Source organism: Polypterus senegalus, chromosome 4 (assembly GCF_016835505.1).
Source record: "Polypterus senegalus isolate Bchr_013 chromosome 4, ASM1683550v1, whole genome shotgun sequence".
Taxonomy (NCBI): Eukaryota; Metazoa; Chordata; class Cladistia; order Polypteriformes; family Polypteridae; genus Polypterus; species Polypterus senegalus.
Window position 1 is genome coordinate 74,541,760 of NC_053157.1, and position 144,179 is coordinate 74,685,938.

The window sequence follows — 144,179 nt, forward strand, 5'->3', positions numbered from 1 at the left end:
TTGGGGAGATATACTATGTTATCTCTAATATCATTAATTTTTTGATTGAAAAATACAGCAATGTTCTCACAGGTTTCACTGGAAGTATTCTGGGGGCATTCCTTTGTGTTACCTGGGTTTAACAGACGATCAATTGTAGAAAATTTACACTCATTTGAGTCACCAAATAACCAAGTATGCACAGCTTTGGGCTGCAGGCGGAAAAGCAGAGTGTCATGCACTCAAGGGTACAAGGTGTAAATTCAGATTATTCAGGGTAGGACCTGATACCAGGACTCCATTGATGTGAGAGGGCAGCATTAACCACTGTGCTTCCATATTATATTATATTATATTATATTATATTATATTATATTATATTATATTATATTATATTATATTAGCCATGTGCACCCAACTACAGCTCCCTGTTTAAACGCGGCTGCCAGTCGTGAACTGGGCCCTTCGTCGCACAGCATTATGATTTTTTATAAGGGAAACAAAATTACAAAAGAAAACCCTTGGACATTGATTTGATAGGAACGGCCTACTCGGAATCACTGTCCGAATAGTAATTATGTGGTGGTGTAGGAGCATTTCTGCTTCTCTCCGCTCACAGTCCGTATCGCTTTCACGACGCTATCTTTTCCTCTCACGACCTTTCTCCAATCTCGCAGGTTGCTTTGTGGCAATCCAAAGAGTAAGGCAATATACACGGAGCAATGGTTATAAAAGGGGACACATAGGTATCCAGGCTCTTTAAAGCATAAATAGGGATCACTTCACTGACATGTGAGCAAGCCACGGTACAACTGTGAGACGCACAGCACTCGCCGCTACAACGTAACAATAATAATTTCCGGAACGTGCTGTTACGTTGTCATTCATTTTACCCACTGTCTTTCTTTCATTTATATGTTACGTAGGCACGTCCCTTTTATCTTCGGCAATCTCATTCTCTAACTAGGCCTCAGGAGCTAACCAGTGTAACACTGTCCACCACCCCTTTCGTTATTCCGGCACATTGTTGACATCCGTGAGTAACAATAAACGTACTAAACTGGAAGGTGGTGTACGCATGCGTGGAATTTGCGGACAAACAAAGATCAAGATCTAAATGAAGATCTCTTTAGTTAATTTAAAGCACAACAATTTGTTTAGTTTGAATGTCTGTGTTTTGAGGTGTGACTGGCGTACTACAGTCTTCAGTAGTATAAGCCTGGAGGAGATTCTTAATGCAATGCCTATGTTTTAGCTGTCTCTACTGCCATCTAGTGCTTCTTCTTCTAATTCATTCATGGACAAACAAAGATCAAGATCCAAATGAAGATTATATATAGAGATTATATTATATTATATTATCCATCCATCCATTATCTAACCCACTATATCCTAACTACAAGGTCACGGGGGTCTGTTGGAGCCAATCCCACCCAACACAGGGCACAAGGAAGGAAACAAATCCCGGGTAGGGCACCAGCCCACCGCAGATATTATATTATATTATATTATATTATATTATATTATATTATATTATATTATATTATATTATATTATATTATTAGTGCTCCAACAGCACTAAGAAAAAAGCAGGAAACAACGTCCACCAATCAAGTGGCACATACTGTACCTACACTCACTGGGTGCCAACTAGAATTGCCAAATAACCTAATATGGACAACTTTGCAGATGTGGGAAGAATACTTAATTTCAGAATAAAACATATGCATACATGATAATATGCATGCTTCATGTACTCAATAACCAGGCACAAGGTTCAAGATCAGGACACTGGAGCTGTGAGGTAACAGTGATAACCCATGCACCACTATTCAAAAATATTATATTATTATATTATAGTTTGAAAAATTATATTGAAAGGAGTGGATGGTTGGGTAATTGGCCAAAGTCTTCAGAACTTGAACTGACTTTGTTTTTGACATTCCCTCTTCTAACTGACCGTTAGAACCCACTGAGGTTTATTTTCTCCAGGGAATTTGCTGACAGGAGTTTTGTTTTCTGCTCCCCCATTGTCATTTGGCTGCAGTTCAGCAAAGTTATTAACAGGCAGATATTGTTGGTTTCCATTTTTGTTAGTCAGTTTCTGCTTTGATTTCTGTGTGTTTTAACAAATGTGTACCCTTATGTTTACTAATTCTGAATTTAATAATTTGTGAAATCCATACTTGCATTTTTCTTGAGAAACTGTCACAGCGCTTTATTCCTGCCTCAGTGAAGAGCGCTGTACAAAAATAATAATAATAAATATAATAATAATTGAATTGACATAGGGACTATGTTAATGAACAACAGGTTGATGAATTGTGGGTTTAAATTTGATTTATTTTGTAAGTGACATTCTCCACTTCAATATACAGATGACCTTTTTCAGACTTTGTGCAAAGTGAACTTGCATGCATCACTACTATGAGCACAATGGTGTGTTTAGAAAAAAAATGATAAATGACACTAAAAACCCCATGTATCTCAATGAAAAATGGATTATATAAGGCCTGCAAATAAGCCATCATTTAGAGACATTGAGGGTCTGAAAGCGCTTTAGTGATGCACTCTCGCATAAATGTCCTGTATCCCCGCAATTAATCACTGAAGCAGCTCATTACAAAGGATATAAGCATTCAGTAAATCACAATTATTTGCTACCCGGGAAACTAGAGTGGAACATGACTGCCCCTTTTCTTTTGCATGTCTTCGTTTACTGAGCCTTGCTGTGCATGACAAAGGTAGGCAAGCAAGTCAGAGAGGAGAATGCTATAATTGGGGACCCAGGGGGCCGTCACACAAGACAAGGATTTACCACATCACCTGAATGAGAGAGCCTCTGGGTCACATGAGCCGGCAGCCTCCACGCTCAGTGTGCTTCAGTGTTTCCATCGCTGCTTGGGGGAATGACTGCATGTGCTCGCTGCGATACTGTTGGCCTGAATATTTGCAAGCTAATGCAATAGATAATCACTGTCGAAAAATGTTTGAATGCCTGAGTGGAGCTTTGGCATGCTGCTGCTGCAGCTCTTGAAAATGGAGAAATTGGTCGATTCTTATTTTTCTGCTGTTCCTTTCAAGTACAAGGATGCCTGATAGCAGCGAGGAGTGAACAGGCAAATGAGGGATCGTAGAAACAGGTAAGGACATCATGCTGAATTATGTAACTACTAGAAATGTCAGGCTGTTAAGCTCAGCTTTTACACAGGCTGTGCTGTGTGCTGTATCAACTTGCTGCCATCTTCATCATATATACCGTACTGTAGCAGGGGACTTTAGCACGCAAATATATTTGGGCATTCTTACCTTGATTTTATTTGTCACTTTACTGCTGCTGCTGCTGTGCAAAAGGTATGTGATGCAAAACTGAACTCTTCACTCTTGCAGACTGGAGTTTGTTACCTCTTTACATGGAAAAAAAAGGAACCATATGCTTTAAAACTTAATTGACCCAGACAGCATTGTTTTTGGCTAGAGCTGTTGCAGTTTCTGCAAGGTGTAACATTTGATAGGACTAACACATTTTAAACTACTAAATGTGCAAAGAGACAAGTACATGTTTGCACAAATTGTTCAAGCAATCGACTGTACCTGTAACGGGATAATTGCAATTATGAGATGAGCAACAGCAACAGTCGTCTGCTCTGGAAAGATAGAAACAGTGAAAAAAAAAAACAAAAAAGCAGGAAACTTGAGATACTGGACAGGCAATTAATCTTGGTTTTAAAAACTAATTTGTCTGCACTGCAAATCTTTTACCGTGTGCCGGCTATTCAATGCCTTTTGGAAAGAGCTGTGACATGAAAATCTTGTTGGCTTTATAACTTAAGATATGTCCCTTTCTCCAAATCACTCTCTCTACCTCTTTCTGTATATATATATATATATATATATATATATATATATATATATATATATATATATATATGCATGTATGTATATAATGTATTGTTTGGCTCTGTGCTTAAAATTTGATATACAGTAATAAAGAATGATGTAAAACATTGAAATGGACACACAGATAAGACTATGCTGCATCTTGGCAGTCGGCAGAGACAGAATGAACCCAGAGTTTGCCTGATGAATGCAAAGAAGATGCTGAGGGGCATTTGACTGGAAAGCCGAGGTCCTACATTTGTAGAAACGGAAGTAAAACTCACACATTTTACATATTGACAATACATACTACTGCTGTAAATTGATTGATTGATTTACCATTCATTTCTATTCTGTCATTTTAATAAAAAACATTAGTTAGCAAGAAAAGATTACAAATGTCTGACTTACATTAATATAAACATCACATACAGTATACATTACAGTATATACATGTATATGTTTTCTAGCCCTCTTATCAAGGTCAGGATACCAAGCGGAGCAAGTGACAATCTTGCCAACAGGAGGTGGAAAGAAGCAACCAGCGCTGGAAAGGATGGCAGTAGACTGCCAGGCACACTCACTAACTCAATGAAAATCATAATACGCAGTAATCAGCACAAATGAGTACGACCCCCTTTGAAAATGAAGATTTGAATTAATTTCTCAATGAACACTAGAACAATTAGCAGAATTTTGACAAAACTGAGTTTTATTAAACATTTGCTTTATTAACAACATAAAAGCTTGGTAACCAACATCATTACAACAACAACAACATTTATTTATATAGCACATTTTCATACAAAAGATGTAGCTCAAAGTGCTTTACATGATGAAGAAAGAGAAAAAAGACAAAAATATAACAAATAAAATTAGGCAATACTAATTAACATAGAATAAAAGTAAGGTCCTGCAGTGGGCTGGTGCCCTGCCCGGGGTTTATTTCCTGCCTTGCACCCTGAATTTGCTGGGATTGGCTCCAGCAGACCCCCGTGAGCCTGTAGTTAGGATATAGCGGGTTGGATAATGGATGTTTGGATGGATGTTTATTTAGACTAAAAGGTCTCATAAGGTCTTTATGAGCCTGGATTCTGAATGGAGAATGATGCTGAACCTGTCATTTCAGAACTCTCCCCAGGTGTCCTGTTGGGTTGAGGTAGAACAAGGGTATAGAGAGATGGCAGCACTCTCCTTCAGTATTTCATAGAACATCTGTGAATTCATGATGCCATCAATGAAGTACAATTCCTCGACACCCGCAACAGTCATATAACTCCACATGCCACCACCATGCTTTACTGTGGGTACCATGCATTTTTCATTGTACTCCTTAACCTTACTACACCATACAGTTTAGATGCTATCAGCTCCAAAAAGATCTACCTTTTTCTCATCACTCAAACGTTTACAGTCTTCACCTTTGTCTACATGACTCTGGCAAATGCTAAATGCGCTTTTGTTGTGCATGGGCTTTAGCAGTGGCTTCTTGATTCGACAACACCCTTGCATGCCACTCCTCTGCAGTGTACTTCGTATCGTGTCACAGGAAATGATCACCCTCATTTGGCTTTCAACTGCTTTAGCTAACTGTGATGAACTTGCATGGTGATTTTCCTCAACCATTCTTGCTCATGTTGAAGTGTTACCTTCCATGGATGGCCTAGACGTCTCAGAGAGCTTGCCACAACTCCATGCTTTTTGAATTCCCAAATCACTATTGCTACCGTATTCTGACTAATTATTGCATCACGAAATTGCTTTCTTTCTCAAGTCTTGTAACTTTTTATTCCATGTGGTGTCATTTTTGTCAGCACTGAATGAGAGGGGATTTTTCTTGTTAAATACCACCCTTAATTTTCAGTCAACTGGTGGTGACCTGTGTGATGATTGATTAGACTCTTCTATTGTTGAATTTCTGTTAATTAGCAAGTTTTATTCCTAAGACCTTCATTGTGATGTACTCATTTTTGCACAATGGTCTTAAATAATTTTGTGAAGAAAAATCCAATTTTATTTTTTGTATTGACAAATCTCTTTTGCAGCCAATAAACTACATCTGCTGGACTGTTTTATGGAATAGGATCCCATAAAAAGGATTAACTTTAAAGGGAGACAGGTGATTTTCAGAAAACGCGTTTGGGGTATACTGGTCAGTGTATATGTTATTGTTCAAAGAGACATCTAACGGCTAATAGTTCCAGAGTCTAGGGATCGAATCTCAGCCTGGCTGACGTGTCAGAGAGTCTTGCATGAGCCTTTGTGGGTCCAGAAGTGACATCAATCTTCTTTAGGAACATTCTCTTGCTGTATATATATAAATAGCAATGTGCAATCCATTCTCCTTTCTCCTGTGTCCTCTCACACACAGCCTTGTAAAGTTCTCACTAAAATCACATGTCTGACACCTTGTATTGGACTAAGAAAATATGAAAAGTGTGTGTATTGCAATTGAAAAAAAAAAATATAGTAAAGAAAAGAAACACACAAGTGCATAAGGGATTGGAGTTCTAAGAGCCCTTTTAATGCTCATCGATCACAATGATCAAATATTATGAAAAAAAAGAAACAGCGTTCAGAATTCTGGCATATACCAGTCAGGGTTCAATGGGTGCTGCCTTGAGGTGCAGCTTTCTTGGTAGAGGGTTTGGAAACAAATGCCGACTTTCAATCAGCGTGTGCTTCAAATACTGTCATGGGTGAATTAGGATTTGCTTGTGGCATTATTGCAGAAGTGATGTCAGGTGCTGCCTCTCCTCATTCTAAGAACATAAAAGGAACAGGAGTTCAGCTATTATGTCAACATTTCCCTCTTACTTCTTTGTTTCCTTACACGTGATGTAATGAGACACTCCTGATGCTTATGTGCATGACAATGTACAAGATATAGAGTGGATTCAGAAAGTATATAGCCTGCATCTCTTTCTGTATACTTTATTGTTTTGTAGATTTAATTTTAAAATAATACATTTGCAATTTTTGCCCAACAATCTATCAATCACCCATGAAATCAAAGTGAAAACTTGTTTTCAGTAAGGTTTGCAATTTTCTTAAAAACCAAAAACTGCAATCTCTCATTCATTCAAACCCTTAATTCAGTAATTTGAAGGAGTCCCATTGGCATCGATTATAGCTTCGAGTCTTCTTGAGTATGTCTCTACAAGCGTTGTATATCTGGATTTGGGCAATTTAGCATTCTTTTCCTGGGATATCCTCTCAAGTGTCTGTAAACTGCCATCTTCAGGCCTCCCCACAGTTGATCTATAGGTTTTAATTCTGAGCTTTGACTGGTCCACTCAGGGACCGTCAGAGACTTGCCCCAAAGCCTCACCAGCATTGTCATGGGTCATTGTTGTGCTGAAAGGTGAGCTGTTTTCTTCAAGGACGTCTCTGTATTTGGCTGCATTCAACCTCCTTTTAATTCTAAAGGGTCTTCCTGTCCCTGTTGCTGAGAAGCATCCTCATAGCGTGATGATGCCACCACCATGCTTCACCTTAGGGATGGTTTTCGGCAGGTGAGGGTAGTGCTAGGACTTCACCAGACATAGTGCTTGGAGTTGTACCCAAAGAGGTCACTGTGTCATCAGACAAGATCATTTTTTTTCTTCATGCTCTCAGTCCAAGAATGTTGTCAAATGCCTTTTACTCAAGAGTGGCTTTCGTCTAGCCACTCTACTATAAACACCAGATTTAGGGAGGATGAGAGTTAGAGCTCAGTTAGAGTGACCATTGGGTTCTTTATCCCCTTCCTGACCAAGGTCCTACTTGCCTAGTTACTAGCCAGACGGCTAACTCTAGAAAGAGTTCCGGTGGTACAGCTTTCTTCCATTTCATACTTAGTGAGGCCATTGTACTCCTGGAAACACTCAAAGCTTTTGAAGTACTAGGGTGTTGTACCGTGTTAGCCATTATGAATATAGTAAAAAGTCAAGCATTTAGTTAGCTAATAAAAGGTGTCATTTTGCTTGACTTTTCAAAGCTTTTAAAATAATTTTATAGTCTTGCTCTCATCTATGGCTCTCCACGTAGAGTTCCTTGGACTTAATGGCTTGGTTTTTGTGCTGACATGCAGTGTGGATTGTGGGACCTGAATACAAAGGTGTGTGACTTTCTAAATGATGTCCAATCAATTCGGATTGCCACAAGTGGACTCCAATGACGTTATTGACACATCTCATATACTGTATATACTATCCTATGTTTGAATTCAATACTCAATAACCATTTCTGTTAAATTTCTACAATGAATGCATAGTTTTAAGCTCTAGGTATTCCAGTTTTTTTCCTTCCAAATCGATTTTTAACTGGCCCCTTTTTGTTATGCATGTGAGTCTGCCCCTTGCAAACAAAATATATATACATTATAAGAAGCCATATGTCTTATCAACCCTGAACTTAAATCTGTGATGTTATGCTGATTGGCCCAAGATTCAGAAATTAGTGATATAACTTGATGACTTATCTACAATACTAGCCGAAGCCCACCGTAGCATACGGCGGTTTAAGGATAGGAAACGAAAATGGTGAGAAAGGAATTCAAAAATTAAGAAGAAATAAATACTTCTTGAAAGACGCAATTGTGAATAGGTGTTTTGGTGGTGATGACAGATAATGAGTCGAAAGATCTAACCCTAGAAAAAGCCATATGACCGTGGCTGAAGACTGGTTGTTAGAATTATTGTGAAGAGTGAACAGCATGTGGCTATGAGGAAGGCCGCGCTTCTGAAATTCGATTACGTAAATATAATCAATAACAACCTCAAAAAGATGTTGTTGTAGAATGTCTTTAAGTAATTCCTGCAGCTTAATCCAAAAGACTCGTACTACAATATCAGGTCTGTGCTCCAGTCTTTGGGTATCAACAGTGCATGTAGAATTTCCGGCCAAGCAGGATTACATGTGAAAGTGATAAATAAATGAGGCTGTCCGAATTTACGTACTATGGCCATGGCATCCTGATGGTTTTGTTGCATGTATTTTGGACTTCCTGGACATGTGGATGGTAATATGATCATTTTGTCTACACATACGTTATTTTCAGCGTTTGCTAGCAGTGCGTCTGACAGTCCTTTGTATTGTTCCACACGCAAATCTTGTTGATCTAATCTGAGATAGCTGAGACATGCACCCTCTGTTTTAACATACGCATCTACGACGTACTGATGGAATAGTTCGCTGCTGAAGTGCAAAATACTAAATGTATTCCTCATTGCTAATCTGTACATGTAAAATTGCCATTGAGTAAGCCTTCTTCGCTTGGTGGTTCTTTTATCGGGAACATGTTGTAAATCTTTGTGCCAGCCAATGTCTTCGTAAGGGAATAAAAGTGGTTAAACCATAGGATCGCAATTCATATTGAGCGTGGAAATCTGTTTACAGGAGTTGCCTATGGGACAGATGCAAATGTCCCTTTCGGCAGGTGGTTCTCCATCTTTTCCGATGAAAATCTCTGCTACATTGGTGTGACATGTCGGGGCATTGTATCGTCATAAATCCTGTCTAGGGTTTTCCTCGAAAAGCATTCGTACAGATGCTGTTGGATTGAACTGAGCGATTTCATGCATGTGTTTGTATGATTTAGAGAAGGGTTTGATGGTTGTGAGCATGGAATCTAGCTGAAGAAGTAAATTTTCACTGCATGTAGAGTATGCTTTATTTTGTAAGCGTACTTGAGAAGCTTAGCGAGAAGTACCATGTCGTCTGCATGTGGGCGGGACTGGTTTTGAAGAGGAGCCACTGGCAGCATGGGGAGGGGTTTGGAAGAGGACAAATAGGAATCGAGAAATGCCATGTCAGCTGCGTGTCGGCGGGACCGGTTTTGAGGTGGAAGCAGGACGATGTTCCTAGCTTCCTAGCTCTGATGGTATGAATCAGGGTTATGTAGATAAAGGTTTTCCCTGTTCCTGCAGGACCATCTAAGAAGAAGCATGTTTTTCACGAATGGGAATCGCTGTATGCAGCGTGTAAACATGTGTTTGGTGAGGTGTTGGGGGCAGGCACATGAGCACGCAGTGCGCATGCCTCGAGAGCGAGGGTGGACACGGGAGAAGGGTTAGATTTGGTGGCCGGGGCTCTGTCGTGAGTACCCCATGACGCAGTAGGACAGTTAGTGTTGGCGGGCAGGGCTCTGTCGTACGTACCCCATGGTCGGGCGACTTAGTTGAACAATGAAAAGTCAACGTGGCTCAGAGGGGCATGTGGACTGTAGCAGAGACAAAAGCGACTGAGGCTGTGTTTGGTGAGGTGTTGCGTGCGGGCACACTAGCAGGCAGTGCGCATGCCTTGAGAGCAAGTGTGGATGCGGGAGGAGGGTTAGAGTTGGTGGGCGGGGCTCTGTCATACATATCCCATGACGTAGGAGGAGGGTTAGAGTTGGTGGGCGGGGCTCTGTCATGTGTATCCCATGGTCGGGCAACTTAGTCAATTATATATATAGATAAAGGCATTGTGGCCCGGGGAGCTATAAACACTCTTCTTCAAAGTAAGATTAATGCATGTGAATCTATTTAAATGTTGCATTGTGTCTCTTACTCCTTAGATTTATAATGCTAAGATAGTTTGTCTTAACTTTCTCTGTGAAGATAATATTTCATAAGCTAGTGTTTCTACCATTGTTTGCCTTCAGTGCAGCGCCACAAAGTCAACAGATGTTTTGCAAAATAAGTAATAGGCTCCCCTCAGCAGTTAAACATATTACTAAACTGTCCATGAAAGCTCAGCATTTACTTCCTAAGTATTGTGGACACCAGGTGGCATTCCAGCTCCCCAAAAGCTCAACACAAACAGGCTTGGACACAAGATAAAAGCACAAGGAGTCTTTTATTGTGGGAAACTATTCCACAATACATGTTTCTTGGCACATTAGCACCAATTACAATAAAGCACAAGATAGCTCTTTGTCTTCCTCTCTCTCTATCGGTCACAGTCTCCTCCACTCCTCCTTGCAAGCATTGCCTAGCTACCTCCTGACTCTGGCTCATCCATTTGAGGCAGGCAGCTCCTTTTCTCTTCCACCTAGGAGTACTTGCCATCTTCCGTACACGAGGTACAAAAAGCACTTGCAGGTGAGATTAAAACCCTATGAAAAAGAGCTCCCCAGTCCCTGAAGCACCCCTGACATCACCCTCGAAGCCCAACAGGTCTGAGTCAAAGAACATTCCTTACAGCATTTTGTTCCAAATTTCTTTCATATGCTCAATGTACAGAAATTACTCACTTAGGAAAACATTGTTTCTTGTAGAATGTCTTTGTGGCAAGTGCTACAAGCTTATTTCTAGCTCATGGTGCTAGCACTACTTGGCCCTGTAGTGTTCTTTGTATCTATGGATGTGTTTGTGCATATGAGCTTTCCAGTTTAACAATGGGATTTGAAGGTGAGCATTATAATGAGCAGATTATACTTATAAATTACAAATTTGCACTTCTGGTTTGAGCTTTTCACAGGCAAAGCTAAACAGTGTGAGCCAGCAAAAAGGTATGAAAAGTCCAGGCCCTCGAAGGTACCTATGGAAACTGAAAAAAGCAGATCAATATCAGGAATGCATTGAGTACAAGATATTACACTGAGCATTTAATCTGAAAAAGATTCCAAGGAAGCCTTTATGAGCTCCTTCCACTTTGTGGAAAACAAGCCAGTAAAACTCATGTTTTTCAATTGACCAGCAAACTAGTCTCACTGTAGTTAGTGCTGATACCAGAGAGCTCCATAGACCTGTGCTCAGGTTGTTCATTGTGTTTAGTCTGTGTGTTCTTTCTGTGCTATGGTGGCTTGTCCTTTTCCACTTCAAAACTGTTTTATTCTAAACTTTGAAATGTTGTTAACTGTTGGATGTGGAGAATCTGTGGCAAATCATAGTTCATATTTCTCTAGCATACAGTACAAGTAATGTAAGATGGAGATTTAAAATGTTTGTTAGAGTCTCAACACAATATTGTTGGCTTCATCTGAGCTTGATAGATAAGAGACGATTGGGGCAATTTGCCGATAAATTATAATGTGACACAAATACTAAATCATTATGGTCTGCTGATCATGTGGCCATGAGGCTGTTTTTAGCATAACTGAAATCTAAATACAGTCACTGTTTGCATAATGCAGGCTCCTGTCAATCATGGAAAATCCACTGCGTCCACTAAACCGTATAATCTCCAGACAGAGGAGCAGCTTCAGCGACAGACTGCTCTCACCGTCCTGCTCTATCTATCTGGGTCACCGAACCATGGCTAGAGAAGTTGTTTCTTCCTTCCTTCATTTCTAGCTAATTAAAGTTGCATACATTTTTTTAATTTCATACTCATGAACATTATGTAGCTTACCCTGTATGATTTAAAGGAGTATGAGAATTGAGCTGTTGTGACAGATGTTTGTGCAAACTGCTGCGTAGCTGCAGGAGCCGCTTCTACAGACAGTATATCAAGCAGCGTGCATAACTCTGCAGGTGTTTCACTGTTATACTCTCAGGATTGGCTGTTAAACAAATGAAAGATGAAAATTTACAAAATACACAAACTGAAGCAATCTCTCAAGGGAAATTTGAACCAGTAAACTAATCCATAATTAAAGTCGCACAGATAATTTTGAAAGTTTGAAAGTTCGACAATGTTTCTTAAAGGGAGGTTACGTAATTTCAAAACTTTGCACAGCATATTGTAAATGATTTATCTGAACTTTCCTGAGAAATTTCCTGGAAGAGTAAGTGTGCCAAATTTTAAAAGTGACGTCTCCTTCAGAGTGATCACGTTTTTATGACCATTAGGTAACATTATATTTTTCTAGTAATTTTACTTTAATCTTTGTAGATAATAAAGTGTGTAGCATTTCCCAAACTTCAGATTAAGGACTGATTATGAAAATAAAAGGTTTATTAGAAAAGGGAAGGGTTGAGCAACGGGAGAGCCAAGACAGAAAGCAGACAGTAGTACAAAAAAAAAATACACATGCTCAGTATCATCTGTACAGGACTTACAGACCGTCTTCTCATTGTACCATGGCCCAAGCATCACATTTTCTCTTTGCCACCCACATCTCTCTCTTTTATTCCCTGTCTCTGTGTTTCTAATAATCTCTCATCATTTCCTCCTGTCAGCCTAGTGATCAGTCAATTCTACACTAGCTGGATCTCTAGCTGTGCTGTAACTTTAAACTCCACAACAGGACACCAGACTCAACAGGAGCCAAGTCGTTATATGCAGACAGAATGACAGACAGTCATGACAACAGCAGTAGGTGCTTTTCACATTATATGTGAATACACCTAAAAATGGCTGGAGTAGCAGGTAACAATTTAAAATATCAGTCTTTAACTATATGTTTGATGAAAATGTTCTTTGAGTTTGCTGTTCATTGCCATTCTGTCATTCAAACATAATACACAATATTATGAAGCCTTTTTATAATTACACCAAGGCTCTGCCGGGTTAAGCCATAATGCTATGGCCAAGTAATGAAAGTTTACAGTGATGACACCTTTTCAAACAATTGCTTCGGAGTTTTTAGACATTGCTGAGTTACCAAAATGAGATCCTTCCCTAAAATGGAGACATCTGGGGTTATATAGTGGTGCATTTCCTAATGCTTCTAACTCATAGCTCCAAGAAACTGGGCTTGAATCCTGGCCCGGACAGTATTCATGTGGTGCTTCTATTCTCTTTTTACCTGCCTTCCTCAGGGTACTTTGATTTTCCTCCCAAATTTAATTTAAGTTATAAGCCAGTTTCTTATTCTTACTGTACTAATCCTGTATCTTGCTCAGCATTAAGTGGTTATATAGGGTTAAGCCTGCTCAAACATCCAATAAATGTGTATTCAATTTACAGAATGATGCTGCTTTTTCACCAAATATATTTAAGTGCCACTTTAGTGCCATTATTCAAATTAATTCAGACATCACAATGAACCATCATGTACATTTTTACTGGCAAGATAAGTAATCATGAAAAGGCTGGCATCTGCTTTATTTTAATTCAACGTTGTTTTATACCAAATCCCAACTCCTTCTTTAGTAAAATTTACATAAGGTTGGTTGCTTTACATTTGACTCTGGAAATTATACCGAACATATCATTGTTGGAGACTCTGATAACATTTTATATTCTGCCAAAAAAGCAAAGAATTCACTTTCACCACTCATCTGAGCAGGAGAAGCTTAAGCTGCCAGGAAGACCGTAACAGTTATATTAATAAAGACGAAACAGTGGCCAGCGTTTTCAGACTAGAACAGATTGTTCCCAATTAGTTATCTCATTATGAATATAAGCAATCGGTTAAACGTAGCGTATTTCTTAATTGTTTTTCCAGATGCAGCTCATCAGAAGACAAAGATTTATTCAGACACCTTGCTAGGAAGTAACATTTTTTGACAGTTGCTGTTGCCTCTTTTTGCAGTTTCAGTCATACACATTTAACAAGGAAAGCCAACCTAATGGCTTCGCGAAACCTCGGCTGCTAATGAGCAGCTACTCATGCTTTTCAACATTGATGTTTTTTTTTTTTTCTTCTTCGGCTCAAGTGCTATTTATATTCTTCTCTCGTTTTTTGTTTCAAAAGAAGCTTTTGGTGTATTCATCAGGGGTTTCCTTTTTACTCTCGGGTAATTAAATTCTTTATCGTTTTAGTCTCTTTGACGTCTGGTAGTAGCTCCTTCCCCTTTTTAATGTTCCTCCATAGATTTTTCAAGTGGATTACTGTCGAAAATTTGAAGAGGGACTTTGTAAAGAAACGACACTATGAATCATTTCATATTTTTATATGTGAACAGCATCATTACCCAGCAAGAATGCCTTTAATTTCTTCTCTTGGGCTGCAATACATATATATCCTGTTAAGCTAGGTGCTTTGATGAATATTAAGAATATCTAAATTAGACTTTAATGGAAGATGGTAAAATTTTCCATCCATCCACCTGTTATTCAAAACTGGATGAGAGTGAGCCATTCACAACACAGCTCGTTTTTAATATACGTTTTCAAAATTATACATTTTCATAAGATTTATTTTTGCCAGCTGGTAAAGTGACACATTTGGAATTCCAGCCAGCTTAATATTTGTATGAAGTTTGCAAGTTCTGAGTTAGGCGGGTATTCCACTCTCAGTAAATGTAGTGCAGGCTGGGTAATGAGTACATGAGTATGCCCAGTGATGGAGTGGCAGCTCTTCCTGGGTTGGATCCAACCTTGCATGCGATGTTGGTAGGTTAGAGTTGTTTCTTTCCACGTTTCTGACTTGAAATAAAACAGGTGTTGGATATATTTTTAGCTTTATGTCTTCATTTGTTTTTTAACATTCAGCATTTTTAAAATATAGGGGAATTCAAAAAGAATTGAACTACTGATAAATACGTATTACTCTGTGACTAAGTATCACAGGAACACATAATAGAATCAACCTTAATTATTTTCCAGATTTTAGTGCTTGAGTAAAAGAAGTAACACACTGTGGCAGCCTGTCACAATTCCCAATATTCTCTCATTCACCATCATTATTCAACATTTGTGAATACTAATATTTTGTTTTTCTCTCATTTACTTTTTTAAATTCATTTTCATGGTGGCATCACTTCACTGCCATGTTGTCTTTTGACTATATGGGCACTGTCATCTTGGTTATATTTTTCAGGGCTGCTGCAGGATATTGCTACTGTGCAATGTCATGTCTGTTACCTTATCAAAGATTATGGCAGTTAGGATTCAATATCCAAGCTTTTGGATAAATCTAAATAACTTTTACCAATGGTACATTTACACATTTTTTGGTTAGAGACTTTCTTTTGTAAGTTCTGTTTTTGAGTTTGCTTTGCCTGAAAGTTTGACCTTTAAGTTTTGATCCATCATTAAGATTTTGTCACTACATTTGTTTTTTATTTCTTGTGTTTCTGGCCTCCTGACTTTTCCAGCCTTCTGACTACGTCTCTTGTCTGTTACAAAAACTCCTTGTCAATTTTCTAAATCATTGTGGTCTAGTTGTCATAGTCAGGCTTATGGTTATTGTTTCTTTTTCCAACTGTTCCTTGGACTTTAAAAGTTATTTCCATTATGTTCCTGTGGTGCCGGTGGAGGGGAAATATGAAGGTCAAGGAATCTACAGGTAATATTTATGTTTTGTTGTTTTAATACTATTGAATATAATTCATGTTCTCCCACTGTGCTTTATGGTTTTCTTATTAACACTGTAATGGGCTAGATCTCAGTATTATAAAGAAAATAACATTTTGGTGTGTTGCTTAGTGTAATGGGCTATAAACCAGTGTTTTAAAGAAAATTCTGCTACAGGTTATTGCTGATGGCTATCTATAGGACATAAATATTTACCTGTTTTGCTAAAGAGTCACCTGCTTTGAATAGTCAGACTGCTTTGATTTAGTATCTCATCTACATACAATGTGGAGATACAGAACTGTCTACTTCCTTGGAAAACTGGTTTCTAATCAAGGACTCAAAGTAAATGTGTTTACACTATTTGTTATGCAGAGGAAATTGGCTTGCACCATTGTTTTCACTGATTGCCATGTTGATCTATGCAGAAATTGAAGTTTATATATATATATATATATTTCTGGGAAAAGGAGAATAAAGAAAACAGAGAAGTATGGTCTGAGACTCGGGACTGCTGTCTGTTTCTTTTATGCTTTACACCATATCACTGTGGCTACACCCTGTAGCAACAGTGGCTTGTACCTGGCCCAGGTTCCCCTAGGCCTGAGGTCGGTAACAACACCACCATTCAGGGATAGTTATGCCGTTACTTAGTTTAACATCTGAGAGTGTGCAACCATCACCACAAAGGCAATCTTACATTTCCTAATCGTTCAAATTAATAATATTCACTGTCTTTCTTATTGTTAGTTTCTGAGTTATTGGTTATGACTACTCTATTTGCTCTCTGACTATAAATTGCATCTCCCTATTTTTTGACTTATGATTTGCTGCTTTGTTCTTCAACTACGATTCTGGCTACTCATCATAATTTTTGCTTATTTAAATTTACCCTTTCCATTTAGGACCCCTGCTTGAATCCTGATGTGTCTGTCTCCTGATTCCAGTCTATCTCTCTCAAAACTGATGTCATCCTGTGCAAACAGTAAACTAGTAGGAGTATTTTTCAGGGTATTCACTACATTGTTGCATCAGCCATCGATTCTGATATGGAGCACAAAGAACAAGATGAATTAGATAACATGTGACATGAGAGACTCTCTTACAAACTGCTTGAGACTGCAGTTCATACAACACTTAGTACGTACCCGCATTTTTTGAAGTGTTCAGTTCTGTATGAGTCACCCTGTACATTAAAACAAAAATGTTTTATTTCCATTAAACTTTGTCAAAACCTCTGTTCAAGTCTGCATTCTGTTTAGTTCTACTTATAATGACTTCGTTAACTCAAGTGTATCTGCCCTTCCACCTATTTTAGTGTCATCTGCTGATTCTACAGCTACATTAGTTCTATTTGTATTAAAAAAGGGTAGTGACTGCAGTACTGATCCCTGGAATCCCAGAGGGACCTTACTTTTAAAGTCAGATGATTCAGAAAACATAGAATCCTTTGCGCTCTGTATTGGGACACATTTTGCACCCATTTGTGCATTTCATCTTTAATTCTGACTTCTTTTAGTTTGACCACTAACCTCTCATGCACTACCTTATCAAAACGTCTTTCAGACAACATACATGTCACTGTGATGAACTGCTTTTGTTGCTTCTTCAAAAAATTCAAATATATTAGTGAAATATGATCATCCAACCCACGTCTAAACTTATGTTGACTAACATATCCTATATTTAATAATTGTTTCTATACAGAATGTGTTCCCTTCCGTACAAATTAAAATAATGAGCCTATATTTAATAGTTTAAGCTTGATCACCGTTTTTACATGATTCAATACTTGCTAGCTTCTGGTCTTCAGGAATTTCCATATATATATATATATTGTGATGAATGGCCGGGGATCATGCCCTACTAGAAGACCTGGATAAGCAGGAGACCAGGAGAAGGGCAATTTATACCCAGGGACATGAGAGGGCAGTCCCACCGGGTTGCATCGGCGCCATGGGCTTGGGGCTTAGATGCTCAAACCTGTTGTGGTCCGTGGCCACCACCAGGAGGTGCCTGGACAGCCCACGAAACAAGATCTGCAGCACTTCCGCCACACCCAGAAGTGCTGCCTGAAGAGGAGCTGGGTTCACGAGCAGCGCTTCCGCCACACCTGGAAGTGCTGCCAGAGGTTAATCGGGAAGCACCTGGAGAACCTCCGGGTGCACTATAAAAGGGGACACCTCCCTCCATTCAAGGACCCGGAGTCGGGTGGAAGAGGATGGAGCTTGTGAGAGAGGAGTGGAGGTGGCAGAAGAAAAGAGAAGTAAATGGACTGAGCTGTGAGTTTATTGTGGCTATGTTGTGCTGTATAAATAAACTAGCCAACCCGCGGCGTAGCATATGCCGCATAATTATTTATTGATGGGTGAACACTTCCTGAAAGACACAGTTGTCCAAATGGGGTGGGTTTGAGGATACAACTGTGAGTGAATGAAAAGATGGAACTCTGGAGAGAGCAACATGCAATTGTCCGTGACTGAAAACTGGTTTTGGCAGATACAGGCATATCTTTTTGAAAGTTTGGCCCTGTGCCTTATTAATTGTCATTGCAAAGGCCAATCTAACAGGAAATTAGTAAAAGGCAAATTTGAATCTGATGGGGTCAGGGAATAAGGACAGTTTGTGAGGTAGCAGCTGTGATAGTTTTACACTCCAGTACATTCTGTGACTAAGAACAATGGACAACACATTGCCAAAGTTATCCCAATTTTGGCAAACAAATGTTACACCAATGTTGCGAAGTTCGAGAGCAACAGTTTCATCAATGACATTTTTCCAGAAAAAAACAACTGATAGAAACAAACAGTTACCTGATGCAGGAATTTGTATAACATTGAAAGAAGTGCTGTTTCCATGAAATACATTTGAGGCAGTGGCCATGGTATACAAATGAACAGTCAACGTGGCTCACAGCTGCATGTGGACTGTAGCACAGACCAAAGTGAGTGAGAATGTGTTTGGTGAGGTGTTGGGGACGGGCACATAAGCAAGTAGTGCGCATGCCTCGAGAGCGAGGGTGGACGCGGGAGGAGGGTTAGAGTTGGCAGGCGGGGCTCTGTTGTGCGTATCCCATGATGTGGGAGGAGGGTTAGAGTTGGTGGGCGGGCTCTGTCATGCGTATCCCATGGTCTTAGAATTGGTGGGCGGGGCTCTGTCATGCGTATCCCATGGTCTCTGTCTTGCATGCCATGGTCGGCTGCTTAGTGAATTATATATATAGATGTGTGTGTCTCCTCTCGCAGCATGCTTTGTCCACCTGCTCCCGACTGTAGCTCCCTGAGTAGTAATGGCTGGCTCCTTTTATAGGACACCTGGAAGAAATATCAGTGTCAAATGAACTTCTTCTAGCAGCACTACCAGGTGTGATGGAAGTGCTGCTGAATAGGGCACCGCAAAGGTCCAGGCACCCCTTGGCAGTGGACACGGACCCCAGCCGGGTTGAGCTCTTCCATGCTCCAAATCTGTAGCCCCGCTGCAAGCCAGTGGGACTGCCCTCTAGCGTTCCAGGGGAGATAGTATCTGAAATAAGCTCACCCCCCAAATCCTTCCATTATCGAGGCATCCCGGCCAAGTGAGGTCCCTGACGGTCCACCACACTATACACACACACATATATATATTTATATTAGGTGGGATGGTCTTCTCATTTGCCGTCCTCATTGTACCATGCCCCAAGCATCACACTTTCTCTTTGCCATCCACATCTATCTCTTTTATTCCCTCTCTCTGTGTTTCTGATACTCTCTCATCACTTCCTCCTGTCAGCCTGGTGATCAGTCAGTTCTACACTAGCTGGATGTCTAGCTGTGCTGTGACTTTAAACTCCACAACAGGACACCAGGCTCAACAGGGATACCAGCCTAGAGTCCTGGTGCTGCTACAAGCCCAAACTTTTTATTGGCCTTAAAGAGACATGTCACCAGTTCAGCTACCTAATCTGTATTGTGTTTTGTGTAAAATTTGTGTCCTCTCTTATTTTTATATCTCACTTCCTCCTCCTTGACAGTTCTCCTATTGGTCTTAGAGCTGATTTTTCATTTTCAGTGTTATTCTTCTCTAACAACCTTTTGTAATTTCCTATTTCTTTTTAATTTTTGAACATCACTTCTTGAAATCTTTCAGCAAACTTTTATAGCAAATGAGCACATCCTCTTGTATATTTCCTAATCTGCTCATGCTCAGGATTATGATCACGATGAGTAGGGAAATGTCCCATATTCCCAGTCTCAAGCTGCATTTGCTACAGTTTTAATTTAGTTTCCAATGCCTTTACATGTGAAATGAGTGAGACCAAGAGCTAGTTAGCCCCTTGCAGTGTAATGCAGAACTCTGACAGGTAGCTTGTAATAAATGCCGGATCACAGAGTCACTTGCTATTAATGAGCTTAGACACATGTTTCCATCTCAGCATCCCTGACCTCATAAACTTTCTTCAGCATGTTTGCCCTGCTTTGCCATCACACCTTACAGTAGTAAGCCAAATCTTCACTGCCTGATTCCTAAACTGTTCAATAATTCCTTTGATTGGCAGTTCAGTCCTTTACTTTTGAGGAAGGCAATGCAGGAAATGCCATGTGACACAACATTGTTCAGATGTAGTGATTGTGCAACCAGAACTTTGATGAATGATGCAATGACACATAACTAAGTTGTTCAGATCCAGTCCAAGTAATATCCTTTTCTTTCCAGATGTTGTTCACTAAATCCTTTTCAGGACCCACTATGGCTGGTGCACCATCACTTGTCAAGCTAATTGTAGTTTCCTCACTTATAAACTATATGACTACATTGCCATTATTACTTTATTTTTGAAAATGTCCTCACCTCTACTTGTTGTTCATGGTGATCAATGACATGTCTCAAAACTCTTACTAAACCCTTGCACAAAAATCAGTAGCTGCCTAGTGTTCATTGTGTCTGTTGTTTCTTCTAAAGCAAGTGAGTAAAACTTGAAACTTGGGGAAGAATCTGGCAGAGACTTCTCAATGTTTCATAACACATCACCAATACAGTCAGACACAGTACGGTGATCCAAGTTTACACTCTAAAACAATTTTAACTTTTCTGGGGCATGTATTTGCACAGCAGCAACACCACATTTCCTTACAAGCTTGCCTTCTGAATAAGGCCTAATTTTTTTAGCGATTAGTTCACTTGCAACATATCTGGCCTCTATGTCACTGTCTGTTTCCTTTTTAGGTTGTAAGGTGCTGGCATATTGAGCATCCCGATTATTCCTAAGCACCTTAATTTTCTCAGTTGTCACTATTCCTTTACTTGAGGATGATGAAAACTCCTTTGCAAATTTGGCAAACTGGTTTGTTTTTCACTTTCTCAAAGAAGTAGTCCTCTCTGCGTTTTTGTTGAACAACATGATATTCCCTGCTTTTGCCATTTCTCCCATTAAATCATTAATCACTTGTAATAGCAATTGGATGATGAAACTGCAATAGGTCTATGGTAGCCAAATGGGTAATTAGAAAACTGCATCTGAAGGAAAATGCACAGCATTTGGCTACATTTTCTTCCAAGACTGTAATTTCTGCTTACATAAATTACAGTTAGAAAGGTGATGGCTTTATGAAAACAGCACAAAAAATGGATATACAATGCCATTATGGTGAATAGGGGGTGGAAGAGGTAGAAAAAGTGTTGTGATTTCTACATGGTGTGACCAAAATGTATGCAAATACCCTTAAAATGAAAGTCTGCAATATACAATTCAATCAAATCTCAAGTGCTTGCTTTGTAATTTTAAACTGTGGGTAAATCAAGAAGAAATCTGTCTTTGTCCCAAACATTGTGGAGGACACTGTAACATCCAATCCAGGAAATAGCTTGTGGGCAGGAGATTCCCCATCCCTGATGTATAAGAATGACTCCTTTTGACAGGTAGTTGACTTACGTTGCTTCATTTGTCATCACCAATTATCATGTATTTAAGATGATGTCAAATTAGGCACGGCATTCTAGTTTTAGGATTTAACTCTTTCGAGGTTGAGTTTTATCTGAAAATCTGACTTTTTATGAAAAATGTAAAATTTTCTTTTACCATTCTTACTTGAATCATGCAAAATACACAGCTCACAAATATCTAACTGGCACTGTATGCATGATCATTTTGATACTGTTCAAAGCAACCAATTGCACCAAAACAACCGATAACATAAAACTTGTGATGTTGTTCTTCTGCCTGTTACTTAAAACTGCAGAACATAGGCTGGCTTGTATTTCTTGTTTTCACGGAGTATGGAACATAATGTTCAGTTTGGCTGCTTGGCAAGTGAGAGTGACGGCTGGTATCTGATTCTGTACTGTGAGGAGAATGGATGCCTTAACTGTGGAAGCCTCAGTTTATTTCCCATTTTGCTGATATAAGATATAAGAAATCCACTGTAACCTTCTACACCTTGATGTCGACTTTTGTTGATACCCACCTTGGAATAGTACAACTATAGAAATTAAGCTCTGTCAAAGTAAATTATTGAATTTAAGGTTAATCTTTGGTTATTGATTTTAACAAATATTTTCTCAGATTTTGACTTTGTCCTGGAATTCAGACCAATTATCTAACTTCAAACAATGTCTTTGCTCATTCAAATTGCAATTAACTTCTTGGTCTTGTTTTAATCTCTACTTTTAAACATTTGCACTTCTTGGCTAAATCACTTTAGAGGTTCTTCGGGACAAAAGTCCATTGCAGTGCACGCACACACTTGTTCAATCTGAGCCAGTTTCAAGCTGCCAATTAACCTCCTGTTCAAATCATTAAAATGTGGATGGAAAGAAACTTACAAAATGTGAGAAAAACTCTGCAAAGTCAGTGGCCCGGGTGGAAATAAAACAGAACCCCGGAAACTTTTTACCATATAAATTAACCCCTTGCCACTCTTGTAATATAAGTAGAATTAATTAATTTATTTTGTAAGAGACTTGATGGATTCTAAATCAGATGTGAGGATACTTAGTGCCAGAATTTGGCAGCATTATCTCCATGTTTGTAAATTGAAACTCAGCATTTAGTGATTAATTGCTCTTCCTGATCAGTAGAAAGATCAAATTCAGTTTTTCCAGGACAACTTTGTTTTTACAAAATGGGAAAATTCTAACTGAACTCTAAAGAAAAAATATCTGAAACATGCCCGTAATGAATACATTTGGCCTAACACCAGAGGTGGGTAGAGGAGCCAAAAATTGTACTCACGTAAGAGTAGCATTACTTCAAAATAATATTACTCAAGTAGAAGTAAAAAGTAGTCATCCAAAAAATTACTCAAGTAAGAGTAAAAAAGTATTTGGTGAAAAGACTACTCAAGTACTGAGTAACTGTTTGAACATAATAAATTTTTTTTTTTTGAGAAATGTTGTAATAAGACAGACAAAAATATAAAATAATGTGCAAATTCTGCTCTTTCCAAATAATAAAATAAGAAAATGAGTAAAAATAAAGATGCACAAATAAGACAAACTTCCAAATCTCAGTTTTCCACACCAAAGCTTTTGAAGCCAATACCTACAGTAGGTAACACATATGTTTGAACAGTGCAAACTACTTACAGTGACAAGATATACTGTACACTGTAAGTATAATACTGTATATTCACGTTGTGGTGTAGCGGGTCCACGGCTTAAAAAAAAAATCTATAAAGCCGTGTCACTCTCCATGGGCGTAATTGCATGACCGCGGGGAGTTAATGAGGTAGTTGGAGCGAGTTGCACCTGCACGTGCACGTTGCTTCATTGGCTTCCTGTGGCGTGTGATTAAGGCCCACGGAGAGGGGAGTGTATATATATATATATAGGTCAGCACAAAAAAAGAAGGGGGAATCAAAGAAAAGGAGAAAAGAAAAGAGCCAAGACAGAGGTCGGCCGAAAGAAGCTCATGGCTGTTGAGTCTCTGCCAGCTACGCGAGCAATGGGTGAGCCAGGAGAATGAGAAGGAGGTGGGCTGAGATCAGAAGGAGTTAGTCTGCATTTTAACCTCGGATTTTTAACAGATTTATTTATTTATTGATTTTTTTTATACTTTTCACAATGATTTTTATGGATATATATATGTACTGATTTTTTAGAACACTGCACCATTGACACTTTTGTTGATTTTACTTTTGTTTTGACTGGTTTTTAATAAAAGCACCTGAGCACTTTTTTTTACCATCCTCTGGCCTAATCAGTGAATTATCCTCATATGTCAGCTCATCTCAGTCATAACTACCGACGGTGTGGGTGCAGCAGACTCCCATGTGGGAAGAGGGAGTCTGTAGGGGACCGGCATCATCACACACTTGCCGTCCAAGTAGCACAGCTGATAGAAAATAACATTAGAACAAGGCAGCTTGTGCATGTATAAGAAGTCTCACTTTACCATGACTGTCTGTGCGTGTTTGTTTAAAACGTGCTTGTTCTTCACTCAGTGAAGTGATGGTTAAGCTTCTCAAGGTTCTTGTAGTGAAGCTGTGACCGTTTAGCAGTGAACTGGAGCCCCGCATGACTAAAAGTCTCTCACACGCTGCAGACGCAGGAAGTTTGTGTGTGGTCATGTGACTGCATGGCTACGTCTGATTGGTGAAACAGAGTCATGTGATTATTGTTGCTACATCTGATTAGTGGAAAAGTCATGCAGTAGATCCACTGGCGGCTTCTCTCTGGCAAAAATATAGCGTATCTAATGGAAAAAAATTAACGATTCAAGTGTTGCCCAGTGTAGTGGAGTAAGAGCAGCGTTTCTTCTTTACAAATGTACTCAGGTAAAAGTAAAAAGTATGGTGCAGTAAAACTACTCTTAGAAGTACAATTTTTTTAAAAAGTTACTCAAGTAAATGTAACAGAGTAAATGTAAATCGTTACTAGCCACCTCTGCCTAACACATACAGTTTTATGCTTTTCCACTCTGTATTGCAGTATTGAAAGAGTTTCTTTTGGTCTTAAAAAACTCTACATGGGAAAAAATATGCTTATTAATAACCAAATAATCTGTCATGGTATCAATGGTCAAGAAGCCATTATTAGTTATTATTACACAGTAAATTGCAGAAGAATGATGGGAAGGAGTACTGTATTTTAGAAGGATGGTGTGCAGACAAAGTACATCAATGAAGAATGATGGGTATAATATATTGTGACACCTTTATCAACTGAGCTACACATGAGCCTTTTTTCTGGATGAATCCAAAAAGCTGTCTTTTTTTTATGTACAATGCTATAACTGGGAGCCTACCAATTCAATGTCTCTGGTTTACAGGAAACAAAACAAAACAGTAAATCCAGAACAGTATCCTAAACATTAAATTAGTTCACATTGTGCTTCTCTTTCAGTCCTTTCCCTCATTATCTGCTGATGCCACCTTTTCTTATCACAATCCACTTTATTTCTTATTTACACTTTCCCTTTTTTGGTGACTATGCACTTGTATTTATGTTAAGTTGAACTTTGGTAGGTGTGATTTTGAGCAGATGCGATATGATACACTGGAATAAGCTTTTAAGTGTGGAGACAGTCGAGGAGCAGTGGAACAGGTTTAAAAATGTTTTACATGTAATGCAGGACAGATACATACCTAAATTTGGAATTAATAGGAAACTAAAAAAAACCTCCACGGTGGATTAATAAAGATTTAAAAAGAAGTTGCAAAAGAAAAAACTGCTGAATAAGACATATAAGACTAATGACTGCAAAGTGAATTGTAGAGCGTATGAGAACATGGGGGCAACCATTAAGAAGGATATCAGGGAGGCTAAAAGACAGTTGGAGAGGAATATAGCAAATAAGGCGAAAGAAGACCCTAAGAGATTCCAGTATTTTAGTAGTAAAAGAACAGTCAAGAAATTAAAAGTTACAGGCAGTAATATAGTGGATGCCCTAAGCTTACATTTTTCTGAGGTGTTTACAAGTGAGCAAGAGGATAACCTGCCAGAGGTAAACACGACTACTAAGGAGGTACTGAGGAATTTGGAAATTGTAGAGGTAGAAGTGCTGCTCAGATTAAATAAGATGAAATCAAACAAATCACCAGGACCAGATAATATTTATCCTCGTGTTCTTAAGGAGGCTAGTGAGTACATATATAAACCCTAGACACATATTTTTAGGAAGTCACTGCGCACTGGAGAGATTCCAAAGGACTGGAAAATGGCAAATATCATCCCTTCATATAAAAAGGGTGACAGGGCAGATCCCAGCAGCTATAGGTCAGTAAGCTTAACATGCATCACAGGAAAATTAATGGAAGGAATTATTAAGGATAAGATTGAGCAACACATGGCAAGGACAGGAGTGTCAGTGAACAGTCAGCATGGGTTCAGAAGAGGGAGGTCGTGTTTTACTAACATGCTGAAATTCTATGAGGAGGCAACAAAAGGATACGATCAAAGTGGAGCTTATGATATTATTTATCTGAACTTTCAGAAAGCATTTGATAAGGTGCCACATGAGAGGTTGGGCATCAAGTTAAAAGAAGTGGGAGTTCAGGGTGATGTTTTTAGATGGGTGCAGAATTGGCTCAAACGCAGGAAGCAGAGGGTGATGGTGCGAGGAACCTCATCAGAAATGGCCGATGTTATGAGTGGTGTTCCACAGGGTTCAGTGCTAGGGCCGCTGCTATTTTTAATATATATAAATGATTTAGATTGGAATATAAGTAACAAGCTGGTTAAGTTTACAAATGATACCAAGATAGGTGAATTAGCAGATAAGTTTCCAAAGACCCCGACAGGGCTGACTCTCCAGACTCCAACTCCCGTGCCACCCTGCAGGTGTCCTAAAATGATCCAGGCCTGAGGAACACTGACACCTGTTGTATGGGCGAAGAAGCTGCTCCTGGTAACTTCATAGACCTGCTCCTTCAATTATGGCTTCCTGGCTGGGTATGAATCCTTTCTCTATCACAGCCAGGATGCCTGTCCATTCTTCATGGCACCTACACTATTTATTTAAAATGCACATGCAATAGACCCACTAAAATGGAGGACATGTCCTTACTTTTGCTGGCCATCTAGCAGTGCTAAGTAAGGAACATAAAAAGTATGCTCTTCTCATGTTCTTCTGGATTTCCTTGAATGCTGATGCTACAGTTGATTGTGTAAGTGTGTGTAGGTCTGCTCTGTGATGGACCACAGAAAACCATTCCTATTAATTGGAGTATTATGATACAAAACTGTTAAACTATGCTCCATCAAAAACTATAATGATGTTTCAGGCTCTGAAGTCAGCTGGAAGAAGGACCAAACTTGAATGTTTTAGCCATCAGAATAAGTACCACATTTGAACAATGCACATTTTCAAAAACACACTGTGCTTCTCTGGAGCAGGCTTTGGAAGGTTTCTGAGGTTAGAGTGTCAAATAAATGTATCAAAATACAGGGAAATCTTGGTGGAAAACCTGATGCAGTCTACAAGAAACCTGCCCCTTTGTGGAAGATTTGTTTCCAGCATGACAATGACCTCAATTGTAAAGACAAAACTACACAGAAATGACTTTAAAACAACAATGTTAATGTCCTGGAGTGGCCAAATCAGAGTCCAGATCTCCAATTGAGACTTTGTGGTTGAACTTGAAAAAGGCTGTTCACTCTCAATCCCCAAGCAATCTGACAGAGTTTGAGAAATTTTGCAATGAAGAATGGGTAAAAATTGTACAGTCCAGTTATGCAAAGCTGACAGAGACCGATACACACAAACTCAAGGCTGTAATGGCTGCCAAAGGTACATGTACTACATACTGACTTTAAGGGGTGTGAATACTTATATGTTCAACTGTTTTATGTTGGTGAGAGAAGAAAGCGTTTTGTGGTGATTATTGTGCTTGGGACTGTGTTGTGGCTGGAGGGATTATGGGGAAGACGTGCCATCCAGCTGAAGAAAATAAAAGTTTGGTTTATTTTTATACATGCCTCTGTGTCCAGTCTGTGTCAGGTTGGGCACCACTCCTCCTCAGCAAGCTTTTGTCCTCCTCCTCCCGACTCTGGCCGCTGAGTGGTGGCTCCCTTTTATTGGGTACCTGGAAGTGCTCCAGGTGCTTGATTGGTGACATCCGCCTGCACTTCTGGGTATGGCGAAACCAGTGCCCAAAAGGGGCCAGCAGCTCCTTCTGCAGCACCTCCTGGCAGTGCCTGCGGAACCCCACAGAGCTGCACAGAACTCCAACCCCCATGCAGCCCTGGGGAAGTCTGAGGCACCGCTGCAACCCAGGGAGGCTGCCATCTAGCAACTAGGGGGAGATACTGGGCTTCTCACCCTTGTCCCCCTGGCAGATGTGGTGAAGGGGCATCCAAGCCAGGCATGGACCCCAGCCATCTGTCACACTGTATAGAGTTTTCTCTGGGTGTCCTGGCTTCTTCCCATATCATAAAGATGTGCCAGCTAATTAGTTACTCTAAACTGGCTTGATAAGTGGAAATGTGTGCATGTGCATGTGTGCGTATGTGTGTGTATGATTGACTAAAACCTCACCCAGAGTTGGTTTCTGCCTTGCGCCCAAAGTTGCTGAGATATAGGAAGGCTCCAAGTAATTTGTCTATGAAGGTCCAGTGTGTCTGTTAGTGTTTTGTCACAATATTGCCTCTGCTTATTACAATACAGTTCAAAGGGTTCAGGTCCAGATGAAAGTAAATATAATTTCTATGATTTTGATGTAAAAAAAGAGCTAGGTGTAAATAAATATATTAAATGTAAAGATGTCTGATTTGTAAACACTTTGCCTTCTTTCTTTATCAAGCACTTTTCAAAAAGCATCCATTTCAGCAAGGTGATTATCCAAGGATCCAAATTTGTTTATCCAATAGTTATCCAGGATGCCTCCCAATTTGTTTGCCATTGGCCCTCTGCCATGAATAGTCCTTTATTACCTTCTGGTAGCTCAGGACAACAAAGCACCCAGAGTCAATGTCAGAGCTTCCATAAATTGTCTGATTCGAACAGCATCCTTGAAAGTGTTCTTTTTTTTTTAAAGAGGAATGCAGAATTTGCAATTCTTCAATATTCATCCACTTATAGGGCAACATGAGAATAACATATTTTTAGATGGTAATCTTCACTTAGGTCTTAGTGCTTCCCAACCACAAACTTCTTCAGAAATTCAAGCAAAGACTAGATAGATAGATAGATAGATAGATACTTTATTAATCCCAAGGGGAAATTCACATAATCCAGCAGCAGTATACTGATACAAAGAAACAATATTAAATTAAATAGTAATAAAAATGAAAAAATGAAAAAAATGAAAAAAAAAATAAAATAAAATTAATGTTAGCATTTACTCCCCCGGGTGGAATTGAAGAGTCGCATAGTGTGGGGGAGGAACGATCTCCTCAGTCTGTCAGTGGAACAAGACAGTGACAAAAGTCTGTCACTGAAGCTACTCCTCTGCCTGGAAATGACGCTGTTCAGTGGATGCAGTGGATTATTCATGATTGACTAAAGTGGCATTGAAGAAATACAGCACACACCAATGGCTCAGGAGCAAAAAAATTGTGTTTTGTAAAACCTAGGAGTTGGTTACCCAAGCCTCCCCAGGACGTTCTTAGGATACAAGACAAAAACTGAGCAGGCAATATCTGAGAGAGCAAGAATGATATGTGTGGCAGGTCATTAGATTGTAGTGGCACTTCTTCTTCTATCGAGTACAGTATGAAGGTATGGCAAATATCATCTCATTATATAAAAAGGGTGACAGGGCAGATCCAAGCAACTATAGACTAGTAAGCTTAACATGCATCACAGGAAAATTAATGGAAGGAATTATTAAGGATAGGATTGAGCAACATCTGGCAAGGACAGGAGTTATTCTGAACAGTCAGCATGGGTTCAGAAGAGGGAGGTCGTGTTTTACTAACATTACTAACAGTTTTGGTCTCCAGGCTACAAAAAGGACATAGCAAAAGGTCCAGAGAAGAGCGACTAGGCTGATTCCAGGTCTACAGGGGTTGAATTATGAGGAAAGATTAAAAGAGCTGAGCCTTTACAGTTTAAGCAAAAGAAGATTAAGAGGTGACATGATTGAAGTGTTTAAAATTATGAAGGGAATTAGTACAGTGGATCGAGACTGTTATTTTAAAATAAGTTCATCAAGAACACGGGGACACAGTTGGAAACTTGTTAAGGGTAAATTTCGCACAAACATTAGGAAGTTTTTCATAACACAAAGAACAATAGACACTTGGAATAAGCTACCAAGTAGTGTGGTAGACAGTAAGACGTTAGGGACTTTCAAAACTCGACTTGATGTTTTCGTGGAGGAAACAAGTGGATAGGACTGCCGAGCTTTGTTGGGCGGAATGGCCTGTTCTCGTCTAGATTGTTCTAATTCTAATTCTAATTCTAACATGCTGGAATTATATGAGGAGGCAACAAAAGGATATGGTAAAAGTGGACCAAATGATATTATTTATCTTAACTTTCAGAAAGCATTTAATAAGGTGCCACATGAGAGGTCGAGCATTAAATTTAAAGAAGTGGGAGTTCAGGGTGATGTTTTTAGATGGGTGCAGAATTGGCTCAGACACAGGAAGCAGAGGGTGATGGTGCGAGGAACCTCATCAGAACTGGCCAATGTTAAGAGTGGTGTTCTACAGGGGCCAGTGCTAGGACCACTGCTATTTTTAATATATATATAAACTAGCCAACCCGCGGTGTACCATACGCCGCATAATCAGGCCGGTTTTTTAATGATTTTTAAGCACAGGGAGAAAATTAACATTTGAAAAATCGGTAATGTAATAAATCAGAAAGAAAAGCAACATTGTAACAATGCACAGAACGAACCAACAAACAATCGTCCGTGACTGAAAACTGGTGGACCACAATCACGCCTTCTCCTGCCAGACAGAGAGATGGGGTGCGCTCAGGCGCGGAGTGTGGAATGGGAGGAGAGGAGAAGGACGTCCATTCAGCTCTCTCCGTCATGCTAGTCTGCTGATTTCTCGTTCAGATTGCACTGACCTCTCATGTGCCCACCTCCAACTTGTCACTGGAGTTGTTGTCGTCTTTACACAGTCCAGATGCATCTGTGACTCATGTAGACTTTTCATTGCTCTGTGCGGTTTTGGCTGCTTTTTTATATATAATCAACCAAGACACCCGGCCACGGTAGTAGCGAGGTGGGAGGGGGGTGTGTACAAAGGGTAGGGACGTAACTAGTGGGAGCGTATGAGTCGCACTTAGTGGGAATTCCATGGTTTGCAGCCCGAATGGGGTTCAACGGCTTACCAACGCCTCTCTGCACCGGGTAGACACACGTTCAATGGAAAGACACGGTTGTCTAAAACGGGTTGGTGTGAGAATACAACAGTAAGTGAATGAAAAGATGGAACTCTGGAGAGAGCAAAATACAACACAATAGTGAAGCCGCGGCCTAACAAACGCCGAATAATTATTTATTGATGGTTGAACACTTCTGGAAAGACACAGTTGTCTAAAAAGGGAGGGTTTGAGGATACAACAGAAAGTGAATGAAAGGATGGAACTCTGGAGAGAGCAACATATAATTGTCCGTGAGTGAAGAAGACGCATGTTTGTCGCGGATGCAAATTGCTGTATGCAGCGTGTAAAACAGTTTGCTATGGTGCACGAGGTCGTGCGTTGTAACCGAAAACTCGGTTTTTAAAGACTGCTTACTTCATTGTGTTTTACCCTCAGTTGTAAAGGATTGTTTTATGGATCCCATGGGATACCCCTTGCAAACCGTTTTACACGCTGCATATGGCGAGTCACCTCCGCGAGAAACATGCTCTATGAACAATCAAGGGGGCTAGGAGGTACATGAGGCCTCTACAACAGACGAATATAAATGATGCCGTTCTTTCTGTGTCATCGCGTCCGAATTGGTTGGCGTGGCTCTGTGAGTTGTCGTCATATCCAATGGTCTTGGAGTTGGTGGGCGTTGCTCCTCCCTGCGTGCGCCATAGGTGTCTTACTTGTCGGCGGCTTAGTGAATCCACGCCCCTTCCAGCGTGTTTTCCATGGGTGTCTTGCATAAGTGAATTATATATATACATGATTTAGATAGGAATATAAGTAACAGTCTGGTTAAGTTTGCAGATGATACCAAGATAGGTGGATTAGCAGATAATTTGGAAACCGTTATATCATTACAGAAGGACTTGGATAGCATACAGGCTTGGACAGATTTGTGGCAGATAAAATTTAATGTCAGTAAATGTAAAGTATTACACATAGGAAGTAAAAATGTTAGGTTTGAATGCACAATGGGTAGTCGGAAAATCGAGAGTACACCTTATCAGAAGGATTTAGGAGTCATAGTGGACTCTAAGCTATTGACTTCCCGACAGTGTTCAGAAGCCATTAAGAAGGCTAACAGAATGTTAGGTTATGTAACACGATGTGTGGAGTACAAGTCCAAGGAGGTTATGCTCAACCTTTATAATGCACTGGTGAGGCCTCATCTGGAGTACTGTGTGCAGTTTTGGTCTCCAGGCTACAAAAAGGACATAGCAGTGCTAGAAAAGGTCCAGAGAAGAGCAACTAGGCTGATTCTAGGGCTACAGGGGTTGAAATATGAGGAAAGGTTAATAGAGCTGAGCCTTTTCAGTTTAAGCAAAAAAAGATTAAGAAGTGACATGACTGAAGTGTTTAAAATTATGAAGGAAACTAGAACAGTGGATCGAGACTGTTATTTTAAAATGAGTTTATCAAAAACACTGGGACACAGTGGGAAACTTGTTATGGGTAAATTTTGCCCAAACATTAGGAAGTTTTTCTTTACACAAAGAAAGATAGACACTTGGAATAAGCTACCAAGTAGTGTGGTAGGCAGTAAGACTTGAACTTTTTTTGGAAGAAATAAATTGATAGGACTGGCGAGCTTTGTTGGGCTGAATGGCCTGTTCTCGTCTAGAGTGTTTTAATCTATGTTCCATAGCTTGAAAAAATTAACTGGTCAAATGGGGAGGTGGCACACAGTCATAATAATAATACATTTTATTTAAATGTATAAGCAATAAAAAAGTAATAACAAAAGTAACACAAATATACCATTAATGCTATAGTGGATGAAATCTAATGCTTCAGTGGTGCTGAATGTGAACATTAGCCTGAAAAAGAGCTTCTCTTAAATTTAAATTTAAAGATATTTTCTGGCAAAATCATTCCAAGGTTTGGGGTTTCTACTTGCTATGGTAAGTTTATGATCAGTCATAAGTTTGACTGTCTTTCACAAGGGAGTTTACAAAGAAAGTAACCTTTATTTTATGTAGCACATTCATGTAATGAATGCCATTACTAAAACTCTATAATAGTAAGTATAGCAAAATTGCATGCAAATTTAACATAGGAAGGGTAAAGGTCTCACTCACGGTCACACAGAGGTGATGTCTAAACCAATAACCACAGCCACTGGGTAACAAATTATGTTGTGGTATACAAGCAATAATAAAATGAATTTAACAGGGAGACAAATCATTCACAGCTGAATATCTGTACTTCATTTTCACTTAAATTAGGAATGTCAGACTCTTCCTAGAGTGCTGCAGCAATTTTTTAAGAGAAATCAAGTTCAGGTATTTATTGGCTGTTTTATAATTTGAGTATGCCTGTATCAGTAGCTGTAAATTATAATTTTAGAGTAAATCTCTGTTTATGCATTCTGGAGGAAATGTCTTCCTCTTCCTTCGACAATTACTTCTTCAGTCAGTCGTAAATCAAAGCCATGTTTGTAATTTTAAAGAGGTAACAGTAGACTCACTAGAAGTGAATAGTTCTTCTAAACTAGAGGATGCAGCAAACCTTCAGTTTAGGAAAAGGATTGTGAGATGGAAGTGAAACGTAAGTCAAGAAACAAGCAGGGGTCAAATACCACAAGTTCTAAACAAATCAAATGATGAGCACACAAAACAGTAACCAGAAATCTTAGTCAAACCCCTCTAGTCCAAAGCTGATAACCTTTCATCCAAAACAGCACTACTACATCACAAATCTTTTTATTTCCATATAAATGGAAGTTTGGTGAAGTGGTCAAAGATTCCTGCTCGGGTTAAGTTCAGATTCTGATTCTGTGATTGTTAAAATATTAAGAAAAGTTAATTTTAGAATGGATTCTGTGTGTGTATCTGATTGTGTGTGCCTGATTAAACATTTGCACAATTATAACCTCTGAAAAAATTGACCTACCTTTGTGACAGTCTGGGTTGGCTCCACAAACCCAAGGTTGCTTCTGGGATCCTCTTGAACCTGGAACTGTAGATAGCATACCTGAGGATGAGCTGGGCTAATGAGGACAAATACATTCAGATAGGGATTGGTGCAAAGTGCTGAAGTGTTCTTATTTACAAAAAAAACAAAATTGCAGTGCTTCAAAAATGAGTCAATAAATAAGCCAATAAGAAGTGAAATGTAGAGGTTAAAACATCCAATACAAGAATCCAATAAAAATGAGGTTAAAACCCAGGCAGAAGCTGACCTTTAAAAAAAATACCGAGTCCCAGTGTCTCTTGTCTAAAAACTGACGTCTCCTCCACTTAGTCCAAACAGGATATCTAGAGCCAGACGAGACGTCCACCAACTAGCGCAGTCGACCATAAGCTGGTTTGGGTCTCTGTTACTAGTACCACACCAAGCTTTGCTCCGTCTCCTGTCCACTACCACTGCACGGCCTTAAGGTGGGAGTCCACACGTTGATTCACCCCTACTCTCAGATCACTTAGCAGGAGTGAACCCACCCCCTCAGGTGCATGTTGTGCACTATTATCAGGGCCATCTTCCTGAATACAGTATTACTTAAATGAACTTTACATGTATGTACTGTATGGGCCATTCCCTACTGATTTTTTAAGTTGATATCCACTATGTTGGGCTATTATATAGATGTGCTAATATCCTTTATACCGTCAGACCACTGACATTTATTATAATTAATGCTGCATATATGTATATTCTTATGGTTTTGTATTGTGTGGATTCCATTTTGAAAGTTTTGCTTGTGTTTTGATTTATTTTGGGAAAGTTTTCTTTTTTATTTCTCTTCTTGTTCTTTGTTTACTTGCCACGATAAGAGACATCATGTGACCATAATCGTTGCATTGATTTCATCACAGAACGTGACAATGTAAGTATGGTGGTGGTTTCAGCATGTCTCAACCCTCAGTTGGATAAAATTCAATAAAAAGAATTCTAGCATTAGTTAGCTTTCAAACAAACAGGCTCTAGTGTCATGTTCTGATTCTTTTTTTTTTTAACTCCTTTGCTTCTCGTTTTGCTCTTAAGTTTTGTTTGTCTGATTGTTTTGCCTCTTTCAGTTCTGACCTGGTGACTCTCTTCAGTTGTTTTAAGCTTACATAATCTTCTCCTGGTTATTTTCCCTTCTTACAATAATTACAATTAACACTTTGATCTATGAAGGTAACATGATGGTCACGGCACCATTACTTCCAATAAACTGCACAAAATCTCGATGGCTGTTACCAAAATAGAGACTACAAAATGCTGTGTGCAATAAATACCAACACATTAAAAATCTATTTCAATTCACCAAGTAGGAATAAAAATTAATTTTTCAAACGTTAAATCCCTGAAATCATGACAGAAATAATGAAACTATAATTGAGAGTATTAAAAAAATCAAATAATCACTACTCCAAAACTCCTAAGAGCCAGTCAAAATCTAAATGGGGAATCAAATAAAAAAAAAACTGAATGGTGAAAAGATAGTAAACTACAAAAACAGGAGAGCATAAAAGAAGAGCTAAAGAGTGCTAATTTAGGCTAAACAGTCCTCAACTAACTGCAGCCCTAAAGACCGCACCTGAGGAGTGAAATTTATTTAAGAAAACAACAAAGTACAAGAGACTGGGAGGAAATACAAAACACAAAATAAAATGCAAAGAAGCTAAAGACAATGAAGAGACACAAAAATATAACATAAAAATGTGCAGAAAAAGTCCAAACACAAACAGAGTAGCTACCCATCAAGCAGTTATAGGCAAGCAACACATAAAAAATTGAGAATAAAAGACTACAGCTGCCAGAGATGAGGACCGTCTGACTTTAAAAAAAAAAAGACATAGCAGATGTTGCTTGGGATATTTACCCACCAGATGCACAGACAAAATATCAGGGAAGGAAAATGTTGCAATGATCACACTTTTTGTTTTCGATTTTCTATAAATTCTCCTTGACCTCTAAAATTATTTTGAGCTTGTTTTACGGGTTTTAGAAGTCAAGGAATCTCGTGATCACATTTATTTTGGTGCTTGATATGTTTTACACAATGTTGAAAATACGTAGCATTTCCTGCTGATGTTTTTCTTATTGGTGCTGCCATTTTGAGGAATATTTGTAGATGGTTGGAATTTGTCGTGTTATTAGTTTCTTTTTTTAATTATGTATAAGTAAGCATTCGTAAACTATTTTTTGGTGTTTTCAGTGCCCTTTTGTGTGTTATGATCACAGCCATTTTCTATCACCTGTCGATAGGATGGTTCACCTGGTTGTTAGGGACACATCCTCAGAGTTTGTATTCACAAGATTGTGACATGATGGGTTTAAAGGTCAGCAATCTGACACGTTCCCTATGTAAGACTGTGGATAACAAACCCCTTCTTCCAAAGAAACTTTTACTAATTACCACTGTATTTTGTCTTTGATTTTTGACTAAGGCTTTCATCTCTTGACTAAATTTTTGGTACTCACTTTTATTTTGACAAAAGAAAGTTTTGATCTCACAACTCTAACCCTGCTACTTTCTACTCTCTCTGTCTATCTGTTCCATACTGCTATCTCTGTAACATAACAGAAGTGTGTGGCATGTAACATTTCTCGGTCAAGAATACAAAGGCCTTTTCCATTGAGCACTTCCTGCTTGTTGGGGCCACAGTAACAAGACCACAGTTCAAGTCCAGAGTCCTCCCTGCATGGAATTTGCTTGTTCTCCCCATGTCTGCATGAGTTTCCTCTAGGTGCTCCATTTTCCTCCCATGGTCCAAAGTAACTCAGGTAAGGTGATCTGGTGATGCTTAATTGGCCTTGGTGTGTGTGTGTTTGCCCTGTGATGGACTGGCACCCTCTCCAGGGTGTGCTTCTGCCTTGTGCCCTATCTTAGTTGGGATAGGCTCCAGCAATCCCCCACGACCCTGATCTGGATTAAGTAGGTTAGCAGAGGTGGGTAGAAACGAGTTACATTTACTCTGTTACATTTACTTGAGTAATTTTTAAAAAAAATTGTACTTCTAAGAGTAGTTTTACTGCACCATACTTTTAACTTTTACTTGAGTACATTTGTGAAGAAGAAACACTACTCTTACTCTGCTACATTGGGCAACACTCGAATCGTTAATTTTTTTCCATTAGATACACTATATTTTTGCCAGAGAGAGGCAGCCAGTGGATCTACTGCATGACTGTTTCACCAATCAGACGTAGCAACAATAATCATAAGACTCCGTTTCACCAATCAGAAGTAGCAATAATAATCAGATGTAGCCATGCAGTCACATGACCACACACAAACTGTGGCGGCATAGTGGCACAAACTCCTCACAGACAGCGAACCGGGAAAGAAAGAATACATGAAAAATGAGAGCCAACTCCTGCTGAAGCTTAACCATCACTTCACTGAGTGAAGAACAAGCATGTTTTAAGCAAACATGCACAGACAGTCAGACGGCGAGCTGAGCTGGGTGGAAGGGTGGCAACGCATCTGGGAGTGGAGGATTGTATTATTGTAGTATTTGTGATTTGTTTATGAGTATTGTGGAGGAGAGGGTGCTTTGTGCACTGTGGCAAATTTATAAAGTCAACGTTTGGACTTTAACCTGGTGTCTGGAGTCGTGGACAGGGAAGAGTACCCCCTATCTACCACACAATGTATAGTAAATTAAGTATAACAAAAGAGAAAGCTACAAAACACTATTAAAACTGAAGGTATGTAACTGACACTATGATTTAATAACGCGGCTTGACATGTGTCACTGGGGGAAAACACTTTGTGCTAGCACATGGAAGAGCAGTACAAATGTGCATAGCTTGCAACGTACTACGCGGCAGGAGTAGTACAGTCATTGGCAGACGCTGGCATGCACGTTTCTTTTTTTCCTTTGGTCCTGATGGTTAACAGAGACTGACAGTTAATCAAGGGATGGATAATCAAGGTTTTACTGTATTTTCATGTTTTGATATAGAGTTTGGTTTTGTTCTAGTAATATGTTAAAAGACTGCACTGCTCATGAGATTAATTTCAAAAAGTTTTAAATGCTGCAAAAATAAAATATTTTAATTATGTTGCCTTTTCAAAAGTGCTTAAGGTTGAATTTGAGTTAAACTTAACCAATGAAGTTGTAATGTTTCACTGTCTATTGAAAAAATATTACTATTATCGTTTATATTTCCATTAATGCATACATGCTTTTAATCTTAATGCTATTACTCATTAAACAGTTGATAATTATCCATCCATCCATCCATCCATTATCCAACCTGCTATATCCGAACTACAGGGTCACGGGGGTCTGCTGGAGCCAATCCCAGCCAACACAGGGCACAAGGCTGGAAACAAACCCTGGGCAGGGCGCCAGCCCACTGGAGGGCAAGTTGATTATTAATCTTAATTTAATAGTTGTTGTGAAGATGCAAGAAAAATTGTTGAAAAAGAAATAAGGGTTCAAAAAAGAAGCAAAACCAGACCAGGGGCCTCATGCATAACTTCGTGCATAGAATTCAGACTAAAACATGGCATATGGACAAAAGTCGAAGTGTGCATACACACAAAAAAATTTAGATGCACAAAACCGTGCCTAAGCCAACTTCGATTTTCTTCCGCTCTATAAATCCTGGTCAGCATGAAAAGTAACACTTGTGCACACGCCTGTCGCCCCTCCCAGACTCCTCCCAGAATTACACCTCTTTGAATGTGCAAAACAATATAAATATTCACTTAAGTTCAGCATTCCGTGAAAAGACAATGACAAAAGTCAAGTCAAGTCAAGTCAAGTTGGGAAGCATGCACTGGTACAGTGCGTTGCCGTACCCACTACATGAAGAAACCCCCCAGGCAGACACGCTGTCCAGTCCTACCCTCTGGAATTGACCTTCTATCTGCCGCAGCCAGGTGTTATGTGGGTGACCCCTTGGCCTGGTTCAGCCACACGGGTCCCCAACAATGAGGATCTTACGAGCCGGATCACCCTCTGGGAAACGCACCATATGGCCGTAGTGCCATAACTGACGCTCCCTCACAATGCAAGTAATGTGCCTCATTCAGGACTTCATGAGCAACCACTCATTCGACACATAGTCAAACCAATGGTACCCAAGGATTTTCCAGAGAGACACAGTACCCAAGGAGTCCAGGGTTCATCTCAGGTCACTGGATAGCGTCCATGACTCGCAACCATATAGCAAGACAGGGAGCACCAGGACTCTAAACACTCGGACCTTCGTCTTTTTGCATAGATATCGGGAGCAACACACACCCCTTTCCAGCGACCTCACGACCCCCCCATACTCTCCCAATCCTTCTACTGACTTCATAGGAAGAGTCACCAGAGACATGAATGTCACTGCCGAGGTAAATAAACCTCTCGACAAGGTCGACACTCTCTCCGCAAACAGACACACAATGGCAAAAGCATGGGGAAGAAAGAAGAATTTCAGTAAATGCCAAGTAGAGGTAATGAAAAACGAACTATTTGTTGGTTTAAGAAGTTGTATAACCAGCAAAAGGAAGCTGATCAAAAGTTCAAGAACAAATTTTCACACAGTGCCTGAAATAAAAACGAAGTTGTCAGATATCAAAGGCAAGTCGTAGCCCACCATCTGAGTGTCATATGGAAGCTTATTGGGGTACACAGAAAAGAAAAAAAATAGGGAAACAATGGAAAAATGCTTGAAATGTCAACATTAATATTGCAAAATTTCCACTTTAATCACTTAGGTTATTTTGTCATTAAAGTAGAATGTCATAAACTTCATCTTAAAATCTTTTGATTTACTAGTTTCTCAAATCCCATCGTAACTAAAGTAGCACGTTAAGTGCTTTGTGTTCTATGTGTTTTTCTATGTACTGTGTGTGTGAATCACTACTTGCTTCTTATTAAACAGGCTTTCTCTTATGCACACAGGACACAGAATACATTAAATTCATGACATTACAGCTCTATGAACAATTTAAATACTAAGATGTATGCTTGATATTTTCATGATGAAATGAATTAAAGCATTAAACATAGGGCTACAGTGGTGCAGTGGTGGTATTGAGCTAGCGCCCTGTCCAGAGATTGTTCCTGCCTCCCATAAGATGCTTGCTGCACCATGCGTAACCCTCAATGAAATAATTTATTGCAGCAATACTGTCTTTCAAATGTACTAACCCCCAATTCCTGTCCTTCCTTTTCTTTTTCCAAGTAACTAATCGCCACACAATCAGCTCTTTAATAATAATCATAACGGCAGTTTTTCAAAACTTTTAAGGAATGTTAATATCTTTGCAGTGCATGTTTAATTATTCCATCCATCTCTCCATCTAGGGTTGCGGCAGTCCCAGCAAGCACACAGCGTGAGGCATGAAAAATCCCTGAAAGGGGCACCAGTTCATCACTAGCGTTGTCCACTGTGTCCAGGCGTTTAATTAATAACATTATACATTATTTAAATTAAGTTAAAAATATATCTGTATATTGTAATATATATGCTTTACTGCATTTCATCTTAAAAATGATATAAAGAGCTCCAAGAAGATAGCACCTGGAAATCTAAATCAACTAAGAAGCCAGTTGTCATCATCTGTAAATACACACTCTCTTCTGTTGAATTGATTTGAATTCCTTTATTTCTATTGTATGGTGCAATGAGATTCAATATATACGTAAATCCTCCATAAACTTATTTTCCTATAAAACAGTAAAGTAACAACAGCAATACATTGTACTTAAAAGTACAAACAGTTCTACTGGGAGAACTTGATGGACTGATTGAGTGTGTTTAGAGCTCTTAGGATGAAACTGCTTCTGAAACTCGAGGTTCGTGCAGGAAAGGCTTTGAAGTGTTTGCAGACGGAAGAAGTTCAAATAGACTTTGCACATGGCTGAGGCAGTGTGTGCTAGATGCTATACCCCTCCACTCTTGACACAATCTGCGATAGAGCTTTCCAATCAGCTGCTGTATAGCTGTGATTCCCCACTCAGATACAATGGGTTAAAATACAGGTGCATTGAGAATAAAAATGCTAAAGCAGCTATGGTATTTGGAATAGTTTGGCCATCATTATATTGTTATAGGTTGATTACAATTAGATGCCTTAAACTTAAAAACGATATGCAATTAATTTCAATGTACTTGATAAAGGCGCGTCAGGGATGTGAATCAAATAAATAAAGGGAAACCACACAGGAACAGTAGCACTGCTTTGATGCTGGGTGCTGCTAGTTTGCAAAACTAAGCCGAAAACCTATGTACGCTATGGTTTGACCTGGCATGAAAATGTGCATGGCTTTATACATCACGATGTGAGTGTGGAAACAGGCGTACGCAACATTTTTGTGCAAATGCACTGTTTGTACATGAGGCCCCAGGACCTTCACCAGTCTTCCTAGAGAAAGGCCTTACACCAGACAGCCTGACCCCAAATGCAACTGGCGGGCTGCAGTCCAAAATGCGGGCATGGGCTTATAACAGTTACTTTTAAATATACCAGATATACAAAAATGCTCTTCAAGGGAGAGAGAAACCATAAACCCCTGGTTTTTAGAACAACACAAAACTTTACACTTTAAACTTCCTTTGTAAAGATAAATTTATTGAAAAAAAGAAGCATAAGAATGGCCAAGAAGGATATGCCTACAAATGATATACAAGTCAAACAAATCCAATTTGAAATCCAAGGGTAGAGTCAAAGAAAAGAGAGAAAAAAAAATCCACAACACCATAACACTTAATACTCAATACTCACTATTATACTCTTTACTCGCCAACCTCATTGACACACTACCTGGCCTGGACCATCTCCTCAACCTCAATGACACAATATAGAATTTGAGGATGGTCACAAAGTAGTCGTGTCATGGTGGCCCAGCCTTTTGGGTTCTACCCACAAAATACAAATAATAGATTCAAACTTTACACACTACATAAATACTGAATGAAAAATGAACCTAACAATATTAAAAAAATACATAAAAACAAAAAACATATGAAAATTATAATTCAAAATAACAAAAATAATTATAAAATCAAAAACATTAGCAGGGGAACAAACATTGGCTGTAACATTATCATAGTTGACTCAGTAGGTGCATGTGCTCGATTTATATGAACATTGCTAACATCTACTTAGATGAATGATACTGAGCTAAGTGGTGAGAATGTTTCAATTTCTTCATTGTTCTAACTTAAATAGAATTTCTCAGCAACAAAATATACAGGCAAAAATATTTTACGTACCCTTTACTTGGACAGAATTCAAATACAACAGATTGGTAAGCGACAAAGTAAAATCTGTTCAGTATCTCATCAAAAAGGTTTTCTAGGGATGTGCTGTACTGAGAATGCAGTTTAAAGCATGGAGACTGACTTCAATACATTTTAACAAAGCTTGGCACAATTATGAAACAGGATTTTAAAGACAAAACAACCATAATTGTCACAAAGCCAATGCACCTTTTAATTCCTTAAGTTCTTCAAATATGTTATCTTCTGGAACATGTATTATTGGTATACAACAGGGTCTTACTTTTATTTTGGTGTAAAACGTCACACCTATTCATCCTATTTTTAGAATCATTTGCCAGTTTTTTCACCACCTGGCAGAATACGTTTGTTACTTTGGCGTATTCAGTATCAATCCTTGTTCAAGGTTTATTCCCACCTTGAACTTGATGGTGAGACTTTCTGTAACTATGACATAACATAAAAAACAATCCATTAATGGCGGACGGAAGGTTTATTTAGCTAGTTAATTTGATTGTTTTCTTGGCTGAACCATTGTTGGGATGTGTGTGGTTCGATCATTAGTATTTGAGTTGCTATCATTTCAGAGTTCATTTGTTTACAAGATTATTTATATTTTCAGTAAAAATAGTCTGAATCATTTTGTTTAGTTTAACTAAATTTGGTCTATGTTTAGCAGTCGCAGTAAATTCTGGAGTGCCTGAATTTATGTATTAATAGTCAAGGTGTCTCACAATCCAACAACAGAGGTCTTAAATCATTGTCCTGATCAGTCTGGTGCTTTACTATATGGTTAGCATTCACTTACTAAGCATCTAAGTACACATCGAAGACATTTGTTTCAACTCCTTATCTAAATCTTGATGTTTTAATGATCTCTTACGGAATCTGTTTTCATGGTACACCGGGGTAGTAGTAAGGTAGTGGAAATGATTCTTCAAAAATTTACATTTCCCTCTATAGAATGGAAGAGGATGAACCCTGGCATCACTTGTTCTCCACCTCGGGTTCTTTGGCAAGAAGAATAAAGCTCCACCACTCCTGCAGGGCAGTATCATATGACCACCTGAACTGACGGAGTTTCCAAATGATTGTTTTCAATTTTAAAGCCACCAGAGGGTGCTCCATCTCTATTATTTTTGCAAATGAATAACAACCGACTTAAAAATTAAACAGTGCCTCTTGGCTAGAGCCCCAAGTCTTCTTATGCTCATTGTGACTCTTTTACATTCTCATAGTCCAGTAGGATTTTACCAGCAGAAGATGAATATGAGGAGAGGAGGTGAAGAAGTTGTCTGGGCTGAAAGATACTAGGCCTTGCACAAGTTCTGGCACTGCTTTAAAATAAGACATAGAGGCATATTTACTAGTGTTTGAATGATCAGCCATATATTGTACTGTTGGCCACAACATGAGTGGGCCATTTGCTAGGGCTACTACTCAGTGGTAAAACGCTGGGTGAATATTATGACTTACAGTACATGAGTGCCAGGCTGCCGATGATGAACTACTAAAAAAAATAAATTCCTGCAAACACATAATGTTTTGAGCTACTTAGCTTTCCCCTAGTTTTACATGCTGCCTTCATGTGACTCTGGCCATTTTTCTATATTGCTGGGCATCATTAGCATGACAGGAGTGTGGGGAACTAAAAACAGCTAATGTTTGTGCTTGAGCATTATGTTTTCTTGCCTTTTCAAAAAGTATTATAACTAAATGTGTTTTGTTTGTTTAAGTAGTTTTTTGTGAGTAACTACATTTGTTTGTGTGCCTGACAGAATTTGGTCTTATCTGTTTTATACTTCTTTTAGATTTCAGACAAGAAAATAATTAATGACCTGATACTCATTATGGCTTTTTTCCCCAGTATTTGCCATGGTTGTCCTTAAAAATGCACAAAGAGCATCTATGTTAAACATGAAACGTGAGGTGCAATTTTAACCTGTCTGAGCAGCTACCATCCTGGACTGAATGAGGGGTATGCCATACTGTAAATGTGATATTTCTTTAACTCCCTGGCTGACTGCCTATCAGGGTTGCTAGATAAAACTAGCTATGCTGCAGTTACATGTTAGGATCTGCAAGAGATGTAAACCAGAGCAATAACTGATATATAATTATCTCAGGTAACACTGCCTTTGCTGGCCTTATGATTTCTTGCACTGTCTCTGTCTCTTGCACTACCACTACCTACCAACATAAGAGAGTACCATCAAATTAAAGTGTCTTCTTCCCAATTTTTTCCCACACTTACTATCTACTGCAGAAGACAGTGCTAAACTGTAAAATGGCACTTTATCACTGATCTGACTCTCCAATCTACTCAATCACTCTTGCCCTCATTAAACTGATGAGCTATTAGTGCTCAAGGCTGGAGCATAAATGGTGATAGTCGTATCACTGTTCATCATAAACTGCAGGACTCATTGTTGCCATACCATGGAATGCGGGTATAAAACGTGTTTGAAGTGATCAACAAGGGACAAGGCAGAAAATGCTTTTTTATAAGAAAGTTTTCTCTATAATAATAATTAAATAATTCTATTTATTTAGTACTTCTTTATCTACTTAAAGCAATTTACTTACACAGAGGGGAGCTACTTAAATCACCTCCAATGTGCCCCATGCATGATGCAAAGTTAGCCATTACTACAGCAGTATGCTTGAAATCCTACGTTAAGGTGGCATTTAACACTAGAATTATCAAAGCTTATGAAAACACTTATAATCCCGGCCCACCTTAAATCCGTTGTTTATCAGGGAGTGAGGTAGTACCTAGAGCTGTATAGGCTAAAAAATATATTGTTATTTGGAACACATGCATTTCACGTGTGTTCTGCGTCTACAAAGATTTAGGTAAGTGTAGGATGACAGGAAATACAAGAAATGCTGAACATATACTTAAAAGACAAACTTTTTTAATGTTTTAGTACTAACGACAAAATTTTGACATGAAGTGTATAATGTTAAGTGAGTGCTTCATACCATCAAGGAACTGTTACTTACACCAAAGGAAACATCTGTACAGACAAACAAAACAGCATGTAATCTTACTTATGCCCATTATGATAATCAAATCAAGCAAATTATTCTAAAACATTGACACAAATTGAGTTTACAACCCAGTTTAATCTGTCCCAGCATTGTTTGCTTTTACACGTGGTTGGAATCTTCGGAGTCATGTAGTGAATTATTTACGTTACGCTATTTCTGCTTCCTCTCAGTCTCTGAATTCCATCCTCGTAGGAATAATCCCTGTCTTAATTGTAGTTGTTGTGGTAATGTTTTAAAAGGTAAATGGGTCACTACTCCACAGGGCGACATCACTCTTAAACATACATGCAATTGTAGTTCTAAAGGCGTTATCTTTTGGTATGTTCCATGTTATATATTGGTAAAACTATCGATTCATCACCGAATCGCTGAACATAAAAGTAATATTAAGACAAATTTCCAGGCATTTTATTATCCTTAATCATAAACATTCTGATCTCAGGTTTACCATCCTCGAAATTGTTAAGCCACACCCCCGTCGGGGTAGCTTTTATAACTTGTTATTATGCAGGGAAGCACATTGGATTTACCAATTAAATACTTTACACCCCTCTGGCTTAAATGAATCACTGGACTGGGTGTGTTTTTTATAGTAAAATCTGAACTTGCGCTTTCTTCCACTTACCTCTCCCGTTTAAATACTCGCTTGGCTTTTTGAGTTACTTATAGGTTAAGGTAAATTCATTTTTCAGTTTATTAATACTTATACTTGCTATGGTTTACTATATGTGATGGTGTTTATACCCCTTTCCTTAGGCTTATTTAAGCTGTTTATAAGGATTTGGGACAAGAGTGTTTCAACTTGTATTTTCAACATGGATGAGGTAAGAGGTACCTCCTCTTTAGTTGTTTATTTAAGTGTTTACTTTTCATCTGAATCTTAATTATCATTTAATATTTATTTTTATTTGATTTTATTTTTATACAGTTGTCATTTCAGGGAAATAAAGTTAGTTATTGTATAATAGGTAGTTATCGTTTTAATTGCATGGTTGGAGGTCTATAATGGAATTGTTATATGTTCAATGGTTGATTATATTACTCTTTTCAAGTTTCCTACTTGGTTGCTGAGCCCTAAAGAAGTGGGGATTCCTCGAAACATGTTGACCATATCTATATATCTTTATTATTTATTAGATCCATGTGTGGTTCACAATGTCTATTTGATGTTGACTCTTGTTAGTTGCTAGGTGATCTTGTTAGTCACATTTATTGTGTTTAATATGTCTTGATTCTGAACATGTTTTTGTTTACTGGTATACAACTGGTATCTTGTGCCCTGGTTTATTTAAATATTATATGATTTATCTATATTAGATGATACATGCCCTTTGTTGTTATATGTATAATTCTTTGTTTATTGACTCAGATGTATGACATGTGCACCTAGTGGATGTATATTGTTTATTTCTTGTATAAAAATATATACATTTTGAATGTATATTTAAAACAAGTGTTCATATGTTATACTATATTATTAATTTAATACAGTACATTTGAAATCTACAGTTTGCTTATATTCTTTTCTTAGGTTAGTGCCAAGGCCAATTAAGGATTTGACACGGCATCTTTTCCTTTGTTTGTTGCCTATTTGCTACAGAAACATAGGTGAACTAGCGATTTATGTGTAATGCATAACCTTATTGTAATTTACTATCAGCTAAATACTAACCAAAATGGAATGCTTGCCATCTTTCATTTAGATTAATGTAGTAGTAGGGTGATGTACACTGTTAGCCATTATGAATGCAATGAAAAGTGAAGTAAAATAATACTTTTTATTGGGTAACTGAATAGATTACAATATGTAGGCTTTCAAGGCAGCTCAGGGCCCTTCTTGAGGCAAGCTTGTGTGTTGTATTCTATTCATTTAGCCAATAAAAGGTGTAATTTTGCTTCACTTATCATTTAGATTAATACAATTTATTTTATATTGGTCTCCTTGTAAAGAATATTAAGAATTTTTATCTGTTGTAATTACCAAACTGATGCAGGTCTTCAAACAGACATTTTAGCAAGAAAGTGATTAGGAAATGGTGGGAACAAAAGGCACAGACAAAATGTTTGTTTAAAACAGGTTGTGGTCTGGGAAACACATTTAACAGAATCTTAAACCAATTAGTAGTCAAAAACGTCCTTACAATAACATGTTCAATTTCCCCTAAGTAGTGCTAAAGTTTGCAAATTACTTTTGAGAATGTCTTTTTCAGCATCTTAAATAAAGCTTGATGAAAACTGTGGTGCATGATCACATCGCTTGACTATTATTACTGCCATATTTAACTTTTCCTGTGCTCCCTTTACTGCCCCTTGTTTCAGCTCCAAACATTTTCCTGGTCTTACCATTGTTTTAAAACTCTTTTAATTATTTGATCACACAATACCCTGATATCTTCTTCCAATTGTTCCATCCACACTACATTCTATGGGTTATCTCTGCTTCTCATTTTCCATCTTAGTCTACCACTGATCCTTTTTAATAGCTCTCCCTGTAGGCTAACTTCTGAATCCTGATCATCATTAAACCTCATATATTCTGTCATCTTCCTATTTATCTTCCACCCTCTATCTTCAAAAGTCCTTCTCCATGCTTCCAACTTCCTCTCAACTTCCACCTTTCGTGTTATACAATACAAAGACATCAGCAAAAAGCATGCACCAAGGGGACTGATATAATATCCCATGACTCAACACATCCATAACCAGATAAAAGAGGTAAGGACTTAAATAGATCCCTGGGGCCTCATGTATAACGCCGTGCGTAGAACTCGCACTATAACATGGCGTAAGCACAAAAGCCGAAATGTGTTTACGCACAGAAAAATCCAGATGCAGGAATCTGTGCATACTCCAACTTCCACGTTCTTCCGCTACATAAATCCCGATCAGCGTGAAAACTAACGCTCGTGCACGCGCATTATGTAACGCCCCAAATCCTCCCAGAATTACGCCTATTTGAATATGCAAATCAATATAAATCGCCTTAAGCGCAGCCTTCTGTGAAAAGACAATGGGAAAAGCACGGGGAAAATATAAGAATTTCAGCGAATACCAAGTGGAGGCAAAGGAAAAACATACTATTTGTTCAAATAAACCGTGGTATAATCAACAAAATGAAGTTGATCGAGTGACATAGCGTGTTGGAGAAACTTGAAAGCTCACATTCACAAAATCGCACAGTGCCGGAAATCAAAAAGAAGTCACATATCAAAGTCGCCGTGGAAAGCTGAGTTGTAAGCCCACTGTCTGAGTGTCATATGAAAGCTTATTAGGGTACAGAGAAACAAGACACACGGTGGGGAAAAAGCACGAAATGTCAACTTCAATCTCGACATTTCCACTTTAATCACGTAGTTTATTTTGTCATTTAGTAGAACATTATAAACTTCATCTTAAAATCGTTTAATTAACCAGTTTCTCAAATCACATCGTAATTAAAGTAGCACGTTAAATGCTTTGTTTTGTATTTGATCTTCTACTCGTATGTGATCTATGTGTGTGAATCACTACTTGCTTCTTAAACTGGCTCTCTTCCTCCAACTGGACACAGAGTCCATTACATTTGTGATATTACAGCTCTCTGAATAACTAAAATACTGAGATGTATACGTGATGTCATTTTCATGATGATAGGAGCTAAAGCACATTATTAAACATGTGTTTCATGAGCCTCGTGCTCATGACAAGCATTTATCTTTTGTCGAAATTTGTCGCATGCTTTTAGCTGTGTTGTTATTTTCTCTTTCTGTTTTATATTCAATATATATTGGCATGGCCCCCAAGAGTCCTTGCTTTTCTTTCCCAAGTAACCGATCGCCATACAATCAGCTCTGTAATAGACGTTAAGCCATCTGTAAGCTTAGCCGATTCTTCAAAACGCTTAAAGAACATTGAAATATCTTCGTAGTACATGTTTAATTATTCTATCCTTCACGACACTCCCAGTGAAGAATATAGATTATTTAAATGAAGTTAAAGTTTTATGTGTATAACAAACATATTTTGCTGCATTTCACCTTAAAAATGATATCGTCATCATATGTAAATACTTTATTTATAAAGTGGCCCAGGTTGTGAGATATTATAACTGTAGTGCAAGTTTACAGTGGGGTGATTGTACTTATAAGTACAAACCGTTCTACAAGGAGCAATTGATTGAGTGCATTTAAAGTTCTTGGGATTAAACTGTTTCTGAACCGCGAGGTCTGTACAGGAAAGGCTTTAAAACGTTTTGCAGTGGCTGAGACAGCGTGTCCTTGAAGCTGTATACCGATAATTCTCTTTCAGATCAGCTGCTGCTGTGATTCACACTCAGATACAGTGATATAAATACTCTGAGTCGTGCAGTGAGAGTAATATGGAAAAAGATGATCCGCTGTGGCAACTCCTAACGGGAGGAGCTGAAAGAAGAAGAAGAAGAAGAAGAAGAAGGAGAAGTGAGAGTAACAACGCTAAAGCAGTTATGGTATTTGGAATACTATGGCTGTTCCCTGGACCATTATATTGTTACGAGATAATTACAATCAGATGCATTACACTAATAAACAATATGCGGTTAGTTTCTGTGTATTTATAAAGCCGCGTCATGAAAATAATGAGTAATCACACAAGAACAGTACCATTGCTTTGACGCTGGGTGCCGCCAGTTTGCAAACCTGAGCGGAGAACTTGCGTACAACAAGGCATGAGGTACCGTGGAAAAGTGAGTGGCTTTACGCCAAGTGTAGGTTTTATACATCGCGATTTGAACGTCGAAAAGTTCTTACGCAACATTTCTGTGCGTACGCACCGTTTATACATGAGGCCCCTGGTGTAGACCTGCTCTAACTGGGATCTTGTCTGTTACCCCAAAACTTCACTTCCTCATACATTTTCTGGAAAATCCTTGCATACCCCTCTGATACTCCATTCTCTTTCATGCACCTTCAGACATCTTGACATAAGGCTTCTGCAGATCAACAAAAATGCATGCAAACCTTTCTGTTTTTCTTGATAATTTTCTATGAGCTGTATCAATACAAAGATTCATAAGTAAACAATAAGTAAATTGTATAAATATATGGCTATGCAAAATAAGGATACATTAATTCATGAACAGTACGATAGATTCAAAATATTACTCTCTGAATACAGGAAAGCAGAAACACCATAATGTTACAGTAATCTTAAAGCAGGTTGTCAGATTGTGATTTGCATTAAGAATAGATCTTGAGCTTGCTACTTGCCATTTATGAACTCGCCTGCATTTTCATAAAGAGGATACAATCAGCCTAAGAAAGAGTAGTATTAAGTTTATGACTGATTCTGCTAAGAATTTATAAAGCTGTAAATTGAGAAACTTCAGAGCATCGTTTTCTCCACACCAACCTTCCAGACAAAAGACATTGATGCTGCCTGTCTTCTCATTATTTCATGACTTGTTGTGCAACCTTTGCAAGAATTTCATTAAACTTTGTGTCACCTATTCCTTCAAACTATTTCCCCTAGAGCTGTTTGAATACTCTTTTCATGTTTAAAATGCAAATCTACACTGTATCCCTGTACTTTGAATTGCACTATTGTTTGCTCTGTCAAGTGGGCTGTGATATATGCTTTGTATAAAGTGTTATGCAAAATAAGGCAGCATTAATTCATGGACACCATAATTAATTCAGAATTACACTCGGAGTACAGCAAAGCAGCAACACCATAATGTTACAGTAATCTAAAGCAGGTTTTCAGATTGTGATTTGCATGAAGAGTAGAGCTTGAGCCTGTCATTGTACTATTTGTGATTTAAGAACTTGCCTGTATTTTCATAAAGAAAGTACAAGCAGTCTAGGAAAGCATAATTTTAAGTTTACGTCCAGACCATAGAAAAGACTAAGTGTCTCCTTGGAAATTTCAGTCAGGATTGTAAATGTAAAGTATTTAGATGTGTACCCATGGCAATGTAAAGACATACTAGTAACAAAACTGACACAAATCTTGTCAGGCCTTTTTCACCCTTAATAAGACCTAATAAGATCTATATTTATGAGAAAAATTAATTTTAAGAAAATTTGCTATTTTGCTGTACAGATGGTGTTATTCTTGGTGGCATTGCCTGACGCACCTCCACCACTGGCCATCAGGTCAGCTGCAGGGTCGTCAGCTGGTTAAACTGTTCACTGATGTTTTGCCCTCTATGCAGTACATCTGCTGGTGGAGGGGCAGAGGCCAAATATGGACGTCTCTCCATCGCTCCCTACAGCTTGCCTTACAGTGGGGTTAAGCCCTTAAAACTATCTCTCCTCCACAGCCACAACCAGTAGCTAGCCTTCTCCCCCTCCTCTGCTAGTTCTTTAATGGCCTTCTAGAAATTGGTACCAGTTATACCCACAGCCTGCAAGAGCTATAATACTACTTTTACCCATGAAGCTGCTGCATCTCACCTCTACTGGATTGATGGAAGTTGCCCAGCCTGCCTCTTTGCACTTTGCTGCCAACTCAGAGTACTTAAGGTGCTTGAACGCATGTGCAACTGGTAGTCCCTCTTCCCAGGGGAAGGTAAGTTCAATGATGAGGAACTTCCAGCTGTAGACCACATTACAGCATCTGGTCTTAATGATGTTTGAGTGATTTCTCATGGAAACAGCAGCTGCTTATCCAGGTCCACCATCAACTCCCATGCTCTCCTATGGGTCAGCACTGACTGTGACTTTCCTGCTGCTGTTTTTAGTTGAGTCTCCCTTTGTTTAACAAATACAAAATCTGGCCAGTGGAGTTCTGAAGCATTATTTGCCACCATCCTGCACCTTTCTAATAGCTTGGCCAACTTTCTAAACACCATGTTATGACCCCACCAGTAGCACCCCTGTGTCAAAGTAACCTTGAATCATGACAAGATGTGCTAGAATCCTGTGTTGCTGTTGTTACACAGTGGACACTTATTCTCACTCTCAAACCATAGAGTGAGGTTCCTAGGAAAAAGGACAGTGTCATACATTTCCCTTATCAGGAAACTCAGCAGTGCTTGTGGTGTCCTCCAGATGTCTGCCCAGCTGATGACTCTGTAAGGCTTTCATCACGTCTATACTCCCTACTAGCCCTAGGACACTGCCATAAATAAAGCAGCACTCATGCTCCGCCTGTGTTACCTTCTCTACAATCAGTCCTTCTCTGCTCCTTTGTGATCTTACTCCAAACCCATGTAGGTTCTCCTCCACCTAGTTCTACTCGAATGTCTTACACTTTCCCCAGGACTTCTTTGTGTTACAACCTACTGATGGCAAGGCCAACCTAAGCCTGTGCTGACATTCACTTCTGCCTTCCTTATCAGGTAGTCCCTGCATTTTTTCAGTTCTAGCACCAGCTGAGTTTTCTCCCGCATGTATCAGACTGACTGTCTTGAGAGGAAGCTGCAGGACATTCTTGCCAAAGAGACCTGTGTTGGAGAGGCAATGGTGAAGGCCAAGCCATTTCCTGAAGTAACAGTAAGCTATGTAGCTTGTGATCCATCCTGCTGGCAATTGTTGATGCTACCTCACTCACTTTAAGTGGTCACATAACATGCTGGTAAAGTGTGCACTGATAACACCAGGTCAGGTCAGGTCGGGAAGCATACACAGGTACATGCACCTGTGCACATTCTCTGAAAACACCACACTTTGTATTTCCATGGAAGCTGACAGCTGTCAATCTTTGCAAGCCAATCTGTGAACTATTTCTGCCAATTGTTCTGCACCAACCTCCCAACCTGTTTGCATGAAAACTCTGATGTATATTGTCTCCTGAGACTTCTGATAGGTTGATCCAACAGCCGTAGGATCTCTTAACATCCAATGACAAACATAATGTTATCCTTTCTGATGCCCTTCCTGTTCAATAGGCTTTGAGACAGATGGCTTGATCTTCATCCTTGTCCATGTGGGCAGGTCATCAAAGCGTTTAAAAAGTCTTGTTGTGAAAGGGGCACCCTAGAGGATACTTCTGATGTTGTCCATGTAACTTCTCAGAGGAGGAAGCCTGTTGCTGGATAGTAATTTCATGCCTCTTACTACTTGTCTAGCTCTAAAGAGAATTACTTCAAAGACAGCCACAAACAGTATTGGAGAAATGGCGCATCCCATCGCAATGCCAACTTCCACTTGTTGACATCTGGTCATAAAGCCCCTTACAACAAAACACAAGTGGACACAATTTCGCAAAGCTTTGATGGTGAGGTATCAACTTTAATACTTGGAGGAGGTTGGTGTGGCACATAACCTGGTGAGCTGAGTGGTGTATCCTTCACTGGGTCTTTGTATTGGCCCCTGATATAGTGCTGCAACTCTTTAATGGAGATCTCTAGCCTTCCACTTCACTTTTCTTACAGCAGGTGGCGTGCGTACTTGAAAGGATCCCTAAAGAGGAGATTCTCTCCTTACCTTTGATTTTTCTCCGCCTCCTGATCCTGTCTACCCAACACAGTTTACTCAGCTTTTGCTTTAACTCTTCCAACAGTGCCTTCAGACCGGCTCTGTCCTCTGGCACTGCTCTCCTCAACCTCTTATGCAGCTGACACCTGTGTAAAGTAAACTCCTTGATTTGTTTCTCTCTCCCCCCTCTCTGTCTAGGCATTGTGGCAACCTTGGCTTACACTTCTCCAAATCTTCCTTTGACACACTTTGTAGAGAATGTTGCCAAACATATTCAGTTTACTCTCCACTTTCCTCTTTAGAGTGTGCTCCCAGATTTCGCTCAGATGTTTGTTACTCTTCTTGATTGCTTACCTTCGGCCACTTCAATCTATCGTGCTTCTTGGGTGGTTTCAATTTACTTACTGGCTGTATATTAGAAGGGGGGCTGCTGTGGGTGTCACTCTGTGGGATTTGCTCCATCTCTTGACTTGCCTGTTCTACTGGTGAGCTCTCAGAATTGTTGGGTCCTGCTGCCCTGTGGTTCTCTACCCGGCTTTGAGTCCCTTTTGTCAGACCTGCTGAAGCAGTGCAAATCCACTGAGTGGTCCTCCTTCCAAACTTTATCCTTCCTTGATGGATGTGCAATCCTCTGAGGGAAGTCACTTTCTGCCATCCATGCACACATTTCTGGAGGGATTTCTCGCTGTCAATATCTGTTCTATTCATTATTATTTGATCTGTCCTATTAGGCCCATCTTCCACCCAGCCTGTCAGATGGCCTTCGGGTTGTCTTTTCTTGATTTGCTTCATAGTCAGGCATGGTGTTTTAACATGAGAAGCTTGTGGGTAAGTGACTAACTGCCCACACCCATTGCAGTCTCTCCTGCTCTCCTAAAGTCTAAAAAAGTAAATAATGTAATGCATTGCCTGTTGTTTTGTGTCTGTGTTCAGATTATTATGGTTGGATGATACTTTCATTCTGTTTGAATGCAGCCCATTTCATGTTGACAAATGTGGATTCCATCAGTGCACACTTATTGCCTAGCAAGTGTCTATTACTTGCTATTCCAGACCATAGTCTTTTACTCTGAATAACTCCAAATCTGAGAAAATTAACATAAATATTGATTTGATCAACCATATGTTCAAGGATTACATAGCACAAGAATATTACAGCAGAGTTAAGTGTGTAATTATAGAAGCCAGTCTAACGCCATCCAAATGGTTGTTTTGGAATCATGTTCTAGCTAGAAAGAATGAATGTCGTTTTGAGAAAATATTGCATTAAATTCCTAACAGGTAAAGCATGTGTGGTGTTTGCATATTCTCTCTGTATCTATAATGGATTATATCCAAGAACTCAGGTTAAATGCCCTGATGATTTGCAGGTTAAGTGAACAGGGGACTCTAATCTGGTCCATTTAAGTGGACAGGGGGAATGTATTGGCTAAGGACCAGGTTGATTTGAGTAAAACCTTTTCTTTATGAGAAAAGTATTTCAGTTATACAGGGAGATTCACTCGAAAGAGCCCCCCAAATATTTCCATTAGGATGAACCAATCTGAACCAAAACCTATGCTTTATACCTTGATGTATATGTAATCAATTGCATACATCGAGGTGCTCCATGTTCCTGAACATATCGGCAAGTGTCTCAGGGAAAATAGCAGCAACTTCACGTTGGATATTTTCCTTCAGATCTTCCGCAATGCAAGGCTTGTTCGAATAGACTTTTCCTTTGAGCATACCCCAAAGGAAGAAGCCAGGTGGTGTCAGATCCAGCGATCGTGGTGGCCAAAGCCCATTTTGAAGTTGCCTGGTTGCCAAAGAAGGACATAATTTATGCCTGGATCCTTGCCGGTGTGTGACAAATTGCTCCATCTTGCTGAAAGTAACCTTCCATTAACTTATGATCATCTGGTTGATTCTGGAATTGCTTTAACGAATTTGTGACCCAATAGGCTTGCACCTAAAAATGCTAAAATCTGCTAAATACTGTACACCACCATCCTGATGAGAAGTTGAGTGACTGAGTGAAGGGGTACAGGTGGTATGCACCCAGAGGTTAAGTGTTGCGATGGCTGTCCGCTGTCTACCTCATCACTCCGACACAGGGCCATCCCGGCTTGTTCAAAGCTCCATATATTGAGGAACACATTGCACATTGTTATCTTAAAAATGAATGCTTAATGGGACCAAAACAGAGGAAAACCCCAAATAGCTTGATGTCTTGCATAACTAGACATTAACACGAGATGAATGGCACATCATATGTGGGGTTTTTCTCATATTGGTGAGTCAGGAGGTATTGGATAAAAAAAGCTGAAATAATTTCAAAGCATTCATACTTAATTCCTAGAAACGCAAAAAGTCATTTTCCATGTGTCTCTCTGTATTTTACAATTGTTTAAACTTCCTGGAGCTGTTATCATAACTTAGAAAAGTGCAGTGGATACTCATATACTGAATTAGATTTTTTCAGTCCAAATACATGAGTCAGCTTTTGTTTGTGCCCTAAGGAGAGACAAAATTTGTTCATGCAGTAATGGAATTTGACTGCTTTTATCATCACTTACTCTTTAATGCAAATTTCCATTAATCGTTTCCCTGACTGCTTAACTCAAATACCACATTCACAACCCAAAACAAGGTCTTCTCTGTGAATTCCACAAAGGAACAATAGTTAGTCATCATCTGCAAAGATAAAAAGCTTAATTGTTGCCTTCTACCACATGCTCTTCAGCTCTCTCGGGCATGCCACTGATTGTATAACTCATAAACAAAGCCTGCATTTTTTTGTCTTTCCTTTATGTGCATTTTATTTCTCCGCACTTTATAGAGGCTCTTATTTAAAATGCAGTGTTTAACAATTACTCAGCCGCAGCAGTTTCAGTTAATCATTCATTTACAATTTATACTAAGTCAATCAAGTAAGACAAAGAGAACTTTGAAAGCAAAGTTTATGTCCTTTGACATTTTGACACATACATGAATATAAATAAAAGGGGTGGGGTGGTGTAAAAAAGAAGAAATAAGACAAAAGAAATCAGTCCCCGAAATTCCATAGTGGATATTAATTTTAGTTGTAGGTGCCAGAAAATGATGGGATGCTTAGCCTGTCTTTGTATTTAAAGTAAATGCTCATACATCAGTGGTTCTCAATGTGTGGGGCGGGTCCCTCTAGGGGGGCGCAAAGTAACAAAAAGTGGGGACGCGAAGATGTGAAAAAAAGAAAACAAGAATCAAAAATATGAAAAATACATCTACTGAAACCAAAGCAAATTAACTTAAACTACATTCTGATACTAGAAAAATAAAACAGAGTTAAATAAATGTATATAAAAATAGGTATAATAAAGTATGCATCTATGATATATCATTAATTAAAAAAGAACAAATTGGTATAAGTGGGTTCCTTTTCAAAAAAAGTTGGGGGGGGGCGCGATTAAAACTGTTATAAAATTCACAAATACTTAAAGGTTGAGAAACGCTGTCATACACAATGCATCATTGGCAGACTATAAAAAATCCGTTTTCAATTTTTGAAAACCAATAGATAAAATCTGCTAAACAGCAAACCATGAAAGGTTTATTTATTTATTTATGGATCCATCCTGTCTAAGATCACATGATGTCACAATCTAAATATTTTTGTGCAGTAGGTTCTTCTTTATTATGAGAGCTTTTAGAGTTGTCTTTTTTTTTTTAATTTCCTTTGACTGGCAATGCCAATTTGTGCTCTGTTGGCACCATTTTGACTCAATTTTTGCATGTGGCCATATATCATCAACGAAGTCAACTATACTGTTTGCATTAAATGGCAGCTATCTGAATGAAGAATGGGGTCAGGAAAGGGGAAAACTAGTCCACATTGTCTTGGTCAAAACTGGGAGTTAAAGAGAATAAGCAAGAATATCAAAAAACAGGAAACTCATGCTACTTGAGTCAAAGATAAGGTCAAAGAAGACAGAAAAAGGTTTATAGCCAGAAATCAAATATAATGCACAGAATCTAATGCTAGCGATTTTTGCTTGTCTCCATAAACTCAGACTGTAACTGTAATGAAGTCACACAATACACACTCTTGAACGTCCTGCCTAACACTGGCATATCCACATTCAAAATAACTGTCTCAAAATGTTGGCAGCCACAAGGAAAACAAAATGGTATCAAGGGAGAACGTGATTTAATTTTAACAATGTTTTCAAATTGAAAAACAAATGTATGCTAACTACTTTATTCCTTTGTCTTTAAAACTCACAAAAATTATGTTTAAAATTTATTATTTATTATTTTTGACCCATTATTAGTTTAAAAAATATTAAAAACAAAACACCAAATCATGAGTGTATATCCCTACAAACCCGTCTCTTTTGAGTGTGGTTAAGTTAAACAGGGAAAGGACATGGGTCATGGACTTATTTTTGCTCTTTTTTACTTTTGATTCTTGACTTACATTTTTGCTTTTGGCAGTTGTTATTTTCTTATCTGGTTTCTGACCCTTGCTTGCTCTTCTTCATTTTCTGGGCCATTTTTTATTAACTTTTTAAATCATTTTGTCTTGCTCTTTTTATCTGCAAATTATACAAAACATGTTGTTGTGTATTGAGTTCAGAGTTGCACAAATCACATTCTTAGGACCGGTTTACACTTCATTCTCAGAACGCGTATGCACTCACATCATGGCTGCCACACATTCCCAGCATTCATTTGACGCATCCTCTGAGCACGCCCCCAGAAATCAATGTGACATGTGCGCCAGTTGCAGCACCAACAACAAATCGGTGGCCACAGTGTGTTCAAGTTGGAACGTGACATTTGAGTCTTTGTTTACTACAACATGTAACAGCAAGCCACTTTGCAGATGAATCAATGTGCGCGCTTCGATGTTAATGAATGGTATAATGTGGTGAAGCACATCATCAAACTTAAATCTGACACAAATGTGTTTGTGGTGCTTTTCTTCATCTACAATATTTCTTACATAGGCAATACAAGTGTTGCATATTCCCCTCGTAATGACAAAATACAGGTCTCACATACCATTTTCAGTTTTATTTTGCACCTTCACAACAGCATCAGAATGTATGAAAGTGTATTTGAACCACAGAAAAAAAAATTAGGAACACATTGAAGAAAAAAGGTCTATTTTCGTGATTAAAGTGGAAATTTCAACTTTAATCTCGTAGTTTATTTTGTCTTTAAAGTAGAACATCATAAGTGTCATCTTAAACCGACCCAGTTGTTGATTGCTATGTGCTTCTGGGGCTTCCTCCTGTGCTGACAGCACTGGCAGGCAGCAATTGCCACACAGAACACATTAAATTTATGATATTCCAGCTGTCTGCACATTTAGAATCCTTAAATTTATATTTGATATTACTTTCATGGTGTAATGTGTTAAAGCATGTATGTTACATTTTACAAGTAAATCGTTAACTTCATTTAAATAATTAATACTGTTAATAATTACACGTGTGTGGGTGGCACGGTGGCAGAGTGATAGTACTGTTGCCTCACAGTAGGGAGTCAAATTCCTGGTATTCCCTGCCTGGAGTTTGCATGTTTTCCTGCTGCGTATCCACAGTGTGCTCCGGTTTCTTCCCAAGGGCATGCAGGTTTGGGGATTTGGTAACGCTAAAATGATGCTAGTGTATGTGAGTGCTTGCCTTCACCTTGCGATGAGCTGATACCCCGTCCAGGGATTGTTTCTGCCTCGTGGCTGATGCTAGCTGGAATAGCTGTGCCCCTGAATTGAGGAGGTAATCATTAATCATCCTTGTCAAAGATAATGTGGCATGGTGTCCTGGGAATTTAATGGATGTTTTGGGCAATTTACCACACAGTGAAGCCAAACGTTGTTTTCTCATCGTGATGATATCTCGCACTGCCACCTGGTGGAATCCTCCAGATTTGCATAAATTAGGCGTGCAAGTATAATCAGTACACTGCTTGCGTAGCAGTACTGCCTGCAGGCGTATGTGTTGCGTCACGTGTATTATAAACCTGGCCTTAAAAGTCCTTTTAAACACCCTTCATTCCTAAACATAAAGCTGCAAGTATTAGAATCCTTTAAAGGCACATAGCAAATGTGATACACTTCTTTACTCCTTTGAATCCAGTTGTCTGTTCCTGATGTCACAAAAAACAGACACAAAAGTCATAAATAGGTTTGTGGCAGCCATCCATATAATATTCTCTGGCTGCAAAAGGGTAATTGTTTAGTAATGATGTGCTCAGAATGGAGTCCAAAACAGAACTGGTGAGATTGTTAGAATATGGTGGCTTTAAAGGCCAGAAAGGGAAGTGATGTCATCAAGGGCGTAAGGGTCCTCTTCCATAGGCTCGGACCCAGACGTGACATCATCAAAGGGGCCAGAAACGGAAGGCTCTTTGTACATGGGTTCTATAGCGGAAGTTACATCATCAGATGGCCCAGAACCGGACGTGACATCATCAGGGCCAGGCGTCATTTCCTGTGAACAGTCTGCAGGAAAGCAAGAAAAAAGATCAGCGCACCCCGCCCACCCCGTGGTCCGTGTGGAATTATTCTCATTTAGACCCTTTAGCTGCGTCCATGCACACGTGTGTACAATGGATATTATAAGAATCCACAGGCATCTCCATCAGCGATGTCAAGCTGTAGAGGCATGTGACCCCAAGCACCATGGACGTTCTGTAAGAGCGAAAAAACAGCTGGGAGTGAAGTGACTGCATTGGCAATTAACCAGCTAATAAGGTTATTGTTACTGTAAGTTATGTGACTTGCGAAGAACTTCATCTGCTCCAGAATTTATAAAACCAGCATGTCTGAAAGTGAGTTCAGCTCTAAAAAGCAAAGGCGTGGCCCAATTGCTCACAGCATAATTTTAGTTTAAATAAACATTTATTCATCCAACCATTATCCAACCCGCTATATCCTAACTACGGGGTCACGGGGGGTCTGCTGGAGCCAATCCCAGCCAACATAGGGCGCCAGGCAGGAACCAAACCAAGGGTGGGGGCACCAGCCCACCACAGTTAAATAAACAATATATGTAATAATGTTTCATAAAAAAATGAAAACAAAGCTAACATGAAAATACCAATTTCATTCATGCCCTGCCATTGTAAACATGGAAGATAAATTACACTTCTAAAATAAAACTAATTCATATATAATTTGCTTACATGTATCATGCTACACTACCAAAACACAAAGTATTTCAGTGTGAACATCCCCTTCAATACCATTGTGTATACAAAAACCCTAGCTGACATATAAATGTTTATGTCTGAAATAACACAGAAAATAATGTTTTAATTCCAACTTTCTGTAAAAATAAACATTCACATTAAAGAAACATAAATGTGTGAGATATTAAGCTGATTCTGTTTAAATAAATGCTTGCTTGTCATACATAAGAATTGTAATGTAAAACAAAGATTAAAAAGGAAAACATTTTACTTTGAATTCTCCATGAAACCACTTATGCATTGCATGACTTTGCAAACTGATCTTCTGTATGTGCTATGATAGAATAATCTGGAGGTAACAATAGTTAAGTGCTTAGATATGCTTTCCACTTTAAAATATAGCATCAGTCTTAGGGTTCATAAATGTCAGAAATCTGTTTCCGCATATTAGGAAACTAGATGAAGGTCAAGTGAACAACAAAAGACAAGGATGTACCAAGAAAGGTTGATGTAATACACAAAATGTACTAAAAGATGATTAAGATCAGAAAATATCCTGTAAACATCAAGACTGGACAAATATGAAGACATTTCAACGGTAAATGCTGATTCTAAAGGATAAGAGAAGAACAAGAGTATAATAAAATAGACTTTTATTTTAATAACTCATTTAGGTGTAGACCAACAATCCATTCAAAGTAAATGAATGCATTAATCAGCACTATTATGTAAATTCAGTTGTTTATGAATTGGGCCTGTACCCTTATTATTCTGATCGTTTTGTAACAGACTGCTGTGATGAATGCTCCCTCTTGAAATTTGTTGAGATAATTAAAGATGCAACGGCAGTTTTCTCCTGTCTGGTTTCTGACTCAAACTTGTCCTAGTAGAGGATAAGTTTCTTTCTTTAATTAATATGTTAAATTGTTCCACAGTGCACACTTTTCCACATACTCCACAGCATTTTATGTGCACTGAAGTTTGATTGCACATGGCAGCGTTCAAATGTACTTTTGAGTGAAATAATAAAAAAAAATAAACATATGAGTAGTGAGGTCAGACATAAACAGCAGTTCATGAAGGGAAAGGCAGCTGATATCTTAAATAACATTACTGAGAGTGTTGGACTTAACATCAAAGCAAAAATCATCTAAGAATGAAGCATTCAGTAACATTCAATTTAAAATTGGAGTGACAGTCCAGGGACAGCAGAAACCTATTGATATCAGATTCACTCATAGTCATGCAATACACTATACAGTAATCCCTCGCTATATCGCGCTTCGACTTTCGCGGCTTCACTCTATCGCGGATTTTACATGTAAGCACATCGAAATATATATCACGGATTTTTCGCTGGTTCGCCGCTTTCTGCGGATAATGGGTCTTTTAATTTAGGTTACATGCTTCCTCAGTTTGATTGCCCAGTTTATTTCATACAAGGGATGCTATTGGCGGATGGCTTAGAAGCTACCCAATCAGAGCATGTATTACATATTAACTAAAACTCCTCAATGCTATAAGATATGCTTCCCGCGTGGCGCTTGTTTTGTTTGCTTCTCTCTGTCTCTCTCACTCTCTCTGCCTGACGGAGGGGGTCTGAGCAGAGGGGCTGTTTACACAGTGGCTGTTTGCCTAGAAGATAGGACGCTCCTCTACAAAATGGCGCTTTATCGCGGTGCTTCTGTATACTTAAAAGCACGTATTGATTTTTTGATTGTTTGCTTTTCTTAGCGAGCGCTCTCTCTGACATTATCTGCTCTTCACGGTGCTCCTTTGAAGATAAGATATGTTTGCATTCTTTTAATTGTGAGAAAGAACTGCCATCTCTGTCTTGTAATGAAGCACAGTTTAAACGTTTGACTAAAGGGTGTTATTTCATGTCTAGAGGGCTCTAATAATGTTAACAGTGTGGGAGAGTTTATAAGGGCTTAAAATATATAAAAATAACCATACAAACATATGGTTTCTACTTCGCGGATTTTTACCTATCGTGGGGGGGTCTGGAACGCAACCCCCGCGATCGAGGAGGGATTACTGTATTTAGAAGGTCGTAAACAGGTTTTCTATGCTCTAACTGCGAAAATATTCGATTTATAAATAAAGAATCCTACTTCGCGGAAATTCATTTATCGCGGCAGAGTCTGGAACGGATTAACCGCGATAAACGAGGGTTGACTGTACAAGTTTTCCTCCAAATAATGAAAAACATGTTATGTAAAACTAGCTGCGTGTGGTCATGGGACAAAAAACAACCCGAAAATGTCCTAGCAGTTTAACCATTTTGGTGAACCCGCAAAGGTGTCAGCTAAATGGGCCCAGGACAGGTCATATTTTGCCCAAGACAGACGTGTAGGCAAGTGCAGCTGTGGCACAAATTTAGCGTTAGAGGCTGGAACCTGTATCAAGGAAATGTATGGTAGCTTGTTGTGTGAATGTACATCACAAATGTACCACAAAGCTGAGCTTGTCTGCTTGGGTTAAGCGAGAAGTGAGCTGCTTGCAAGTGCCAAAAAAATTTAAAAGTGTATGCATATGCCATCTCACCAAGTGCAAGTCACGCTTGTATAAATTTCTACATCTTCCATAGAATTCCTGTGGCTGGGGTTGAATATGAGCAGAGCAGACTACTCTATACCCACACACACACACACACACAAACACATCAGTCATAGTGAGAACTGGGGTGCATGCAAGCGCCATCTAGTGGCTGTGGTTGAGCTTGAGCAGAGCGGTCTGATACACACACACAGATCTTTTATATATGTCTAATAAGATTTAATAAAAAAGAACAAAAAGCGTGCAAAATATACCATTATATGTTGTAATCCAGAGTCCACCTAGATCACTGGTTCTCAAGTTCAGTCCGGAAGGCCTACTGTGGATGTGAGGATTTGTTACAGGCAGGCTCACAAACAATGAGTTGTTTTATCTCTAATTGATTTCACTTTTTGATGATCGTATTCTACATATGGAAAAGAGCAATAGTGTGAAAGATCCATTTATAGGAATTTGAGAAATAGTTCTATTTTTGCTACAGTTTTAAAATGTTAACTCTCTTCTGTCATTTTACTGTTAATCCACCTTGTTACTATGCTGTTTGCTCCCTTAATTTGTATCTTACAAATGAAAGTGAGTAGACAGCAGAGCACATGATACTGTATGGTGAAAGGCTGCAGCTACTTCAGTGTCAAATGCACTACAGTAGCGTGATCTTTAGTAAATAACAGCTTAATGACCAAAATAACTGGAAAAGCAGACTGGAAAACATAAAGAAGCAACATTAAAAGATAATATCCTCATTTAACATGCATAAATTCTGTCTGCACTACAACAAAAAATTAGCAAACCCAGTTTTCTAATTTCTGGATTGAAACCAAAACGCAGAAACTGGGAAATGGCATCCTACTTAATTTAGGTAGGAGTCCAAGTAAATGAAGAAATTGGTTGGGATGGAAACTTGTAGCCACAGTGGGCCCCAGGATTGAACCTTTGAGCTACCAGGTCATTAGTCAAAGAAACTTTATTTTACAGTATATAGCACTAATAACATTGTGTTTACAAGTAATTCAGATAATTAAATACACTGAGTAGCCACTTGCCAATATATTAAACAAGTTGATCCTCTTTCTGCTATCGGGTTCTTGTAATTAACAAAGTATTGAAACCACACCTCATCATCTCTTACTTTCAACACAGAGGCTCCACAGGGATGTGTTCTGAGCCCTCTGCTGTACTTCCTCCACATATATGACTGCACAGCTGCACATGACTCTAACATTATTGTCAAGTTTGATGATGACACAGCTGTTATAGACCTGATATGTAACAACAATGAGTGGGCTTATCTCCACAAGGAGTATAGTCTGTTACACTGGTGTCAGGACACTAGCCTACCCCTAAATGTCAGCAAGACAAAGGGGCTGATTGTGGAATTTGGGAGAAAACAGTAGAGGTACTACCACCCCCTCAGTATTAACAGCACCCATGTGTCCAAATCAGAGGTCACCTAACCTGGTCCAAACACACTGACACCTTGGTAAAGAAGTCACGACAATGTGCCTGTACCACCTTAGATGCCTTAGAGATTTCAGGCTGCAACACATTCACCATTGAAAGTATCCAGACAGGAAGTATTACTGCCTTGTTTAGAAGACTACACACAGCATGACCACAAGCCTTTGCACAGAGTGGTGCAATCAGTGAAGCACATCACTGGGTGAGCATTCCCTAACTTTGAGAGCATCTACACTAAGTGACGTCAGATCATGTATGATACCAGCTATTCTAACAATGACATCTTTTCTGTGATGGGGTCAGGTAATCTCCACCACTACTTATAGTCCAGTTCAGAGAAACTGAGAAGGAGCTTCTGTCCATAGTCCATCTGCATCTTAAATGAGGAAAGTTTCTAGAACTACATGATTCTTTATTGTTTACTCCCTTACATAAAGTTATTTAAGTTATTTATTTAGATACTATTTATTACAATTATATATTTAAAATGTTAATAATTTTGATATTTATGAAGACATGTGTTATTGTTATTTTCCTTCTATTCTTCTTCTTAATTGGAAAGTCATTGAAGTTAAGTAACTAAGCATTTCACTACATATTGCAATGTATGAATTTTTCGTATGTGACAAATAAAATTTGATTTCATATACTCCAAAAACTCACTAGCCATGTGGATGGGTCTATCTACTCATGGGATAGCCTAATCCTCCAGTCACCCTGTGTTGTTAATAACTAGGGTTCAGCAAACCAGATAATTGATCTTACGGCATTCATATGCTACTTCTAATTTAATTTAGGATACAATTTTTCTCATGAAAACATAAAACATACCATTACATCCAAACCAGATAATTAATCTTATGGCATTCATGTGCTACTTCTAATTTAATTTAGGGATGCAATTTTTGTCACAAAAACACAAGACGTAGCATTACATCAACATTTCCAATCTATGACTGCAACTTGATCTTCAGTTGGAATTGTTATAACATAGTGTTTTTCAGACTGGATAATGTTTTCTACCAGCTTTTAGTGTCTGTGTTTCATTCCTGATCTATTTTCCAATTTTTTACTAGCTACAGTGTAAATCAGTTGAATCATTGACTGCACTAATGAGTGGTACATTCTGAGATGCCTCTTTCAACAACACTGCTGTAATCAGTTTTTAGTGGAATTCTTGTAGACTCACTGTTTCTCCTCATAAAATGTTTCAATCGCCATAGGCCGGTCACAAGACTGATATATTTTCATCTGGTAACACTTTTGTCTGTGTTATTGTCATACTTAAAAATCTCAGCAGGTTTGCTGCTGCTGATGTACTCATGATGGACTGTCTGTCATTCACTTCTATGTTGCTTTCAAATGTATTAAAGCATTAATCTTGTCCAGTCTCAGTCTGAACTGAACACAAATAATCCATTGGTACCTGTCTAAGAGCTTTAAATAACATTGTCAGTTTGTGTGATGCTATTACTGTCTGAGCAGTTAAGTACAAAGGAAAGACTTATTAAAGTGTCCACTCACTGAATTCTTTATTTTTAATTTTCGAGAACGATTAAAAAGAGTGGATTAGTTTAAATCAGAATCAGTAGTAGCCCAAGATGAAGAATTAGATGCAGAGCTAACCAACAGTGAGTATGGAACAATTGGAATGAGCAGCTGAGCCATGGGCAGTAAAGGGAGTGCAGAAGAAGAAGTTAGATGTGGCAGAAATGAAAAGGTTGAGATGGATGTGTACATTACAATAAAGGACAGAAAAAGAAATGAGACAATCAGAGATACAAGAAAAGTGGGAGAGATATCCATGAGGGAGGTTAGGAGCATGCCCTGATACAGCGCATTGCTGCACCCACCACACAACAAACCAACTCAGTATCCAGATTAGGACCCGAGTGCAGCCATGCAACAGGTGACACTTCAGCACCACACTAGTTCAGATGGAGTGGAACAGTGTGAGGTTTTTTTATGGTGGCTAGAGTGCCAATTCTGCCACCAACCCCCAAGTTTTTCCTTGCAGGTTGGAGGGCCTACATGCAGGGGTGGATGCAGATTAACATCATACCCAGGATGGAGCAATTGCAGGCTCAGGGCCTTGCTCAAGGGCCCAACAAAGCAGAGTCCACATTGCCGATTGCAAGTGCAGATCCCTAGTCTTAGAGCCACCACTCCGCCCAATGTCCAAGAAAGTACAGAAAAGTAGGGTGAACATGTGATGAGGAGGGACAATGCCTGAATGTCCATTTGGGACCTATGTTGGTCCCATATGGGCTTGAAAGTGGGACCCACTTGGGCAGCCAAACTACATCCCACAAACATTTGTCCTCAAGTTCCAGATTGGGCCGCACATGTAGATACCCCACATGGGATAATGATGGATACCAGAAGGATCACAAGAGGTAGCCTAATGGGTAAACACAGTTGCCCCACAAGGGTTTTATATGGGGTATAGTATAACTTCAGTATAGGGTACATATTGGTTCCTACATGTGTTGTAGGTGGACATTTCAAGTGTGTCTTGTGGGCTGTATGGGCTACCTTATTTTACAGTAACCACATCTAATGCCCCCCCAAAATTAAGAGCGCAATCAAAGAATACAATTAATATTGCTTATTATATAAATTAGTAACAAAACAACCAAATTATTAAAAGGAATAAACGGAAATTGAAATAATTTAATATGTTTTTATTTCTGTATTTTAGTATTATTCAAAAATGCAAAAGAAATATTGAAGAATGCAAAATAAATTATATTAACAGTTACAGTAATATATACACTTAAGTAGTATTCACTTAATTGTATGTATTAATGAAATCATTGAATAACAATAACTATCACAAATACAGTTAAAGAATTTGTATATGATAAATAATTTGCATATACAGTTGTGCTGCTTGAACAGGCTAGGTAAGGAGCATGCACTGGTACATCGCGTTCACACACCCACCAAACAATAAAACAGCTCAGGATCCTGGTTGGCCACCTGGCAGACACAGATCCAATTCCAATCCCCCAGAAATTACCATCTATCTGCTGCAGCCAGGTGTTACATGGGCGTCCCCTTGGCCTGTCCCAGCTGCTCGGGTCATCAGCAATGATCCTGTGAGGGGAATTGCACCACATGGCTGTAGTGATGTAACTGACGCTCCCTCACAATTCAGGTGATGTGCCTCATTCGGGACTCTATGAGCAACTGCTCGCTCATTCGACACAGTCAAACCAGTGGTACCCAAGGATTCTCCAAAGAGACACTGTACCGAAGGAGTCCAGTCTTCGTCTCATGTCACTGGATAGCGTTCATGTCTCGCAACCATATAGCAAAACAGGAAGCACCAGAACTCTAAAAACTTGGACCAGAGGCCAAAGCAGAGGTGGATGGATAAAGCAAAATAATTGAAGGAAAAGGGTTTGGCTGGGGAGGAAGTGCTGGACCGAGATGATTGGAAAAGGTTGATCAGTTATTTCGGCTCCACGTAGATGTGAAAAAAGATAAGGTGTTTATGATAATCAATAGAAAACATTTTAAATATACTGAACTTCAAATGCAAACTCCCTAAAAATGGCAATAGATAAATAGCACACCGTCGTTTTGATCTCTAATAATAATAGACATACTGTACCTGTTTTTAGGATGATTTGTGAAGTAGTCATTTAGTTCCCAGTTTTCTTGGGTATATTTGGCTTTAAGTAGAAAAATAAAGAGGAGATATAAATTATTTAAAGGATTATTTTGGTGTTTTTCAAGTTGAAGTTATTTCTTCACAATCATGATATAAATTAGTTTTCCTCATAAAATTGCAATCTAAATTGTAGCATTTTTTTACATTTTGAATAACAACTTGCATTTATAGTAGATCCAATGGGACACTTTGTAAAGAAAATGGTTAAAGGTTACCAAATATATTTACTTTGAAGTAGAAAAGGTTTTGATTTAAAAAAAAAAACATGCCTTCAGCATTTCTGATTCATGCTGTTCACAACAAATGTAAACTGGGAGATTCTTGATACTACTTTCTATAGATAATGGTATGCTTTTTGCTTATTTGTCAGATTGCAGCAGCTGTTTTGAGTGCAGTTTTGACAACCCAGTGCCGAACTGCGCTTGAGTTTCATTGTTCTTTGCACACATAGTAACAAATCTAAACTGAACTGATTACAATGTGTTGTATTTTTAATAAAATCCTTAGATTTTTAAAAGGGCCATGCCATCTTTTCTATAGTGTGTCTTGCACACGCGCAATAAAAAATAAGCTCAGAAAATCAAAAAAGCAAAGTGTGCAATAGAACAGATTGAAGCACCACAGACCAATCAATTCTTTTAATGCATGATGAATCACTCTTGTTGAGTATACAGTACTAGAAAAACTGAACATAATATTTTTGAGTGAGTAAATTTACTCACACTGACGCCAATTTGTCTGAAAATACACAGGGAGAACATGCAAACCTCATGTAGAACCTGGTGCTGTGAGACAGGAATGACAGCTCTGCACTATCACTCTGCTTATGTTAAAACATCTGTACTAAACTTACTAAACTTCAGACTGTTTAAACTTAAGGTGAATAGGCATTGCTAAAATAGGCATACTGAGTGTGTATGGGTGTGTGTGTATGTGTGAGTTTGCCCTGGAATGGATTTGTACCCTGTCCAGATGTTGTTCCTGCCTAGCTTAATGGCTTAGTCTCCATCTTGTCCCGTGGTCTTGCCCTGAATAAGCAGCCAGGAAGATGGATGGATGTATAATTATTATTATTATTATTATTGTGCCTATAAAAAAAATAGGTAGGTCTTGCTAAGTATTGATCCTGCCTTATCTATACTAATAAAAGGCAAAGCCCTCACTGACTGACTGACTCACTGACTGACTCATCACTAATTCTCCAACTTCCCGTGTAGGTAGAAGGCTGAAATTTGGCAGGCTCATTCCTTACAGCTTACTTACAAAAGTTGGGCAGGTTTCATTTAGAAATTCTACGCGTAACGGTCATAACTGGAAGCTATTTTTTTCCATATACTGTAATGGAGTTGAGCTGGATGGCCGTGGGGGGCGGAGTTTCGTGTGACGTCATCACGACCTCCCACGTAATCACGTGAACTGACTATCAACGCAGTAGAAAACCAGGAAGAGCTCCAAAAAGCGCTGAAGAAAACATGCATTATATAAGCGAGAGACTGACATATACAACCATATTCATGAGTGCTGCTACTTCGGAAACAAAGCATGGTGTAAACCTAAAGTTTAAATTAAGTTCATAGACAGGCTGCCACTGGTGTTTGTAATTTAGTGCCTGCCCATATAAGGCCGTCCGTCAGCGGCAATCCAATAGAAACACTGCCGTTAAATATTCATGGGTGAAGGACTGTGCTTATGCAGAGGAAGATGAGATGGTCAGGGTGGTGTTTGGCACAAACTCAGCGAAACTGCGAGAGAAACTTTTAAGTGCTGGGTCTTAGCTGACATTACATACAGCCGTGGACATCACACGAGATGGCACCAGCACAGCTGTGAACCTTCGATGCAAGAACACCAAGCGGCTCATGTGAACTGACGCAGTGCACAGACAAAAAGCAACAGTTCCAAAGAGTGCTGAACAAAAACCGAATTACATAATTGAGAAGGCAGCAAAAAATATGAAGCGTCTATACAAGCATATTCATAAGTGCAGCTACTGCGGAAACAAAGCACACGGTGGAAAAAGTCAATGTCCCGCTATAGGAAGACAGTGTAAAAAAAAAAACCAGTGCATGCAGTGTGTCACATCTCAGATAAAGAGGAAGACGAATCGATGAATGAAACCTCTTATCTTTACAACAATTGACAAACACGGAATGTAACTTGAACACAACACATTGTACAAATACGACCCTGATTGAAACAAATAATGATAATCAAATCCTTGATGACAGCAACACTCAATAACACTCACAAAACAATTACTGTATATTGACAATCATGTTACGTTATTTTTAAAATGTTCCCTTTTCTTTTTCATAAGTTCTTTAACACACTACTTCTCCACTGCGAATATATATATATATCTCGATCTACATACTCTCAAGTAGACAAGCCACATGCTGTGGCGCAATCGTAGAGGTTTCGCCTCTAGCGCCGACATCCGAAGTTCGATTCCCGAGAGGGGATGTACTGAGTATTTATGCCGCGCTTCCCGATTCATTTTAACCTCGCATCTCCTTGGTTTGGGACGTATGAAAAAATATGCGGTTAACGCAGAATCATGTTACGTTATTTTTTAAATCTTTCCTTTTCTTAGCACAAGCACAGCTGAGAAGCTTCGATGTATGTACTCCATAACAAAAAATAACGCATTTAATCACACTTTCAATTCCAAGCAAAGGGGAACGTTTGTCAATGCATGATTTCCTGGTACATCGATTACACTGATGCACACATCACAGCTACAAAAATGTTAGAGTCGGAATGTAGCGCGTTCCTACAACTGATCGGAGGAAAATTTCATTTAAAAAACTACCCGAGCGAAGCCTTGATAAAAGCATGGTTTTGTGCACACTGAAAAGCAAGCAAAATTAGATGCATTACAGAAAGTGAACTTTGTGGCTCTTACTGGGGATCATTGGACTTCCGTGACCGTTAGTAATTCTAATTACATCTAATTACAAAATGTTCAATGATCACACTGTTTTAGCCTAATGTACAAAATAATTTTGGCTAAGGTTACTCAGAGTTTAAAGATTAAGTTGGTCAAATTACCTTTTATGTTTCTGACTTATTTTTTAAGAAGAAAAACTGCACTTTATGTTGAAATTTTGGTTATTATTATTTAAAGACAATACCACTCTGAAAATGTACTTAAAGTACTTAAACTACCACTTTATTTTTAAGTCTGCCCAATTTTAACCAGGGATGATATTTTTGTTTCTGTTTTAAATTCAAATGCAGTTTAAAAGCATTTTTTCAGAAATTAAAAGAGCTTGAGTTTACAATATTCATGTCCATGTCTATTATTTGATTCTGTCACCCACTAAAACCCTTTTAAATTAAAAAAACATTTGCGATTTGGGGCAAATTTACGTGTGCGATTACATACGATTAATCAAGATTAATTATTACACAGCCTCTAATTAATTGGATTAATTTTTTAATCGAGTCCCACCCCTAATATACAGTATATATGTAGATATATATGTAGATTTGTATATATATATGTATATACAGTATATATGTAGATATGTATATGTGTATATATATGTTTATATATGTGTGTGTGTGTGTGTCTGTGTGTGTATATATATATATATACATATATATATATATATATATATATATATATATATATATATACTAGCAAAATACCTGCGCTTCGCAGCGGTGAAGAACTGCATTAAAATTTTTATTAAGAAGAAAATTAAACTTTTTTAAACTGAGGGAAAATATGCCAATAATTATTTGTTAAGGATTTCTTTGTATACCATGTTGTCAGTTCGGCCCTCTGGTTGTAACATGACCAAGCTGTGCGATGAGCTTATTCTTGAGCATGCAACTTACAGTTGTGTGAACAGTAATCTTGTCTCAAATCTCACAGCTTGGATTGCTGCTGTCATAATCGGTTTGAGTTTCATGGTTTGTTTCAATTACGACAGTATTTGCAGGATTTGTTGTATTGAAGTGACATTTGGCATCTGTCAAGTGTTGTAAGCACACAACCGGTTTCATCGATAAAATCACATCCAGCTTTTGAGAGTTTAAACATTCATAAACATCAAAGTGTCCAATACTGAAATCGTCACCTGTGAATCTAAAATGTTTAAGAGGCATTGGCGGTTGCCGAAAGGTGTAAAATATTTGGCCATTTCGGTACACTTGAAAGCGACAACCGAACAATTCAGCGGTAGCCATCAACTCACATGCAGAACCATAGGTGAAGGGCTTAAGCATTTCACACTTATAGTGCTCCTGTGTAGTATAATTATCTCCTGTACCGTCATCAGTCCACACCTTGAACCTGTCCCAGTCATTCAATACATAAGACAGAATGTTCCTCCGGATATCAAGAGTGAGCCTGATATGGCCGTGCAATATGTAACAAAGAGAATGGAAAAGGTAGGTGCCATCTCCGGGCATGGAAACCACTCGGTAAGTGACAGTTCTTTGATCAATAGTGATCACCTCGATAGACATGGTAATGGGGGTTGGAATGATAAAGGAAATGGGTACCTGAGCAATGTAAAGTAAGTGTAAAATACCTATACAATAACTATAATTATAATAAACAAACAATAAAACAGCGGAGAAGCCGTGGATTAAACAAAAAGGCTGTAGTTATCACGTGAATCCCGTGGCGAAGCAAGGAAGGGAATGTAGAGGCCGGAGCGACGGACAGTCTTATATAGGTAGGCAGCCAACAACGTGGGAGGCATTGGGATGGGGGACCCAATGCCACCTCACACGGTGACCGAGGTGCAGGCTATGGATGTATATATGTACGTAAGTAGGATTCAGTTAGCGTTGGGAACCCGTGTACCAAATTTCTTGTAGATGGGCCCATAAGTAACAAAGACTGTTGAAAAGTTCAATATGGCGGCCGACAGTGGCATCATACCACCGAAATAAGTACATACATTAGTTTTGGTTAGTGCAGGGAAGCTGCCTACCAAATTTCGAGAAGATGGGGCCATAAATAAGAAATTTCAACCTGGCGAACGTTGTTGACCGTTATGACCATTACGCGTAGAATTTCGAAATGAAACCTGCTTAACTTTTGTAAGTATCCTGTAAGGAATGAGCCTGCTAAATTTCAGCCTTCTACCTACACAGGAAGTTGGAGAATTAGTGATGCTGGAAAGTTCAATATGGCGGCTGACAGCGGCGTCATACCACTGAAATAAGTATGTACATTGGTTTCGGTTAGCTCAGGGAAGCCACCTACCAAATTTTGTGAAGATGGGGCCGTAAATAAGAAAGTTCAACATAGCGGACGTTGTTGACTGTTATGACTGTTACGCGTAGAATTTCGAAATGAAACCTGCTTAACTGTTGTAAGTAAGCTGTAAGGAATGAGCCTGCCAAATTTCAGCCTTCTACCTACACAGGAAGTTGGAGAATTAGTGATGTTTGAAAGTTCAATATGGCGGCCGACAGTGGCATCATACCACCGAAATAAGTACCAAATTTCAGCCTTCTACCTACACGGGAAGTTTGAAAATTGGTGACGTTGGAAAGTTCAATATGGCGGCCGACAGTGCCGTCATACCATCGAAATAAGTAAGTACATCGGTTTCGATTAGCGCAGGGAAGCCGCCTACCAAATTTCGTGAAGATGGGGCTATAAATAAGAAAGTTCAACATGGCGGACGTTGTTGACCGTTATCGACCGTTATGACTGTTACGTGTAGAATTTCGAAATGAAACCTGCTTAACTTTTGTAAGTAAGCTGTAAGGAATAAGCCTACCAAATTTCTACCTACATAGGAAGTTGGAGAATTAGTGATGAGTCAGTGAGTCAGTCAGTCAGTGAGGGCTTTGCCTTCTATTATTATAGACTAGCAAAATACCCGCGCTTCGCAGCGGAGAAGTAGTGTGTTAAAGAAGCAATGAAAAGAAAAGGAAACATTTTGAAAATAACGTAACCTGATTGTCAATGTAATTGTTTTGTCACTGTTGTGAGTGATGAGTGTTGTTGTCATATATATATATATATATATATTTACACACACACACATAAACATATATATATATACATATCTATACATATACAAATATATACATACATATATATCTACATACATACACACACACATATATAAACATATATATACATATACATACATATCTACATACAGTATATACAAACACAGCTATTTCGTATCAGTGCAATACGCTGTTTGTTAAAACAGTTGACTCCCGCTCTTACGTGCAATAACAAATCAAATCATTCAGTTGTCTTTGCTCATATGTCATTTTAGAGCTGGACGCCAGGCATCTTTTTTTGGCCACAAGTTCGTTTGTGTTTGGTGTGAGGTTCTGTGTTGTGGAGATTCTCAGGATGGATTGCAGGTGCTCATCAGTGAGGCGACTCCTGTGTGCTGTTTTGTTAGTCTTTATCACTGAGAAGAGCTTCTCACACAGATATGTGCTACCAAACATGCACAAGGTTCGAGCCGCATGTAGACGGACTTTTTTTGTTCTTCAAAGTCACCAAAGCACCGTGCAAACTCAGTGCGCAATAACTCTAGTAAGCGGTAAGTGTTCGGCAAGGCAGCTGAAGCGCTGCATTATGGGATCTGTAGTTTATTGTGTTACCAGCGCTTCATATACCCGGGCTTTAATAACAATAATACAGTATATAAAATGATCTCGCGGGACGGATATAATTACACGCGGCCGGATGTGGCCCGGCCCTTGAGTTTGACACATATGGACTAAATAGAACTTGAAAAGATATATTTTTTCAAATGTGATCGCAATTCAGATAGAGTTGGCAGACTACAGCCTGCATGCCTCAATAAGTCATCCTCCTCGCTCTTACTTTTTTACCGTTCATCTAATGAATACACTGAGTATGGCTTTACCAAAACAATCATTGATGGCGAATAAAGTATCCATTATTCGAGTATGTAGGCGGGATATATATATATACATATATATATATACCAGCGTATCGCAGCGAGAAGTAGTGTGTTAAAAAGGTAGAAAAAGAAAAGGGAACATTTTAAAAATAACGTAACATGACTGTCAATATACAGTATTTGTTTTGTGAGTGTTTGCTGTCATCAAGGATTTGATTATCATTATTTCTTTCAATCAGGTTCGTATTTGTAGGATGTGTTGTGTTCAAGTTACATTCCGTGTTTGTCAATCGTTGTAAAGATGACAGGTTTCATTCATCGATTTGTTTCTTACTGCATCAATAAACAGCTCGTCTTCTTCTTTATCTGAGACCTGACACACTGCATGCACGGGTTTTTTACACTGTCTTCCTTTAGCGGGACATTGACTTTTTCCACCGTGTGCTTTGTTTCCACAGTAGCTGCATTTATGAATATGCTTATCAGGCGCTTCATATTTTTGCTGCCTTTTCAATTGTGTAATTCGGTTTTGTTCAGCTCTTTGGAACTGTTGCTTTTTATCTGTGCACTGCGTCAGTTCACGTGAGCCACTCGGTGTACTTGCATCGAAGGTTCCCAGCTGTGCTGGTGCCATCTCGTGCTATGTCCATAGCTTTATTTAATGTTACCTTAGTCCTGGCACTTAAAACTTTCTCTCGCAGTTTCGCTGAGTTTGTGTCAAACACCACCCTGACCATCTCATCTTTCTCTCCATAAGCACAGTCCTTCACCCGTGAATATTTACCCGTGGCAGTTTGCTATTGGATTGCCGCTGACGGACGGCCTTATATGGGCAGGCACTAAATTACAAACGCCAGCGGCAGTTTGTCTATGAACTTAATTTAAAGTGTAGGTTTACATCGTGCTTTGTTTCCGAAGTAGCAGAACTCATGAATATGGTTATATATGTCGCTCGCTTCTTATTGTTTCGCTGCCTTCTCAATTATATAATGCATGTTTTCTTGAGCGCTTTTTGAGGTCTTCCTGGTTTTCTATGTACTGCGTGATTACGTGGGAGGCGTGATGATGTCACACGAAACTCCCCCCCACGGCGTTGAAGCTCATCTCCATTACAGTAAATGGAAAAACTGCTTCCAGTTATGACCATTACGCGTAGAATTTCGATATAAAACCTGCCCAACTTTTGTAAGGAAGCTGTAAGGAATGAACCTGCCAAATTTCAGCCTTCCACCCACACGGGAAGTTGGAGAATTAGTGATGAGTCAGTGAGTGAGTCAGTGAGTGAGTGAGTGAGTGAGTGAGGGCTTTGCCTTTTATTAGTATAGATATATATAGATAGATATGACAACAACACTCATATCAATGACAAAACAATTACATTAACAATCATCTTACGTTATTTGTAAAATATTTCCTTTTCTTTTTCATAACTTCTTTAATACACTACTTCTCCGCTGCGAAGCGCGGGTATTCTGCTCGTACTTAATAATTGCTGGGTTATGCTCCAGCTGCCCCAAGAACCTGCCCTGGATAAGCGGGTTAGGAAGATGGGTGGGTGGATGAATGGATGCCTATAACATCTGTTCAGCTCTTGCCACTTGATTGAATGCTATGTATCTGCTCAATAGTCTCTCTGACTGAAGCACACATGAGCATTATCAGTCTAGTGGTAGCAGGCAATATCTTTGCAAAATAAAGAAATATGTTTCTGTATTGTTAAAGAATATAAGCAATTATACATGTGGACTTTTCAGTTATTATTGTCTAGTTATCTACAGAGCTGAGACAGCAATATATACAGTATCTGTGTATCAATATAAATGTCAATAAAAGCTTGGGGATAACTTTCTGAGGTGAATACATGATGATGATGGTGAAAGTTGGGTCCATGTTCATTGACTCTGCTAAAGGTCAGGGACTGCGAAACACTGGATCCTGGTTCCAGCGCACAGGGCCGTGTCATTGGACTTGGTACTCCAATACTGGTGGTGCGGTGAAGGAGATCGATAACATCCTTGTTAGCAGAAACTGGAGGCTCTTGAAAAACTGCAGGGTCTACAGAAGTGCCCCGTTTGTGAATTCTGACCACAGACTTCTTGTTTCTACTCTGAAGATCCAGCTTAGGTCCAGTGGGTTACCCCCACTAGGAAAACGAGAGTGGACTTGGCCAGACTCCAAGATCAGGCTGTTTTTAACAAGTTTGCATGTGGTTAGTGTGAGGAACTTGCGGACTTCGGTGCAATTGCCAATCCTAATGTGATGTGGGAGACCTTCAGTGACAAGACCCTGAAGGTTGCTAAAGGTTGTGTTGGTGTTACCGGTGTTCCCAGAAGGAGGTGTTTCATCTCGCAGGGAAGTCTGGATATCATTTAGGGAAGTGTCAGCGCAAGCCTCGATGGCAACTGTGGTCTGCACCAGGAAATGAGGATGACTGCAAGGGCTCTGAGGGCAGATAAGGAGGCGTTTGTTAGAGGAATCTGTGAGCAAGTGACAGACCATCTGTGATCTAGCGGCCCACGTCCTGCCTACAGAGAAATTAAAGCATTATGCACATCCGAATCTGTTCCTCAGATAGTCACAGTCAGGGCGGCTGATGGAATGGTCCTTATGGATGAAACTGCATTTGTGACCTGGTGGGCTGGCAACTTTGACCAGCTGTTCAAAGCTGATCCTCTGGCTAGGACGTTGGATATTTCTGGGTCCACAGTTCTTGAGGCTGATCCTCCAATTAGCTGTGAACCACCCAATCTCACTGAGACTGCACAGGTGGTGAACCTGCTGAGGGAGGGGAAGGCTTCAGGGATCTGTGGTATCAAAGGTGAACTTCTCCAGGATGATGGATAAGACTGGAAAACGGTTGTCCCTATCTGGAAGAGGATGAGTGTTCGCCTGGATTGTGGAAACTACAAGGGGATAACACTGCTGGGTAAGGTCATTGCTAGGGTCATCCTCAATAGGATCCGTGATCACTTGCTCACCTACCAGCAACCGGAGCGGTCTGGTTTTACGCCTAATACATCTACCATCGACCGCATCCTAGCACTGAGGGTTCTTATGGAGCACAAACATGAATATCTGCAGAGTTTCTTTGCAGCCTTTCAGGGGTGTGTTCTTGCTCCTACTCTGTTCAATGCTTGCATGGACTGGGTGTTGGGCAAGGTTGTGGGGGTACAGTGGCTGTTGTTGAAGAAAGATTCACTGATCTTGACTTTGCTGACGATGTTGAGTCATTGGAGGCTGATCTGGGCTCTTGCGAGTGTCCTGGATAAAAACCAAGATCCAGGCCTATACTGACCTCTTGGGCACAGCCATCAGCAGTGTGTCTGTCTGAGAGAGTGTCAACCTTGTCGAGAGGTTTACTTACCTCGGCAGTGACATTCATGTCTCTGCTGACTCTTCCTTTGAAGTCATTAGACAGATTGGTAGAGCATGGGGGATCTGTACAAAGCGATGAAAGTCCAAGTCTTTAGAGTTCTGCTGCTTCCTGTCTTGCTATATGGTTGCGAGACATGGACGCTATCCAGTGACCTGAGACTAAGACTGGACTCCTTTGGTACTGTGTCTCTTCAGAGAATCCTTGGGTTCTGCTTGTTTGACTTTGAGTTCTGAATAAGGCATATTACTTGCATTTAAAATTATATTGTTTATTAAATATTGTTATTAATAACGGTTTATGTGCTCAACATCCAAACACAATCACTCATGAGTTCTGAAGTTTGTGAAAGTTTATAGTAGACAAAAATGAATAAGTGAGCTTAGCATATAGACTTGAACTCTATAACACTTTATATTTGATTTCAATAAAATAGGTCATCTCTTGCATTTTCAAAGGAAACGAAACATGCCGTCTCTCGTAAAGTGATATACTCAGCATTCTGTTATGTTTTTGCTAACAGCATGTTCAGCTGGCAGAATCACACCTCTTCTGAAAGAACAGACCATTAGCCAAACTAGCTGTCAGTGAGCATTTTCTTAGAAGGTGTGATTTGTGTAGCCTCCACTTATCTCTCTCTCATTCTGACAGATTTCTGGGTTTTTATCCAGCTCCTTACTTATTTTGATAAAGTAGATAGTGTCCATCTGGGAAGTCATTTACAAAATTAAACACAAACATGGCATGCCTTTAAAGATTATTTCAGTTTGCCAACTTCTGTAGCAGAGATAATGACATACTTATTTAGGATTTTCAATTGCCTGAAAACATGCTCCATAAATTAGGGCTTTCAAAATGGCCAGCAAAGTTGTGTAGTGGTTACTGATGTCTTGCAGCTCTAGGAGAACAGTATTGTTTTATTTGTTAAGATTACCCCTCAAGGTAGAAGGATCAGTCAGAAAGGATTTTAAATGAATGGCATGGATTTTCTTTTGTTAAAAACAAACTAACAATAGCAATCACACATAGTAGGGAATCAATGGCATAAAGAAAACAGCAACCAAAATCCTCCAAACAAAAAAGAATCCAAAGCATTATTGCACTTGGTGTTACAATCCTGCCTTTCATAAAAGGGTGGAAGCCTCCAAAAGCCACAGAAGACCTTCTTTACAGGTCTGAACTCTAAGAATAGGCCTCACTGAAGTAGCCTAGCCCCAACTCAAAAAGCAGGCTTTCTAGTCTGCCTTTACCAAAAATGGGCCTGAGATTTTTAATGTCTAAATATCTCAAAATATCAAAAGGTGAGAGAGGTAGGTAAAAAAGAGAGGTAAAAAACTGAAAAAAACGTTGCATAAGAAAGATTTCAAAAATTAAAAAAAAAAGAAGCAGAATAAAAACAAGAGCGAAAATATGTTTTGCCAAACAAACAAAGCACATAACACAAACCAAAAACTGTACCTTAATCAATGCAGGGTTCAAAATGAGGATATCCACACAAATCAATAATTACAAAATCAAGAATAAGGAATCAAAAAACATACTGCCAAACCGTAGCTTTTCCATTTATAATGCTGGGGCCAGTTTTCCAGCCAAATAATCAGGTTTCCCCACCTTGTTTGGTTTAACATGGAGGAGGCAGGGTAGTTAACGTAGAAAGTTAACATCTTGAAACTTAACATAATACAAAAATAAAAAATGATTATTAAGGACAACATGACTGAAAGTCATAACACTACATTATCACATATTTACATACTTAGAACACATACTGGACAAGTGAGCTGCTAAGGGTCAAAAAAACAGCCCAACACAGGAACTGAACTGGCAAGCTTGCAGTTTAAAGTCTAATAGCTATGGCCAGATATTAGTGAGGGCTTAAAGGGACATTAGCTGGAGAATAGAAGAGACATATTATAATCATATTTTATCAGTGAAAACTATCCCACATCTCGAAATAAAATATATAAACAGATAATTGAAAAAGGTAAACAATCAACATTAGAGAACGAGTTATATTAATTAACAGGAGGTTCTAATCTGGCAAAGTCTTGAAATACCAGGCAACACCAAGTCTGAAGCTTTTTTGTCCAAGTTTTTATTTAATTTGTCATTCAAGCCATACCTAAAATACAGTACATTGGAAAGAAGTTGCATTACGCAAGAGCATAAAATGTGCAGAAAGGGAAAGAGAAAAAAAACCATATAAAAGTAAACAAAGACAGTGCTAAATTCACAAAGTCTAACTGATACTTATTGTATATAAAATAGTCAAATACTACTGCTAAAAATAAATAATTATGTATATAAAAACTGGCATGTTATGTGCTTGTTACAGAAAGTTTAGCAGTCTTATTGCCTATGGAAAGAAGCTATTGCACATTCTGGCTGTTCTGATTTTATGGAGTGATGTCTCCTACCACATAAAAAGAGATGGCAAAAGATTGAACAGCCCATAAGGGGGCATTAGGAGTCTCTCACAATGCCAAGGACTTTCTTCTTGCATCTGACCCTTACAAAACTCTCAGCCATATATAAAGCCGTGTCAGGGATGTGGATCTAAAAAAGAAAGGGAAACCACACTGGAACAAAAGCACTGCTTTGATGCTGGGTGCCACCAGTTTGCAAAAATGAGCGGAGAACTTGCTTACTTTAGGGTTTGAGCTACCGTGAAAATGTGCGTGGCTTTACACCAAGTTTAGGTTTTATACATTGCGATTTGAGCATGGAAATGGGCGTACACAACATTTTTGTGTGTACGCACTGTTTGTACATGAGGCCACTGATCTGAACCCTACTGAGAATCTCTGGACGATAATTGTAAACAAAGTTATGGCAGAGAAACCCGCTACAGTTAATCAATTGTGGAAGAAGCTGGAAGATGATTGGAACACAATCAAGCCAGAGCAGTGCAAGATCATGTCATGTGTCCAGTGCATGGTCATGTCCTGCAGGCGCAGATGTGCCAAAGTCAATGAAAGCAAGGGCCTCTATAATTCTTACTAAATTATGAAAGCTGTAATTATCAAAAAAAATTGACAAAATTTATCTGCTTCTATTGCAATACAATTGTAACAGTTCTCTAATTTTGATCACTGCAGTTTTCCAAAATTATATGTTTTTTGTTGAATGACTTTTTTTGTCATGGTTATTTGCATAGCAGAAATCATATCCTGGTTTTCTTCAAATTTTCTTAAATTAAATAGTGACAAAACTGAGGTTCTCCTAATTGGTACAAAATCAACATAATCCAAAACTGATAATTTTTCATTTGTTATTGATAATTCTTCTGTCTCCCCTACCCCACAGGTTAAGAGTCTTGGTGTCATCCTTGACAGTACTTTCAATACAACATCACACCACATCAATAACATCTCCCGGTCTGCATATTTCCACTTGCGTAACATTAATTGTATTCGCCCCTCCCTCACTCCCCACACCACTGCTATCCTTGTTCATAGCCTTGTCACTTCTCGTCTGGATAATTGCAATTCCCTTTTCTTTGGTCTTTCTCGCAAATCTCTTTATAAGCTTCAAACCCAAAATTCAGCTGCCCGCGTTATTACTAGAACCCCTTCTATTCACCGTATCACTCCCGTCTGGCAGCAGCTTCACTGGCTTCCAGTAAAGTTCCACATTCAATTCAAAATTCTTCTTTTAACTTTTAAGGCTATCCACAACCTTGCCCCTCCATATCTGTCTGACCTCCTCCATTTTGCCATTCCCTCCTGTACCCTTAGATCCTCTTCCTCTATCCACTTGACTCCCTCGCCCGTCTTACCACTGTGGGGTAACTGAATGCTCTGCTCTCCAGCTCAGGAATTCACTACCATCTGAACTTAGAAATATTGAATCATTTTCACTTTTCAAATCTAAACTTAAAACTCATGTGTTTAAGACTGCTTTTTCTCTTTAATTACAATTGTTCTGTCTGATTTTAATTTTTGTATTTTAGTTTTGTTTGTAATCTGTGTTTTGTCTATTGTTCGGTGTCCTTAAGAGTTTAGAAAGGCGCCTACAAATAAATAATATGTATACAATAGATGGATGGATTATTATTATTATAAATGCAGGGAACAATATTATTTGGCCATGTCCCTGCCTGATTGCCGTGTCTGTGTATAGGAGAATGGCAGATCCTGATACAATAAATAACCATGATGTTCCAGTTTTGAAGCTGAATAAAGATGGTTTTGATAAAGTACTGAGACTCAACCTCATGTTTAGGGGTGCAAGACAGGGAATCACATGTCAGAACACCTATAACTGCTATGAGTTTGAAGTTTGAGCAGTGACAATTACTAATATTTGAAAGAAACAATTTTCATAAATTGTTCTCTAATTTTGATTGCTAATGGCAATAGATAGATAGATAGATAGATAGATAGATAGATAGATAGATAGATAGATAGATAGATAGATAGATAGATAGATAGAACTATATTTTTCCCAGGGGGAAGTATATATACATGGGCTTTATTTTATTTTTTTAATTTTATATTCTGAAGACAATCTCCTAATGTTAATACAATTTGAACTGAACAAAATCTAAAACAATATACTAAACAACAGCAAGTAGATATCTACCTCTGACCTTGACGTCAGAGGTTTATTGATCCCTGTTAAAGACTGGGTAAATATATGAGTAGAGAGTTACAGAACTCTAAACAACAGAGAGCATGTATTCTATTTTGGAGTTATAATAAATAAAATCAGAAGCAAGAGTCACAAATTTGGTGAGTTTCATTATTTGTCCAGAAGGATAAACAAGCAGCTCTTCAAAATAATATGATACAAAAATAGTTAATGCTGCTTATTCAGTTTGAGTAATGGACTGTTTTCCTTTTTGTAGGATGGAGAATGAGGCTATTCACCTGGAAAAAAAACATGTTCATAGCGTATATGAGAAAACTGCCCCTTACCTCAGTGACCTTCGTTGCAAAGCCTGGCCACGTGTACGTCAGTTCCTTCTCGAACAAGAGCCAGGGAGCCTTATCGCAGATATAGGTAAGAAAAATGATGCAAATGTAGAGCAAATTTTGAAAACTCATTCATTTCACAGAGGTGTGTGGTTAGTGCTACTGTCTCTCTTATCCAGGAGGATGGATTCAGATCGCATTACAGTCACTTTCTCTTCAGTGTTTACATGTTTTGCATGTGTCTGTGTGAAATATTTCCAGGTTCACCAAGCACCTTCAGCATTCCAAGGCTTTTCTGGTTACGTTATTTGTGGATTCTAATCTGGCTTAGTGTAAGTACATTTGGGTGTGTAAAAGAGTGTGCCATGCAATGAATCTTTACCAGGGCTGGTCCTATCTTGCACCTGATACCATTTGGTAAGGTTTAAGCTGCATGAACAAGTTTAATAAAAACAAATTCACAACATGGATGGATTGGAACTATTGGTGCAGATTAGTCTATCTTATGTGCAACAGTATATAGTTCTTACTAGCTCCTTTATGAGTAAAGATGAACCTTCAAAAAAACAAAATATTAATTAAAAATAGCATCACAAAATATAAAAATGTATGCATAATTATCAGTTATCAACGTATAAGTGTTATGAGGGACTGCTTCAAAGCTCTATTAAAAATAACTGCTGTTATTAAGTTTGGCAGTGTGAGCTTTCATAATCTTGTACAGTCTGCCAGTGAAGACTAGAACAAGACCTTTAGACCCAGGTGGCTATGGACTATGATTATTTGGAGTGCAGTTCTGAGGATATTTTCTTGACTGGTGAAAGTTCTATTCCAGTAAAGGCATTGCTTTTACCTACTACTGTATGCTGGTAAATTCTGAATTTTAAGAATGGAACCACATAACAGCTCAGAAATAAACCAAAGAGGAAAAAGTTCAAAAAAGCTGTCTTTGTTAAAAAAAAAATTAAAGGAGGGGTGATGTTATAGAGCAGGGGTTCCCACACTTTTTGGGCTTGCGAGCTACTTTTAAAATGACCAGGTCGAAATGATCTACCTACATTAAAATTATATATATATATATATATATATATATATATATATATATATATATATATATATATATATATATATATATATATATATATATATAATAAAAGGCAAAGCCCTCACTCACTCACTGACTCATCACTAATTCTCCAACTTCCCGTGTGGGTGGAAGGCTGAAATTTGGCAGGTTCATTCCTTACAGCTTCCTTACAAAAGTTGGGCAGGTTTTATATCGAAATTCTACGCGTAATGGTCATAACTGGAAGCAGTTTTTCTCCATTTACTGTAATGGAGATGAGCTTCAACGCCGTGGAGGAGTTTAGTGTGACATCATCACGCCTCCCACGTAATCACGCAGCACATAGAAAATCAGGAAGACCTCAAAAAGCGCTGAAGAAAACATATAATTGAGAAGGCAGTGAAACAATAAGAAGCGAAGCGAGTGACATATACAACCATATTGATGAGTTCTGCTACTGAAACAAAGCCGATGTAAACCTACACTTTAAATTAAGTTTATAGACAGGCTACGCTGGCGTTTGTAATTTAGTGCCTGCCCATATAAGGCCGTCCATCAGCGGCAATCCAATAGCAAACTCCACTAAATATTCACGGGTTAAGGACTGTGCTTATGCAGAGGAAGATGAGATGGTCAGCGTGGTGTTTGGCACAAACTCAGCGAAACTGCGAGAGAAAGTTTTAAGTGCCAGGACTAAGGTAACATTAAATAAAGCTATGGACATAGCGACATGGCACCAGCACAGCTGGGAACCCGATGCAAGTACACGAGTGGCTCACGTGAACTGGCGCAGTATACAGATAAAAGCAACAGTTCCAAAGAGCTGAACAAAACCGAATTACACAATTGAAAAGGCAGCAAAAAATATGAAGCATCTGATAAGCATATTCATAAATGCAGCTACTGTGGAAACAAAGCACACGGTGGAAAAAGTCAATGTCCCGCTAAAGGAAGACAGTGTAAAAAACCCGTGCATGCAGTGTGTCAGGTCTCAGATAAAGAAGAAGACGAGCTGTTTATTGATGCAGTAAGAAACGAATCGATGAATGAAACCTGTCATCTTTACAACGATTGACAAACACGGAATGTAACTTGAACACAACACATCCTACAAATACGAACCTGATTGAAAGAAATAATGATAATCAAATCCTTGATGACAGCAACACTCAGTAACACTCACAAAACAAATACTGTATATTGAAAGTCATGTTACGTTATTTTTAAAATGTTCCCTTTTCTTTTTCTACCTTTTTTAACACACTACTTCTCCGCTGCGATACGCGGGTATATATATATGTATATATATATATCCCGCTCTACATACTCGAATAATGGATACTTTATTTGCCATCAATGATTGTTTTGGTAAAGCCATACTCAGTGTATTCATTAGATGAACGGTAAAAAGTAAGAGCGAGGGAGGATGACTCATTGAGGCATGCAGGCTGTAGTCTTGGCGTCAACTCTATCTGAATTGCGCGATCACATTTGAAAAATATATCTTTTCAAGTTCTATTTAGTCCATATGTGTCAAACTCAAGGGCCGGGCCACATCCGCCCGGTGTAATTATATCTGGCCCGAGATCATTTTATATACTGTATTATTGTTATTAAAGCCCAGGTATATGAAGCGCTGGTAACACAATAAACTACAGATCCCATAATGCAGCGCTTCAGCTGCCTTGCCGAACACTTACCACGTTAATCAAGTCTACCTTTTGATGCTGCAAGTTATTGCGAAGCTAGAGTTATTGCGCACTGAGTTTGCACGGCGCTTTGGTGACTTTGAAGAACAAAAAAAGTCCGTCTACATGCGGCTCGAACCTTGTGCATGTTTGGTAGCACATATCTGTGTGAGAAGCTCTTCTCAGTGATAAAGACTAACAAAACAGCACACAGGAGTCGCCTCACTGATGAGCACCTGCAATCCATCCTGAGAATCTCCACAACACAGAACTTCACACCAAACAGAAACGAACTTGTGGCCAAAAAAAGATGCCAGGCGTCCAGCTCTAAAATGACATATGAGCAAAGACAACTGAATGATTTGATTTGTTATTGCACGTAAGAGCGGGAGTCAACCGTTTTAACAAACAGCGTATTGCACTGATACTGAAATAGCTGTGTGTGTATATATGTAGATATGTATGTATATGTATATATATGCTTATATATGTGTGTGTGTATGTATATATATATATATATGTATTTCTGTGTATATATGTGTGTGTATGTATGTATGTGTGTGTATATATGTGTGTGTATATATGTAGATATATATATGTATGTATATATGTGTATATGTATAGATATGTATATATATATATATATGTTTATGTGTGTGTGTGTAAATATATATATATATATATATATATATATATATATATATATATATATATGACAACAACACTCAACACTCACAACAGTGACAAAACAATTACATTGACAATCAGGTTACGTTATTTTCAACATGTTTCCTTTTCTTTTCATTGCTTCTTTAACACACTACTTCTCCGCTGAAGCTGGTATTTTCTATACTATATAAAAGAAAAGGCAACTTTCCTTTCTTTACACCTTTTTCCTTTTATCCCAAACCAAAGCCTTTCTCTCTTAACACTGCAGAGGACACAAAACTAATTTTCTTTAAATGCCGGTAAGGCACATTACCAGAGGCACAAATTTGAATGTTCACATAGAAAATGTAATTTCAATGTACCTGTACTTCTTAAAACGTTAATGTTTTACTGTTTAATAACTTATAGACTATAATTTATTATTTTTCCCTTGCACTCAGTGACCAAACCTATACACACACATATAGACACATACAAACATACACACAAGTATATGTATGTGTATATATATACACACATACACACACACACATACATACATACATACATACATACATACACACATGTATATAATTTGTGTGTGTATGTATGTATGTGTGTGTATATATGATGTAGATAGGTATGTATGTGCGAGTGTGTGTATATGTAGATATGTATATAGATATGTAGATATGAAGATATATGTATGTATGTATGTGTGTGTGTGTGTGTGTGTGTGTGTGTGTGTGTGTGTGTATATATATGACAGCAGCAATCCAAGCTGTGAGAAAACAGTAAAAAGGAGGCGTGTCAGACGTCGTAGTACATTTTCTGATGCAGCTACCGAAAACAACTTTGTGACGCTGCCGCCAAATACACAAAACAATTACTTTGACAATCATGTTACATTATTTTTAAAATGTTTCCTTTTCTTTCTCTTTCCTTCTTTAACACACTACTTCTCCGCTGCCAAGCACGGGTATATATATATATATAGATAGATAGAGAAATATATATATAGATAGATATGAGAACAACACTCATATCAATGACAAAACAATTACATTAACAACCATGTTACGTTAGTTTTAAAATTTTTCCTTTTCTTTTTCGTACCTTCTTTAACACACTACTTCTCCATGAAGCCTTGGTATTCTGCTATATATATATAGATAGATAGAGATATATATAGATAGATAGAGATATATATATAGATAGATAGATAGATAGATAGAGATATATATACATAGATAGATAGAGGTATATATATATAGATAGATATGAGAACAACATAGATAGATAGATAGATAGATAGATAGATAGATAGATAGATAGATAGATAGATAGATAGATAGATATGAGAACAACACTCATATCAATGACAAAACAATTACATTAACAATCATGTTACGTTATTTTTGAAATTTTTCCTTTTCTTTTCGTACCTTCTTTAAAACACTACTTCTCTTGGCCTGGTATTCTGCTAGTATATATATATATATATATATATATATATATATATATATATATATATACTGAGTATACTTTATACATAAAATATATGTTGTCGTACCTTGCATAACTGAATAACCTTTATGGCACAATAACAATTCAATACATTTATGGTCACTACAGTATTTGGATTTAATAATCTTCATGTGGGAAAAGACTGACTCACATAAATAAGTACAGCTGAATAATGTAGTTAAGGAGGTAACACATTTCCTCATTTTTGGGTACTTTTCCTCAGAGTAAGTTCCCAAACTGTCCAAGAGCCCCAGACTTCAGCTGAATGTCATCCTGTAGTGTCAAAATCTCATCCTCCACTGTAGAGGAGTTTTAGGTGAAACAGTGTTGCAATTTTTGATGCGGGTGAATCACCCTTAACATCTTCCCTGAATGGATAGCACTTAAATGTAGCGATTGGCTCAAGTAAAGCTGTCTTGAAACTGTCTGTCAAAGTCTTAAAGGCAATTTTGAATCTGCTCTGTGTGGTGTATGCTGTCAAGTTCCGCACATGCCTTCCATTGCGTCTCCAGCTCTGACGCGAGGTTTTGGATGTTCCCCAAATCAAGGCGCTGCAGCTTTGAGGACAGATGTTGCATTTTTTGTTTGAAAGAATTAACTGAGCTAATCATATTGACCATGGAGTTCTCTTTTCATTGCAGCTGTAAATTAAGCTCATTCAACATGTTGGTTAGATCGGAAAAAAAATGGCAAGTCTAGCGGCCATTGATCCTTATTAGGTTGCTTGTAGTCTGCATGTTTAATGACAAGGAGAAACTCCTTTTTCTCTGGCCAGGGGTCTTGATATCTCAGCAGAAATTTCTCACTAGCCATCTGTCTCATCGAAGGCCTCCTTTATCATCTCTCCATCTTGGAAGGACTTTTTATGCTTAATGATTGAGTGACTCACCCGGAACGATGCTTTGGTGTGTCTGCCTTTGCTTCTGAATTCAGCCGAGTGAAAAATGACAGCTGTCCGATTAACTGCGATTTTAGTTCCCCCTCCTTTTTCTTTCTCAGATCGCTTTTCGGAAGGAAGCCAGCTTCGTAGTTTTTATGAACAGTTTGAAAGTGCCTTTCCACATTTTCCTTCTTTGGAATAGCAATGATAGATTGACAAATCAGACAAACGCACTTCGATTGTGACATTTTGTGCGAAAAAAATTCTCTTCCAATTCCACATCCAGCCCATACCCTCCCCAAACAATTTTTTTTTTAAATGCCTTCTTTAGTCGATGTAAATTGGAAGGCTAACTAGATCACAGCCAGAGTTTTTCAGTAGCTCACGCGTTTGATCGTGCATGCGGGACGACCCGTGTTAGAAGAAAAGAGATCTCAGACTGGCCGTCCTGTATGTCAAGTCAAGTGGCAAATACCATAGGGAGGATATATAGACTAACGTTTAAAACATTTTTTTTAATACAACGCGATCTACCTGCACTCCCTTTCCAATCTACTGGTCGATCGCGATCGATGCATTGGGCACCCCGTTGTAGAGGATCCTGGCATCCCAGGGTTAATCTGCTCTCTAGTGGCCAGGAGATTTGACACCAATGGCATTGTCCTTCTCTGAGTTAAAAGGTGGTGCAGTCATGTTGATGGACCTGCCTGATGTTCTTTGGTGACGTGCAGTACACACATACTATGACTTTCCTAGCTGCCAGGCTCTCACTTCCTCTAAAATAGTGTCACTGAGACTCACTCCTATCCTCAGCCATAGTGGTGGTGCTCCATTCAAACATTCTCTTGGCAGTCATACTTCCTCTTAGCATAGAATGTTGTTACTTAATGGTAAAAATCTCATCCTAAAGGTCAAAATGAGAAGGTCAGAAAACCTGGTTGTCAAAACACAATATGATAGTCAAAACACAATATGATAGTCAAAACTCAAAATAAAAAATAACAAAACCAACATCCTATTTGCCTACATAGCTACTGAACGCTGCACATTTTATTTGTTTTAATCCAAATCTTGGATGCTAAATGTAGCATTTTAAATACCCTCTGGAAGATATTGTCACATGGTGCCACTTGTGGGATGTGGTCAAAAAAATATATCTCAGAATGATGTTTTATACAGGGTGAGAAAAACAATAGCTGAACTATAAAAGAATAAAAATATAATTCAATTTCACACATTCCAAAAGCTTAAAAAATCAAAAGGTATGAAAAATAAATGCAAAATTCAACATGACATAAAAACCATGGAATTCAAAAAATAGGAAATGCAAAAAAAATCAATTTGTGCCTACTTTCTCAAGTCATGAGGGAGCAAAGGTTGCAGATATTTTTTTGTTCCTTGCAGTTATGTGACTGACCTAAGATAGAATGTTAATGTTAAGTGTTATCAAAACCCTGAAACAGCACACTACCTCTACAACATCCAAAATTTAGTGATCCAGGCCCTTTAAATGTAATAACTAATTTTTGTTGTTGGCTAAGTCCTTGGAGTCAAGAAGGGAGTTAAGCAAATAGCAATAGGGAGGTTTCTATGTTATCAGTCAACTTAAAATGGATGTTGAGGCCCATTTTTGTAGATTAAAATCTAGTTTCTAGATTATTGACATTAGGTGTAAGTTTTGTATGAATTACAGTGTTAAACACACAGATATAGCTAATGAAATGTAATCTGAAACTGGTATTTTTAGCGTCTAAGTTAAACAGAGAATCTCAAAGTTATGGCATCCTCCATAGACCTGTCATTGTGATAAGCAAATGGAATGGGTGTAAACTGACAAGGATTCTGGAGTTCAGGTATGCTATCAGCAGCCTCTCAAAACACTTCATTATACTTTGTCTAAGTGTTACTTGATGATAGACACAGGTGACTCTGTTTGTGCTGTTATTTAGTATTATTGTTTAATTGACTGCTTACAGCTACTTCATTTCTCAAACAGCTTAAGTGAGCACTCAGTTGTCAATGATTGGACAACTGTGAATGACAATGGGACTACTGAGCCTAAGGGGCGTACACTGCTATTTACAACTGTGTCCTTTCACCAACATAATTTATTTTTAAAAAGATAAAAGTGACTTGTCTCAATATGCTTTAAACACTGCACGCTGATTGCTGATAGCTTCTCTTAATGCAGAGCCAGCTCCACAGGAAAATTAGACAAGGAGCTCATTTATAAACATAGATTAGCCACTGATTAAAAGGCACTGACTTACAATCAGTCTAGCAGTACACAATCAAAGCTGCTCATTCCTTGTCTTGTAGTTATACTCTTACCCAAATCTGTCCTTCAGTTTACTTTTCTGCTTAAATGAATATGCATCACCCATCTGCAAACCATGGACCAGTTATATTATATTTTCAAGTTAAACTTTAGGCACCCTGAATTGGATTAAGCAGACCATAGAAGGTGATGATCATGTAAATTTTCACTAGAAATGTGGAGCTGACAGTGTCGCATAATTTTCAAGTGCATTGAAAGTGCCATCTAAAGACAAAATGTTATCATTTGGTAGAGGATACGATGGAAAGCCAACAACAGGTCAGGTATTGGAGGTTTTTTTCAATATTTTATCATCAAACCTGGCATAGTTTTAGGTATGCATCTTCCACTACACTCATTATTGCATCTTTGGTAAAGAAGGAAATGTGTCACAATTAACATGATCCCGTAAATTACTACTGCCATGCAACACAAAGAAAGACTTGTACCCTAGACACTCACATAAACTGAAGACACCACACATCAGTTCTGTGTTCACAGGTGGCTGACTAGTACTAGAGGCAGAGACTTGCACTAATGGATACACACTAAAGTGACGAATGGTTTCAAACACCCTGTTAAAAACCTGAATCATAAAGAAATTGCCCAATTTCCATCATATATTTTAGATAGGGTATTCAGAACAAAAGGGTGATTACTGAATAGAATTAATAAAAAAAAGAAGAAAAAAACACAAAACAAAACTCTTCGACAGCCCCTACCACATTTGTGTTTGGAAATGCGCAAAGCGTCAGGAACGAGGAAGATGAACTCCAAGCATATTGTAACGATCTGGGAAAGAAATTGCCACTGGGCAGAGTGTTTAGTTATAAATAGTTAAAAGAAAAAAAAAGGGGTGGGCAGAGACACAACTGCCACTCTTAATAAAACAGCCTCTGGGGTGCTGGGAAGGTAGGGTGCTTGTATGTGGGGTTGGGTTTTAGTGGGGTGTGTTTTGCTGTTTTGTTTGTCCTGACTACGTTTTTGTTTTTGGCTTGTTGAAGTAAGAAGGAAAGTGAATAAAACCATTGATTAGTTCTTTTATTTGATAATTACCACCACTTGCCTGCGAGATTCATTTGTCCGTCTGGGAAGGGATATTACAATATACACAATATCATATAATATTTCAAAAGTATTTTTTCCTGTAACTTTGGAAAAAATGAATAACAGTACTAGCCCCCAATTGGACTATTAATTTATAGAGGTTTGTTTCTATTTAAATAGACCAGAACCAGAAGGTGGAGGAGCATGTGATTTTTTATAAATTACTTTAAACCAACTCATATTAAAACAAAGCATTAGACTGGTACACTGGGTGAAACTTAATTATAAACTATATTATTTTCAAGTACTACAATCCTACAGATTTTATTTTTTCTCCAGCCGTCTGGAGTTTTTTTGTTTTTTCTGTCCCCCCTGGCCATTGAACCTTACTCTTATTGATGTTAATTAATGTTGATTTATTTTGTTTTATAATTGTGTCTTTCATTTTTCTATTCTTTAATATGTAAAGCACTTTGAGCTACTGTTTGTATGAAAATGTGCTATATAAATAAATGTTGTTGTTGTTGAAGTGAGATGCCTCAAAGCAAACGTTTTGATGTTGGTTCTGTATACTAATACTCAAGCTGTAGATACTATTGTTCAACTAAATACATTACATTGTACGACTACACAAAATACAAAATGGCATTGTCAGAGTAACAATTAAAAAGATTATTATAATAATAAAAAAATAATGGATCAGTTGCATTGTACCTGAGATAGACTACACTAGCAGCGGATCAAGACCAGACTATGTAGTATAGTAATAACAAGAGATGATCCTGAGGTCTAAGTGCTATCTTAATGAACTGTGGAACAAGATCAGTTCAAGTTTAGCTAATCCACAGCTGGTCTTGTTTTGGCTTTGTGTTTTTCCTCGGTTTTCTTAATTTGGCCATCTGATTGCTTGTTAACAGTGACACGCTGGCAATTAACATCACCCGTACTAACAACATACTGCTACACATTCCTCTTGATTTACAGAGACATTCAGTAGCACAGGGAAAAAGTACATCTTCATTTTAACTTGATAAAAAGTAATTGGAATCATTAAACTGCAATACATTGAAATGAGTGTTATTATTGTAAACGTCAATCACTTTTAACATATAATGAGGCCCTGAAATCTCTATATGTTAAGTAATGAAGACGAGTAGTACACTTTAGTACAGTGGCGTAGCTTTGGCGGAGGGTGTAGTCCACCCTGGGCGGCACATTTTTGGGGGCGGCATTATTGGCCACAAGGCTTAGTACAATTTGTGTGTAAGCAGCAGGGTTCGGAAAAATATCACTCATGTATGAAAAAAGTCAAATTCTCTGATTTTTAAACCACAAATGCTTGAAAAATAATGTTCAGACTGTCCTTCTGCTTCAGACACAGCAGTTGAAATGTATGAGGCAATGACAAAAATAAACATAATCATTACACCGATAATAATTTCTTGGAAGATAAACAACTAATTTACAATTTATAATTTCGTTAAACACATCCCCACCTATCACTTGTACCCTACTTTGGTTGTGGTTTTCGTAGCTTAATTATATTAAACTAATAATTAGAACACGACTTATCAGTGCATCTATACTATATTCTTCAACAACAACAACAACATTTATTTATATAGCACATTTTCATACAAACAGTAGCTCAAAGCGCTTTACATATTAAAGAATAGGAAAATGAAAGACACAATTATAAAACAAAATAAATCAACATTAATTAACATCGAATAAGAGTAAGGTTCAATGGCCAGGGGGGACAGAAAAAACAAAAAAACTGTAGGGATTCCAGACCATGAGACCGCCCAGTCCCCTCTGGGCATTCTACCTAACATAAATGAAACAGTCCTCATTGGATTTAGGATTCTCACGGAAGGGCTTGATGATGATGATGATGGTCACGTAGACTTCTGCCTTTTAATCCGTCCATCATTGTTTGAGCATCATGAAGCTTTGAGTAGGTGGAGGTGGCCTATGCCACCACCACAAAGAAACCGGAAAAAGAAACAGAAAAGAGAGTAGGGGTCAGTACCGATTTTAGAGCCACCATGAATAGTTATTTTGAGGAAATTGAACATATAGAGTATCAGGATTAAGTTAAATTAAGATTAAAATTAAGTTATAAAAAGTCCATGTTAAAGTAATGTGTTTTCAGCAGTGTTTTAAACTGCTCTACTGTATCAGCCTGGTGAATTCCTATTGGCAGGCTATTCCAGATTTTAGGTGCATAGCAGCAGAAGGCCGCCTCACCACTTCTTTTAAGTTTTGTTCTTGGAATTCTAAGGAGACACTCATTTGAGGATCTGAGGTTACGATTTGGAATATAAGGTGTCAGACATTCTGATATATAAGATGGGGCGAGATTATTTAAGGCTTTATAAACCATAAGCAGAATTTTAAAGTCAATTCTGAATGACACAGGTAACCAGTGTAGTGACATTCTTGTCTAGTTGATGCTTATAAATGTATATAAAAAAATATTGATGTTTCTTTTTATATGGACAAATCTATGCAAAACGTATCTTAATTTTTCTCTATACATAATTTTAATTTTCTATTTAAATAGTTTAACATATTCAGATATGTTGGAGGGCAGCAAATTGAAGCACCGCCCCGCCCCGAGCGGCACGAACTCGAGCTACGGCACTGCTTTAGTAGAATTGTATTTGAAGCATAATTGTCTCATTGTTTGTAAGCCACTTCCTAATTAAGTAGATACTACTGAAGAGCTAATAGTTGCTATTCATTATGTGGGCAGCTTTTCCTAATAACTGAATTCATCCATCAATAACCAAAGCATGTAAAATACCTAGTCAGAGGCTGGACAGTATTCATAAATAAAGTCTCATTGCCGCACTAACTTCACAGTAGAGCAAATGCTCTATATAATACATATTGTGAGAAATATCCTATTAAACCTGGAATACACCCGCAAATGTATCTCCATGACACTTCAAAAGAAACCAGCAAGGTGGCTGCATCTTAAAACTTCTGAATTGGAGGCTGAGCAGGATTATGTGCCTAACAGATTTATGGAAGTGGATAAAAGTAGGATTCAGTACGACAATTACTGGGCATTCGACAAATGTATGCAAGAATAGTTGGTGCAGATTCTCATAAATTTATCAGTGTCTATAGACTATGCCATTGATAGTGAGTGGTTGCAGAACCAACCAGTGACTTGGTGTAGATATTAAGGCATTTTCTTAATTAGAGATAAAGCCACTGCATCTTTTTACTGAAAATTAAGGGTAAATGTATGTTGATCCCATAATTTTCTATTTCTGTTATTACACAATATAAATATTTCCATGTATTGCTTGATTTTTTCCATGGCATTGTCGTGATAATATTTGCTTCAGTACCATGCTATAGTTCAGTCCAAATGTAAATATAAAATATGCTTTTTTAATTGCATTCAATTGCTTTTTAATGTCCATAACAGTGTTTGATGTTTGAGGAATTAATTATGTAACATTATCCACTGTACTGGGTTTGTTGAACCTGCTCACAAGGTGGTCTAAGTTAGTATGCAACTTTGTTCCCCTTCTCTGATTCCAATGAACCACCGTGCAACTGCACTTAGTCTTAGTCTTGGTCCACTGATAGTCCACAGCTCTGGGGTACACTGTAACAGCATTAAACCCAAAAGTTAATATTGTTACCATAAATATGTACTAAGAACACATCAGCACAGTATCATCCTGAACTGATAGCATACTGCAACTAAACCAAAATGACTAAGGAAGGACAAAAAATTTACATTAACTTAAATTAAGGCAAGCAAAGCACAAGTTCGAAGTTGTGACTATGCCTGCCCTTGATGGATTGAATGCAAGAAAAAGTTGGCCAGACTTACTGCACGAAACAGCTGCATTAATTAAAAAAGCCCTGAAGTCATCGTCCTCTTTGGAGTCTGCATCTGAAGCGTCTGCCTGTAAATGTAGTACTTGATTGCCAAAGGTTTTATGTGTGTTCTACCGGTGACACACCAATCAAATGCAGTACTTGCTACAGCCAGCCATCTCAACCTTGATTGGTGAAAATGACTTTTCATTTCAAGTTGTATTTCATGTGTGTGTAGTCTCTAAAATAAATAAATTAAGAAATGATAAAATGCTTTTCTTCTTCTTCATCTTTTCCCACTTCTATGCGAGTTCAATGTGCTTGATCAACCTTCTCCAAACAGCTCGGTCCTGCACCTCCTTGCCAGTCAAGTCCTTTTCCATCACATCTTCTTTTACTTACATCCATCCACCTCTGCTTTGGTCTCCCTAAATTTTTCTCCCCTTGTACTTCCATTCCCATCACTCTTTTGCCCACATATTCATTTTCTTTCCTCATCACATGTTCACACCACTTCAACCTCCTTTCCTGTACTTTCTTAGATATCTCTCCCACTTTTGTTGTACCTCTGATTGTCTCATTTCTTATTAAAAACAAAGAAATAAGCAGCAAGAATACTTCATAGCATATTATGTACACATATGATTGCTTTTATTTGATGTATTTATTGTCAGATGTTACAATACATGCTTCTATTTGTGCATTTATTTCATTTTGTTCAAAAAATTCCTTAATAATTATACCAGAAATGTATAGTCTGCTTCCATGCGGTCAATCAATCGCGTGTGAGTGCCATTAACAGTAACCACTATCATGAGATTACAACATCATATGAATCAAATAACTGAGCAGTACAGTAATTAAAGCAGCGTAAATGCAAAAGACAGCACAGGCATGTAAAAGGAGGATGAAATTATCCACAAAACATTTTAAGCAGTAAATACGCTGAGAGGTCACGCTGAGAGTCACGTGTGCTTTGTGCTGACGTGTGCTTTGCAAACGCTAGAGTCTGTTGAGAGTGTTAGTTTGTTCTGTGGTGTGAGATTTACATTAAAAAAATACATTTTGCTCTTAAAACTTGGGTTTTGGTTGCCTCTAAGGAACCGTGTGGGAATTTTAAAGCTTTTTTCCCTTTAGAAGGGTTTTTTGCTTTTTTCGCCCGCACAAGAGCAAAAGTAGCTGGGTGTTTGGAAGTGCGCTTGGAAAAGTTATTTGTACTTGTTCTTTTCTTGTTATCTGTATTTGAATTAGCATCGAGGCGGCAGGGTAGAAAGCAGCAGTAACTGATATCGGCATTTGTAAATAAATAACCGCGTCGTCGTAACAGCGATTCCTTAGTTTAAAGGAAAAGAAAAAAAGGCCGCGGCTGACTTCAAACCAGTAAAAGGTGGAAACTCAGTAGTGCGCAGGTAAGCGGCCTGCGTTAAGATCAGGCACTAGGAGCAAATAAGGTAGTAAAGTTTTATTTATTTGTTTATTTTAGATTAAACAGTCCTTAGCGTCCAGAGGCAGAACAGTTAAGTGGGCGACAGCGTATTGGTTCATTAATACGGGGGAATACAAACAGTGCGAGTGAAGAGCTTATAAGTAAGAAGAGCGCAAAGCTAGAAGAGACAGAGAAAAGTAAAGTTAACCTCATAGAAAGGCAAACAGCAGGCAGCTGAGAGGGAGAACAGTACAGGAGCTTAAGGGGAAAAGGTGTAAAATATCTGTAGCAGATCTTAGTGTTACCATTTAAGTGAAAGAAGAAGAAATTAAATTTTAAGAAAAAAAAAAATATATAGTTAAGGCAGCTTAGTAATCCCAAATCAAATTTTAATAATGAGGCCAGTGCAATGCAAGTCCTGTTGGATGTTGGACTTTTAGATGATGGTTTGGAAGAGCCAGTTGTCTATGAGGGCCACATCTGCAAGAGATGCCAGCTGATCCAGCCACTCGAGCTCAGGGTCGCTGAACTGGAGGAGGAGTTGGCTGACCTGCGTTGCAATAGAGAATTGGCGGACTTGGCCCAGGTGTCCTTTAGAGATAGTGTGCACCCCTAAGGTGGCGGGAGGAGATTCCAGACCAGACAGGTAGGAATAGGTGGGTCACGGTCGCAAGGCGTAAGGTAAAGGGTGCACACTGTCCGGGGCATCAACCCCAGAATTAGAAGTGTCTAACCGTTATCATGTCCTGGCGGAGCTGGACGGTGACTCTGATAATTCTGAGGTGGTAGGCAGGGTTGAGGAGCCCCAACGGGCCACCTCAAAACCAGTTCCCAAAAGAGAGAGGTAGTGATAGTTGGGGACTCAATCATTAGGGGATTGAAGCGCAGGTGTGCTCCAGAGAGAGAGAGTCTCACGGTGTGTTGCCTTCCGGGAGCACAGGTGGGAGACCTCCTGGAAGGGTGGATAGGCTCTTGGCCAGAGCGGGGTGGATCCAGTTGTCATTGTCCACGTTGGAACAAATGACATACATAAGGGTAGTCTGTCAGTTCTGCGATCCAAATTCAAAGAGTTAGGTACCAAGCTGAGGAGCAGAACTGACAAGGTAGTCTTCTCCGAAGTTCTGCCTGTGCCACGCGCCAGTCCAGGTAAGATTGAGGAGATTAGAAGGCTTAACGCGTGGCTCAAATCTTGGTGCAGGGTAGAAGGGTATAGGTTTATGGGGCATTGGGACTCCTTTTGGAACAGATGGGACCTGTTCGCCGTGACGGGTTACATCTGAACCGGAGGGGCACCAATGTATTGGGGAGGCGTATGTGTAGGCTAGTCGAGGATTGTTTAAAATAGGGAATGGGGGCAGGGAGTTTAGGACAGGCCAGATTTAGATCTATACATGGAAGAACAAACAATGGTGTAGAAATAAAAATGCATAGTAATGTAAATTTTAAGCAAACACGTAAAGATAGAAGGATTAACACATTAAAAATAGCTTGCCTTAATGCTAGAAGTATCAAAAATAAGGTAAGTGAGTTGGAGTTGTATGTAGCAGAGCACAATTATGATATTATAGCAATAACGGAAACCTGGCTAAATAACAAAGATGGGGATGAGTGTAACATAGAGGGATACACATTTTTAGGAAGGATAGACAGAACAGAAAAGGAGGTGGGGTTGCTGTTTATGCCAAACAGGAATTAAATGTAAGTCATCTTCAGTTGGATGATGAGCCCCATCTTAGTGAGGACATGTGGCTTCGCCTGGAAAATATTAGGGAAAAGGTCTCATTTTAGGAGTGTGTTATAGACCACCCAATTCAGACAGTAATTTCAACACACATCTTTTAGTAATATCAAAAGGCAAGTTTACAGGGGATATTATAGTCATGGGGACTTTAATTATCCAAATATTAACTGGGATAACCTTACAGATGGAGGAGCACAAGAGCAGGAGTTTTAGAAGTAATCGCGACTGTTTTTAACACAGCATGTTAAAGCACCAACAAGGGGTGAAGCCTATCTGGATTTAGTATTCTGTAATAATCAGGATAGAATTGAGGGTGTAGAGGTGATTGAACCACTAGGGTCAAGTGACCATAATGTAATACAATTCTCAGTATTTTGTAAGAGTACAGATGCAAAGACTAAAATTGTTAAGTTGAACTTTAGTAGGGCTAATTTTGAGCAGATGCGACAAAGTCTAAGTAGGATAGACTGGGATAAGCTTTTAAATGTGGAGACAGTCGAGGAGCAGTGGAACAGGTTTAAAATGTTTTACATGTAATGCAGGACAGATACATACCTAAATTTGGAAGTAATAGGAAACTAAAAAATCTCCACGATGGATTAATAAAGATTTAAAAAGAAGTTGCAAAGGAAAAACTGCTGTATAAGGCATATAAGACTAATGACTGCAAAGAGAACCGTAGCGTATGAGAAAATGAGGGCAACCATTAAGAAGGATATCAGAGAGGCTAAAAGACAGTTGGAGAGGAATATAGCAGATAAGGCGAAAGAAGACCCCAAGAGATTCTTTCAGTATTTTAGTAGTAAAAGAACAGTTAAGGAGGAGGTCAAGTTCATCAGGAATAGTAAAGGGAATTAAAAGATACAGACAATGAAATAGCAGATGCCCTAAACTTACATTTTTCTGAGGTGTTTACAAGTGAGCAAGTGGATAACCTGCCAGAGGTAAACACAACTACTAAGGAGGTACTGAGGGATTTGGAAATTGTAGAGGGAGAAGTGCTGCTCAGATTAAATAAGATGAAATCAAACAAATCACCAGGCCCAGATAATATTTATCCTCGTGTTCTTAAGGAGGCTAGTGAGTACATATATAAACCCTTGACACATATTTTTAGGAAGTCACTGTGCACTGGAGAGATTCCAAAGGACTGGAAAATGGCAAATATCATCCCATTATATAAAAAGGGTGACAGGGCAGATCCAAGCAACTATAGGCCAGTAAGCTTAACAAGCATCACAGGAAAATTAATGGAAGGAATTATTAAGGATAAGATTGAGCAACACATGACAAGGACAGGAGTTATTCTGAACAGTCAGCATGGGTTCAGAAGGGGAGGTCGTGTTTTACTAACATGTTGGAATTCTATGAGGAGGCAACAAAAGGATACGATCAAAGTGGAGCTTATGATATTATTTATCTGGACTTTCAGAAAGCATTTGATAAGGTGCCACATGAGAGGTTGGGCATCAAGTTAAAAGAAGTGGGAATTCAGGGTGATGTTTTTAGATGGGTGCAGAATTGGCTCAGACACAGGAAGCAGAGGGTGATGGTGCGAGGAACCTCATCAGAACTGGCGATGTTAAGAGTGGTGTTCCACAGGGGTCAGTGCTAGGGCCGCTGCTATTTTTAATATATATAAATGATTTAGATAGGAATATAAGTAACAAGCTGGTTAAGTTTGCAGATGATACCAAGATAGGTGGATTAGCAGATAATTTGGAATCCGTTATATCATTACAGAAGGACTTGGATAGCATACAGGCTTGGGCAGATTTGTGGCAGATGAAATTTAATGTCAGTAAATGTAAAGTATTACACATAGGAAGTAAAAATATTAGGTTTGAATACACAATGGGCGGTCGAAAAATCGAGAGTACACCTTATGAGAAGGATTTAGGAGTCATAGTGGACTCCAAGCTATCAACTTCCAAACAGTGTTCAGAAGCCATTAAGAAGGCTAACAGAATGTTAGGTTATATAGCACGATCTGTGGAGTACAAGTCCAAGGAGGTTATGCTCAACCTTTATAATGCACTGGTGAGGCCTCATCTTGAGTACTGTGTGCAGTTTTGGTCTCCAGGCTACAAAAGGACATAGCAGCACTAGAAAAGGTCCAGAGAAGAGCGACTAGGCTGATTCCAGGTCTACAGGGGTTGAATTATGAGGAAAGATTAAAAGAGCTGGGCCTTTACAGTTTAAGCAAAAGAAGATTAAGAGGTGACATGATTGAAGTGTTTAAAATTATGAAGGGAATTAGTACAGTGGATCGAGACTTGTATTTTAAAATGAGCTCATCAAGAACACGGGACACAGTTGGAAACTTGTTAAGGGTAAATTTCGCACAAACATTAGGAAGTTTTTCTTTACACAAAGAACGATAGACACTTGGAATAAGTTACCAAGTAGTGTGGTAGACAGTAAGACGTTAGGGACTTTCAAAACTCGACTTGATGTTTTCTTGGAGGAAGCAAGTGGATAGGACTGGCGAGCTTTGTTGGGCTGAATGGCCTGTTCTCGTCTAGATTGTTCTAATTCTAATTCTAATTCTAGTGATTACCAAGATTGCGTTGCATACATTTAGCTTGTGAATTTGTTGCGCTAAAAGCTTATTAGCTTTCTCTCCATGTTCATAATAATGATGTCTGGATTTATCTCTGCTACCAATAAGAGATTTACAAAATATGCTCAACTACACTGTAAAACTATATTACAAACCTGAGAGGCAACAAAACGGTGCAGGATAAACAAGTAAACTGTGTACTACTTTCAAAGCTTGTAGACCAATACACTGCTGAGCAGATAAAATGAATCATTCGTACTCTAGAATGTCTAAGAGATGACAAGGTCTAGAGCTATTTTTAGCTCATATGCGTGTCTCCGTGTTCCTCTCCAAATGCTGGAAGTGTACCAGAGAAAAAAAGTTTATGCTTTCAGTTTCATTACCCGCAGGGTGCTTTCTCAGCATCACCATAGAAACTGAGAGATTTAAAACGTTGATTTAAATAAAAGTGTAAATCACTCCTTGTATTCTGAGTGAAGACTCTTGTTTGTTACTGTATTCATGCAAGCTAATGTGCAAATTTTCACTTCTAACATTTGAATGTTTTAAGTACTTATTGAATGAAATTTATGTTTTGTGCTTATTTGCAGGTTGTGGAACTGGAAAATATCTCGATGTGAATGGTCAGATTTACAATCTGGGATGTGATTACTGTAGCCCCTTGGCAGAAGTGGCAAGAAAGAATGGACATGAAGTCCTTGTTTGTGATAATCTCTGTCTTCCCTTCAGGGACCAGATCTTCAATGCTGTTATTTCTATTGGAGGTATATGGAATAAGTTATGTCTGTTTCATTTCTTTTCAATGATAAATAAAAATAAATCACATGGGATACCCAGACAAAGACCTGTGTAGATAATTGAGCAAACTACATGCAGACCATGTCTAGGCCGGTATTTGAATCCAATTTTTGGAGTCTAAAAAACTGTTTGCAAAATGCATAAATTATCTATACTATTAAAAGGAAAAGCCCTCACTGACTCACTCACTCACTCACTGACTCATCACTAATTCTCCAACTTCCCGTGTAGGTGGAAGGCTGAAATTTGGCAGGCTCATTCCTTACAGCTTACTTACGAAAGTTGGGCAGGTTTCATTTCGAAATTCTATGCATAATGGTCATAACTGGAACCTATTTTTCTCCATATACTGTAATAATACTAATACATATATATAATTTGTGTGTGTGTATGTATGTATGTGTGTGTATATATAATGTAGATAGGTATGTATATATATATATATATATATGTGTATATGTAGATATGTATATAAATATGTATATATATATGAAGATATGTATGTGTATATATATATGTATATATGTATGTATGTGTATGTATATATATATATATATATATATATATATATATATATATACTGTACATATATATATGTAGACTCAAACCTATTATAACAGCAGCACTCCAAGCTGTGAGAAAACACTAAAAAGGAAGCATGTCAGACGTCGTGGTACATTTTCTGATGCAAAGTCTGTACAGGAAAGGCTTTGAAATGTTTTGCCGTGGCTGAGGCAGCATGTGCTTGATGCTGTATACCAATAATTCTCTATCCGATCAGCTGTTCAAACAGAACAATGTACAGTAATCAATAGGAATTACTCCTTACTGTGGGAGTATGCAATGAAAATACTTGACTTTTGTTCAGTTGATGTTCATGTTTTGTATGAAGGGAATTAGTCCAGTGGGTCAAGACTGTTATTTTAAAATGAGTTAATCAAGAACATGTGGACACAGTTGGAAGCTTGTTAGGATTCAATTTTACACAAATATTAGGAAGTTTTTCTTTACACAGAGAACCATAGACACATAGAATAAGCTACCAAGTAGTGTGAAGGACAGTAAGGGTGGATTTTGTTGAGCTGAATGGTCTGTTCTCATTGAAACATTTCTAATGTTCAAATGTGTTTATGCTGTTTGGTACACTAGGTTTCAATTTATTTGACAGCATCTCTTTCACAACGATGTTCTTATCTAGACTGTTCTAATTAATTTGGTTCAACAAAACTGTTTTACTAATAGTGGCTAACAGTTACAGTATGTTAACCTAATATATTACACAGTTGTTAGAGCAACTAATTTTGCCAGCATTACATTGACCACAGTGAACTAAGTTTGAATTACTTGATTCATTCACATGGAATTCCAGCAAATTACTTTTTTGAAATTTATATTGTGACATGATCTACAGGATTTCTTTTAATAGCTCTAACTGATATCTCATCCCCAGCTCCATCTTGATCACCACAAAGAAGCACACATACTTAACAAAGATGTGATACTTGATAAATCAGCATTTAGTCTTGTGTTTCACTTATAATGAAGGAATTAAATAAAAAAGCAGTTAGAGATTGCAGCTGAACCTGTAAACCTCTCCACATGGGCTTCAGCCCTGTCAAGCAGCATGTTATTAAATGTCAGAAAAAGGGATGAGCTTGCGTTACCTTGGAAATTTGAAACTGTGCTGGAAAGTCATTACACACTTGTGTAACTTGACATCCCCAGTAACGTCTAATCATGTAAATTGACTTACTTGGGTGATGAGATCAGCAACCACAGTTGTCAAGTTTGCCATCCCCTCTGACTAGAAGCCATATAATGTGACATTGGTTCAACACATAATTGAAAACTTAGTGCCATTCTGTCGTATTAGTTAAGTTGTGTACCGCATGACTCTACCTGGATACCATCTTCACCGCTAGTGATCTGCTGCATACTTGTGCTAAAGCACAAGGAACTGGTCATCTTTAAACATCTTAGCTGAAAAGTGTTTTCAAAAATCTGATGCTTGATCATTTTCAATTCAGCAAACTTTTAATGGCATTTATTAATTTTTTTGAATTCTTTTTGTGGTGATGTAACAAAGGCACAGTGAGCTAGAATTTTTACACTTGAAGGGATTGGGTGTTACTGAAACTCCAATTCTTTGCTAAACTTTTATTTTGAAAAGACTACCAGAGGTTTATGTTGATACAAAGTGTAACAGGAAGCTTCCAGTAAGAATAATCCGTTAAATTAATTATCTGGAAGCTTCTCCATTCCACCTAGAACTCCACAACCACTTTGTAAACCTTTGTTATCATTAAGACCAGTCCCAGCAGCCTACTTTCCAGTTCTGTCTTCCCCAAGATGGCGGATCTCATTATTTTTTTTCTCTTTTCCAGTTTTTCTTTTTTTTTCTACCTTCCTCAGGATGATGAGCTTCCGGTTACATTTTGCATCAACATAAATTCCTTCCTGTGTTCACATTACCTCTCGCAGTCTTTTCAAAATAAAAGCTTAGCAAGGAATTAGAGTTTCAGTAACACCCAATCTCTTCCAAATGTAAAAATTCTAACTCACTGTACCTTTGTCACAGTGCTGCATATGATAAAAATAGATTTGCTCAGCTGCTGTTGGATAGTATAAAAAAAATTATACTGTCCATTACAACATGCTAGGTTCTACCAGCATATTGACTCCTTTATCAAAAATGGCAAAATTATTTGGATTTACACTGAACCAAATTGTGAAACTAGTACAGTAAATTAAGTTTCATCTGTTTTTAGTAAGGATTTTTGTAATTTAAACACAAACCTTAATTTAAAACTGGCTTAAACATACTTTCTTGAACATCATTTTTTTATTTTTGGCTTGTACAGTATTCTGTTTCCATGTGATGAAAGTTATGAAGTGGAACAGTGTTATATCTCCTTTTAACATGTGTAACAAATCAAATGAGCTAACTGTAAATTATGTACACATGGAAATACTTATTTAAACCAATCAATCTTCAACATCCATTTGTCAAAGGCACAGATGTGTACTGAAAATGGCATATGGTCTTCATAAATGATAAGAGAATAAAATTTTATAAGACTAGAAACAATAATATCAATTCCACTTCTTTGTCTTAATTTCTGTTATTACTGTTTTTTTTTAGTTTTCAAGTATAGCCAGATCTGGTTAGATGTTAATATATTTAATATACTTGCTGCTTTCTTAAAATGTTTTATAAATACATTACAACCTTTGAACATTTCTTTTTTTTTATGTGTTTTACAGTGATCCATCATTTTTCAATGAAGGAAAGAAGAATTCGTGCCATAAGAGAAATGGCGAGAACAATGGTCCCCGGAGGCTTGATTATGATTTATGTTTGGGCACTGGAGCAAAAACACAGGAGGTTTGAAAAGCAAGATGTATTTGTTCCATGGAACAAGGCTTTATGTTCAAGAAACAATTCAACATCAAGTGAGAATTCAAACAAACACAGTCCGGGTTACATAGACCTCAATCCAATGCTGTACTCCAAAGACTATAGAATGGATGACAATTTGAGACAAGAGAACACAGCCAAGCGTTCCTACAGTGCAGGGAACTATGTGTCAGTTGGAAGATGCTGCCTCAAAATTCCAGAAGAACATGAAAATAAATTTTATAGCAGTTTTGGGAAATCCTTAAGATCATGGTTTTTCTCAAAATCATTTGATGAATCAAGCCTGAAAAAACATATGGAAAGGGTCAGGCCCTTAAAAAATTCAGATGGCTGGGTAGAGAATACTGTTCTAGTTCAGCCATCAAGACATTGCAGTATAGATTTAGGTCATACTGGGTCTTTACTTAATGGGCAGGTTTATGAAGATGATGATGTTTTTGTAGAGACAACAAATAAGGAGGAATCCCTCTCAATTAAAAATGAGCAATACATGCCCACCATTTTGGGTGCAAACAATTTAAATTCTGTTAGCAATCGAATATTCTTGAGAACCTCAACATTAGATTCCACTGATTCTTTTCTTGATGCAATAAATGCTGATGCTGAACCTTTGGTAAACACCAAAGACTTTATGCGCTATTACCATGTTTTCAGGGATGGGGAACTATCACAGTTAATAGAGGAGAATGTGGCGGAACTAAGCATTGTCTCCTCATGTTTTGACCATGGTAACTGGTGTGTAATTGCAAGAAAGATAACATAGCATTGGTGTGTCATGCATTATAATGCAGGGCTATTCAACTAGTGGGTCATGAATCCACCAAATGATACACTGCCAGGTAAGAAATATTCACCCTTTAAGTAAAATGCAATAATTTTTTTTAAAACAGAAGATTCCAGCTACAAAGCATGGCCATTTTGTGTTAAATCCTTTCTTTAATTTCTTCTCAATGTCAGTGTGTAAGTTTAGAAAGTGATATCCTCTTACCATAAAAGTTCATTTTCAAAATAATAACAAGCCTTGGCCCATTGGCTTACTTCATGGGTCAGTTATAGTGTACTTGAGATAGTACCGTCCTAGCATTTATATTTTTGCCATAAATATTCTGGCGAGGCCATGCTGACCTAGAACTGAACGACACTATCAGAAGGGGCGGAGCCATCCTGAAAAGCCATGCAGAGTGGGTGTGGTTTGTGAATGAGAGAGAGAGAAATGATCAAGAATTTAAAGAGCATAACCTACAACACACACTCTTCTGCTTAAATCCATTGGCCAGGCAAGGAATGGCAAGGATACTGCCATGTATCGGCTCATTTGGAAAAAGGCAGTACAGATGGTGTTGCTTCTGATCCCAAGTGATTTGTGTGGGGCATAGCCAGTGGCATAAATATGCGGTAAGGAAACATGGCAGAAAACAGATCATGGGAGCCACATGGAAGGAGCTGTGGGAGAGCGGAGTGGTGGCTGAGCTGAGTTAGGAGATCTTCTCCAATAAGTCTCATGTGAGGGATCAGGGAAGAAACACTGCATTTCACAATGTATTAGGCTACCAGCATCACTGAAAATAAAGTTTCAGCCAAAAAAGGCCATTAAACAATCACACCAAAGGAAGATCGATATTTTATCATACAGTTAAACCGACAAAGGACAGTATTAAAAGAAATTTCAGCAACAGTATCAAATACTTAATGCTGAAATCAGAAACTCAAATGAATATTTATTAATTTCCAATAGGGAAAGTGCTGAATTGTATTGTACATCGGTAATCAACTTGATTCTCAATAATGATTACGACTTCTGTAAAATAGTGAGATGTACAATTGTGTCAAAAAAAAATCAGCCAATCAGTTGCTTAAAAAGGGTAATAGCTTTCAAGCTGCATGGCAGAGCCGACAAGTTGATGCTGCACCTGCACACGCATGAGTAAAGGCATGCATCGAACACAGCAGGTTTGAACAGCCTGCTCCAACAACCTGGAACACAAAAACAACTTCACATACTTCAAAAGGAAATATTTTTCTAGATAAGAAGTTGTCTGTTGTCAAATTAGAAAAATTTGATTATACTGACTACGAGCAGTTTGCTGTAAGCATTTTAACAAAACCGTTAAATTATGAGGCAAGTTTTCAACTATTTAGGTTTTACATAACAGCACCATTTTCCTGTAGTTGGGGGGAAGTGCCCCACTTACCCTTAAACCAGAAATCCCACTGCATCCTATTACTGTATCAGGATTGCACTATGTAGAACACTGCTAGGAAAGGATGGTCCTCAGGACTAAGTATTATTGCAATTAATGACAGAAGGAGATCAAGTTTAAATAATCCACAGATAGTCCTGCTGTGGTCTGATGTTTATTGTTTGCTGAGCATCTGGTATCTTGTTAGCAATGGTGCATTGGTAATTCATGACATGCTGCTATGCATTCCCCAAAATTGAAACTGTCAGTGCACAGAAAAAAAGGTGTGGAACTATTTGTTAAACTCATGAGAAATTATTAGAAACACCACATGAACTTACAATATCAAGTTTACTATATCAAGCTATATTTCACACTGAGTGTTGCCACATGGACTGCATGATTGTTAGCTGAAAATATTCATTTCGGGGCTTATGAAAAGGCCTTGAAATCCTGATATCAGTATCACACACTGTAAAACATCACCAGAAAATGATTAAATCAGGAACTTAATACACAATCAATAATAGTAATAATAATTCTTAACATTTATATAGTGCTTATCTCACTACTCATAGTAACTGGGGAGCCACTTCCATCACCAATGTGTAGAATCCACCTGGATGATGTGATGGCAGACATTTTTGCACCAGTCCGCTCACCACACATGAGCTATCAGAGGATGATGGAGTGAAAGAGATAGACAATTAGAGATAGGGGATGATTATCGGGTCAGATTGATTAGGCCATAGAGTGCAGTTTAGCCTGGACAGCGGGATGCACCCTGCTCTTTAAGAAGGATGTCCAGGGATCAAATAGATAGATAGATAGATAGATACTTTATTAATCCCAAGGGCAAATTTACATACTCCAGCAGCAGCATACTGATAAAAAAACAATTTTAAATTAAGAGTGATAAAAATGCAGGTAAATCATTTATGACCACAGAGAGTCAAGACCTCGGTTTTACGTCTCTTCTGAAGGACAGCACCATTTTTACAGCGCAGTCTCCCCATCACTGCACTGGAGCATTGGGATCCACATCTAGACCTTAGGATAAGGTCCCCCTGCTGGCCTCACCAACACCTCTTTAAGCAGCAACCCAAGCATTTCCTAGATGATCACCCATTCAAATACAGGCTTTGCCTAAACATGCTCAGCTTCAGGTGGATTACACCTGACCACACAGGTCACTGTAAGCAGTTCTCAGAGTCAAGATAGAAGTAAAAAATTAATAGCTGATACACATATAAATACAGATTTGTTAAAACACATGGAGAACAAACGTAGAAACTGATGAAACATAAATTGAAACCAACAATATCTGTCAATTAATTAATTGATGTGCTATGGCCAGTTGACAATAGAGGAGATTTAAATTATAAAAGAGAAAGTGAAAAATAAAGTCACAGTTCTGGAGACCTCGGCCAACTGGCCGCCCACCCCTTCCTGTGCTTTCTATAGTGGAATCTGTGCTGGTCGTCCAATCTGATGAGAACATCTTTCCATCTGATGATTCCAATGCTCGGTTAATTGAAATGAATTTTCCATGTGTAGAAGAGCAGCCTGGCAGTAGAGAAGTGGCACCAAGTGCCACCTCCAGATTCCATGAAGATAAACAGAATGGAAAAGAGTTAGTAATGGTTTAAAAATATTGTGGTACTTAAACTTCTGTACAAATGTCTAAGAAACAAAAATGCAGTATGCACAGCTAATGAGCAGCTCTAGTCAGGGTATATTAGATACTATACTTTCTGAGAAGGTTGGCATCCTTCAACATCTGCAGTAAGATGCTGCAGATGTTCTACCAGACGGTTGTGGCGAGTGCCCTCTTCTACGCGGTGGTGTGCTGGGGTGGCAGCATAAAGATGAAAAACGCCTCACGCCTGGACAAACTTGTTAAGAAGGCAGGCTCTATTGTAGGATTAAAGTTGGACAGTTTAACATCTGTGGCAGAGCGGCGGGCACTAAGCAAACTCCTGTCAATCATGAATAATCCACTGCATCCACTTAACAGTGTCATCTCCAGGCAGAGGAGTAGCTTCAGTGACAGACTTTTGTCACTGTCCTGTTCCACTGACAGACTGAGGAGATCGTTCCTCCCCCACACTATGCGACTCTTCAATTCCACCCGGGGGAGTAAATGCTAACATTAATTTTATTTTAATTTTTTCATTTTTATTACTATTTAATTTAATATTGTTTCTTTGTATCAGTATACTGCTGCTGGATTATGTGAATTTCCCCTTGGGATTAATAAAGTATCTATCTATCTATCTATCTATCTATCTATCTATCTATCTATCTATCTATCTATCTATCTATCTATCTATCTATCTATCTATCTATCTAGATTAAGTTATTGAGTCTTCAGCCAGGATTTAAAAACTGAGACAGAAGGGGCACCTGTTATATATGAGTCAGACTGTTCTACAACTTTGAGGCTGTGTAACCAATAGCTTGATCTCCCATTGTTATTTTACTAATCCTTGGAATTTTAAGTAGGCCAACATTTTAAGATCTCAAAGAGCGCTCTGGTCGCTCTGGTTTGTAGATAATGATAACTTCAGATAAGTAAACAGGGCCTTGGTCATTTAAGGCTTTATAAGTAAAAAGGAGTATTTAAAATCAGCTCTAAACGAATCTGGGAACCACTGTAAGGACATAAGGACTGGAGTTATGTGTTCGTATTTTCTGGTTTGTGTAATAATTGTTGTGGCAGCATTTTGATTTAACTGAAAACCTCATAAAGGATGATTAGAACAGCCAGTGCACAACGAATTACAGTAGTCAGTCCTACTAAAAATAAACATGTGAATTAATAGATAACAGATAATAAGATAATACAACAAACCGGAAAAATAAATAATAGCCAAATTAATCTCATACATGTCAGCTATTACACATACATCATCAGAATGGATATACTGTCAGATACTGGGCAATATTCATAAAACATGACTAATCACTACACATCACAGCACAAGCACTAAACAGCCCATACTAGCTAGGAAAAATGTAATGTCAAGGACATGGAAGACACTGCAGAGAGTTAGAAGGAATGCAGCTTTAAACAAACTTACATTATCATTTATGGTGAACTTTACTAACAGCACTGCCAATCATGAAGGATAAATAAAAGTTAAATATATAAGGCAATCCTTATTTTTTTGAATACGCAGCAGGACAATTTGATTTAGTCAAAATTTATTAAATGTTACATGCATTGTCTATTGTTTTCAATGACCCTGAGTTAAGTATGATAGGTCTATTATCAAGTTCAGTCCAAATAAAGACAGGCCAAAATATACATGGCTTATAATTTGACCTTTATAATTAATACAATACAATTAATGTATTTGCACATAAGTGCTTTTTCATGTCTGCAATAGTTTGTATGATGTGTGCGGGTATTCATTTTAGAACATTCACCACCGTATGTCGGGTAGACTTTGCCCACACTGTGGTTTTTGTAAGTATGCAAGTTTATTACCCTTCACCAGTTCTAAGATACAACTGCAATGGCATTTGGTTGTAGTCCACAGCTAGTCTTGAAGTGCACATGCTAACAATGCTACAACTGATCGGTAGTCTTGTTACCATCAATATGGACAATGATGAGATCATTGTGGGTTGATCCTGTGCTAAATGCACACTGCAACTGACCCCATGTATTCAGGTATACATGCCTTCTGTTATTGTTTGATTAAATGTACAATATGTGGCTTTTTGCATGCCCAGATAATTATTATGCAATAATTCAAATGGTAGGTGGAAAACTATTTTTTATTTGTGTAATAAAATGTAATCAGAAACATACAAAGAGGAAGCAACACTTAGAATGACATAATAAAAGTTGCTTACTATGTTAAAAAATAATATATATTTAAGTTCAAATATGTGTATGTGTTTTTGTTTTTTGGGGGTTCCAAACAATCATATCATTTCACTGCATCTTTATACAGTAAAATACAACTAATGTAATTGAAAATAGCAGAAATGGATTACAAACACCAGTAAACAATACTTTCTCATAGTATCTTTTTGCTTTAGGGGCAAAGCAACACAATTTTAAAAGGCATCTTTAAGTTTCTGTACACAGAATAAAGACAAAAGATAAACACATTGGGGAGATGTTTTTAAAACCTTCATTGGATTCATTTCCTTAACCTTCTGTGGTTAATCTGGGCTGCAGTACCCTTTTTGACCAGTAGAGGACACTACCCTTACAGCAAGATGTCTTTCAAGACCCTGGGGGTCATAATATAAGCCCAATTATAGGGTTTGAGTCTACCCAGACCTCACAGGTATACTGGGAAGGACAACTGATCTGGGTTCTCTCCGGTACACCTCTGTAGTGGGGCTAACATGCAGGAATATCTGGTGATTCTAGGGGGAGTCCTACACACACAAAACCAGAAATCAGTGTCAGCCGGCACCCCAGAATTTCTTACAGCAGGGAACCTGGAAGGTGTATAAAGGGGCCTTGGCTCAGAGACCTTAGAGTTGGGAGGCAGCTGGTGAAAAGAGCTCAAGTGGATAGAGCAATGAAACATCCATAGTGGAAGGTGAGTAAATGAAGCATGTCAACAGTGCAGCCAAGCATTATTATTGTTTAGTTAGGCCCTGGGGCACATGATCTGGCCACCTGGATGGAGGAAGCAGTGCAAGCTAGGGCCCCATGAAATAGTTCTGAGGAAAAAAATGAATTTAATCCATTTTGGAATAAGGCTGTAACATAACAAAATGTGGAATAAGTGATGCGCACTGTAGATATACTGTATGTACTGTTTTTTAGAACACTGCACCATTGACACTTTTGTCGATTTTACTTTTGTTTTGACTGTTTTTTAATTAAAGCACTTGAGCACTTTTTCCACCATCCTCTGGCCTCATCAGTGAATTATCCTCATATGTAAGCTCATCTCAGTCATAACTATCGATGGTGTGGGTTCAGCAGACTCCCATGTGGGAAGAGTAAGTCTGTAAGGGACTGGCATCGTCACACACTTGCCCTCCAAATAGCACAGCTGATAGAAAATAACACTAGAACAAGGCAGCTTGTGCACGTACAAGAAGTCTCACTTTACCATGACTGTCTGTGCATGTTTGGTTAAAACGTGCTTGTTCTTCACTCAGTGAAGTGATGGTTACGTTTCAGCAGAAGTTGGCTCTCAAGGTTCTTGCAGTGAAGCTGTGACCGTTTAGCAGTGAACAAGAGCCCTGCATGACTAAAAAGTCTCTCACAGGCTGCAGACGCAGGAAGTTTGTGTGTGATCATGTGGCTGCATGGCTACGTCTGATTGGGGAAACGGAGTCATGTGATTATTGTTGCTACGTCTGATTGGTGAAACAGTCATGCAGTAGATCTCTGGCGACTTCTGTCTGGCAAAAATATAGAGTAATGTATAAATGGAAAAAAGTAACGAGTCGAACGTTGCCCAATGTAGCAGAGTAAGAGTAGCGTTTCTTCTTCACAAATGTACTCAAGTAAAAGTAAAAAGCATGGTGCAGTAAAACTACTTTTAGAAATACATTTTTTTTTTTAAAAGTTACTCAAATGTAACGGAGTAAATGTAACTAGTTACTACCCACCTCTGATTATTATGCAGGCTGAGAGGGGTTCCCAAACTTTTTCATATGACTGTAATGACGGATAACAGATTAGGCTTATTAGACCAAATTCTTATTTTTAGACCCTTATTTGGTATTTTTGTTATCATTTTTGATTTTTTTTTACCCATCTTCTACCTATTTTTACAGAGATACACTGACACACATACATTCGCTTATTCTTTTTTGTATATGTATATTCTTTGACAAATAACTGTAGCACATAATTATCTATCGGCGATTCAGTAGTGTTTACTTGGAAGTTCTTCTCAGGTTAGGTCAATAAGCTAACCTCACATGATCATGACCTCACATGCTACAGTTTAGTTCTTGGAGTGTAGAAGCAATAATCAGATAGAAGAAAAGTGTTAGAAAAATAATTCATTAGTTTTTATGACAGCTGCCACAGAGGAAATGGTAGATCAGAACGTGTACTACATAGGGGTAATTCACAGAACAGTAATTGACAAAAAGGCACAGAAGATTCTGATCTATGGCACTTTTTTCTTTCAAGTAAATATATTTTCATCATATTTCTTAAAGAAAGTAAATTAATGACTGTTGACAATTTGTAAGGCTGTGCAGTTTATTTTGTGAGCAAAACAGAGTGAACAATTTTCCCAAAAGTACAGAAATTAACCAAATGTAAAATTAATGCAGCATCAGTATGCTATTGTTATTGGTCCTGAAATGTACTATGCAAATGTTATTAGGGGCTTATGATGGTTCTTTATAAGAAAGGTTTCATATAAAATACCTTTTGATTGATTAAATGATTTTATAATAATGCATTTGCTCACACACTGTTCCACATTTTGTTATTTTGACTTGTAGAAGATGATCATAAAAATCAGCCAAGTATGGCAAAAAAGTAATTTATTAAATAAAGAGGAGTTTATTAAAATAATAAGTATATTCAGAGATATATAGGATAGGAGTCCACAAAATAAAGACCATAAAAAACTGTGCCTCCCTTGGCCTATATACAAGAGGGTTCGAGTCAAAATTAGCTTTGTGAACATTCCTAGTACACTTACTCATCAGAGCTTGTCTCCTCTCTTTTACTCTTCTGACTCTAAATTTCCACCTGCCAGATAAATACTTATTTATTCTTTCCACCCAATCCATATTTATTGGACTGAGTCCCCAAAAGGTGATCTGAAACACTTCCAGAGTAGGCTTGTGGGCCAATCCTGGGGTCAAGAATGGACATTTGGAACTCCTGGGGCCTCCACCCTAGTGATAACTGTAGGTGGCCCTGCTTTAATTTTCCTATTATGGAGTCATTTTTGTTATGTATACAGGGTACAATAAAATTCTTATTTGCAAGTGGTTATCAGCATGCAAAATGTCGCTCCTTTACTAAGTAAAACAATCTTACCTTGAAATGTTTGACTTCCTTACCTGAAATGTTTCAAAAAACATTTATGAATTTTGTTTGAAGTTAACTGCTCTAGAATTTTGGTTTCAAATATATTTTTGTATTCTTTTTAAATACTGTATTTGAAATATTATAGCTAAAGGATAGAAAATGGTGGGTCCAAAATTGAATAGAAGGTTTAAGCAACCAGGAGATAAAAAGTCAGAGGGATTTAATAAAGAATGGACAAAAAAAAAACACAGAAGTATTTTAAAATAAGCAAAAATCAACAGAAAAGACAATATTTGTAGATGAAAAATACAAAACCTAAAATCTTTAATTAACTAGAAGTTCTTTCCGTAACTAATGTTGGAAGGCAAATACTATGAGCTGCCATCTTTAATAATGGTATGGTGTTGTTACGGGCCACATGTAGATGATCAATATAGCTACAGCCATGACAAAAAAACACAAAATGGCAGTGAAATAATGTAAAGAACAGTACAGAAAATAACAATAATAAGTAAATACAATACAAACTGTCAGTGAAGTCATGTTTTAAGGGCACACTCTGTGTCATTCACATTGCTTTTAAAGTGAAGGCTGTCCTCCTGGCATTGCAAGCAATCTTTGCTTTCATTTGGGAGACTGGTATCATCCCAACTGACTGGAAAACGGGATTTGTCGTCCCTATCTGGAAAGGAAAGGGTGATCGCCTGGATTGCAGCAACTACAGGGGGATAACACTGCTCCCGGTGCCGGGTAAGGTCCTTGCTCACCTATCAGTGACCGGAACAGTCTGATTTTATGCCTAAGAAGTCGACCGCATCCTGGCACTGAGGGTTCTCGTGGAGCGCAAACGCGAATATCGGCAGAGTTTCTTTGAAGTCTTTGTCGATTTTCACAAACCATTCGACTCAATTGATGGAGCTGCCCTGTGTGGCATACTGAGAGTTTATAGGATCCCCTCAAGGTTGCTGGATATCATGGCCGACCTGTACACTGGTACTGTGAGTGCTGTGCAGAGTGGAGGCAGAACATCTGTGTTTTTCCCAGTTGATTCTGGGGTTCAACAGGGGTGTGTTGTGCTCCTACTCTGTTCAGTGCTTGTATGGACTGGGTGTTGGACAAGATCGTGGGGTCCAGTGGATGTCCTAAAGATTCACGGATCTTGACTTTGCTGACGATGCTGTGATCTTCGCGGAGTCAATGGAGGCTCTGATCGGGGCTATCGAGAGACTGAGTGAGGAGTCTGAGTGTCTGGGCTTACGAGTTTCCTGGATAAAAAACAAGATCCAGGCCTTTAATGACCTCATGGGCACAGCCATCACCAGTATGTCTGTTTGCAGAGAGAGTGTCGACCTTGTCGAGAGGTATGCTTAACTTAGCAGTGACATTCATATCTCTGGTGACTCTTCCTATGAAGTCAGTAGATGGATTGGGAGAGCAGGGGGGGTCATGAGGTCGCTGGAAAGGGGTGTGTGGCACTCCCGATGCAAAAGGACGAAGGTTCTAGTTTTTAGAGTTCTTGTGCTTCCTGTCTTGCTATATGGTTGTGAGACATGGACGCTATCCAGCGACCTGAGACGAAGACTGGACTCCTTTGGTACTGTGTCTCTTGGGAAAATCCTTGGGTACCGTTGGTTTGACTTTGTATCGAATGAGCGGTTGCTCATGGAGTCCCAAATGAGGCACATTACCTGTATTGTGAGGGAGCTTCAGTTACGGCACTATGGCCATGTGGTGCGTTTCACCCAAGGGTGATCCGGCTTGTAAGATCCTCATTGTTGGGGACTCGAGTGGCTGGACCAGGCCAAGGGGTCGCCCACATAACACCTAGCTGCAGCAGATAGAGGGTCATTTCCGGAGGCTGGGACAGGACCGCGTGTCTGCCTGAGGGGTTGCAAACCGAGATCCCGAGCTGTTTCGTCATGTAGTGGGTGCGGCAACGCACTGTACCAGTATATGCTCTCCAACTTGCATATCATATGTATATGTGTATATCATCATTGGTCTCTCTGCTGCCCCCTAATGGGCATGGGAAACTCCAATAACAACATTTATTTATATACCACATTTTCACACAATGTAGCTCAAAGTGCTTTACAAAATTAAATAAGAGGAAGTTAATATAAAACATAAGTTAACAAGGCAATAAAATTATGCAGTATGTAACAAAGAAAAAGGTAAGGTTGAATGGCCAGGAGGACAGAAAAAACAAGTTATGCTGAAGAAAAAATAACAAAATCTGTAGGGGGACAAAATCAAAAGACAGCCCATCCCTCACTGGGCATGCTACCTAACACAGATTATCTAAATCAGTCCTCATGGTTTTCAGGCTTCACATGGAAGAAATTGATGATGATGGTCATGTGGACATCTGGGACACCCACCATTCAATCCATAAACACAGGGGGCCAGCAGGGTACTTTGATCAGGTGGTGGTAGTGCAGACTGCCACCACAGAAGAACCGGATAAGACAGGAATAATTCTCAGTATCACTCACTGCCCAGGGCTTGTGTCGGTGTCTCAGGAGTTACAATGTCTGAGGGTCCATTCACAGTATTAAGGGCATAGCATTCCTTATTGGAGGTGGCCAGTTGCCAATTGGAAAATTACTATCACTAGTACGCTTAACAGCACATTCTCTTATGGACCTTTTGGACCTACTGCTGTCCTTATGAACCTACTGCTATCCTGCACTATATCAATACTTGTGCATTTACACTGTATAACACAACAAAATGACCTGCTGATACAGATTTTGTTTTTTTCTTTATTTAAAACAAGGTGAAGGCACATTAGCTATGTATTACCTTAATTCACTACCAGCACTTAACAAAAAACACTCTCAAATCAAAGGATTAGTTTCTCAAAACAAGTGAATGATCGGCCCAGTTTAGCTTCCTCTTACCTGCAATAATTTGTACTGCTTGATAATTAGTGTTAAAGCATTCGTAATTTATTCAAGCATTATCTATAATTCAGAAAGTTATTAACATTATAAAAACCATTAGTCTAACCTGAAAGTATCAAATTCATCCTGTTCTGATCCACCACACAAAGAAAATACTTCAAATGTTAGTCCCTAAAATTAATGTTTTTTCTTATACTGTATTAATATTCGTAAACCAGAAAGTTGTTATTAAAAGTGACATGTTGCTTCTAATTCATCCATATGCAGTTCAAGTGCTAAGTTTTTTTTGCACCGTAGGCCAAGCTTATTAGTGTAGCAACAGACTGTTCGGTAGCTAATCTGTGCAGCTATGTTTTTCCCCCACTAATGATTTGCACCATAGATGAATGCCCTGAGTATTTGCTTATCTACTTTAGGGCAATGGGGCACCCAACTAGCAATAAAAGCAACACAGGAGCCGGAGCAGTACTTCAAAGGAGGCCAGGCTATTCTTATACGTAAAGTCAAACTTCCTGGGCACGATTTACGTAAAAATGATTTATAGTTTTTTCATTTAAAACTTGCATTACACCCCTAGTGTGCTTTATTTTTCATCTGGTATCTGTCAAGCTCATCTTCTCTCATATTAGCTAATTTGCTCTCACTGTTCCTGGAAACCATGTCCAGCAGGTCAATCCAATACTACATTTATTAGATTAAAGTAGCGGCTCCTGTAGGTTCATAGAGCAGTGTCACATCAGTTCCAGTATGCTAACTGATGGTGATGGATCCTGGGCTATATTGGAAGTTTTCTTGCATAGTTAAGGTACATGTTAGAAGAAAACAGTAATTAATCTTGTGACATCTTACATGAAGACAGCAGTTTCTGAATTAAATTTGCTTAATCCAGTATTGGTCTTGGAATTACTGGGAGGGAAATTAAGCAGAATGCAGGCTGCTTATATTTTAGGAGGCTTCATGGACCTGGAAGTGTGTCAGCAGTCCACCAGAGGAGTGGAGCCATTCTGAGAAATTGCCAGAAAGATGAGGGTTTGTGTGCATGTGAAAGACAGAGAGAGAGAGAGGGAGAGATGATCAAGAAGTTAAAGGGCAGTACTTACGAGACCTACTACTCTGCCCAAATCCATTGGCCTGCGCATGTGTCTACCTGTGAGTTTCAGAAAATGTTCTGGCTTGGATCAGCTTAATGAGGTGGGAAAGGTGAGAACAAGTGGCAACTTTTTTAAAATATTTTTATTGTCATCATGATTTTCATTCTACTTTACCAGGAATTCTGGATATTTAATCCTCTATTTGCTCATGAGCTCCTCAGTGGGTCTGATGCCTTTAAGCATTCAGCATTGTTTGCCTCCACTTCTATCAATAGGGATGACACTCTCTTTAGCAAGGCCAAGTAAGACAGATATATTTTTTATTTTCTGTTTGTTTGTTACTTTTACATTCTTTTTGTGATCATTTCTTTCTTGAGTGTTTAGCTTAATGAAGTAATCTACACACTCTTTGTTCTTGGTTATTGTGGTTCACACAAGTGCCTTCCATCTGATGACATATTATTCACATATGGCTGCAAAGCCCCATTTTCAGCAACAGTTCCTTTGGTAAACCCCCTCAGCATATTCTAAATTAGTAATGTGTTAATGCTAATTGGTTATTAGAGAAACCTTAACAGCTGAAACCTGTTATTCTGTTCACTTGGATTATAAGGCACTGGTATTCCTAAAATTCAGTTCTGGGCTCAAAATAGCTAAAGTGAAACAACCTCCGCAAGAAACATGTCAGTCTATTCTGTGAAGGCTACTCCATGTGACAGATTGGCAAGAAACTAAAAAATTCATACAAAGGTGTCTGTTACTGTCTTGAGAGAAGGGGGAAAACTGTAACTAACCAGGACAGTCAAAGAAGGGGAAGGCCCAAATGGGCAACTGCATAAGAGGATAAGGACATCAGATTTTATAGTTTGAGAAACAGACGTCTCACAGGTCTTCTGTTGACTTCTTCTTTAAAAACACGTCAAATATCAGTGTCATCTGTAATAGAAAAAAGACGAATCCGGGGTGCTGCCTTAGAGGCGGAGTTTCAAAGAAAAAGCCATATGTGAAACTGGCAAATAAAAAGAAAAGGTTAAAATGGGCAAAAGAACACATACAGGTACATTGGACAGAAGATGACTGGAAAAGTCAGCATCCTCGAGTCGTCTTTTCTCTGTTGCAGATGAAACTGGTATTTGGTGTGCAATTTGTGAAGAGGAAAACTGAGGACCTGTGAGGTATTTGTTGATCTTTGTTATTTATGTGTTCTCCATCTGTCTGAGTGAGGTTTCCTTATTTTTTTCTGGTTTCCTCTGTTGTGTTGAAAGCTTCCAGGATAAGCTCTAGGGATCTCTATTGCAATAAGCAGGCTTGAAAGACTAATGATGGTAAATTATCACATCTAATCTTTAGCAATTTGTGTAAATCATAACTTTATTCTCTGTTTAAATAACTTTTTGCTCAGTTCCTTTGGAAGAGAAAAAGTAATACACATGGGTCAGAGTGAATGGAGTAAGCCCATATCTTTATTCTATAGTAATTACTCTGGCTTAGTATACTGATAAAAAGATTTTCCAGACTTGCTCTCTATTATTCAGTTGAATCGCTGCACTGCCCCCACCAGCAGATGGCACAGTTATGCAAAAATGAAATAAGTAGTAAACTTGTCTCAGTAATGTAACCTATTGTTAAAATGTTTTTAGCAAAGTCATCTTACTCATAATGATTTTTAACCAATTTTCAGTGATATGCTTAATGCAAAGTCTTATCTAGAAAAATGATTTGTTAGGAGTAATTCATATTTTCTTTGTGCCTGGCCCTGCTAGCCTGCTTCTGGTTATCCTGGGGCAGGTCCTTCAATTCTGCTGTGCTCTTGGCCTGCCTTTCCTCATGTGTGCAGCCTCAAATCTTCCTTTCACCATGGGGATTGAGCGGTAAAGGTGCATGAACTATTATATCTTGCTATATAACACTGGAAATTTTTGAATATACATTTGCATTTCTGTTTTTGGTGTTGATTATTTGATGTTGATGTTCTTTGGTGATTGTACGATGTCAAACTAACAGACTGATAGATCTCGTTTTGTATGATTTCTGCTGATATACTATCACTGGCAATGTCTCTCCCTCACTCCCTCATATGAAGTTTACTGGAGGATGTCTCCTTCCTTTAAAAAATTATTATAGGTATATACATTTTTGCTGTGAAATGCATACATGTATTTAAGGGGTTTTAATATCAATAAACATTTTTGGCTATCCATTTATAGACTTCACAGATTTCAAAGTCAATTACTTTTTTATTTTTGGCTTGTTTTTCGCATTACTGCAACACAATTTTATTTTGTTTATGGGCACCACCATTTTATAGGTCTCATTGTCTGCTGGAGGTTGTGGTTTGTAACGTCACGGTGTCTGCCATCATAGATAACGCATTCTAAATCACAGTTTCTTAATCACTGGACATGGGCCAGTGCTGGCTTTGTCAGCGGGTTGCCTCACCAATCAACAGTATTTACCCTCATATTTATCTACAATCACCTAATGAATGGGAACCCCACTTCTGCTTTTAAATGTGTGATCTTTCTATTAAGACCCCTCTAGCTCTTACATTCACTCTCGGTGTTCATCAAGGGGGCCACCCCACACTTTTAAATGCTCGCTCAATTCATCAAGGGGAAACTCCCCTTGCATGTTCTCACATTAGCATTCATTACTCTAGTGCAATGGTTCCCAAACTCAGTCCTGGGGACCCTCCAGGGTTGCAGGTTTTTGTTCCAACCAAGATTTTTTAAACTCCAAGCTTAATTAAATGATCTGTTATTTTCCAGTTTCTGTGTTTTGGTGTCAATGAAGAAATTACAAAAACAAGTACTGTATGTTAATTCGTTTTAATAAAAATGAAGCAATTATATAAGCATAATGTATTATTTTTACTTTTTATTTATGTTCATCCTGATTTCCATTCTGTCTTTCCATTATTGATTTATTAGTGGGTCTGATGCTAAAGCAGTTGCAGCCTTTCATCATTTGTGCTGTTGGGTGTCTGCTTTGCTTGTTTCTAATTGTCACTATTAGGATACAATGAAGGGAGAAGACTATACAGAATTAAAAAAAATAACAGGAAAACAACAAAAAAGAGTTAAGCATTTAAAGCTATAGTAAAAAAAAAACAAAAAAAACTTAATTATTTCTAAATGTCATACAATGTAAAAATCAAATTGCTGTGCTTTTCTGAATGTAGAATAAAAAAGAGGAAAAAACCCAGCTAACTAAATGATATTATTTATTATCATTGATTGCGAATCAGGTTGGAACAAAATCCTGCAGCCACAGGGGGTCTCCAGGACTGAGTTTGGGAACCACTGCTCCAGTGGATCGTGAATAAACCTAACAAGAAAAATTGGGTCACAACACTATTAATGTTAAGAAACACTGCTTTTATTTTGGTGCGACGGGTCGTTTGTCACACATGATTAAGGGTAAAAAGACTTTGTGCTTGTTTATTTTAAAATTCTAAATATTGAAAACTTTAGGATTCCCCTTCGACTACATCTTTAGGATCTTCGTCACAAACCACCTGTGGAAGCAGATGCCCTGCTAGTAGTTCAGAACCAACTGGGTCCAAGGGTGGCAAAGAGATGCAGATACAGTATATGTTAAAAAGAGATAGATTTATTCCACACAGTCTTTAATAGGAACTGACAGTTCTGGATGCAAAAGACAATTATAGTGGAAAATCTTCAAAAGAAAATACACACACGCACACAAATATCCTTCCAGTGAAGCCAGACATAAATAAAATAAATGGAATAAAATATCCTGGGCTCTTACTCAGTCCATGGGTAATATAGCTGCCTTAAGAAAAATAATCAAAATCTCTGGGCTCTGAATCAACCCACATAGACGTGCTCCTCCACATCAAATATTTAGGAGCACCGCTGGCTAATAAGAGCTTCAGTGCACTCATATTATACAGCCAACAGGCAACCCACAAGCTCTCTTATGCCTGAAGTGACTGAGTTGTTATTACTTTTTTATCGTCCAAAAGAGAGAAAAAATAAAACAAAAAGAAACAACAACCTCAATCTCCTATGGCTACTTATAGCCTCTTTAAAGGAGATCCAATTACAGCACCAACTTAACCTCACCTAGGGATCTATCACTAACCCTATGCAGGGACCCTATGCGTCTCTTACCCTATGCATTGGTGCGACCACACAAAACACACAACAAAAACACCACCCAGGTAATATAGATAAAGAAGACACTAACATTAACTGGTTTTCAAATAAAAGACACTAAACTACAGAAAGTCAAACTAAATACAATAAACTGAACCAAAAATTAAAACAGCCAGTCATGAAATCCCCTCTGTGTTTCAGCCAGGGTCAATCCAATGGCTAGGGTCAAGTTTCTCTTTTGTGTCTGTTTTGTTCATTTTAGATTATTGTAGATTATTTCTTTCTTCATGTCCTAGTATCTTTCTCTAAGTACCATTTTTTTTTTGGGTGGTCCCTGTACACATGTGCACATGGGAGACAGGCGGGAGTGCTGAAATAGTGACAATTCCATGTCTGACCACGGGGTGGCGAGGCGCACTGACTTTTTCTCACAATTCTCTGCAGACCATTCACGGGTTCCAGCACCCGTGAGGATGTCACTTCCTGCCCAGATTACGTCACTTCTGGTTCCGGTGCCTGTGATGATGCCACTTCATGTCCAGACCTTTAAAGCCTCCATCTTTGCCACATGTCATCAGTTCTGTTTTGGACATTGAACCAGACACAACTCATCAATAACTAACCCTTTTGCAGCCACGGCACAATACATGGGTGGCTGCTCCAAATGTTTTTATGTCTCCTGTCCATTCTTGTGACATCCCCCAAGTGGCAGGCTCACCTGCCTATCACCATCCAGGGACTGCATAAAATTCACAATCCCTTGCAGTTCTTTGAATGCACAGCCATTGGTGAGTTCTCTGATGATCATTGGTTTTCTTTTTTATTATTGATTTTTCTGGATTTTGATCTCTGTGCTGTGTTTTTTTAACCATTCTTGAGATTTCTGTTTTGGAATTTTGGTTGCCTTGTTGTACCGGGCAACTCCTTTTGCCTTTTGTGCTCTTAGAACCTTTTTTGGTCACAGAACTTTTTTGTTGTAAATAAATCTTCTATTTATAAAGATCCTGTGTTGCCCTTTCCTGACTAGCTGGGGTTTGACGGTTTTCCTCCCTCTAATGGGCATTTTCGAGTCATTTTTGGAACTTATTGTGATTAGGAACACCAAGCTCACAACACCCCCTTCCCCATGTCTGTATTTCTGGGCTCTGTTCTGTCTGTGCTTGGCCAGAGCAAAGCGTTTTTAATCTCAGGCTGGTCTCATTCCCACGCACTTGCAAGACATACATATCTGCTACTGACAATGGAAAATGAACACTAAAGAAAACAACTTAATGGTACATTCACTACATTTTGAAGACTTTTTTCTCTGTAAAGCAGTTTGTCACCGACGTAAACACACTACACATGCTAGAGCACATGCAGCATTCTAACTTCCCACCACTCTGTACTGTCATGTTAGTAACCCAGTGAGGAGGTTGCATCACATTCTTGTTTGGGCTTTGGTGTTTTGACTTTTCACTAAGATTCTGTTAAGTATGAATGTGTGTTTATGTATTTTATTGCTATTTTTGTTGTCTTATCTTATTTTTACGTATTGTATCTATTATTATGTACTGCCTGTTTTAAATATACAGTTTTCATTGTTGTCTGAACCCCAGGAGCTGAGGCCAATCTGACATCACCACTTGTAAGTTCTCCGTCTGGCTATTTAAGTCAGTTTAGCAGGCTTAAGAGCAGAAGGAGTTCTGTTAGTATCACTATTTCTGTGTAGATTTATTGTTTTTTTGTGAATTTCTTGCCTATTTTCATGGGTTCTGTATTGGGACTTGTTTGTTGGGGATTGCCTTTTAGGAAAGTCCTATTGCCCTGTTATGTTTGGTGGAGTATTTTTTCCCTCAGTTCATTTATTGACCTTTTTGTTCACACACTGGGGGTTGATGGTTATCCTTTCTCTTGTTGGACATTTTGATAGATTTGTGAACATTTTGTGTTGTTTTGCCAGCTCCCCGTTTTTCGAGCCTGGCTGAGTTATTTTGAACTTCTTCTGGGCAGGTTATTGAAGATAGTGGCCAGCTTCTTAACTTATTTTTGAAGGACTCACTCCCGTTCTGCTTTTGTGAAGACTCCATTTTGTCACCTAATTCCTTGTAATTATTATTTATCTTCTCAGCCCCTTGAGCAGAACACAATGGTATCCACCTATAAATGTATCCGCATGTTCCGTTTCTTCATATTAGTGATTACTAACATTACATGACTGTATTGCTAAAAAACTACATAACCATTTAAATCAGAAGAAACTGAAAAATCATCTCACACTGACCCAGAACATGATAAATGATTCCAGCTAAACTATTTTGGCTATATGGGTGGCACAGAGGTTACACAGCTCCGAGAGACAGGGCTGAAATGCTGAAATCACAGCACAGTCACTGCCCAAACAGAATTTGTGCATTCCTCCTATGTGTGAATTGGTCTTTCTTCACATATGGTGGTTTTCCTCAACAAGTGAAAGATGATTTCTTAGGTGACTGGTGATTCTGAATCATCTTTCTATGGATTTGCTCAAGTGTGCCCTGTCATGAGTGGTTTGCTCAGGAATTTTTTTTATGACTTGTGCCCCATGCTGCATGCACAGGCTTTTGCCCACTGCAATGTTTTTATTGAAATAATGTAGAAATTATTGAACAAATTATTATTAAATTTTTAGCTTTTCTTGTGTTCCTGCCACGCATGCCTTTTTTTCACTTAAAATGCTAATGGTAATAGCTTGTAACTGTTTAAATTCTAATAGATTCAAGGTTTATGAATCTGTTATATGCCAAACCTCAAATAGAAAGCTTATCAAAAATTGTTTAAAATAAAGGTCACTTTACCAGTAAAACACTCGAGTGGAACTTCTAAATTAAACCACTAACTGACAGAATTCTGATAAGTTACAGAATTAACCAATTCTGAAGTAAACAGCTCCAGACCCTCGATAACCAGGAATGTATAAATGACATAGAACAGAGTGAACAGGAAGCGATAAAAAAGAGAAAGCAGCCCAGAAGCATTTAACAAAAGTTCATTACGAATACACATTACAGAAAACAGATAAAATTAAAAAGGCTGAGCAAGATAAATGTGACATAAAGAATTTGCACCTTTCAGGCCAGTCAGCAAAAATGAATGATACACTAAAAAAAAATAATAACGAATCTATGGCAAGCATACCGGATATTAATTTTGCTAAGACATTCAATATCATTTTAATATCATAATTTATTTGTGATTACTTTGATAACTTGCCTGAAAAAAACATTGTCACAGTTTATTCTGTTTAAGGCTGTCATGTGGTTGGATCATTTTTCAATTTGATTTTGATTTTTCAGTATTTTGTTTTTGTTTTATATTTAAGTATAGACTGAAGCCTTTGCACTGATAATCTATTACGCATTTATTTGTTAAACAGGCCACTCTAAAATTAATCTTTACCTTATACAGCACAAAATACAGAAAATAATTTTATAAAATATATTGTGTAAGTTGTGAGTAAAAAAATCTTTATTGGTAAGAATGAAAGCTCTTTGTATAAAGCAGTATTTTTAACAGCCCATTTCATCCACTAAGTGTGAATTGGCCTTTCATAGCTAATTAGCTTCACCTTCATGCATTGTATCACAAGCAATTATATTCATAAAACCATCAAAGCAGCAGAATATTTGACTTTAACTAATTTGCTCAAATGTTCTGTACTCTATTTGTGTTTCATGAGTTCAGATTTAGGCTTACATAAGAAGTTATATTTTTGCAACTTAAAGGAATTCCCTGCCCAAAAATAATATATACTTTTTTCTCTGTTATTTACCGTGTGTAGTTTGTAGTAATGGCTGAGAAAGAGAAAAAAAAAATCCAAAGATTGAATGTATTCACTTTATTTATTTATTAATATCTCCAGGATGGGTCCCCCCTTCTTAAACCTACACTATTCAAAATAAAGGTGCCAGAGTGGCTGTTCAGAGCGATGCCAAAGGGGAACCACTTATGGTTCACAAATCACCCATCCACATGAAGGATCCAGAAAGAACATTTACTTATTTAGATCTGTAACAGGATCCATACAGTAAATAACCTTGAAGAGATGGTAACAGACTTGTAAAATGCAAATAAGTCATGATTTTAGAAGGACTTTTGCTGCATACAATAACACACATTAAGTTCAGATTTTCTTACTCTATTAGTACCCTGCTAGAAAGCCTATCATACATTAAAGATTGCAGTTTTGTTTTTCAAAGCACAACGAGACAACTTCATATGCAAAGAACCCTTCCCAGAATGAAATGGTGCTTTGTCAAACCAAGTTTCAACAAGGAACCACAGAACCCAGTAGAGAACCATAAAGTGCCATTAAAGAACCGTTATTTTTAAGAGTGTAATGCTGCCAGGATAAGTTCTAGCACTCTTAAAACCTGAACTGGAATAAGCAATTCAAAATGCTTAGTCTTTTTTTTTTTATCTTATACTTTTCAAAATCACTTTTGAAAGTAATTTAGATTATTCAAAGTCAAAGATTCTAGCATCGTGAATGTTCATTGTAAATGAGTAAACACATGCCCTACTTTTGAACGAGATGAACAATACATTAGAAAGAACAAGAAATTTAAGTATGCAAAAATTAGGACTAGAAATGTGAGCGGCATGAATGTTGGATTTGACTACAATGGTAAAGAGATGAATCATCAGCCTAGAGTTAAGAGTATGAAGAAAATCTGTTAACAGATGTAACCAGCTCTCAATTGATCTGTGACACCTCATGGTCTGGTTAAGTCAATGGAAATAATTCCGAGAAAGAATCATTTCAAACACGGCAATTTCAAACTCACAGACAATAACAATAAAAAAGCATAAAGAAAACAAAGGGATATGTTTATAAAAGTACAGTACATTCAAATCTAAGAATTGAAAATATCCTGATGCACACAAGCAAAAACCTTTCTTTGTGCAGGAATAATGGGAAAATACTGTGAGCATTCATCAAAGTGAATCACATATAAAAACATCAGATCATCAAAATAACTAGAACAAATAAAACAAAGCTCAGTTACTCATTGCACAATCTTTGGATGGATAGAACACAGAGAAGCTGGAAAAGATGAACAGATGAAGCAAATATCATAAAATGGATCTGGTCAGGTATCAATGTCCATACGAGGAAGCCAGATACAACAGGTTGCTTGCCCAAAGACAAAAGTAGTAATGAAATAAGCATTGGTGTCTGGAATCCTCAAGTCTCGACAATTGAATGGTCAACTTTCATTAGTTCCTCAGTTGAAGGCAATGATTTGCTTGCACTCCAGCTTACTGTTAAAATACAATGCACTAAACATCAGGCAATTAAATCCACCAAGTATGAGAAGTGGCATTCTTTACATTTTGCTCTCAATCCTCCCACATTACTTTTTGAACTGCTGATGTTATTCCCACTCCTCTTCCCTTCTAATGGGTCCTGGTGCTTTTAGGAAATAAACCCAGGAGTTGAACATGAAATGGTGACTTACACTTGAAACACTGTTTACAGGAATTTCTTTAAAGGAGGAACACAGGGAGGATATGATTTGTGATTGCATTGGGAATCACATGTCTATTTCTTTTTCCATACTCAAAAAGTAGCCAACCTGGGAGAAAACTAATAGAATTCACAAAGCACCGTTACTCTACTTGACACTGGACTATATATCACCCCAACTCTTTGTTGGTTTACTTGTCTGTTTCTTTTTTCCTTATTATTTTTTCAAGACATTTATCAAAATACCAAATCACCAAAACTTCATTAAGCTTTACATGTGTCAGCTCCATCTTATCTCGATGAACTCTTCTGCCCTTATTCATCTTTCCAGGATTCTCAGGTCCTCTGATCAATTATTACTATCTCTTTCAGGAACTCGTTTGAAGTGTAGTGGCCCCCAGGCTCTGGAGCAGTCAAGCTTTTGTGATAAGGTCTATGGACATGGTTGAAAGTTTTAAATCTCGTTTAAAAACCAATTTTTACTCACTTGCTTTTAGGTCATGTTAAAAGGCTAATTATTTACATTTGTTGTTTTAGTCTATAACTATACAATATGCTTAATTCTATATATGTATGGTTTTTATTTTCCATTTGTTTTGCCATTATCCTATATGGCTTGTGTTAGGTGTATCTCCTTTAATCTCCTCTTAGCTTATTCTTTTATTTTTTTCATTAATCTGTTTGTATTGTCTTAAAGCACTTTGTTCTACTTCAAGTTGTTTTAAATGTGCCATATGAATAAATTTGACTTGACTTAACCATGGGATAGATGGAAGGCTATTTCACAGTCTTTATTGTCATTGTAGCAATGAGACATTGTACAATGAAATTTTAGGTGCGATTTTCCAGTGCAAAAAAGATAAAATAAAACACAAACCACAATTACTCAAGTTAATACTAAAATAAAAAGGGAATAAAATAAGTACCAAAATAGTCCATAACAGCAGAACAATGTTTTCCACTCATGCATACGTCATATTGCTCTTGTCTCTTATCCAATGTTAACTTAGGGCTCTATTGTAAACATGAGCGTGTATTATATTGTAAACATGAAGGTGCACTCGGTCAGATTGACCACTTAGCAGCATTCAGCATGGTGATGGCTGAAGGACAGAAACTGTTTCTCAGTCTATTTGTCTTGGTCTTTATGGATCTAAAATGTCTGCCTGAAGACAGGTGTTCAAACAATGCATGTCCTGGGTGTGATGGGTCCTGAAGAATTTTCTAGATGTTCCTGAGACAACAGGATCTATGTAGTTCTTCTAGTGAGGGAAGAGGACAGCCGACTATCCACTGGGTGACCTTAATGACCCTGTGGAGCTCTTTCCTCTGTGCTACGGTGCAGCTGGAGAACCACGCACAGAGACAGTAGACCAGGATGCTCTCTACTGTGCAGCGGTAAAAGGACACCAGCAGTTTCTTAGGGATGTTGTTCTTCCTGAGCACCCTCCTGGGCCTTCTTCACTACCTCAGCAGTGTGTGTTCCCCAGGTCAAGTCCTCCCTAATGGTGACTCCCAAAAAGCGGAAATCTGAGACCCTCTCCACACATTCCTCATTGATGATGAGTGGCTGGATGTTGTCTGCCTTCTTCCTGATGTCCACGATGAGCTTTTTGGTCTTGGCTATATTTAGGAGCAAGTTGGTATTCCTACACCACGTTTCCAGCTGCTCCACCTCATCCCTGTAGGCGGACTTATTCCCCCCAGTGATGAGCCCTACTACTGTGGTATCGTCAGCGAACTTAACAGTGGTGTTACTATGGTGGGCAGGAATGCAATCATGGGTGTAGAGGGTATAGAGCAGGGGGCGCAGCACACAGCCCTGTGGGGAGCCAGTGCTGAGGCTGATGGGTGTGGAGAAGTAGGGGCCCACTCTAACCCTCTGAGTGCGATCACTCAGGAAGTCCTTGATCCAAAGGCATAGTTATTACATTGTATACTTTTACTAAGTGAAATAAGAATTATCAAATAAACTAATGTGAAAGGAAAATTGAGAAAATGAATATAGGCACAGGGAACTCTCCCCTCAAAATGTGACGGGGACTAGAATCAAAGAAAGGATCCTGGAATTGCGAGAGAGAAGCACAGCACTCTGTGCCACACTCCCACTTTCACAGGGTGATACGTTTGTATTGAAATTTAAGCTTTTGTTGATTTCAGCCTCAAGGCAAATCATATCAAATGATGAAATTATAATTTTGGGGAAAAAAAATATAGTTCCAGACCTAAGAGAGACATCATCCAGGGGAATTGGAGTCTTGAGAGTAGCCGAACAACCCTTGGGAGGAGTGCAAGAATAAAACAGAGAGAGAGAGAGAAGATAGCAAAGTACATTTTTGCTTTAACAATGTATGGGAGCCTATTTTTAAGGCATTCTGTTAAAATAAACATTGTTATTGAAACAAAACTTGTGTCGTTCTTAATGTGTTTCAGGCTTTAGGTGGTTCACTGCCCCCTACTGGTCACAAAATTAAGTTCTATCCACATATAAATATACACACATACACACACACACACAGATACTGTATATATACAGTGAGAATGATAGATAGTAATTTTTAGGTAGACTTGTTCTGCTGAGGAATAGACTTACAGTAGGTGATTTGGGCATGCGACACAAAAGGCAGAGGTTGATTACATGAAGAGGCACACCAAGATGAAGGTGGAGGGCATGAAGATATGAAAAGAATGGACCCCACCTCAAAGAATCCCCAGGACTGTGGAGAATTTAGGGAAAAAGATTTCGAGGACAATTGATAAACCCTGAAAATGGCCAGCAAAATGGTGATTATGGTGATATATACAGTCGTGGCCTAAAGTTTAGAGAATGACACAAATATTAGTTTTTACAAAGTTTACTGCCTCATTTTTATGATTGCAATTTGCATATAGTCCAGAATGTGATGATCGGATGGTTTGCAATTAATTGCAAAGTCTCTCTTTGCCATGAAAATGAACTTCATTTCAAAAAACTTCATTTCAGCTGCGGGATCGGGGCACCACCAGTGCAGAGCTTGCTCGGGAATGGCAGCAGGCAGGTGTGAGTGCATCTGCACGAGCAGTGAGGCGAAGACTTTTGGAGGATGGCCTGGTGTCAAGAAGGGCACCAAAGAAGCCACTTCTCTCCAAGAAAAACATCAGGAACAGACTGATATTCTGCAAAAGATACAGGGATTGGACTGCTAAGGACTGGGGTAAAGTCATTTTCTGTGATGAATCCCCTTTCCGTTTGTTTGGGGCATCTGGAAAACAGATTGTCAGGAGAAGAAAAGGTAAGCACTACCATCAGTCCTGTGTCATGCCAACAGTAAATCATCCTGAGACCATTAATGTGTGGGGTTTCTTCTCAGCCAATGGAGTGGTCTCACTCACAATTTTGCCTAAGAACACAGCCATGAATAAAGAATGGAATCAAAACATCCTCGGAGAGCAACTTCTCCCAACCATCCAAGAACAGTTTGGTGATAAACAATGCTTATTCTGGCATAATGGAGCACTGTGCCATAAGGCAAAAGTGATAACTAAGTGGCTTGGGGAACAAAACATGAAATTTAAGGTCCATGGCCTGGAAACTCCCCAAACCTTAATTCCATTGAGAACTTGTGGTCAATCCTCAAGAGGTGGGTGGACAAACAAAAACCCACAAATTCTGACAAACTCCAAGGATTGATTATAAAAGAATGGGCTGCCATCAGTCGGGATTTGGCCCAGAAGTTAACTGATAGCATGCCAAGCTGAATTGCAGAGGTCTTGAAAAAGAAGGCCCAGCACTGCAAATATGGTCTCTTTGCATAAACTTAATGTAATTGTCAATAAAAGCCTTTGAAACTTATGAAATGCTTGTAATAATACTTGAGTATACCATAGAAACATCTGACAAAAAGATCTAAAAATACTGAAGCAACAGACTTTGTGAAAACCAATATGTGTCATTCTCAAAACGTTTCACCACGACTGTATAAATGGAAGCGAATATTGTTACAGGATCAAAATACTGAAATTGTTTTCCACATATTTACAAATTTTAGACATCCCTGTATATGTATGGGACTCAAAAACTCAGAAGAACTTTGCGCTAATGAAACTTCACACAACTATTATCATTGTAGAGGTCTATTGATTTTGAATAAAATCTTTGAAGAAGATTTTGCTATATGAACATAACTACAGTACATACAGTGTGTATGCAAGGAAAGTATTATAATAGGTCATATTTTTGACTTTGAATTTCCAATAGACTACTACTGGAGTGATGTCTCTTTCTCTTTATGTGTCTGCCTTTGTGTCAGGAGATTAGTCTGTGAACATGATATCTCAGAAATGAACTAATTATTCAAAAAAAAAACTTAGCAGTTTTTTTACCACTGTAAAATTCTAGAAGCCCATTAATTTTGAGGAAAATTGCTACAGTAGAGAGATAACAAGATGGTCCTTAACAAGATGTGATTCTTCCAGTTCATTACACATAATAAAATATCAGCTAATAATATTTTATCGCTAGATTTACATTTTAATATAGGAAAAGTCATTTGCTCCACTTATTACACTTAATTTATGACTTTACTGAGGCCTAATAGACATTTTAAATTTTCAAATGCACCTATGTGGTTATTGAATATTTCTGCTAGTCATTAACATTTTGCTGAGATGTGTGCACACTGTTCAAAGCTTCTTTCTGTTTGACCTGACGCTTTTAACATAAGTGATTGAGTAGAACCAGAGACTGTCATTATCTTTTTTCTGCTGTTCAGAAATTATTCTTAATTATAATTATTTTATTTGTTCATGTTATCATGATGTCTGTTTATGTTCTGTGGTCATCACTTTATTGTGTGGTTTACAATGGCCATGGAGCCATGGTGCTAGTAATGTGCTTAGACATTCTCATGCATGTGACCAAGTCCCCCCACCGGCCTCTATTTGTCTTAGCACCTTTTCAGAACATTAGAACAATCTAAACAAGAACAGGCCATTCAGCCCAACAAAGCTCACCCAGTCATATTCATTTACTTTTTTTAAAATAACATCAAGTCTAGTTTTGAAAGTCTCTAAAGTCCTGCTGTCTGTCTGCTGCACTACTTGGTAACTTACTCCATGAATCTTTGGTTTTCCGTGTAAAGGTAACTTCCTAATGTTTCTGCAAAGTTTCCCACTGTTACCCTGTGTTCTTGGTGAACTCATTTTAAAATAACAGTTTCAATCCACTGTAGTAAATCCCTTCATAATTTTAAACACTTCAATCATGTCACCTCTTAATCTTCTTTTGCATAAACTGAAATGGCTCAGCTCTTTTAATCTTTCTTCTTAATTCATCTTCTGTAGCCCTGGAATTAGCCTAGTCGCTCTTCTCTGAACTTTTTCTAGCGCTGCTATGTCCTTCTTGTAAACTCCTTGGACTTGTACTCCACACATTGTGATATATAACCTAATATTCTGTTAGCCAACCTTAACAGAGGGTTGATCATACTTTTAATAATATAGCATGTGGACACCCAGTAGTGTAATGTAGCGTGGAATTTCCCACTGTTGTGTTGGCCTTGTGGAGATTCCATAGTTTTATCCTGTGGGGTGGTGGACCCCTAGGTAATTTTCATTTGTGGAGGGGATGTGGGAATAAAGGGCTGTTTGGTGAAAGGCCCCTTGCCATCATGGGCCCCTGGGCGTGCACCCAGAACACAATGATGGTAGATCTGCTCCTGCATGTGACCTAGTCCAATCTTTCATTATGTAAAATGGTAACGTGCGCCTTACCTTATGTTCTCCTTGGACTGAAAACCTTATTCTCAATTTATTTTCACATTCCTTGAAGCATAGTTTGCAAAAAGAAGCTAGAAAGACGATTATAGGTATATATATTTTCTTTGCTCTCTGGACTCCGATTTTCATGTTTGTGTTTTGGTATAGAGTATCGCTTATATTGATCCTTTTTCCTGTACTTTCATCACTTTTTTTACAAACCCTTAGAGGACTCTTCATTTCACAGTGCTATTAACAGAGAGAGGCCATGAAATCACAAAAATCAACTGAGCATTCTGTTATCCAGTTGCTGGATATTGACTGTAGGGAAAGCTGTTTGTAGAGAAGCTACTAGACAAAAAAGCTGCCAATACCGAATTTGCTTTTGTGTCTTTGTATGTTTAGCCTGGTGGTTTAGCCACCTTTCTCTACTTAAATAAATTCACATCTATTTCCAGGAATCTTTTCAAAGCACACAGCACACTAATTTAAAGACAATTATGAGTAGAAAGATGCAGCAACTCAGTTTATTCATAATTTTGTTACACGGTGTACAATCCTAACTAGTCCAGTTGTTTTTTAAGGAATTCAATACATTCATATTATATTGTGATATTCATAAATCTTTTAATGAACCTCCTCAATCTGTAAGTCAGTCTGATGTTGGTTCTCTGATATTCACTATAAACTGTAAGTGCAGCTTTATGACTTTTTGATCAGTCAGGCTTTTCTACAAGAACCTGCTCTGCCTGTTCTGGTCATGATTAGGTAGTAAAAAAGACAGAACCGATAAAAAGAAATTGCTCTAAATATTGTTTGTGTAGCTAAACCAATATATCTTAAAAGAAGCAATTTTGTTTCAATCTATTTTACTCTGTCTCACACATATCAATGAAAAGTTTACCCTATATAATCAAATACAATGATAGCATTGGAAAGGTGTTTCATAATAGGTGACTGATATTTCATTTGGGAAACTCATGTAGACTTTATCTCTTCCTTTCCGAAAATAACAAATATCAACAATTAACAGCTTGCAAAAAACCTCAAAACAATGCATACTGTCTGTGTGGTTGTGAGCGCCCGACTTCGTCTAGTTTGACTTCAAATATAAGGTGCTAATAAATCTTTGAGGTACAGCATTCCCCCTCGGCTAAAGCGGTATCTTTCGAAAAAGAATTTCCTCTGGGAGCAATAAAGGATCTTGTAGATTGCGCAAAACCCTCTCTATATAAAAATTCTCTTCTTATAATTTGCGCACCGATATCAATTGGTTGTTCATTCATGAACAGCGAAGCCCTGACTGAATGAATTCCAAGCACGGAATCTGATTAAGTGTGTGAGCTAATTCTTGTTTGCATAGAAAGGATTTGGATGTGCTACTATGACAACACATCCAGCAAGAGTTTAGAAAAAACGACAGATCCAGGATCACGCCAAATCATCAACAATTACATCCGGCTAAACGAGTAATTCACGCACGAAAAATACCCCCAGATTTTTGATGATGTTGACAGTTTGGTTGAAATTGATTACATGCTTCAAAAGGCCCACACAACTTTTAAATATTACCTTATTTGCTTTGGTTTTTATAGCAATCATTCAGAGAAAACTGGTAAGTAGTGAAAAACCGGCAATTGGCACAAAATTGAATCCATAATGAACCATAGAGTTCATTAATTCACAAAAAAAATTGCAAAACCAATATTTTTTGACATATGAAATTCATGCAAATGACACAGGAATAAAAACGTTTAGACCTTGTCTGGGAGCATGTATATGAGTTAATTCTGCATGTGCTTGCCTGTTATTTAATGTTTAAATAGAGTTTTTTAATAAACAGAAATCTTGCCATTTGTAGGCATTATGTTGATCTTTGAAATATGAGCCGTGGTTTGGTAGTACAATGCCCACTTTGCCAATTATTATGACAGTCTTGCCGATCAAAATCTAAAAATGCATCAGACACAGAAACAATACTTAGCACATTCCTCTACAGCAGTGGTTCCCAAACTTGGCACTGTGAATTCACTTTGGTTGCAGGTTTTTCTTCCAACCAGATTCAAAATCACTGATAATGATTGATAATAATTGATCTCATTTAATTAGCTGGTCTTTTTTCCTCTTCTCTTATTCTGTATTCAGAGAAACACAGCAGTATGATATTTACACTTATTTTTGCTATCACTGTAAACACTTAATTCTCTTTCACTGTTTTCCCATTAGTTTGCCCTTTTTCTGTGTAGTTTTCTTCCTGTGTTGTATTCTAATAATGGTAATTAAAAACAAGCAGAGCAGACACCCAGGCAAACACTGAATGATGAAAGGCTTCAACTACTTCAACATCAGACCCACTAATTAGTAAATAATGGATGAAATAACCTGAATACTTGTAAAAGCAGATTGAAGTTAAGGATGAAAATATTGTTAAAAAACATTATACCCATGTGACTGCATAGTACATTTTATTAAAATTTATCAAACTTAATTATGTAATTTTTACATTGACCCCAAAACAAGCAACTGGAAATAACATCTCATTTAATTCGGTCTCCAAAACAGACGTTGGTTAGACAAAAACCTGCAGACATAGTGAATCCTCAGGGTCAAGTTTGGGAACCGCTGCTCTACACCATTTGGTGCACACAAATCCTTAACCTCATCTGCAGGAGTCAAACTATGAAAAGGATGGTTGCTATGTAATGGCAAGAAAAAAGATATCATGAAGCCTCTTTTTAGAGAGTTTCACATTTTGCAAAAGTGAAATAGCACACAAAACAAATTTTAGTATCAGTTACACAAAACTGTATGCACAAGAAAACCCTGTCGTTTCATGCACCACAAAGTAAGAAAAGCTATTGACCAGTCCCATTCTACTGCATAGCCTTTTCCATGCCTCACACTGCATAGGTTGCTGTCTAAAACTGTAAATTTAAGGGGATGTCTTCCCTCCAATTCTCTCCAGTCATGGCTCTGTGTGACTACTGTTCGACTATTTGATAAAGGAGAGGCTGTGGTAGTGATGGATGTTGTTATGTATCTAGCAGAATGTTGGAAACAGTTATCTGTCAAGTCTTGTTATGAAGTTTTGAAATCTAATCCTACAACATGGATTTCATCTTTCATTAAGTACAAAGTTGAAACAGCAACACAAACAGATCTGATAGATACAAAGATGTCATCCTCAGACAACTTACTTTTTTATCTTTCACCAAAGATCCATAAAAATCTTCAGAACACTGCAGGCAGACTGATTATGCCTTCCATTAGTTCTGTATTACAACCTGTTACGCAGTTTATTTACTTTTTATAATTGTAAATATGCCTGTTGAGCCCAATCATATATTAAAAACCCAACCCATTTCATATGTAGCTTATAAAAAAATATCTTACCGTCAGATTACATTTTGTCCACTCTTGATATTGCATCATTATGTATAATCATTCGGCAACAGCATGCATTAGAAACAGTTTATTCTTCTTAAGAAACAACCATTTTCAATCAAATTTTATTAGTCTGATTTATGATCTAGCTAAAATTGTGCTTAGCTGAGATTATTTTAAACAAATATTTGTCCGGAAATTCAAACAGTAGTTGATCCAGTGGTTTAGATACATTGATGATGTTTCTATATAATTTGGAAAGGGGAAATAGACTCTTTAATGGAGTCTCTTCAATTCTATGAGCATAGTTTGAATTTTACCCTTCATTATAACAGACAACACTTAGAATTTTAAATAGAAGACAATATGCTTACTTTTTCCCTACACTATAAACTTTCTGTGTGAGTATAATCTGTTCCTCAATCTGAAGGGCTACCTCTATTGTAAGCACCCTGCCAATGATGAAGTTGTCAAATCTGCTATAGAAAAGTAGTTGCACCTTTAAAAATGTATTATTTGAGTAGCTTAGAAAAGCTTTGCGAATGTGGTAACAAGTGTATCAATAGCCATGGGCAGGGCCGGATTAAGGTGGGTGCTATTGATGCTGCAGGATTAGGCCCATTCCTGAAATAGGCCCAGATGAAAACAGACAAGAATTTTCCAGAAGCTGAACAGTTTTCCTTTGCTATATTAACCTAAAAATAATTCTTAGAATGAAATTTGGAGTCCAATTTTCGGACACCTAGACATAGCGTTACTTATTATACAGTTACTATTGTTCTTTGCACTGTGATGTAACTATAACGTCGTTGTGTTTATTGTTAACCGAAGATTTCAAGTTAATGCTATCAATTTTACATTAAACAGTTTACTTAGTAATTTAGCTGCGTTTTTTGCAATATCTTGTTACCCTCAAGAGCCTGAACTGAGTCACTTTGACCCAATGCCTCTGCAAATTCATTTTTTCTTACTCTGTTTCGTAAGAGAATTGCAAAATTTTGTGTATTTCATTGCTAGGTCTTCTGCATTAAGTTCACTTTTCAGACAATTGCTATTGAATGTTGATGTTACATAGTTTGATGTTAATCTCGAGTTGTTATAATACTACATCTTTATTATTATTCATGTTCAATAAAGGCTGGCTGGTTGCGTCACAAGCAATTAAGGCTCCTTGGTCGGTCCGAGTGCGCATGTACGGTGAGTGTTGAAAGCACATGCACCAATGCCGAGAAAAAATAGGCCTTTTTTGCGCTGCAGCATCAGGCCCAATTTCATCTTAATCCGGCCCTGGCCATGGGTAAAAATAAAACTTGTTCAGTTATACTGGCGATTCTCTTAATCAGAGTCATACCTTTTTAACTCTTCTTAGCCACATTGGGGTGTACTTTTGTGGAACAAAAAGTGCGAGTGGAGCGAACTTATCAGATTGTTATATGAGCAATGCAAAAAAAAAAAAAAGATTATTCGGCACTACTCTTTGAAAAACTGTCTATATTGCACAAAATATAAATTGCAGACCTAATTGAGAATATTCCAGGTGATATCTATGGATGGGACTGTCACCTGGACCAGTGTGGTAAGGTGAGCATACTGATAAGGTGAGGTGCAGTCATGAGGGGAGAGCTGTGTTGAAGGGAGCCTTATAAAACGATAAGCAGGTCTACACCGAAGAGATGAACAGAAAGATTCTCTTCTCGCAAAGAACCATAGACACATGATATTATGGTAGAGAGTGTCAACTTGATATAATTTTGCAGAATCCTGTTTAACATGATAGATTAGCTTGTTGGGATAAATGGCCTATTCTCATTAAATTGTTATAATAGTCAAATATACAGGAGGACCTGTGTGGATGACTGAAAGCAGGTTCTTTAGATGAAGAAAAGGTTTAGGAGTTGAGTCCTGAATGAGAGCAATGTGGAGCAAGGCACTACCGCAACAGCAAGTTGGTATCTCTCAAGGCCATAAAACCAGGAGTAATAGTACTTTTTGGCCATGAAAGAGGAAGCACAAGAGTTAGTAGGGTTCAATTTCAAGTAAATATCCCAATGCAGGGGCATTTAATCAATAATTGTGTTGTAATTCGGTAATTTTTGCATCCATTGGGGTGTAAGAAGTGACCAAGCCAGCAGACGACTCTGAGAGGCCAAGAATGGTTGGCGTACTACCCTGCTCAATCAAATTAAGGAGTTAGTTTCTCTAGCAGCATTCTGTGTTCTGGAATAGTCAGTTTGGCATCTGACACAATCTTCCAAGAAGGAAGGGGACCAGAAGAGGTGGAGTTTCTTGGCTAGTGGACGGTGTCAGTCATTCTGTTTGGGTGTTTTTTTCTTGGCCGTGGAGAAAGAGAAGAAGATAAGGTCAGCATCAGTTTGTCCTCTCATTCCAGGGTGGTATTGCTAACCTCGTCAGAGCCAGGAAGATGGTTCCCAAATGTGTATGCATGACAGGGTCTTTTTAATATTCCCTCGTTTTCTGCTTTTATCTCCATCCATTTTCTAAATACACTTCTTCTAGTAAAGGATTGTGGGGAGCCAGAGCTTGAGTGTATCATGTTAGTATCGAGGGCAAGATACAAACCCGTCCCATGAGTTCAGTGCAGTCACGCACACTTCTCCACTCCAGAATATGTCCGTGTTCATCATAACTTTAAATACTAAAATGTCAGGCCTTTAATTTTTACTTAAGTTAATTTCATCAAATTATTTATTTTATGTGTTATTTTGGTTTTTGAATACAATATACACACTATGGGCCATTCAGCCATTTGCAGTTATCTATTAAATGCTTTGTTTAACAGTCCCATTCAAAACACTTCTATCCACCAAAACAGATTGTTCTGTGTTTATAATATTCACTAAAACAAATTATATTAAAAAAAGAAAAACTGCAAATAACTGTGTTACCACCAGAGGGAGCAGATGAACTATAATACAGTATAAGTTTCATGCAGTCTGTTGCTCATTTTTCTGAGCTAAAATAACATTCTTCAATGGGTTTTGAATTTCTGAATGACAAAATGACTTGTGATCATATTGAAGGCTAGATGTATATAAAGCGTAAAATACAAAAAGTAAAAAGTATGCTTATTTTAATCATAGAATTTCACTGAAAAGATGGAGTTGTTATTATATTATGGATGATTATGTTTCAGGCCATCGTAAGATGTGCTTAAATATCTGTTGCTGTGTACATCACTTTAAAGACAGTAGGACAGTGCAAAACATGGTCACCAACAGAGGCATGTAGTGTGATCTGATTATAGAAGTTACAGCATGCTATTCGTAAGAAATGATCTGGCCTGCTTCCCCACAGGGCCACCTTGCTATGACAGACAACATACTTTGAATACCACTTGTAATTTGTTATAGTGCTTTGCATGGAAGGCCATTCAACTCACAGTCCACACAGCCCTTCAAGTGACTTCCATGTCCTTGGTCCTAGAACTTGGGGAAAGCAATTTGCAACTGACAGCGATGTACAGAATACTGTAACATTCTCACTGAATCACCATGACATGGACTCCTAAGAGTCTAGGATGGATACCTTAGTGTTACAATGGAACAAATACCTCGGCACGTAATTAAATTATGTGAAGAGTGGTCCTTGAGTGTTTGTTGTGTACAAATTTGTTACCTTTGTGTTTGAACTGCAATATATTTGTTCAAGTAATTGTGTGAGCGTTCCTATAGCATACTAATTAAGTTAAATAATATTCAGAATGTAAAAGTAAAACAAATACCACTACTTTTCATGTCTAGCTAGGGGGAATGCTGAGTGATATGTTTGCTCTAAAAAGGGTTACCAGTTTTATAGGAGGTCCTTTGGGCTGTTAAAACTTGATCAAGCAGGGCTCTATAAAAGGAGCATTGGTGAGTCAGCAGTGCTGGGTAAAAGAAAAAAAAAAAGAAAAAGTGGTTACAGAAGTAATCATCTAGTTAGGACAGAGCATGGCATTGCCCCTTTCCTTCAGCCAATGTACATCCTGGGAAACAGAGATGCCACATATCAGTTTGATCTGCAGCATGTTAGACACAGACTGGAGTGACAATGCATGCCACATACCTGCTCTTAGACAAGGGTTAAAAATTCAGACAGACACTTGTTAAATAAAGATTAAGAATTTACTGCTTAGGTGAAATGCTCCTTGAGCAGCCTGACGACAGAGTTGATAATAGACCCAGGAATAACCCAAATAGCCATCTTGTGCCATCATACCACTCACTTCCTGACAGAAACTTTTTTAAAATGCTTTTTTCATCTGTTCCTGTCACTTTGCATATTATTATTTTTTTAAGTTTAGAGCAAATTTTGTTTTGTGCTTGACGCCTTGAGACAGTTGACTGTCTTCCTTTAGAGCAATATGATGCTTAAATCTATTAGAGGTTTAGTTAAAATATGCAAGTGCCCATACTGAATGCCAAAAGTCAAAAAATGAAGCAAGTTATCGGGAGGACTTGGCAACTTATCTCATACTCTACATGCCATAAAGAAAGTCCTGGCTTGACTAAAGCATGAATTCTTGCCTGGACAGATGGCCATAATGGATGGACTAGCCAAACAGGCATACTGAGAGCAGTTCATTCCCACACATGACAGGTGGAAGTTTACCTCAGGGCTAAAATCAAATTTGACACCTGCATGATGGCATGACAGCTGAGGGCTCATGTATAAATGGTGCGTATGCACAAAAATGTTGCGTAAGAAAGTTTCCACGTTCAAATCACGATGTATAAAACCTAAACTTGGCGTAAAGCCAATGTAAATGTCAGTGGTACTTTTACAGTAAAGAGCACAGTGAAGTTATGTATTATTACACTCTACAGACTGTATACGTGGAGTAATGGTTTAAGTACATTTGCAATCAGGCATTTAATATGAAATATATATTTCTCAATACTGCTATTATATTTACATAGGAATAATGTGTAGTTGCCCTGTACATAGGCAGGTCATTACAGAGTAAGTACACTTTTAATAAAAGAAGGTGTTTTGTATTTGAAAAAGGGAAAAAAAGAAATATGCTGCAGTACACAGGTAAACAAGACAATTACCCATTCAGGACGCAACTGCATTAAAATTTTCACAAAATTGCCACATTTTCTAGATAAAAGCCACACACTTAAGCGATCATTATTCAGGTTTTGATTCTCAAGGACAGCTGACAAAAGTGAAGACCAAAGAGCATTCCATAGAAGTTTGAGATAAAATAATACAAATGCCTAAATTAGGAAAAAGGTACAAAAGAATATTTAAGTGTTTGAATGCCCTGGTGAGTACCACTGGTTCAATGATTAGTAAGTGGATGCTGTCTCAAACTCCCAGAATCTGCTTAGAAAGGTTGTTCCTCAGTAGTCTCTTCAGAAACAAGTAGGGGACTTGTGAAAGGTCAATGAACAAATTTGAAAGATCTATGGAGTTCAGTAGCTAAAACTGAAATGAAGGCACCCATTAGGCATGTCAAGACCCATAATGTTGGCTCATATGGGAGTGTGAAACAAAAGGAGCCATTGCTCAAAAAGAACCATGTGAAAGCATGTCTTAA

At 38.2% G+C, this 144,179-nt stretch overlaps 1 protein-coding gene across 2 annotated transcripts; it reads left to right on the plus strand.

The window, feature by feature from the left end:
* Positions 1-2,737: 2,737 nt before the first annotated feature.
* On the plus strand, positions 2,738-109,804 carry LOC120527464 (probable tRNA methyltransferase 9B). 2 transcript variants are annotated; one of them, XM_039750903.1, is made up of 4 exons: positions 2,738-3,122; positions 83,712-83,866; positions 103,118-103,291; positions 106,590-109,804. In XM_039750903.1, exons 1-4 carry the CDS (start codon positions 3,103-3,105, stop codon positions 107,504-107,506), a joined length of 1,266 nt encoding a protein of 421 aa, XP_039606837.1. In that variant the 5' UTR covers positions 2,738-3,102; the 3' UTR covers positions 107,507-109,804. The 2 variants fall into 2 exon arrangements, with proteins under 2 accessions (XP_039606837.1, XP_039606838.1); XM_039750904.1 differs by lacking the exon at positions 2,738-3,122 and adding an exon at positions 3,257-3,333.
* Positions 109,805-144,179: the final 34,375 nt, after the last annotated feature.

Excerpts from the sequence above, each read along its gene's own strand:
- LOC120527464 (XM_039750903.1), top strand. The coding sequence starts at position 3,103 with ATGAGGGATCGTAGAAACAG. Across the intron at positions 3,123-83,711 it reads ATGAGGGATCGTAGAAACAG|GATGGAGAATGAGGCTATTC; the intron begins GTAAGGACATCA and ends TCCTTTTTGTAG. Across the intron at positions 83,867-103,117 it reads GAGCCTTATCGCAGATATAG|GTTGTGGAACTGGAAAATAT; the intron begins GTAAGAAAAATG and ends GCTTATTTGCAG.